Below are 106,230 nucleotides of genomic sequence, written 5' to 3'. Positions count from 1 at the left end.
ATTCATTCTCTAATCTCTACTCACCTCTGGGCAGTCATCCCCTTTCCAAGGTCTTGATGGCACTAGAGAACTGCATGCTAGCAAACACAAGTCTCTAATATCCACTGGACCCCTGCCTGCCATCCTTAACCAAGGAAAAAAAATAAACTCTCCTCCAAGATTCCAGCTACTCATTCCCCCTATTGCATTCAAAGCACCAGCCTGCTTTTTCTCCTCAAGCAAAGCCATCCTGTTTGGGGGATTAGCAACAGGACCCAGAATTAATGTAAAGACTTAGCTTCCCTGTCCTGAAACGAAGACCAGAAGAGAAAAAGATTTTTTCCCCCTTGGGAAACAAAAAAAAAAGAGAGGCCAGTTAATTTTTTCAATAATTGTTATGCCTGTAAAAGTGATTCACACTGTGCATTCAGTACACACACACACACACACACACACACACACACATCTAGTGGTGGTGATGTTTTTGGTGAAGGAGAAAAAGGAAGAGGAGAAGGTAGGGAGGAATGGGTGTGGTATTATAGTAACACATAGGAATAGCACTTACTAGCTCTTCTGGTTTTCCTTTTATCTCTCTGGCTGCTCCTTCTCAATCCCCTTTGCTGGTAACTCTTCAACTTCCCAACTACTAAATGCTACAGTGACCCCAGGCCCAGCCCTTGGACCCCTTTTCACTTACTTGTTGATCTCATCCAGTCTCATGGCTTTAAAAACCATCTACACACTGATTACTCCCAGATGTATACCTGCATCTGTTTGACCTTCTCTGCTCCAACTCCAAACTTGTATATTCCATTGCCTACTTTAACATCCCTATTTGGATGTCTGTAGGCAAACTCAGACTTAACATGTCCAACAACACGTTACTGCTCCCGAGAACAACTCCTGATATTACCCCTCAAAGCTTTAATTCCCTCTGTTTTTCCCATCTCAGAAAGTGACCATTCTATTCTTCTATGTGCTCAAACCAAAAACCTAGAATTCATCCTCAACTCCTCTCTTTCTCTCACACCCTATTTACAATCTATCAGCAAACTCTGTGGGCTCTAGCTACATAACATACTCAGAATCTGACCACTTCTATGATTACTACCCTGGTCCTACTTGCCATCATCTCTCTCATGAATTATTGCGATTCCCTCTATATTGGTCAGTCATTGCCTCATTGCCACATTAATTCTGCACAACCCATCCCAAAGTCAGGGATTTAAAAGAAACAATTACCTTTTCTCATGGGTCTGTGGGTCAGAAGCACTTTAGCTGAGCGAGGCTGGACTCCAGCCTCGAGATTAGGTTCAAGTCTGCTCTAAACTGAGGGTTTGTAGGTTGGCTGGGGAAGGTCCGCTTCAGGCTGTGCCTGTTTCATGTGTCCTATTCAAGGCCCATGCTGAAAATGCTACCTACGGCATGCTCTTCTCATCACAGAAGCACAAAAGCCAAATGGAAGAATATTTCTAGCCTTTGCTCATAATACTTCCACTGACATCCCATTCACCAAAGAAAGTCACTTGACCCAGCCCAAAATCAAGAGGTGAGGAAATGCACTGCTCATCATGCAACCGTGGCGAAGGCCTCGTGTATGCAATACTACTACTGCAGGGCAGTGAAGAATCGTGAAGAACCAGTAATGCCCTCTACCTCAATCTGCTCTCTGGGCTTTATTTTCACATGTAAAACACTTTCACACCCATCCCAAGACTCCTAAAATGTCCATCAAATATTTGAAATACTGGATCTACATTAGGTCCAGATACGGCTCTTCTTGATGTAGAGACCTGTAAATTAAAAGAGCGAGTAGGTATCTTCTTCTCATATACCCAACATACAACAAATGATGGACAGGGACAATACAGCCACACACAAACAATATTCTCATTCAAAAAGGGAATAATGAAAGCAAACCACATTCACTGGTCCATAACAATTATTAAATCCCACTGAGCGAAAATACCAGGTTTTTCTATTTAGGGGAGGGGGGATAATGTTCTGTGATTAGGCATTGGTTCTGCGCCCTTAAAATAACTCTCCAGTCTATTCTCCATAGCTCTTGGTTCTACAGTCTGGGAAATCATTTTTTTCCATCATCTTCCTTAGACATTTGGAAAGGGCACTGGAAAATAGTTCCTTCTTGGTGGGAAATGGGTTTCTCGACCTGATTCCTGCCTGCAGAAAAATTGAGAGCCCAAGGTCTGCTTGTATCTTACACATCTTCAGTCTCTTTTAGTTGTCGTTAGTTCTTTTGCCCGTAGACTTTTCTTAAAAATTTTGTGAATTTTCTGTGTTTGACTCCAGTCAACTCCATGTGCCAAAAGCTGCACCTCCAATTTCTTTCAAGATATGCCTCCCCCTTTCTCTCTAGATTTAATTCTATTAAAAGGGGTGATAAATTGGAACCAATATTTCAATATACTAAAGCCTCATCACTGTCATAAGTAGTCTCCTGCCTCCACCCTTTTCCCCTTTCAACAGAGCAGCCAGAATGTCCTATTAATTTAAGTCACATCACGTCATTCCTCTCCTTAAAACCCCTCAGTGGCTTCTCCTCTCACTCACAGGAAAAGCTAAAGTCTTCATAATGATTTACAAAGTTTTAGGTGGATGTTGCCTCCTGTTACCTCTCTAACCTCTTTCCCTTATCTTTTTTATTTTTCTCCTTGGTTCTGAACACCATCTAATACATACCTTGTTTACTGCCTGCTTCCTCCTACTAGAATATACGCTCCATGAGGATTGACATTTGCTATTTTGCTCACTGCCTAGTACCTTTTTTACATGCAGCAGGAAAGAGCGATCATTTCTAGTGGCTCATACAGAAGTGGGAGGAGCCCTAACAAATATCTTCTTCGATCAAGTTAGCTTGGATTGGGTTATATATGTATCCATCGCTTAAGGAATCATTGAGATCTGGGAAAGAATATGCTAATTAGCTTATGCCTTTCACCATCAGAACTTGCCTCTGGAGCAGGGGGTTCAGTTCTGCCCCAAAACCCTGGCTGAAAGTCAAGAAAGTTTGAAGTCCTTTGGAGGAAATAGAACAATATTGTCAGGAAGAAGGGATCGTGAATGCTGAGTAGGTAACCAACAAATACCCAACACAGTACTTTAACCATCACGTGGCTTCTCACTGCACTGTTTATTAAATTACTTGTCAAAACCAAAGGCTAGGGAAGTATCAAGAATGAAAGGAAAAACTTAAAACAGCAAATGAGGGGTTAACAAACTTGGGAATGTAGAGATTTGCATGGCCTGCCACATAAATTGCTATGTTAATACTGTCTGTTGGAGTTGTGCAATGCGAACAGGGCAATCTCCCACAAGAAGGAGCTTTGGGGTCTAGGAGAGTATGAAAAAGCAAGTGAGGAAGCCCTTAAACTGTTTTTAAAATATGTTTAAAGGTTGCTCTGTGGGAGGCTAAGTGTGAGAGTTCATGAAACGTTCCTATGAACACTGTACCTAGCGAAAAGGAGTCTTCTGTCAAAATCATCAATCAGCCCTTTTTAATAACTATACGTCTAACGTAATCTGGAGGGACCTGCTCTCTGTTGCACTGTGAGAGGAGCTTAGTCAGTGGCTCTGCGTGAGAGAGAAACCTAAGATAAGAATTTGAATGTTTGTTGTCCTTCTGCCTCCAAACCTATGACATCATTCACTTCTGTTATCGTCCTCAAGCCAACTAAACAGTGACTTCCCCAATTTGTCAATAAAATTAGCCCAGTAGCTTCTTTCTATCCTTCAATACAATTTCAGTTTCTAACACTTGGAAACATTTCACCAGGTGCATTATTTTCTTCAAACTGTGGGTTTTCACCTGTGAAATTATTCCCCTGTTCTTATTTTGTGGGAGGGAGAGGAGGTTATACAGGAGCCACGTACTAATTTCCCACATGCAGCTCTCTTGGCCTGAGGGTATTTCTAAAGAGCAGGTTACACACGTAAGACTAGGACTTTGGCTCTTCATTTTCAGTCCTATTTTCCCTCTCCCATATCTCTGTAATGAACATATAACGATGACCCACTTTGTATCAATTTATGATGTGGCTAAACTCATTTCCAAGCTGAAATGCTTTTGACAAATATAGCTACTGGGATTGACAATTATTTATGCCTTGAGGCTCTCAGAAGAGACTGAACATGCAAAATACAATACTTCAGAATGTGAAATTATTTTTGTGAATGAAATGTACTTGGGAGTAAGCAGGCTCTGTTGGGCAGAGCCAAAAAATAAAAGTCTGCTGGATGGTGATGTTGTTGTTCCTAAAATCTCAAGAGCTCCCACACCCATTACCAATCACCTTGGCAAAGGATTGTCAACACTCCAAGACCACGAGATCACCACGGGCAATGTATAAACATCCTATCCCAAAGGGTCAGATATAATGGAGAAGGTGTGAAGTCTGCCATTATTCTATCCCTGAAGACAACTGTCTCAAAGACTTCTGACCAAGAACTAACGCATTTTGTTACTAAGAAGTAGGGCTCAGTTTGATAAAACAGGCATTAAGCCAAGTTTGGAAGCTATCAGAAAAACTTGGTTTTGACATCCTTGAATCAATAGGAAATATGCTGGCCTGGAGACGTAAGAAGCAATTGGTAGGGGGAAATAACCACTGTGGTGCTATCCCAATAATGAGTTTAGAGTCCCTTGCTTTTAGATTGTTTGGGTAATGTAGTGAAAGCTGTGGTATGCTGCCCAGACCTGCCTCCACCCCACCCCTCTTTTCCAGGACTAAAGGAATTCCTTTCTAGGAATTGCCTTCAGCATTGAGGAGCTGCCTCACCCTGGGTTTTACCCTCCCTGGAGGCAGCTTGCATCTAATGACTAGCCACTGCCATGATACAAGGGCTTGGCCCCTTGTCTCAAATTGAGAAAACTCTGCAGGGCCATCTCAGCTCTCAGCCATCCCACAGGATTTATCACAGTTCAATTGCATCCTCTATCCAGCTCTGCTTCCCTACCATCCTTACAGGTGTTGTCCCAGAATTTACTTTCCAATAAATCATCTCTACTCAAATTCTCAAAACCATTAGTCTCAAAAACCATTCCCAGGAATCTGACCTTTGATAGGTAAGTTGAAAATCTCTGACATATCTGTACATTTAAAAACCCTTTGCTTCATCTAGTGCCATCGATATAAAACTTCAATGATGAGCATACCTGCTGACCTGGGGTTAATGTATAACAGAAAAATAAACATTTCTCTTTCTTCTCTAAATGAATTAGAATTACCAAAATCCCAAATATTAGGTTGGTGCAAAAGTAATTGTGGTTTTTGCAATTATTTTCAACCTTTTAAAACTCAATTACTTTTGTACCAACCTAATAGTAACACTATGGAATGAACTATATCTGCTTCAAAATTCATATGTTGAAGCCCTGACCCCCAATGTGATGGAATTTGGACGTGGGGCCTTTGGGAGGTAATTAGGTTGAGATGAGGTCATGATGTTGGTGTCCTTATGATAGGATTAGTGCCCTTATAAGAAAAGACACCAAAGTCTCTCTCTCCCCCGACTCTCTCTCTCTGTCCCATCCTCCCTCCCCCCGTTAGAATGGAAGAGCTAATGGTGAGGGCTTAGTATTCATTGATTATCAGATAATAAAGTGAGAGTAGAGTAGCAATGGTTACTTACCTACCACTTTGAGCCTTACATCAGATTTTTCGGAGTGACCATTTCTTGACTATCCAGTATCACTTCCACCTTCTCCCTTTCTGCTAGTACCTAGATTTCCTTTTTGGTTTCTACCCTTTGTAAACACAGACCAAATGTTGATCCAGTTCTAGAGATAAGTCCAGATTGGCTTAAGTCAATCAGCACCATCCAGCCCCCAGCAGGCTTTCATTGTTTCTGGACCACACATGTGATGTAGGCCCATCTAACAGCTCTCAGCCAGGGGAGATTTCACCCACCTACTCCCAGAAGACATTTGTCAACATCTGGAGACACTTTTGGTTGTCACAGCTCCCTGTGGGGAGGAGTAACATTGATATCTAGTGGACAGAGGCCAGGGATGCTTCTTAACATCCTACAATGCTCAAGAGAGATCCACCACAAAGAAAGAATTATGCAGCCCAAATTGTACTCCTGTCAAGGGTGAGAAACCCTGAATTTCGCATCAAAAAGTCATGGAGGAGAACAAGCTTTAGAATAAAGCTGACCCAGTAGGAAGGAGGGGGAAAACACAGAAAGACATGTATCTATTCCTTTAGTGATCATGTCAGTGACCTGCTGAATCAAAGCTGAATGCAAGGACTTTCCACTCGTATGAGCCAATTAATCCCCTTTATTTCGAATAGTTCTCAGCTGTAACTGACATTCTTCTAAATTTGTGAGTCCTGCATAAAAGAGTGGAAAGGAGAAATATATATATGAAGACAAAGGAGAAGAGAGGAAAAGACACAAGCCAGTGACTGCAGGGAGCAGCAACCAGAGCTGGAGACGCAGAGAAAGACAAGGTGCTCTCCACCAGTTGGGTCTTTCTGACCTGCCATTTGGGAGTTACTGGAATTAACATCATAGAGGACGAACGATCCTTTCCTCCAGGGAACACAGACATTCATCCGGGAGGTCAGACATACATTCACAACAAGAGTACAGAAAAGATAGAAAAAGAATTTTTTAAATATAACACCAAAAACACAAACCATAAAAGAAGCATCTGATAAGTATGATCACATTAAAATTTTAAATTTTCATATATCAAAAAACACCATAAGCAAAGTGAAAAACACAGCACAGAATGAGAGGAGGTATTTGCAATTCAAAATGCATAAAATTAACAAAGGCTTAGTATCCAGAATATAACTCCTACTCAGTATGAAGCCTTTGCATGGGAATGGTAACACTAAATTCATGATAGTGATTATTGTGGGAGGAATGGAGGATATCAAGCATATATATATATATATATATATATATATATATATATATATATATATATATATATGTAGTTTTATTTTAAAATCTGAAAGAAATAAGACAGTGAATGAAGATAAATAAGACAATTTATTGAAGCTAAGTGACAGGAACATGAAGATTTTTTATATTATCCTCTGTTCTTATCTATATCTTTAAAATATGTTTTACAAAAAAATCAGTGAATTCCTGCAAATAAGTAGAAAACAAATTAGAAAAATGGGCAAAAAAAATATAAGCAGAAGAGGAAATCCAAGTCCAATAGACAGACATATGTAAAAAAGATGTCCAGCCTCCCACATAAGAAAAACATAAATTAAGCAATAGTGAAATACAATTTCTCATTCATAGATTGGCAAAATCTAGGAGTTGGACAATACTAAGTGGATGAGGTGGAACAACTGGAACTCACTTATACTGCTCTTGGGAATGAATGTGAATTGGCACAATAGGTAATAAACTTCTTGATGTATTGTTTAAGGTCAACGTACCTTGTCTTCCCAACCCAAATTCCAAACCATTTGAAGGACACGAAGGGGAAAAATTAGGACCAAACGGTAGTGTTTAGAAACAGAATATTCAGATGGGACTCTAAATGAATTCCATCAGTAATTCATATAGCTCAGAAATAGTGCGACTATCTCCCATATATAAATACAATTGCTGCTGTATTTGGACTTGTGTCTCCTCATTTTGGAGAGAGAATGAGAATGGTTTTATAAGAAGGTGGAAACATAGAGGTCATTCTGTTGTTGTATGGAAGTTCAAACATGCTTAGTAGCAGCGTGCATATGAATCTGAGTAGCCAAAAAGATAGATTATGCCGGTTATTACGATAGTGTCCCTCAGCCTCAAGCTCACCTTCTAGTTGGCTCTGCGACACTGGGATTAGGTTCTTCACACCACATTTCTCCTTTTCCAGCTGGATCTCTTTGGGGATCTGACAGCAAGGACCATAGGGAGAGACTTCATGGAAGGAGCAGAAGGAGGGCACATGCTCCTTTCTGTTTAACTTCCTGTTGGCTTCCTCTGCCTGTCGATGCCACTCAACATTGCTTCCTCCTCACGCCAGAGCAGTTCAGTCCAGAAGTAGCTGAGTCCAGCTTTCCAACTCTCATAGCCAGCCTCCTCGTGCTCCCTCAGAGACGCCAGCCCCAACCAAGCAGTGCTTCTCCTCAGAGATCTGAGTTTCAACTCACTGAGGCCTTTTCACTACATTTCTAGGTATTAGTAATTCCAACTTCTTCTCTTTGTTCCTCCAAGCCTAGGAGTGGTAGCTATTTCCTGCAATTTCTAACTCCATAAAAACTGAGTTGTCTCTTTTAGCTTTTTCAGTCAGTCACCATATTAACAATTCTTGATACCTGATTAACAATTCTTTATAATAAATTCTATCTGTTAATATAAGTATAGTGGTTTCTGTCCCCTGATTAGATGGTGACTAATTCTGATAGGAATTAGTTTGGGGTTTTTTTTGTTTTTGTTTTCGTTTTTTACTTAGAAGGGGGGATTGGAGACTTCTAGATTAAGACAAAAGATTGAACACGTGCATCTAATTCTGTATCCTTCAGAAAGGCCATTAAAACAACCAAAAAAAGAATTTTTAAAATTAAGACATGGTTAGCACAACAGGAAATGAGATAAAATCAACAAGTTTTGGAAGATGTTAACCAGATTCTTCAGAACACAGAGAGTGAAACACCAAGCCTCAAGGGAAGAAGGCTGAGAACCAATACAATTTACACCACAAGAATAACAAAAAGCACAAGAATAGGCAGTATCTGTTAGCACTGGAACAAGAAATAAAAGAGAGAGGGTTAAATTAAAGAAAACTGTGTAAAAACTGTTGGAGAAGCAGCGAGATCCTCAGATTCATTTTCCACCTCTTACTGCTGGGAACCTGTCCCACACCCCATCCTCGCAGAACTCCGGAGGTTTACAGTCTAGAGAGAATAGATTAGCCACTAGACAGGGAGATAGCAGGCCCATTTGAGGACAAAAGCACCAGGTCCCAAGAAGAATATGAGTGACCATGTACATACCAAATCGCGAGTCCAGAGACTTCCAGCCCTCTTTCCCACTCATCCCCCAAGCACAGGTAGAAAGATCTTAACTTTCCAAATGAAATATTGGAAGGTCCTTCTCTGAAGAGTCTGACCTACATAACTGATATTGGGGGTTCTTAACAAATAGCCCATCAAATCACTTTGAAACTCAAAGTCAGCAAGACTATCCACATGATAGAGAGCATGACACAATCAGCTTTTTGGTTCCTCATTCTTAACAAAATCACTCTTGATCAACCAAGGATTGTAAGACATAGGCATTTGGGCAAAGTCTCTAACATACAAAAACAGAATTAAAAAAACTGCATTTAAATGAACTTTATGAGACTGACTATGCAGGGAGAAGTCTTCAAAAAAAAGTGTCATTGATATCCTCAGAGAGGAGAGATATTATATTCAATTTTTTAAAAAAGAGAAATATTCAGAAAATGAAAAAAAGGGAGGGGAGGTCTGAGAATGGTGGTAGAATTTTAAAACTCAGTGGAATTTGGCACTTCTTCAAAAAGTTAAACATAGGGCCGGCCCGGTGGCTCAGGTGGTTAGAGCTCCATGCTCCTAACTCCAAAGGTTGCCAGTTCGATTCCCACATGGGCCAGTGGGCTCTCAACCACAAGGTTACCAGTTCAATTCCTCGACTCCCGCAAGGGATGATGGGCTCCGCCCTCTGCAACTAAGATTGAACACGGCACCTTGAGCTGAGCTGCCTCCTGAATGGCTCAGTTGGTTGGAGCGCGGGCTCTCAACCACAAGGTTGCCAGTTCGATTCCTTGACTGCCGCAAGGGATGGTGGGCTGTGCCCCCTGCAACTAGAAAACAGCAACTGGACCTGGAGCTGAGCTGCGCCCTCCACAACTAGGACTGAAAGGACAACAACTTGAAGCTGAACGGCACCCTCCACAACTAAGATTGAAAGGACAACAGCTTGACTTGGGGAAAAAAAGCCTGGATGTACACACTGTTCCCCAATAAAATCTTTAAAAAAAAAAAAAGTTAAACATAGACTTGCCATATGACCCAGAAATTCCACTTCTAAGTGTATACCCAAGAGAACTGAAAACATATATTTACGTAAAATCTTGTACTTGAATGTTCATAACAGCATTATTCATAATAGCCAAAAAGTAGAAACATCCCAAATGTTTGTCAACTGATTAATGGAAAAACCACATGTGGTGTAGCCATACAATAGAATATTATTTTGCCATGAAAAGGAAAGCAGTATTGTTACATGCTAGAATATGGATGAACCTTAAAAAGACTATGCTAAGAGCAAGAAACCAGACACAAAAGGCTACATACTGTATGATTCCATTTATATAAAATGTTCAGAATCGGTAAATCCATAGAGACAGAAATTAGATTAGTGATTTCCAGGGGATGGGAGTAGGAGGGAATTGGGATTAACAGCTAATAGGAACAAGGTTTCTTTGGGGGATATTGAAAATGTTCTAGAATTTGATAGTGGTGATGGCTGCACAATATAGTGAATATACTAAAAATCACCGAAACATACACTTTAAAGTGGTGAATTGTATGTTATGTGAGGTATATCTAAATTTTAAAATGCTATTAAAATTAAACTCAATAGAAGGATTGATGGACAAAGTTGAGAAAATCTCCCAGAAAGAAGCGTAAAAAGACAAAAATGGAAAATGGGAGAGAGAAAATTAGAAATTTAGGGAAAAGGAGAGCAAGAAAACAGGATAGGTTAAATTATTATTTTTTATTAGTTTCACATGTACAAAACAACATACTGATCAGACATTTACACCCCTCACAAAGTGGTAACATATACAGCTGTTACTATACCATTGACTATATTCCCTATGCTGTACTTTACATCCCGTGACCATATAGGATAGGTTAAATTATTAATGAAATAACTCTAGAAACACTTCCAGAACTGAAGGACATAAATTTACAGATTGAAAGCACCCTATGAGTGTCTATAAGAACAGATGGAAGTAATTCCACTGCAAGGCACATGGAGAAAATTTGTAAATATTTGGGGACCAGAAGAAAATTCTACTAACTGAGGGAGAGAGAGAGAGAGAGAGAGAGAGAGAGAGAGAGAGAGAGAGAGAACAGCTCACACATAAAAGATAAGAGGTCAAAAGAACTTCAAACCTCTCAATAGCTACACTGAACCAGAAATTTATTTGAACTTCTGAAGGAAATCATTTCAAACCTAGATTTCTCTATTCCACCAAACTATCGTACAGGGTAAAACAAAGTATGAGGGTAAAACAAAGACATTTTCCATTTTCCCTTCCAGATGGTCATCCTGCTTTGTGCACCAGGAGAACTTTTTTAACGGCCTGCCTCGATGGGCACCCTTGCCTTCTAGGTTTGAGAATAAGAGAGCAAGGAGATAATATTTATTCCCTTTGCCTTCCTCCTCAGTGTCTATGGATTGTTTATCCCTCTATCAAAGGCTCTTGTCAAACATCCTCTCCTATTGTTGATTTCTCAGGTTCTAGTAACTTCTTCCTTTCCTTGAACCTATAAGCCTACCATCAATGCTTAAGGCCTAAACTTTGAACTGGCCTGCTCTCACTTCTACCCACATGACATTGGCCAAAAAGTCATATGACCAAGCCCATATGAGAAGCAAGGAAGTACACTCTACCCACAGTGAGGACATCAAAGGGTATATAATGATAAGTATGAAGAACTGACCTCAATTATTCAATCTACCAGCCCTGCCTTCATCTTTATAAATTGTCCCTTTGTTAAATCTACCTCAATTACATTATTTGAATGTGCCATATGTTGCCTTACAGGCTCTAGACTGATGTAACAATAGATACCAGGAAGGGCCAAAAAAAACAGACCTCAAAACAGGATCCTGATATTCCATTGTTCTCATGTTTAAGAAGCACACAACTAATCTCCTTACCAAGTGAAAATGAGATAATGGTACCACATGGCATTCAGTGGCATCACAGTGTCTCAACTTATCGTTAGTGGTGGCAAGGAATAAAGTTCTGGTGGAGGTAATAGAAATAAAGTGACTGTGATACTTAGTCACCATGGTGACAATAGTGATTACAAAGATTGTGGAGTCAGCTGGCTGCTTCTGATGGCTCCAAAGAGAGTAAACAGGGAAAAGGACATATTAAAAGCCTTAAATACCCAACTCTGAGCCAGGTGGAAAATGAGAAAGTCTCTATGGTAACATGAAAGGACTCCTCCTGTAGTGTCTGGACTGATATAGATGAGGACCAAGACTAGATAAGGATTTTAATGGGCGTAGAGTTGCAAACCCAATTAAATACTCAGATACTTCAGTTTTAGTCTCTCACAGTAATCTGAGGGTACTGACGGGAAAGACTTGGAACCCCAAGATATGTGATAGAGACATTTGTGCAGGAACAGAAGAGACTGGGAACTTGAATGCTCAGATCCTCTTAAACCTCCCTGAATATCCTGCAATCCCATTTACATTGAATAAAAACATTTCAGTGACGGCACCCAGGAAATTCTACTTTCCTCTGAACCCACCTTCCCTACCCTCATTGCTTACAGAGCCTCAAAGAGAGTTAAATGGCAGCATAGCTCAGATTGTAAAATATAAGACCTGGGCCTAGAGGAGATTGACAGTATACCAAAAGAGGTGCAGGACTTCATTAACTTGTATCAATAGGAGTTTGGGGAGCATGTATTTAAGTGGATTCTAATGTGCTTATACCAAGAAAACATAATTTAAGACTTGATTAGCTAAGTTTTTTAAATGTGTGCACAACTAAGAAACAGGATTTAATGCCATTGTTTGAGCACTTGGGAAGTGATATCAATAGCCCACTAGGTTGGTCATTCTCAACAGTGAGCTACAGCCAGTAAGTTTGAAATGCCAGAACTTCCATGGCATACTATAGACAGAGAAGACGTCTAAATGCTAAAGAACACAAATGCCAAAATGGATCTATTTGGGGATCGAATATATGGTGATGGAAGGAGAACTGAATCTGGGTGAAGAACACACAATGGGATTTATAGATGATGTGATGCAGAATTGTACACCTGAAATCTATGTAATTTTACTGACAATTGTCACCGCAATAAATTTAATTTAAAAAAAAAAAAAAAAAATGGATCTATTACAAGCAACCTGCTCGACCACCCCTAGCCGTATTCCCTCAGGAGGTCTCAGAGGATGCTCCATTCTTTGGGGTATTAAGAAATGAATTGAACTGACACTAATCCTAAAACCTGAAATGCCACCTTGGTTCGCTAGTCAGAGTGTGAAAGTCAGGTAAAAAGATGGAGGGGCCGGCCCTGTGGCTCAGATGGTTGGAGCTCAGTGCTCCTAACTCCGAAGGCTGCCGGTTCGATTCCCTCATGGGTCAGTGGGCTCTCAACTACAGTGGGAGTCGGTTCAACTCCTTGAGTCCCGCAAGGGATGGTGGGCTGCGCCCCCTGCAACTAGCAAAGGCAACTGGACCTGGAGCTGAGCGGCACCCTCCACAACTAAGATTGAAAGGACAACAACTTGACTTGGAAAAAAGTCCTGGAAGTACACACTGTTCCCCCAATAAAGTCCTGTTTCCCTTCCCCAATAAAATCTTTAAAAAAAAAAAAAAAAAAAGATGGAGTTTTCATCCAAGGCCAGTGGGGCCATGGATCTATTTCATGGTTCCCAAGCTTTCAGAAGGTATATTTGGAATAGATATACTTAGCACCTAGAAGAATCTTCTTATTGGTTCCCTGATCTGCATAGTGGGGTCTATTATGGCCAGAAGAGAGGTCTAGAACTGCCCTACCCCACTTCCCACTTCCCGCCAACACACTTCCCACTGTCAAGCTAGTAACCCAAGGGCAAACCCACTATTCTGGAGGAATTACAGAGTTAGTGCCACCATTAAAGATTTGAAAGAGGCAGAGGTGTGATTCCAACCACATCCCCATTTAACTTCCTTCCTGGCTCTTCCAAGATGCTCTTGCAGAACGATTACAGATTATCACACACTTAATCAGTGATGCCACTTGCAGCTGATCATGGATGTGGTAACTTTGCTGGAGCAAAACAACAGGAGCCCTTGGAAACTGGTATGCAGATATCAGGCTAACAAATTATCTCCCACTCTCAGTTGGTTGCATCTACCCACAAAAAAGAGGTACAATGCTTGGCAGGACTCTATGGATTTAAAGGCAACATACACCGTATATGAGTGTGTTGCTCCTACCCATTTATCAGGAAACTCATAATAAGGCTGTTGGTTTTGAGTGAGGTCTAAACAAGAAAAGACTTTGTAACAGCGGCTGATTGAGCTATCCTGCCACTTTTAATTGTATAGGACAAAGCTGATCAATGGTAAATCAATGGGGTGGGTACTGAATTCTCCACACAGATTATTTTGCACAGCTATGGTTCAAGGAAGGCTTCTTGGGGAAAATGAATCATATGTCGGAAAGGAGTGGTGAGTCCATCCTAGTCAGGGAAACAGCTTAAAGCCTCATGTATTTGCATTTAGCTTTGTTTCCAAAACCCCCAGTCTCAGGAAGAAGTATCATTCTTAAGTTAGAAAGGTCTCATGAAGCTCAGAGTTCCCTGTCCTCTGGTGACACAACCAGGATTAGGGACCATGGGTGTGTGGCTACCCAAGTTCTTCCAAGTCCCGAGGTAATCTTGAGTGTTTTAAGACTTTGCCAGCAGTGCCACCTCTGTCTAAAATGATATCAGGCAGTGACCCAAAATGAGGAATGTGATGTCCTGGGTAAATCTGCACAGTGCAGGGGCTATGGCCTCTCTTACCTGACATATCCAAGGATGGGTTTTAAAAATTGTTTTTCAAAAAAGAACAATGCTGGAGGTATCATACTTCCTGACTTTAGTTTGTACTACAGGGCTACAATAATCAAACCAGCATGGTATTGGCAGAAAAACAGATACGTAGACCAATGGAATAGAATTGAGAACCCAGAAATAAACCTACATAAATATGAACAGATAATTTTTGACAAAGAGGTAAAAAACATGTAATGGAGAAAAGACAGCCTTTTCAATAAATGGTCCTGGGAGAATTGAAAGCCACACTCAAAAGAATGAAACTGGACTGCTACCTGTCACCATGTACCAAACTTAATTCAAAATGGATCAAAGACCTAAACATAAGACCTGAAACAATAAACTGCATAGAAGAAAACATAGGTACTAAACTTAGGGACCTTGGGTTCAAAGAGCATTTTATGAATTTGACTCCAAAGGCAAGGGAAGTAAAAGCTAAAATAAATGAATTGGACTATATCAAACTTAAAAGCTTCGCACAGGGCCGTCCCGGTGGCTCAGGCAGTTAGAGCTCCATGCTACTAACTCCGAAGGCTGCCGGTTCGATTCCCACATGGGCCAGTAGACTCTCAACCACAAGGTTGCCAGTTCAATTCCTAGAGTCCCGCAAGGGATGGTGGGCTCCGCCCCCTGCAACTAAGATTGAACACGGCACCTTGAGCTGAGTTGCCTCCCGAATGGCTCAGTTGGTTGGAGCACATCCTCTCAACCACAAGGTTGCTGGTTCAACTCCCGCAAGGGATGGTGGGCTGCGCCTGCTGCAACTAGCAATGGCAAATGGATCTGGAGCTGAGCTGTGCCCTCCACAACTAAGATTGAAAGGACAACAACTTGACTTGGAAAAAAGTCCTGGAAGTACACACTGCTCCCCAATAAAGTCCTGTTCCCCTTCCCCAATAAAATCTTTAAAAAAACAAAAGCTTCTGCACAGCAAAATAAACCATCGACAAAATAAAGAGGCAACCAACTGAATGGGAGAAGCTTTTTGCAAACAGTGCCTCCAATAAGGGGCTAATATTCAAAATATACAAGGAACTCATGCAACTCAACAACAAAAAAACAAACAACCCAATTGAAAAATGGGCAGACGACCTGAAGAGACATTTCGCCAAAGAGGACATACAAATGGCAAATAGACATATGAAAAAATGCTCAACATCACTAATCATCAGAGAAATGCAAGTAAAAACCACAATGAGATATCACCTCACCCCAGTCAGAATGGCTATCATCAACAAGACAAATAGTAACAAGTGTTGGAGAGGCTGTGGAGGAAAAGATACCCTCATACACTGTTGGTGGGAATGCAGACTGGTGCAGCTGCGATGGAAGGCAGTGTGGCGGTTCCTCAAAAAATTACAAATAGAATTACCGTATGACCCAGCAATCCCTCTCCTGGATATCTACCAAAAAAATCTGAAAACATTTATCCACAAAGACATGTGTGCTCCAGTGTTCATTGCAGCTTTATTTACGGTGGCCAAGTCGTGGAAACAACCAAAATGTCCTTCGATAGATGAATGGATAAAGAAGTTGTGGTATATACACACAATGGAATACTATTCGGCAGTAAGAAAAGATGAAATAGGACCATTTGTGACAACAAGGATGGATCTTGAGATTATAATGCTAAGCGAAGTAAGTCAGACAGAAAAAGCAGAGAGCCATATGATTTCACTGACATGTGGTATATGAACCAAAAATAACAAAAGAATAAGGCAAACAAATGAGAAACAGAAACTCATAGACACAGACAATAGTTTAGTGGTTACTAGAGAGTAAAGGGGGAGGGGAGTGGTAGATGAGGGTGAAGGGGATCCAATATGTGGTGATGGAAGGAGAACTGACTCTGGGTGGTGAACACACAATAGGATTTATACATGATGTGATACAGAATTGTACACCTGAAATCTATGTAACTTTACTAACAATTGTCACCCCAATAAACTTTAATTTTTAAAAAAAGGAAGAAAAAAGGAAAATAAATTATTTTTCATTGTACGAGGTCAGACAATTAAGTTTGAGAACTCATTCTAGAACAAGTGTTAGATACCTCATTGCTAAATATCACTATGATCACCTTCAAAGTACTCCTCTTGGGAAGCTATGCACCGACGCCAGTGCCTAGTCCACCCTTCAAAGCAATTTTGGAACTCTTTTTCTGTAATGGCCATCAGAGCTGTCATCGTATTACCCTTGATGTCCTGAATGTCAACAAAATGTCTTCCTTTCAATATTTGCTTTATCTTTGGGTAAAGAAAGAAGTCATTGGGGGCCAGGTCAGGTGAGTAAGGAGGGTGTTCCAATACAGTTATTTGTTTACTGGCTAAAAACTCCCTCACAGACAGTGCCGTGTGAGCTGGTGCGTTGTCATGATGAAAGAGCCATGAATTGTTGGTGAAAAGTTCAGGTGGTCTAATGTTTCTTTGTTTGTTTTTAATTTATTGAGGAATATTGGGGAACAGTGTGTTTCTCCAGGGCCCATCAGCTCCAAGTCGTTGTCCTTCAGTCTAGTTGTGGAGGAAGCAGCTCAGCTCCAAGTCCAGTCGCCCTTCTCAATCTTTAGTTGCAGGGGGCGCAGCCCACCATCACATGGAGGGAATTGAACCGAAAACCCTGTTGTTCAGAACTCAGGCTCTAACCAGTTGAGTTATCCTACTGCCGCAGGGGCTAACTTTTTCATGCAGCCTTTTTCAGCACTTCCAAATAGCAACTTGGTTAACTGTTTGTCCAGTTGGTCCAAACTCATAATGAATAATCCCTCTGATACCAAAAAAGGTTAGCAACGTAGTTGAAAACAAGCTTGCGAACTTAATATCAGACCTCATATAACAACCACTGTGCTCTGAAAAACAGATTCCTTCCTCCGAGCAGAGTATGCCTGTCCTAGACGTGGTTTCTCTCTGGGCTCTTCCATAACCTCCGCACTCAGAGGCCAGAGGGAGGGGAAGCATGGAAAGGGCGCACTCTCTAGCTTTGCCTTCCCTCTGGCTGCAGCCGTGGCACGTGTTCCAGCTCCCTGACAGCTGGGAGGGTCCAGCGAACGGTCAGTGGATACCAGGTCTCATTTGGGGACCAGTAGAGAGGAATAGAGACACAGGCTGCAGTCCACCCCCACACCGCCCCTGCCCTTGCCAGGATTTCTCCGGAGAGTAATGGATCAGAACCTTGTTTGCCAGTGGGTGGCCCCGGAGGCGGGAGCGCAGTGAATCCCGGCAGAGCGCCCCCCTTTCGTGTTTGGGGGCGGAGGAGATGGGTTTGGAGAGCTGCAGGGGTCGGGCGGCTGAGCATCAATCCTGCTCCTGCTCCGAGGAAAAGGGCCAGGCTTTCCAGTGCTGCCCGCTGACAGGGCAGCACCTCCTTCCCTGAGGGTCCCCAGCTCCTCGCAGCTCAGGGACAGCGGGGGAATGAGGGGACAGCAGGGTGGCTGCGCATCCCTGGTCAGGCCCAGGGGAGCGAGGGTGAAGCCCTTTGCTCAGGGGCTGTTCTGGGTGGAGATGATTGGGGGGAGGGGGTAACATCAGGCAATGCAACAACTTCTTTCTCCTCGACCACGCAATTGTTGGCGGCGGCGTTTTTATTGCCGTGGTTAGCACGTGGCAGCTCTCCCCTCCCTCATTGTACCCGGCGCAGCCCTCTCTCGGCCCTCGCCCTCTCACAGCCCTGGCCGCAGGGACATGGGCCTCCAGCGGGCCTCGGCTCTGCCCCGCCTTCCCCTACCATATCAGATACTACCACTGCGAGAGAGGCAGGCGATGCTAAGGTACTAATTGTATTAATGAAAATGGCAAGCACATCCTTTCCATCTGGCAGCACAAAAGGAGAGGCTGTTTGGGGAGCAATTACCCACTATTAGAGAGCGGAAAATATTTGTCAGGTTTAGCCATAAAAGTAATATCCCCAATTACTAGAACCTCACTAATGAGATGAATACAAATTGCCTTTCCTGGTTGCAAAAGGAAAATCCTGTCGCATAAAACCCAAAGAGCCATGTTTCTCAGGAATCTCGGCCTCTGAGACAAGCACTTTCATGTTTGGGTATTTAGAGTACTGAAGCTGGGGACGATATTCCATGGTTGGTCACGTGTACCCTGACACCACGCACTGGGGTTTTGTGTGCAGGAATGTCATCTGGAGCCTGTGCTTCCAGGACTTCCGAGGGCTCTGGACAATCCCCGGACACACATAACCAGTTGGCCAACGACCCCAAGCCCGCTGGCCACCCGTCGCTTTTCCCACACCGTCCGCACAGCCTTCCAGAACGCCTGCAGCAAGTGGTTGTAGCCCATTTATGGCCAGATATTTCTGTAATTTCCGACATTTTTTTTCCTTTATGAAATTTGTATATAGCAAAAGCCGAGTTTGCTTTAGGCAAAGCATATGCTTCATATTTATTGGAATAAGTTTTCTAGTTCCTTAGCATTCTGTTCACTGATATTCCGTATGTTAAAAATATCTCTGCGTTTTCCCCTGATACTCAGTAGTAGGCAGCCACAGTTTTCCTTTATAGTTTTTCTGGTAGGAACCAGAACCCACTCTCTACGGCCCAGGGGAGTACGCTGAACCTTGGGAGAGGATGACCTGATTTCCCACCCATGAAGAGAAATTTGATTTTCTTACTCTCCACTAGCTTCATGGATAATGAGATCAGGCAGCCTGATTCCAGGGAGCGAAGACCCTTATTTCAGAAATGAAAAAGCTAAGGTCAAACACTTTGTCTCCCATTTAGGGATTCTGAATTCTGATTCCTCTTGCAGATCTACAACGTATTCAGTGTAGGAAGCAAAAGAGGAACTGAACACTGCAGTGAGTATGGGACTCAAGCAGGTTTTGAATAAGCTCAGCAGGTGCACCCTTCCCGAGGGGAGTGGGCTGTAATCCCCTGAGGACCTCACATGCTGAGCCCACAGCTACATCAGGCTCTGTGATTTCCCAGAGGTCCAATGGGGAGGCCATCTTCCCTGCCGAGCCCCCAAGAGCCAGGGGGAGCTACTGTCTCAGCAATGGGAAATGACTTTTATGACAACTCCAGCAACAAGAGAACAATGGATAAGCCAAAACTATTCACATTTAAAAAACAGAATTTGGAGTTAAGGGTAGACTCAATGTCCAAACTCATATGTGTGTGTGTGAGAGAGAGAGAGATAAAAGCAGAGAGAGACTGAGATGGTGGGGTGGGGTGGGGAAATGTTTACAACTAAGAGGCAAGAGCAAACCACTCCTTGGAGGAGACCTCAGTTGTATACGCTCTCTCTCACCTGCTAAAACAGTGGGATAGAGATGAAGTGGCCAAGTCAAGGCTGACTTTCCACTGTACAGGCCACAGTGGCCTCTCAGAGATCTCCTGGGAAGATCTCTCAAACCCATTTCTAGGAATGACTGCAGCTTGTTGTCTTGTCTGGCCCAGGAAGCTGTCCAGACCTGGGCTACAGGTCATCGCCGGGTCAGGTACCCACACTGGACCCCGACCTATCTTCTACGGGCCTGACCTCAAAGAGAGTCTGTAAGCAGCTCAAACTTAGTAACATTCAAATATTCTTTTGTAAGCTGGTTTTCTTTCACTTAAAATGCCTGTTCTCACATAAACAATGTGCTTGTTTATTTAGTGCCTACTCGACCAGGTGCTGGGGACACAATGGCAAAAAACAGACAGAGAGGTTACATTCCCAAATCAATCCATAAAAAAAGTTATTTAACCAATAATGAAGGCAAACTAACTTTTGTGAGTGGGAGAATTATATTCTGTACTCCATCTTGGGCTACCTGGAAAATAGCATTCCCTGCCTTGGCAATAGCAGTTGCAACTCCCACCTGGTCCCCAAGCAACTGCAACCACAAGTAAGCAGCGCAGAAAGCACTATATGTTGAGTGTGTCGGGCTGTGCTAGCACCTTACGTACAGCTATGAGGTATGACTCCATGAGACAAACACAACTGCTCTCAGTTTACAGATAAAAAATCCAATTCTCAGGAGCTAAGTAAGTTGCTTAAAATCATACAGTGATTTAGAGACTAAACTAGAATTTGAACCCAGGCTGCTGACACCAAAGACCATGTTCTTTCTTCTAGTCTTCAACTGACTGCCTCAGCTGGGGCTTTGGCCTGTAAAGGTGGGGCAGATAGGGAAGGTGGAGACTGAGGGCACCTTTCCAGGGCTTTGGCCACGGGGAAGGGGGGGCGGGGCAGGGAAGTGAAGCATGCAGATTACACAGATCATTCGTAGTCAGGGGTTCTGAAATGGGGCTCTGAGTACAACAGCCATTTCCCTGTCTGACATGGTTTGTGGCTGTAATCCCCCCCACTACCTATCCAGGAAACTCTCAGGATTGACCATGTACGCAAGTCACCAAGACTCAGCTGGAACTAAGAAACTTTTTCTTCCACTGTGTTTTCCGGGGGAGATGTTGTAGGAGACTGTCCGGGGCACGGGCTTCTCCCGGAGCCAGAGAGCGAGGATTCCAGGGTTCTGTTTCAAGTTCTACCATACTTGGATCTGTCCCCTTGAGTAAGTCACCCCACCTTCTCCAGTTTCCTCCTATGTAACCTTGACAAGGTGATGCTCTCCCTCACTTTTCCTACTGAGAGACCCCACAGAATGCTGTGCACAGGGACGGCCAGCAGCTGTGTGCAGCCTGACATCCTTCTGGCATTCCAGCCAATGCCTCTCTCACTGTCAGGCGCTCACTTTGCATGACATTTCACAGAGGTGGCTACCATTTAGCTCTCACATGTCTTTAGACTTATTTGATTGCCTAAGATGACTGGGTGGGTTTCCCCCCTCCCAGGGGCCCAGCGAGGTTCTCATGGCTTCTAATTGTTTAGCTGTGTACAGAGGAGAGCCAACAAGCTTCAACTTAAAATGGAATGAGTCTCGATGTGGGCATCTGTTTTCTAGTTCTACCTCTGCCACTAATCAGATCTGTATCCTGGGAAAGTCACTTCTCTGGACCTGTTTCTTCACCTGTAACAGAAGGAGATTAAACCAAGTGTGTCTCTAAGAGTCTTTGCAGTTTCCCAGTTTCAGTCCCCCACCTGGGAACCTGAGTCATCTTATGCTTCCTTATATTTCATAACCTTAGGAATGACAAAGATCCAAGGGTTGATGCAAATGGAGACAGACAGACAAATCTAAGCCCTTCCCAATCGTGCGCCTGGTCAGGCCCCTAGCGAGAAGCACCATTCCAAACACTGCCATTAGGTGCTGACTTAAACTAGGGTGGGGGCTGTGTCCCCTGCCCTGCACCTTCTGCCCAGCGCACAATCCTTTGCCCCAGTCCAGGTCATGGAGGGTTTGTTCTGCACAGCAGGTGGCTTCCAGCCAGATAGCCCATCTCTGAAATTAGAGGGGCAAAGCTGTCGCAGGAGAGTTCCTCACCTCAGCCACCGGCGTCTCAGCCCCTGGACAGTTTTGCTCTGCTCCACCAGCGCTGCCCTGCGTAGGCTGGCTCCTGTTGCTAGGAGAACCTGACCATTTGCATTTCCGCTGCTTTTATTTAGATCAGCAGCAGCACTGCTTCAGGAACACAGGGTATTTTAAGAAAGACAGAAATGGGAAGGGTGAGGGGAGCACCTAGCGTGGGACCTCCTTCCCAAACGCCTCCACCTCCGAAACACTCAGACCCAGGTGGCACCTAACCCAGACCCCCGCCCCATTCAGGTCTCTTTCCTCTTCTTCCTGAATCAGTTCCATCTCCCAGTCCTGACACCTTCAGGAGCACTTTCAAGTACAGGAATGAAACAATACAGTATTCTTCCAGAAAAAGGTCAGGCCTTGGGCTCAACCTAACAGGCACAGAGCACCAGTTTCCTGCTGTGAGCACAAGTAAATAGAAACGCTTCTAGGTTCCGCAGCAATTCTCCAGCCATGCTGAATACCCGATCTCCACAGACGGCTCATGTTGTCTCCTTTCTCCTTGCCGCCTTCTCTCCCTGTCACGGCCTGAAAGATGGGGCTTGACTTTTATTTCAAGGCCTCGCACAAATCAGTGTTACCTTCCCAGATCCCCTTCTATTCTATTAATCTCTCCCTCCCCGTTCTAAAAATACAGCACCTTATCACCATTACCTGTGTTTCAGATGTGTAGACTTCTACTGTCTCCCCCACCTGACCATGAACTCATAGAAGCCAATGTCCCCGCAATTTTTATTTTTTAATCCCTTTCTTATCTCTAGACTATTTCATTCACAGTAGATGCTCATTAACACGTTTTAAGATTTGTTCATCTGTATCAAACCTATATTGAGCCCTACCAAGAGTTGCATATGACAGGTAATCACGAAACAGACTCTATCTTTAAGGAGCTCTTAGCCCAGTGGAGGAAGACAAGTAAATGATTTTAAACAATGTGAAGAATGCTGTAATGAAGATATGTTCAGAACTGCAAGACGTTTCCTGAGGCCATGGTGGGGGTGGGGTGGAGTATGAGCAAGAGAAATCAGCAATGGTTTGTGAAGAGGATTAGAAGTCCCCTGTGGGATGGTCCCTCCAATGCGATGAAACACCTCGTGCACAGGGACAAAGACCTCAGAAAAATGGATCTCACAGTCCATTCCACTGTGAGGTTCTCACAGTGGAATCTCACACTGGCTCAGTTCACCTCTCTTGACACCCACACCCCAGACCCATCCCCATTTGCGTCTTTCCTTTAGAAGTAAAAATGCCCTCCCTCTCCTCAGCTACTGATTCCAGGCTGTGGGAAGCAAAGTGCTGCCAGGAAGAAGGTAATGATGAGCATAATATAAACAAAGCCATTCCTAGACACACACCACAGAGCCCCCTGCACAGCCACATCCCTCAGTGGAACAGGCACCCATTTATTTAGCCTCCTTACAAACAGCCACTCTTGTCAGAGGCTAAGCCTGCCAACCTCCCTTGGGTGGACCAGACTCTGAGGACCAGTTGTGACCTCAGGAGTGGCTGATGGGACTCGGGACAAAGTAGGCACTTGGATGCTCAGCCTTTGTCTTCAGTCAGCTTTGTCTGGGCAGTGAACAAGGAAACCTAGAGAGATGGTAACTTCTCCCCTCTGGATGAGAGATTCTTGACCTTTAGTGAGACAGAGACTGTGGCAGAAATTCCTAGTTGTCTGCCATTCTATCCTTTTCTCATGAACAGAAACACTGGTTTTATGTGGAGCTGCAACATGGTCAGTGAAGGGCCATGTGTGCCCTCTCTTGCAGGTGGGTGTGGACAGTAACATGGAAATGGATTTCTGGGATAGCTCATTAATACGGGGACAGAAAATTGGAGTCGAGCGTTTTTGTCCCCTTTTCCCACCCCACCTTTCTCCTGCTTCCTGCCTAGAAGACAGATGTTAGGCTAAGACTCTAGCCACTGTCTTGAACCGTGAGGGATCCTCAGAATTGGGTACCACATGCCGAGGGTGACACCGTGGATCATCACACCAGCTCTGACAGAAATTCACAACTCTCCCCAAAATGCTGTTCAAATGCACACACGCAGTTTTGCAATTTCCAGGGTTTCATGAGCGCCAAAACTAATGCATACACCCCAGGTTAAGAAACCTGCTTTAGAATGTATGGTGCCAGGTGGGTGCCAGACTTATGGGGCAGGGGGCACTTGATAAGTTATATAAATGTCTAACCACTGTGCTGCACACCTGAGACTAATATAATATTGAATCTCAACTGTAACTGAAAATGAAAAAAAAAAAAAGAACCTTGCCTTAGAGATGTATGGAGATCCAACTCTACCCCAAATTCTTAGATCATTCTGGTTAAGGTGGAGAGAGACTAGGACTGAGTCGTGGCCGTCCTCTGTGGCCTGACAAGCCCCCTTCTTCCCTTTGGAATTCTAGCACGAATTCCTCCCTTGCCTCATTCCTCAAACGGTTCTGAAGCAGGGCTGCCCATCTCCCTTTACCTCCTCTCTCCTTCCCCATCCCCAGCTATTTACCCTGGGCTGCCAATCCCACTCCAAAGTCACTTTATACCAGGAAGAAAATTAACATTTGTGTTGGGACAGAAAGTGACACTGCTCAGCTCTCACTGTCATTCTGCTCTTAATTAATATTTAACTTCAGAGAGATTGTGTAGCAGACGGAAGTGGCTGATGGGAGCACACAGCCTGGGCTGGCTCTCCTTTTCAGCACTGCCTCACTCACTTCCAGATCCTCTCCCTGTACCTTAAGGCTCTGAAGGACTCAGGCAGGCCCACAGGAAATGAGGCTGAGTGGCAGGGGACACCCCTGAGAACCCTCTATTGTACTTTATGAATTGGATCCCTTGGATCTCTTGTCTAGAGAACCCTTCCGCCACAAAATGAGAGCAGCTGGAGACCAGAACCTGGTTCCCAGTGCCCAGAGCTAGACCCAGGCCTGGCCTGCTGGGAAGGATGAAGAGACAGGCGAGGGGGGAAGAAAAGTAATGCAAATGTGCCCCTCAACAGATTATATTTAATGCACTATTTTTAGTTGCCTTCAATCCCTGGGGCTGTCAGGGCGGTTGCAGCCCCACTCCCCCGGGAGAGGAAATGACAGGCATTATTACCCAGCCCAGAACACTGGTGCAGCGCGTGGTGGGTGGGGGAGGTGCTGACTTGCCAGCTCCAAAATTTGGAAACAACTTCCAATGGAAAATTGGAAAGATCACGCTACATACAGAAGGCCCACAGGACCCCCTCCTCCATTCCCAGCCAGCCTGCCAGACCGTCCCCAAATACATGTCCACTGGGCTCAGACCAGGAGTGTGGGAGTCTCCTCAGTCCCCAAGCATCTTGAAAAGTAGGTTATACAACACGCCTCATTGCCAAGTTCTTCCTTCTCTCTAATCTTAGCCCTGCCTTCGGTCTAAGCCCATTTCCCCTTGCTTGTCACCATCCTCCAGCAGGAGAGCCCTACTTTGTCTCAAGAAAACGATTCTGCTTCCTCTGGGTCTTCTCTTCTCCAACCTGAGTCATTTCAGTTATTTTAACCTCTGTACACATGTCATGTTTTTAGCTCATCTCCTTGTCACTCCTCGAACCCTGCTCTAAATATACCCCCAAGTTCCTCCTTGGAAGCTGAACAGACACTGGACCTTCTCCAGCTGAGTATCGATTTGAATGGGAGAACTTATCACATACTGTCTTGAAGAGGTTTGCTAGTTGTCCTGGTTCTCTTGCCTCTCCACAAGACCAAACTCTCCTTACACGTCACATCCCCTACTTCTGTGACCTTCCTCACGTCCTCTACACCCAGCTAAGTGGAAGGCTTACAAGACATGGTACATACGTCTTCATTGTGTTTAAGTTTAAATGAGACGCATATATGAAATTTTTCAGCAAAGCAGTTATCAATTACTTTGTAAATTATACAGTGGTATCTAAGTGGTAGCTTTCATTGTGGTGCAGGCCAGACCTCTCAACACTCTATGGTTTAGAATGCGCTAAACCATAGCATTCGGTTCTATTCATTCATTTGCTAACTATTTACTGAGTGCCTACTCTATGTCAGGCACTATGCTAGATGCTGAGATGTCACAATAAAAGACCAAATCCTGGTTCTATAGGTGTTCATAGCCTAGTGAGGAAGAGGGGACGTAAACAATTACTGGGCAGTATGGGAACTGCTAGGAAGGGGCCAGGAGACTGTGGACAAGGAGGGGATTGACCACAACTCCTTACTTCCTGTTTCCACTTATTTGGCGTTGCTGTGGACATGTTTAGGACTGCCAGCATCCTGTCTTAGGCTTGACCCAGTCCATGTTGTCCTGGAGCATTTGTCAGTAAGTTTCGCACATACCCAAGAAGGGCCATGCAGAAACCTCAGGATATGGATACATAGAGAGAGCGAGACAGTCTCTTTTTCTTTAATAGTTTTGGGCCTGTCTGCAGCCTTCTCGCCAGTCTGAGGGTCAATCTACATAGAGAGTTTACGGGGGAAGCACTGCTGAAAGATGGAAAAGGAAACAGACCTGACAGCACCGCTCTAAACCCTTGTGTCCAACCCAGTTAAGTAGCCCAAGAAATCCGTGTTTTGCTTGTTAGTAACTCTAGTAGAAAACAGAAGCCTGGAAAGAGTCCTCAATCCCAAGAATGCCTTTCCTGAAGGGGAACAGCGGCGTAGAAGGTGGTGGCCTAATGTGCAAACTTAGAATAATTTGTCTGAATAGCTCCATGACTCTAAGATACATAGATTGAGGACAAATTCTAGTCAGGGAGAGGTGGCCAGATCATAGAGTAGCTGTGGAGTGAAATCCCAGCTCTGCTGCCTACCAGCTGTGTGACCTTGTTCAAGTTCCTTAACCTCTCTGTTTCCCCACATGTTTCTTGCCCATAAAGCATGGATAATAGTATTTGCTTCATTGTGAGCATTTTTATGACATAAAGTACTGAGATGGGCATACATTACTTAATCAGCCCGGTCTGGAACAATCCCCTTTCTTTTGTGGAACTGCTCTTTCCCCACTCTAACCAAATGGTTCTGGAGGGCACAGCGAATCACATAATCCAGCTGCCCACGTGGTTGTGCCACAGGCTGGGTCAATTATAATACTTCATCCTCATAGCCACAGGGATTGATTGGTGCAGGGATGGGTATGTGGCCCAGGTCTGGTTTATCAGAGACCTCGCCTGGGAATTTTGAAATTATTAATGAAGTTGGGACTGAAGAATGATATTTCCTCTTTGGTCCCAAGGGTATAATGACTTAAGTTCAGAGCTGCCTGCGGCCACATTTCCCATATTATGGGGATGACTGCATTATGCAGAAGGAAGCAGAGACAAGCGATAAAAAGGGACGAGAGTCTTGATAAGATTTTGTATTACTGCATCTGGTTGTTCCTGAAACCCCATCTCTGCCCTTGCAGTGAATTGTGCTGACACTGATGGAAGTTGGGTTTCTATTCCTTACAACCAAGAGAGTCTTTTTTTTTTAACTGGGGAATATTGGGGAACAGTGCGTTTCTCCAGGGCCCGTCAGCTCCAAGTAGTTGTCCTTCAGTCTAGTTGTGGAGGGCACAGCTCAGTTCCAAGTCCAGTCACCATTCTCAATCTTTAGTTGCAGGGGGCACAGGCCACCATCCATGTGGGAATTGAACCGGCAACCTTGTTGAGAGTTTGCGCTCTAACCAACTGAGCCATCCAGCTACCCCTCCAGAAGCTCAGTGGCAGCTTGTTGTCTTCAATCTAGTTGTGGAGGGCGCAGCTCACTGGCCCATGTGGGAATCAAACCGGCAACCCTGTTGTTCAGAGCTCGTGCTCTAACCAACTGAGCCATCCGGCCGCCCCACAACCAAGAGAGTCTTGGTCAGTATGTCATATAGTGTAAAGCCAATCGGACATAATAAATGTTTGGCACAGAAAGTGCTCCCAGGAAAATGGTTTAGATCTCCCAGATTATGAAATCTCTACTTCAATTTAAATTCAGAAGTCCTTGTATATATGTACTGGTTTACAATAATGCTAATGGATAATAATAAGTGTCCTCCCAGTGTCCCAGAGGTTTCTGCATATGGGTACAAGCCATTCCTAAGTTGTGGTTAAAAGTAATGCCCATTTGAAAGGAGACAAGCCTATTTTAGCCAAAGAACTGGCAGCGAATTTTTGTCCTGAGGATATCCAACCCTTCAGAATATCAGCGCTACTAGATGGGTAACTCACGTGCTGTCTGAGGAGCCATGTGCTGAAAGAGCGCTAACGGCTGTACAAACAAGAGATTCTGGATGGAGATCCGCTCTGCCTTGAAGCTCTCTCCTTCCAGTGCTCACTTAGGAGGGTTTTATTTTGATTGAAAAAGGTGGGAAGATTCTTCATTAGGTGGTCTGAGGTGGTTAATCCCAGTTCCCTTAAATAAGTTCATGTGTTAATGATTTCTGCCTACAGAGCTAAACCAGTGGTCTGTTGGGTGGACGAAGACCAGCCTGTCACTGCCATTTAAAAAGAATTGAGGTTCCACCACTTATCATTTTTTAAAAACCAGTAGAGATCAGCCATCTGGCTAGAGAAAAAAATGCCCAAATCTACCCAGTCCTCATCTATCTCTGAGTTCTCATCTCTGTCATAAGGAATTTTCCTTAATCGTCAGTAAGTCTAATTATAGCAAGCCCACACACCAGACATGGGACAAGTGGGAGAGGGTGATGTGACTGAAATGCTGAGAGAGACCAGGGGACAAAGGATTTGAGCGTGACTGCAGGAACTATAAATGGTCACTTAAAATCCTCCAATGGTTCCTTCAATTAAGCAGAGCCAGTCTAGAACAACCAATCGGGAAGGCAAGCTTCACAAGATCGCATAAACTCGTGTCCGAATTATCAACTCTTCCAACTTAAAATTCTCAGGGTCTGTCAACGAAGAATCCAGGAAAACCACCTGCACATGCAGTCCCCATAGTGTCAAAATGATAGGTACATTCGTCTGACGCACTCAAATACTTCTTGTATCATTACGGCTTGTTAGGAATTCATTCTTGTAAAAAGCCTGAATGATAATGGCTTAAATATGCAAGTTGTTTCCCTCATGATTTTAGCATTTGATTTCTTGCTTCATGTCAAAAGACAGCTGATGCAGCTCTAGACTTCAGGTCTGTATTCAAGTCAGAAAGAAGGTACACTGGTGGTGCCATCCACGTCTGCTTCCTCCTATCTGGAAAGCAAAAGCTTGCCCAGAAGATTTCTCAACAGAAATCTACTTATATCTCATTGCCCACACCTGGGCCTCGTGACCAGCCCTAGCTGCCATAAAAGCTAAGAAAAGGGAAACAGGCTTAGACTGATTATGAAGCATTGTCAGGTGCAAACTCATGACTGCCCCAACAAAATTACCATTCTGTAAGCAAGCAAGAAGGGGCGGATGCCTGGATATTGACTGGGTAACTAACAGTGTCTGCCATGATGGTTCTACACATCCTCACATAGTATCCCAAATGTAGGACTTTCCTGTCGTTTGAACTGACATATGTTCAGCAAATCATAAAGTAGTGCAGCTCAAGCATGCTGTTCTCAGTAGAATAGAAAGTACTCTCTCTTCTTTAAGAACAAAGCTTTATATTCTTTCACTTCTGAAGAACATCTCCTCCATAGAATTGTGTCTACTGTACAGATCTTTGTCTCTGTCTCCCAGGTATATGTGAACACTGATCTCCTGTCAAAAGACTATTTAAATACCTTAAGGCTTCGGGGTTAAAAGGACAGACTGGTTTTACCTAGCATGCCTTTTCTCTAAGCAGCAGGAACATTTCCATTAACAGTCCAATCCAAAAACAGCTCATGTTCCAGCACTCCCCACCCTCACGGCACTCCAACACACAATCCCACGGCAGGCAAAGCAGAAATAACAAGTGTATCAACCTAAATAACTACCAGTGCCGGCCCAGTGGCTCAGGTGGTTAGCGCTCCATGTTCCTACCTCCGAAGGCTGCCGGTTCGATTCCCACATGGGCCAGTGGGCTCTCAACCACAAGGTTGCTGGTTCAACTCCTAGAGTCCCTCAAGGGATGATGCGCAGCGCCCCCTGCAACTAAGATTGGCACCTTGAGCTGAACTGCCGCTGAGCTCCCGGATGGCTCAGTTGGTTGGAATGCGTCCTCTCAACCACAAGGTTGACGTTTTGACTCCCGCAAGGGATGGTGGGCTGTGCCCCCCGCAACTAGAAAACGGCAACTGGACCTGGAGCTGAGCTGCGCCCTCCACAACTAAGACTGAAAGGACAGCAACTTGAAGCTGAACAGCACCCTCCACAACAAGATTGAAAGGACAACAACTTGACTTGGAAAAAAAAGCCTGGAAGTACACACTGTTCCCCAGTAAAGTCCTGTTGCCCTTCCCCAATAAAATCTTAAAAAAAAAAAAAGTAGATGGAGAAAAAATAAATAAATAAATAAATAACTATCAGTACTTACCTAGTAGACTTAAATGCTCCACCCAAAAGACAGAATAACAAAAGCTTGTAGTTATTAACCCTTGACTTTCCAGTGCTTCAGTCTGACCAAAAAGGAAAAAAAAAAAATACAGTCAAACAAAATAAACATTGCTCCCAAGGTTAAAGCCAGAGTTAATCTGTGTAGAACTACTCAAAGACATTTGACCAAATAACCAAATTCTGCGTCATGATCTAGACCCAAGGTTGTGTTACATGTCTTCCCTGTTGAGTGGTGCCCTTAAGGAAGCTTCCTCTTGCAGGTGGCCTGCCACTCAGGCCCTACAATGGCTGAGTTCTGATATCTGTTCAACTATATCTTGGCCATATTGGATGATAGACTGCTGGGACAATTCTGTCAATATTTCCTTCCTTTGGAAGTCCAAAGGTAAGAGACCTTTCCATACCAATACTTACTGTCCTCACAGGAGCTCATATGAAAATTGCGTAGAAGACAATGGTTGGTAACACCATCTCCGGCCACATGGCTGATCTTTATTGGTTTAAAGAAAGTGACAGATGTTAGGCTCTTGAGTCCTTATAAGTGGCAGTGGCAGGCTGGTCTTCATCCACCCAACAGGCTACTGGTTTGACCTGGTCAGCAGACGTCATTAACACATAAACTTCAAGGGCATTGGGGTCAAATATGTCAGACCACCTCAATGAAAGAAACTTACCACTTTTTAAAATAAAAATAAAACCCTCCAAGATTATCAATGGAAAGAAATACTCCAAGAGGGATGGAGCACCAACACCACAACCTTGACTTGGTCCCCGAGAGCCAGCTTCCTGTGAAGATACCTCACTTAGGGATGCTGCCACCAAGTTGGCTGTTCCACGTTGGGCTCTCTGGTCTAAGACTGAGTACAAAACCCTTCCTTAAATGTCCCCTTGCATAGCTGAGACAAAGTTGAAATGCTTAACTAAGATGAAGGAAATAATAAAACGGAAATCGAAACAGTAAACTAGATAAAATCGTTGACAGACATGGCTCCTTGCCATGTTCTCTCATGCTGCTCCCACGAAGCAGGGCCACTTTGTGTGTCTATAAACATGTAAATGCTTGACTATACATCTCAGCTTTGCAGAGTTAAAGCACTGAGTGATGATGACACACATTGCTTGCCTCCCTCAGGCCCACTTACTGAATTCTGGTGGGGCCTCTGGCAGAATCATAGCCTACTGCAAATTGGATCACACCAGACCACAGAAATATGAACTTTTCTTTACCCCTTGCTCTCTGATGATAATATTATTTGTTCACCCACTTATTCAGTCCATCATTCAAAAAATATTTGTTGAGTATCTGCTATGTCCCAGACATTGTGGTAAGACTACAGTGGTTAAAAAAAACTTTTTTTTGCTCTAATCTCTTTCCTTTTGGAGCTGTCAGTCTAATGAATATATGCTTTAAAAATAAGTATTAAAGAGTCTTTATATTTCAGAGACATATACTTAAATATGAATGAAATGATAATGGGAAGAATCATTAGGAATATAGATTAAATAAATTTGATGATGAACTGAGAATTATTGAATGTGGATACAGTGGAGTTCAATATACTACTTTACTTAGTTTTGCATGTGTTTAAATTTTTCTAAAATAAAACAAAAGGTTGAAAAAGTATTAATACATGGCAATAATTGCTAGGTGCCAAATGAATGTCAGCCATGGCCAATGGATCTAGATCAAAACCACCACCTCATGCTCTCAGATTAGTGTCAGCCTGGAGGAGGGTGGGGGTAAGCTACTGACCACATACACACACTCCCAGAGACGCTCATCCTGGATGATTTCAAGATGGTCTCCATCTCCTGGATAAGAGTTTCCCCCCTTCTGCCCTGAGGTACACAATGACGGGGAGAATGGCCTAAACTTCATTTGACACACATTGCTGGTGGAACCAGAAATTTCTTTTATCTGACTATCTAGCTCAACCACAATAGGAAAAGGATCTAAAGAATAAGATAAGAATTATACCTTGTGTAAGTCTTTTTATTAAAACAAGCATTTGTCCGGACCAAAATTGAGGTGGTTATTAGGTTTGTGCTAGAATTTATTATTAAAATATTAACAACATGGTTGTTACCTTGTTATGAAAATGATTGTGTTGGTCCAGTGTTCACAGGTGGGTTGTGCCGGCCCAGTAGATACACACATTACTTGGCCATCACTAGCTTTTATGCAGAGACAAAGGTGGGGAAGCAAACTGCCGAAAAGGAAGTGAAGTGGTACAGAACAAGTAGATGTTTGGGGCAATAGAAGAACAACCTTCAAACCACATCCATGACTTTGGACTACACTGAGACACAGAGCAAAAGGGGGTGGAGGTGGACACCAGACACCTAGCATACCAGTAGGAGCGAGGGGTAGGTATACGTTAGAGCTCCAAGGAACAGCAGGGCTGTGGAGCAAGCAGGAAAACCCATTTAGTGTATATGTGAAGGTCCTGGCAGTCTGCAAAATCCCCATAGATAAAGTCAGGGAGCTGAGTTTCAGACATAAAACACTATGTGAGGGGAAGGATATTGGGATTGCTGTCCCCAGAGCCTTTCTGAACTGGGGTAGCATAAGCTCACAGTGACACTACATGCCGTGCCTGGCTCACAACACTTGCCCTTATTTCAAACACCCTTCTGCCCATCCTCAGCCCCCTCCACTTCTCCAAGTCCTATTCTTCCTCCAAACCATCTTCAACCAGGAAGCCTCCCTTGATCAACCAAATTCTAGTCATTTCTCCCACACCTCACCTCCCGTAACGTTTACTGTCTGCGTCATTCATTTGGATCTATCATTTATTACTGTAGGAGATATAAATATATTTCATACATATATACATAGATATATATTTATACAGATATATGTATATATGCACGCATATACATATATACATCTACCATCAGATTATAAGATCTAAGAGGGAAGAGACTATGTCTGATTTGTAACCGCTGTAACCCCGTCCATCTAGCCCAGCACAAGTGCTGAGAGTAGTACCCAGCCATTTTGAGGGGAAAACACAAAATTCAAAGTCAGGACTCTGGCATTTTAGCCCTAGTCTTCACTAGAAGTCTAATACTGGACAAGTCACAAGTCTAGGCTTGTTTCCTCCTCAGGAAAGAGGTTAAAAATAGTAATAAACCGATGCTAAGTGAAATAAGTCAGGCAGAGAAAGACAAATATCATACGATTTCTAAAGAACAAGATAAAAGAACAAACAAAACAGAAACAGACTCATAAATACGAGAGCACACTGATTGTTGCCAGATGGGAGGAGGGAGTTGGGGGCTGGGTGAAAACGGTGAAGGCATTAAGTACAGATTGATAGTTGCAAAACAGTCACGGGGATGTAAAGTACAGCATAGGGAAAATAGTCACTAATATTGTAATAATTGTGTATGGGGCCAGGTGGGTACTGGACTTATTGGGAAGATCACTTTGCAAATTATATAAATGTCTAGCTATTACGCTGTACACCTGAAACTAATATAAAATAATATTGAATATCAACTGTCATTGAAAAATAACAAAATAAAAATACTAATACCCCCTCACACACTTCTCAAGAGCACCAAATTAAATCATGGATGTGGAAGCACTTTGTAAAGCACTAGGTATTCAGATTCAGGATATTGTTATTATTCTGCTCCGAGTTTTAACTTGGACGCTTCCATTTAATGGCTGTGTAGCCTTGGGCAAGTTACTAACACCTAGAAGCTCTCGCTTCTTCATCTGTAAAACAGGCGACATAATGTCAGCTCACTGTGTTGTGGTCAGAGTTAGACGAAATCACATATACAGTGTGACTTGCACAGCACAGGGCACCCCGTACTCACTCAGAAGTGTCATTCCTTCCCCTGTCTTACCAAACACATTTTATTAAGCCTTCATATTGTGCCCCTAACAGCACCCTGCGCACACAGAAGTTCAGAAATATTTACTCTTCGGGATAATGCTGCTAATGATAATGGTGCTGATGATGATTAATAAGGGCTATTGTTGAAGATGAATTATTAGTTGCCTAATGTCCAGCAAACCTGATTTTACATTTGAATGCATCCGTTGAGCTGTGTGCTTCTCCCCCTCTCCTTATGACATGAGGGTGAGAGTAGGAGGCCTCCAGTCTGGCAGAGGCCCCTTTAAAAATGTGCCCAGGCTCCTCCTCTGCCAACCAAGTTGCTAAAAATACTACTACAGCAAAAGCTGAAATATTTGCACAGAAAACTGAATTTCCTGATAACCCCCACCCCTTCCACTCAGATGGGTAAAATCCTGACCTAAAAAGCCCCCAGATCGGCTCCACCAAAGGCACAGGACTTTTCTGATCACGGAGTCCCTCTGTGGGCTTGAGCTGGGATATTGTTTTCAGAACATGCCCATTCCGAGGAGGGGAAGACACAAGCATTGGCAAATAGCTTGCCATGTGCTATGCCTTTTCTCTCTGCTTACTAGGACCAACTCGCTCCAAATCCCCTCCATCTGTCCCAAGAAGGGTCTTCATGGGACCCCAGAAGCTTTTCACTAATCCATTTTTTTATCCTTTCTTTTGCCTAACCACCACCTCCTCTCTGGGCAGGGGTTTCTAGTCAGTGCCCCTCCTGCTCTGTGCTCCCTACTGGATAGCCTGCCCACCCACATGCCCAGCTCTCTCTCTCTGACCTGGCCCTTCCGGAGCTTATCTGCCTTCCAGGCCTGTAGTCTTTTCCTTTAGTAGCTATGGGGGCCAAGAGTTTTTGAGATTCCAAGAGTCAAGGAAGCCCAGCTGGTTAATAGGTAATATTCCAAAAGCTGAGTTTGGTACCCAGGCCCTAGGCCAAACAGTCCTCTGTGGGGAATGACATCTGACATTGCTCTGTCAAGGTCCAGAGCCTCATAGAGTGAAGCAGCCTGCTCCTCAAAGCAGCCAGACCCAGGCATTCTGTGTAGCCCACTGTCCCTTTTCCTAGCTCATCCATTCCAGAATCCAAGGCTCAGAGTTCCACCCAGCCCATCTTGCTGACACGCCCTGGCCACCTGGTCCAGAAGAGGAACCCCTGACCCAGGGAACATATGTGCGCTTGATGTGTGGCGGAGGAGCGGACCACTTCTGTAGACATCTTTGGATGTCCTTGTGCGGCAACGTGCTCACTGTATTGTCTCTGTGGATGTGTGTGTTTCTGTGCCTCTGGGTCTATGCGTGTGTGTCATTTCAATGAGATCGTACGTGTTATTGCTCCTGCCTCCTAATATTTGATTTTACGAGTGTCTGTCTTCTCATTCTGGTCTCTGCCTTCCTCTCTATACACCTTTTCCTCACCTCGGAGTCTGCCCATCCCCCAGGGCAAGCTCCGTGGCCAGTTCTGCGTAGGCGCCTCAAGTGGGCTGTTGCTGAAATGTCTGTTTTGCGGATGGAATTGACAGTTGCCCTATCTGTTCTCCCATGGACCCGCCAGTGTTTAGACACCCTCGCCCCACACAAAGGTGTCTTTTAGGAAGAGGGAAGGGCTGTGCTGCCTGTGTGGGAGTTTGTGGGGAAGCGCGTTGTAAGATATTCCCTCACCCACCCACCCTTCAGCTCTGACCAGCAGGAAGAGGGCCCAGAGGCAGCGCAGGCTGTAGAGGGATGTTGCCTAGCAACTTGGGAGACTTTACTGCAAACTCACTACATCCCGAATTCCTCAGCTCTAATTTGGGAAGAGAAAAGCTCAGAGTCCAGGCCTGATATCCACTCTGCCCCCAATTTCCTCCTTTTTTTCCTCTCCTCTGGATTCTGGGGTTGAAGTCCAATGGGAACTGGCAGAACTTAAGGGCCCAGATGTGCGCATCATTTAGGCAAGGGCCTGAGTTCCCCGGATATCCTGCCAGTTGGTGGAGGTGGGGAATGGAGGATGTGCCAGAGGCAGATGGGGGAACAGATTTTCACTTACAAGGTGGGTGGGTCCCAAACATGCTGGGAGAGACACCCCTACACCCCAAGCCCTGGAATCCCAGCCAGCATCCAGCTCAGTTTGGGGGCCCAAGCTGGCTAATCCTGTCCCCATCGTGAGTGAATTTACCACCACTGGAATTTACCTCCCACTCGTTTTCCCTTTGGCAAAGCAAAGACCATGGTGCAAATGGTCAGGTAGAAAGGAAGCGGTGGGTTCACTGCAGTGCTGTTTCAGGATCCCTGTCCCAACCAGAGCCCCAGGGTATGTTCCCCTCCTTGCTCTGCTTCAGTCAACAGACCTGAGTAGCAGCCATCCTTTCTTCCTTCCCTCCTGTGAGACCTGAGCTGGGAAAGTCTCTCTAGTTTTCTCAGAAATGGCCCATCCCATCCACTTAACATGCAACACTACCAGCTCTAGAACCTTGACAGGTTGGGGGAGGCTGGAGACCACAAAAGTGACAGCTGCTCCTCTTAGATGCTCCTCCCATGTCTCCCCTTCCCAGCCTCTCACCAAGCCCACATCCTTCCTTCACCATGGACCCAAAGAACAATGAGTTCAGATACTTTCCTATACTGAGGTTTAGAGTATTCTTCTCCCCAGGGGCAAGGTTGGTGGCTAGTTTTTGTCTTATTCTGAAGCAGTGGATCAAGAGGTTAGGGAGCGTCTGGTATGGGGAGTGGGAGGGAAGGGTGTTTTTACCAAGTCACTGTCCATATAGAAACACATGCAAAATGGGCGTTGGGCACACAGGACTTTGTCTGTTTGGAGCAGGGCATACAGATAGATAATAGATATGTAATCTGATATTTCTGGTAGGGTGATTGCTCTTGTGCGCGCACGCGTTTGTCTGCATTTATCTGCACAGAGTGTAGGTCTGTGGAGTTACTTTTGCAGGTTGTGTCTGTAGTGTCTGCATGTTGAAGTGCACTTTTCAGTGAGCCTGGGAAATCATATACGGGAGCTTTTGTGTTTGTGTGCCCAGCACCGGGTTATGTACCGACAGCGTCCTCCGTTCCACAGCAGAGTGGTAACGGGACTTTTTAACCGCATGTTTTGGGGGCTTTTCTTTGAGGACTGAGTGGGGGGGGGGAAGCTAAAGGAGCCCTCTTCAGGACTTTGGCTAGATTGTGGAGTACGGGGAGGTGGTGAGGAGTGCGCGGTTTTCTGTATATGGGTGGGAGGGTGTTGTGCCCAGATGTGAGTGTTTGTGCCCGGGATGTCGGGGGTTTCCATCTGCCAGGCAGTCTGCCGCCTCAGCAGCAAGGGGCTGTGTTTGGGAGGACGCGTGTGTAGGAGGAGTGGATGGAAGTGTGCGGGCGGAGGGGTTGGGGCAGGAGCAGGAGCGCGGCGAAGAGGGCGTGGTCATCCTCCAGTCTCCCCGCCCACCCTGCCCGAGGTGGCTCCTGATTGGCTTCGCGACCGCAGGGCTCAGGTTACATTCGCGAGCGGAGCCGAGCGCGGGAGAGCTGACCCCAGAGCGCTGCGGAGGGCTCGGCGCGGGTCCGCGGGCGCCGGTCAGCCGCGGAGTTCCCACCCCGGCACCACAAAGACCCAGCCCCGCCCTGCGCCAGCTCCGCCCAGCCGAGGACCCTCAACACCAGCATGGACTGCTGCACCGTAAGTTAGAGTGCCTGGGGGACGGGCACCCAGCTTGGTCTGGGGCAAGGGCTCCTGAGAACCCCCTGGAGGGTGAGGGAGGGAAGTGGATGCAAAGACCTAGGAGCTGAGACGTGGTGGTAGGTCGTGAAAGGGGCCCGCCTGACTTGGAAGCTCTGGGAAAATGCATCCTAACTCGCGGGGGCGTCTGGGCGCCCATCCGCCAGGCAGTCTGGGTTGGACTGGGAGCTCCGCAGGGCTCTGCAACACCGAAGGGTTAGAGGAAAACAGGAACTTCCCCTAGAGGCACCGTGGAAACCGACTCCTTTCCCCTGGCTTTCGGCCCCCACCCCATTTCTCATTCCTCTGCCGCCGCCGTCGCTGGGCAGACTGCTCGCTCCTCCGGACCCTCGTGCCCTGTACGGCTCAGGTGGGATAGTCAGTTCATATTGGTTAGCTTCGTAGTGATGATGGGCAGCAACGAGCCTAGTCAGTGTGGTTCTGGGGAGGAGCTGGCTCGGCCCCCAACGCCTTCTAGCCCTGGATGGGGCTGGGTGACCGACCGAGAGAGAGCCCTGCTGGCGAGGGAAGGAAGTGTCTGCAATTTGCCAGCGCCCACGGAGACCGGGATGCGCAAGTGCCTAACGCCAAAGTAGGTTGCTGTTAAGGCGCCTGGCTCACCAAAGGAGTACAGTGATCAAACATACACAAAATTTATTGTTGTAATTATTGATTTTTAGCCTCTACCTATGGAGGGAGGCTACTACAAAGTCCTTGCATTATCAGCCATTCAGTCAACCCAGCTAATGGTAGAAGAGCTTGTGACTTTGCCTGGTCCCCACCCTCCACCCAATGGCTTACAAAAGAAAACAAAAGGTGAGGTTTGGGAGGAAAGGACAGCCCAGATTATAAGAGATGAGACTTCCTCATGTCTGAGTACCAAGAGGCAGAAAGAATTTACGGGCAAATCGTTGTGGTTATTATGATGATTTTAACTCATGTTAATATCAGGAATAGTTGTCAACTTGTGAATGCTTACCAGGTACCTAACACTTTATATTTAATTACCACAGTGGTCCTGTGAGGTAAATATTATTTTCTCCATTTTACAGATGTGCAAACTGAGGTTTAGAAAGATTAAATGATTTGTCCAAGGAGGCACAGCTTCTAAGTGTGGAGGCAAAATTCGAACATAGCCTTATCTGATTCAAACACTTTACCGCTAAATATTTACTGTTTTTCCTTATTATAAAGGTAATATGCTCATAATAAAAAATGTAAAAACTAAAGATAAGTATAAATAAGACACATGTTAATCATCTACAATCCTACCCCCTGGAGAAAATCCTGATAAGATATATTTCCAATCTTTTCTTGTTTGTTATTCTCCAGGAAGCCATTTTTGATTGTGATAGGAGGAATGGGCTTTTAATGGAGGTTCTTGGGCTTCACTGAAGAAGAGCTCCATTATTTTATAGAGAAAATAAGTGGATAGAAGGTTCTGCATATGTATGGGGGGGGGTGATGTTGCTGGGATGGTGAGAATGATGGGGAAAGGAAGGCAGGAGGAATGGCCAGTGGAAAGAGGTGAGAGCGCAAAGATTCCAAGAGGCCAGGAAAGGAATGTAATTTGTCTCTGATGGTTACCTGCAGGCGTTAATTAGGGTAGAATGTTGGGTCCCTGCCTGTAGGCCCTGATCTGCCCTGACCATGCCTTGAGTGCCTAGGAAGCCAAACTGAGTGATTGGTAGGCATGGTTGGAATGAGTGTCTCCTAAAAAAAGGAGAATCTTTCCGTTTTTTACAAAAAATACAGAAGAGGCAAATACACAATTATCCCAGTGGCCCAGAGCCCTGGGATACTTCCTCCAGTGTGTTTTGTACATATGAGCCTTACCCTTTTAAGCCCTGTCCTAGGTCGTCAGGGCTAAAGGGGTGAACAAGAGATAGTACCATTGTCAGACTGCACAGGGGGGCAAGAAGAGATAGAAAGGGTAATGGGGCAGAGGGTTGGGGCAAGGCTGGAACTGAGCATGTTTCTACCCCACCCCCTTCTGTGGAGGGCTGCGCTCAGTGCTGGAAGGGAACTGGAACTTCTGGGGAGAACAGTGCCTCTGGGAGACCAGAGGCAGGTCCCTTTTCATGTTAGTTCTGGGCTCTCCTTGCTGACCATCTGACCTGTTGTTTGGGAAACACCTAGTTCTGCCTTATTTCCTTTTTTCACCTTGGTAAGGAGGCTCAAACAGAAATGAGAAGAAGAAAACAGATCAGCTTTTTTTTTAAGAGACAGCTGTTAATGCAAATGTACCAGTTGCTGATTTACATAGCCATATATATATGACTTTTCTGCATCCACTTAATATGAAAGGCAAAGAAACATTGGCGGGGTGGATCCCACTCCTTTCTTTTGCTTAGGCTAGTTGACTTGGTCCAGCTGAACTCATAGAAGTAATTACCTGCCCTGAGATAGTGGTTAACAGCACAGGCTTCTGAATCCCACCACTATTTGTCAATTCTGTGATCTTGGGTAAGTTACAAAATGACTGAGGCTGTTTCTTGACCTCTAAAATGGGGATTAAATGGGTAATGTGTACAAAGTGCTTAGCTCAGGGCCCAGCATATAACAAGCACTAGGCAAGGATAATTCTTTTTTTTTTTTAATTGGGGAAGGGGAACAGGACTCCACTGGGGAACAGTGTGCACTTCAGGACTCTCTCCAAGTCAAGTTGTTGTCCCTTCAATCTTAGTCGTGGAGCGCGCAGCTCAGCTCCAGGTCCAGTCGCCGTCACCAGCTGCAGGGGGCACAGCCCACCATCCCTTGCAGGAGTCAAACCGGCAACCTTGTGGTTGAGAGGACACGCTCCAACCAACAACTGAGCCATCCGGGAGGCAGCTCAGCTTAAGGTGCCATGTTCAATCTTAGTTGCAGGGGGTGCTGCCCACCATCCCTTGCGGGACTAGAGGAATTGAACTGGCAATCTTGTGGTTGAGAGGCCACTGGCCCATGTGGGAATCGAACCGGCAGCCTTCGGAGTTAGGAGCACGGAGCTCCAACTGCCCAAGCCACTGGGCCGGCCCAAGGATAATTCTTAAAGCTTTTAGGATTGGGGAGCTGAAGGAGACTATTTATCTAGGTCAAGTTCTAGTTGCAGCTGAGGAAACTGAGACCCTCAGAGGTGAAGTGACGTGCCCATTTGGGACCAGAAGCCATGGCTCCTGTTTTGCCCACGAGTGCACTTTCCATTTCCATGCCCACCAGCCCCAGAAGCTCCTCAGTTCATTCGGAGCTCTCAGGCACACACCATCCAATCTTGATTTGGGAAAGCAGTAGCCCAGGCACCATGACCCTTTCTGAATTCCTTTTACTCTTCCTCCAGTTCTGCCTGTGGACAAGCCACCTAGCAGCTCTGCCTTGAGAATTCAGCTGGAGGGAGAGGGAGCCAACTCTATTGGAGGAGCAGTGTTTTGGGGGTGGCTTTGCCTGTTGTTCCAGGTTTCCATTCTAGATCCAGCTGGGGTGGGTGGTGACAGCAGATCGGTCTTAGCGTGCGTGGTCGGGAAAGAAACCCCTTCCTCCACTCAACCTCCACAGCTGTGGGCTGAGGAGAGGTGGGTCAGGAACGGGTTCTTTGATCATCGTCTTCTTTTGAGGAGAAGCTTCACTGTTCCCTGAGAAGTCCCAAGAAAGGCTTCAGCTCTGAGAATCAAGGAACCAAAAAGCGTTGTTTTGGTTTATAGGTGGGGAATAAGATGTCAGGGAGAGAGCACTACACCAAGGAAAGACAAGAAGTGTTCTGGGCCCTCCATAATCACACTGGTCTCTTCGTAGCTCCTTTTAACTGCATTTAACTTAATTGTGGGCATCTTGAGCACACACTGAAGAACTCTGAAACCCAGGAAATGAAGACAGCCTTGGGAAGCACAAGGAGGGAAGGCATTTGTAAACTTGTATTTAGGCACCTGGGGTTTACACCTGTGCTCCTGGGGCAGAGCCTGGTTGGGGGAGCGATCCCGAAGCCCCACTCATACCCATCCCACTTCTGTGAACTAAATGACTATGTGAGACCTTGGTCATCTCATGCCCAGGAAGCAAAACACAGTAAAAGCAGTGGAAGTCTTCAGACCAAAAAATGAGAGCAAATTCCTAGAAGCCAGGGGGTCAGACCAAAGGAGAAATGTCCGTCTGACTACATAGTAACCACCGCATCCCAGCCCATGTTAACGCTGTGAGCAACACCGGCGGCGGGGGGATGGGAGAGGGGGTGCCTGAGGTCCTCTCCGAGCCAGAGCCCTGCCTCTGAAATCAGTCCCATCAGTTCCTTGCCCCCTTCTACTCTCAGCTGGGGCAGGCTGTGAGAGAAACAGGAACCTGGGGCATGGGGATGGGTCCATTATTATTAGGTTGAAACATACGAAATTGTTTTTACATAACCACTTTTGGCCTATAAAAACAACTATTTCACATCAAATTATTATTATTCAAAAGAATTGTAGTAATAGCTACCATTTATTGAACAACTAGATTGTGCCAGAAACTTTATGCATATCATGTTTATTCTCCCCCACAACCCACAGAGGTAGATATTATCCTGATTTCAGAAGGGGCCCTTCTGAGCTGCAGGTACCTCTGAGGATGGGGAAGAGGCAGCCACGTCCAGGAGCTCCGCCTGTTCCCTTTGCTCCTCCAAACGCCCGGGAGTCTCCGGTCCGCTCTGCTGCTCCCTCAACCCAACTAATGGCGATGGGCCCTTGGCTCACTCACTGCTGACTGGCTGCCTTGCATGGCTTTCTTGGATCCCATCCCAGCATGCACTTCTCTTTCCTGAGTTGGGAACGCAACTGTGTCCACTTGAACCCACCATGCCTTTGTCCTTTTCCACGCCCTCTCTGCAATTCCCACTCGCGTCGCCCTCGTCTCAACCCCAAAGGCTCTACTCGAACCCCACTCTCGCGGGGTCTTGGCCCAGCCACCCCACAGGTATCCCTGCCCCACCCCCAGGAGAGCGCCTGCTCCAAGCCGGACGACGACATTCTAGACATTCCACTAGACGATCCTGGTGCCAACGCTGCCGCTGCCAAAATCCAGGCGAGTTTCCGGGGCCACATGGCGCGGAAGAAGATCAAGAGCGGAGAGCGCGGCCGGAAGGGCCCGGGCCCCGGAGGGCCGGGCGGAGCTGGGGGCGCCAGGGGAGGCGCGGGCGGCGGCCCCAGCGGTGACTAAGCCAGGTGAGCGGGTCCTTTCCCAGTCCCGGGACCCGCTGAGAGCGCCCGCTCCTCCTCGGAAGGAGCCAGGAAGACAGGGCGGGCTCGGTGTGGAGAGGGGTGTGGGGAGCTAAGGTTGGGGTACTGTAAATCCTAGACGGGAGGTGGTGGGGAAGCTGAGGGCGCTGCCGACCCGAAAGCTCACCTGTTTCTCCACCCTCCCTTCTGCACCCCCGGATCGAAGAATTGAGCATTTTTTAAGGTAATGAATACGATCCCGAAACGGCGGGGTGGGAACCCTGAGAGGGAGAAAAGGACCCAGTCCCCACCTCCTTACCTCTGCACGCCATCACCTCTCCCAACCGGGGAAAAGCACCCTGCGCCTGCGGGGTTTCTGATACATCAAGACGCCAGAGGCGGGCTGCGACTGGGACACACATGGACCAACACAGATACACAGTCACCCCGTTTGGCTTCACGAGCCTGGCGGCGGGGAGGGTGTTTTAAGAGCACTATGGCACACACACGAACTGGCTGCGGCTCGGTTCAGCTCAGTGGCTCGGGGTGGGAGGGGTTCAAGGTTCCTGGGGACCCCCCGTCGCTCAAGCCAGGGTATCTCGGTCCAGGAAGGGAGAGAGGAAGTACCGGAGAGGGCAGGTGCTCAGACCTTCTCTGTCCTTAGTTCCGGAGGAGAGATGGATGCCGCGTCCCCTTCGCAGTGACGAGACTTCCCTGCCGTGTTTGTGACCCTCTCCTTCCCACCAACCTGCCAGCTTCAGGAGCCTCCCTGTGTCCCCAGAGACCCTGTACCAAGCAAGCTCCGTCGAGGAGTCTCTAAGTCCGTGCCCTTTCAGTTAGTTTTCCATTCTAGTCCTGGATAGCCCTTCCTCTCCACCCTAGCTCCAAACCTTGCGCTCCCCAATCGTCATTCTTTGCTGCTCGACCCTTTCCCTGCACCAGCATGCAGCTCTGCCACCGCAGCCTTGCGCTCCCCTGCGCGCACCGCGGAGGGCGCCATAGCTTCTGCGTTACCGGAGGACAACCACTTAAAACCACCACTACCAAGTCCTTTCGTTCCAAGCGCAGCTAAAGGGGGCGCCCTTTGTCTTCGTGCTGTTCCCGCTCCCGCCCAGCCCCAGAACTTTGGATCTGGAGCGAGCAGAGGAAAAGGATTTGTATGGTGTCGGATACCCCTGGCTCGGATGGGAAGGAAAGTTTCTATTTCACACACTACCCCAAGCCTGCCTGTAATCCGCCCTGCCCTCTCCCGAGCGCACCGCCGAGTGTCACCCTCCCAGCTCTCTTGTTATGCAAAGGCCGAGCGCCCGGGAGGCTCGGTAGGAGGAGTCTGCCGTGGCCCCACCCCTGCCCTGCTGGCCCCATCCCGCCGGGCTCTTGGGGCTGTGGCCGGAAGGTTTTTTAATCTCCGTTTGTGCATGTGACCGTGCTGGGTTGGAATGTGAACAATAAAGAGGAATGTCCAAGTGTTCCAATGGTGCCAGAGGGGAGGGTACCTGGGTGCACAGGGCCACCGCTGAAACTTGAATAAGTCTCCTTTGACCAAACCAAAATGTAGAGGGGTAGGGGGAGAGGAGGGACCTCGGTTAAAACCCACCCTTTGGGGCCAACCAAGACAGCATCACCTCAGGGATTTGAAACCCATTCCTTCCCTTACTGGTAATACTCCTTGGGCCACCTAGAGGAATTTGCTATACCGGCCGAAAGAAGAAGAAGGCAATATGGTACCCAAAGGCTTTAATTGTTGAGATTCCCCCTTAGGGATCAGGAGGGAAATTAGACAACCATAGGCAGCTTGGACTTGGTGGTCGTCCCAGTGCTGGCAGAGGGGGGCCTCTCCAGGAGCCCACTGCTGGAATCAGCCCTCACAGAGGTTTGCTCAGAAAGCCCAGGAGCTACGGCATCCTCCCTGACAGATATAAGCACATTCTTAGTGAAGACTGGAGGCATCTTTCAGAGGACCCCCTCACCCAACCCAGGGACTTTTACTCTTTACCACGCCTGAGACTCATTTGTGGAACTGGGGTTGAAATGAAGATCCAAGCCCCATCATCTCCAAACACACACACACATTCTACTTCAGGATGGGTAGGTAGTGGCCTGAATCTCAATGTTAAGTTCCCCGTGATTTCTGTCCAGATAATCAGAAAAGCACACTTGGAGAAACATTACTCTGGTCCTTATTCTGGAGCCCACAAATAATAGCTAAAGAGAACGGCAAAGGCAGCTTTTGCCTCTCCTTGCTGCCCCACACAAAAGAACTAAACTCAGCTGAGTGCCCAGGACAAATCCAACTCCCGGCATCCGCATCCCGTTGATGTACAAGAAAAGGCCTTAAAAACTGAAAAGTGGAAATTCAGTAGGAGGGTGAGGGCAGTTTGTGAGCCAACCCCTCCACCTGTACACTGTTCACACACTCAAATGGGCTACACTGCCACCCTCACCACCAAATCCCAGGGCTGAGCAGCAGTCCTTACCCCAAACACCCTAAAGATGTCAGAGTTTGAGGACTGACATCACCTACCCTTACCCCAAGCTCTTTCCTCCCTCTCCGGACCACCCACCAGCCTCCTGCTCACCGAAGGTCACTACCCCCGTATGTCTCCGTAGGCCTCTTCCTCCTGTCTTTCTGGAACCTTATTAGGCAGAAGGCAGCGATGGACAGGAACAGCACGCCCAGGAGCGCCCCAATCACAGCCCCGGCCACTCGGCCTTTGGAAGGGTCTAAGGATACACAGGATTCTCAGAACTGCAGATCCTCCTTGGCCCCTCAGACAATTTGATGCAGCCTCCACACCCCAGGCCTGCCAGCATGGCCTCTGCCCAGCATCCCTACCAGTCACAGAGAGAGTCAGCTCACAGGATGCACTGCCCATCTGGTTGGTAGCCACACAGCGGTAGGTGCCCGAAGAGGCCAGGGAGAGATTGGTGAGAATGAGCTGGCCAGACACCTCATCTAAAGGGCAAAGAGGAAGTGTTCCGTCACTCGTTTGACTCACAGTGAGCACCTACTATGACGAAAGCATATTTCTTTTCATCCTTACAACCATCCTGTCAGGAAGGGACTAACCTCATTTTATTAGTGGGAAAACTGGCTCAGAGAAGAAAAGTAATTGTCTGGAGTGACCCAGAGAGGAAGTGCCAAAGCCACTGCAATTTCTGTGCTCTTTCCACCCTACACAGCAGCCTTTTCAGTGGAGGGGGAGACTGTGCATGCGCCTGTGCACACGGTTCAGAAACTGGCAATGGAATTGGAGTGGGGTGCTTACTGGCTGTCAGGTTTCTGATTGGGGTAAAGGCTTCATTGCTAGAAACTATCCTCTGGGGTGGTACTAAGCCGACCAAGTGCTTTTCTAGGTTGCTTGCCTTCCCTTTGAAGACAGAGCACACATCAGGAAGTGATCTCCGGGCTCTCTGGCTTGACAACGGGGTTGGCTGGGGCTGGGGCTGGGGGGAGAGACAGGGCACTGGAGCCAGCACAATGGAGCTGAGAAGCCAAGGCTCTTAGCCAGTTACACGGTTCCTCCAGAGAAACTGGCAGAAGGATCCAAGATAATCTGTACTACTCTGCCTCAGTTTCCCCTTTAGGAAATTAGGAAATGATTCATGACCCTTAAGAAACCCCCCCAAAACAGACAAATGGGAATCATAGAATGCCCCTGCCTTCCACTCTCTTCCAGGATATCAGGAGTACATTTAGCTTGAGAAATGCTCCCAGCACCATGCAGTCACAGACTGTTCAGGAAGACAGACAGGAGGAACCAAGGAAGGAGGGAGAAGGTACAGCGTCTGTCTCATACCCCCAGGCATGGAGCTGGTACTGTGGATGTGTGGGGTTTAGAGACCAGATTTACGCAGGTCCTCAGTCCCCTTTGCTCTTAGCCCTTACCTTGCATCATGCTGCCAGCAGAAGGTGTAGGAGAAGGTCCAAGGCGGGCCCAGTTGTACACTGGCCTGGGGGCTCCCTCGGGAGAGCTACACCTCAGTGCGGCAGAGCCCCCCACAGAGATCTGACCAGTCTGACTGCACGAGGGGCTACTGGGGGGCACTGCAAAAATCACAGAAAGAACCTTAGCACTGTTCTAACCCCATAGCCATTAAGTGCGATAGACTCCCTGCTTCAATACGCCTACCAAATAGCGGTCCACTTCTGTTCACGTACCACTGCATCCCCAGGAAATGATTTCCACTACTGGAAATTCTGATTGTTAGAAAACTCTTCTTCATGCTGAGCCACAATCTGTGTTAATATAACATCCACCCATTGGTCCCAATTCCTGCCCTCTGGGCCCACAAAGAGAAATGAAAAATCTCTCCTCCACAAGACAGCCCTTCAGCTATTTGAATGCAGCTCTCATACACCAACTCCTAAGTCTTCTCTTTTCCATGTAAACATCCTCAGCCTATTTAATAGTTTTTCTGTTTGCTCATCTCTGAGCAGGTTCTAGTGTGAGGTGAGATGCAAGCTCTGAACGCAGAGCTGATGCTTAGTTGTAGGAGCACTTGTTCCTTTAATGGCTACTCCCCTTCTCTGCCACACACCTGGGGAGGGACAGAATCTGAGCTACAAATGGGAGGTTCCTCCAAAGGAGGCATATGTTGGGGATATGACTCAGCCCCTATATATGGGACCTTTGTTACTAGGGACTGAAGGAGGAGCACTCTTTAGGAAGGTGAAGCAGGAGTATGACCATCTGGATTAGAAGACTTTGGGCAGGAGGTACTTTCCCTTGGGGTTCCCAGTGCAGTTGTGTGCTTGGGCCGGAAATCAGTGTGTGGGGGGATTTAGCAGGACCAGTGCAATCATACAGGGTATGTCATGGCTGGGTGGCTGGTGGGTCCCCAGCCTGCCTTACCTAGCACAGTAAGGTTGATTAGCCCCAACCCATTGGTGTGGAAGTCTGGTGGGTTGTTAACATGGCAGAGGTAGGTTCCAGTATCCGAGGGGTGGACATCAGTCAGTTTCAGGGTGGCCACCCCTGCTGTGGGGGGATTCTGAAGCAGGCTGGCCCGCTTTGCCTTAGAACCAGTTGGGTACAGATGTCCACTGGTGAAGTACAGGATCTGGGGGAAAGCAGAAGACACATATCCACAGCTTTTCCTGCCTGGCATCAACTCTACAGTCCTCTCTCAAAAGGGCCCCTTCCTTACACCAGGCAGGGAAGCTGATCCTCTGTAGCCAGAACCGTGAAGGTCTGTCTCTAAATACCATTCCTTCCCAGGTGCTAAATGAACTAGATTCATTGCTTTCAGCTAAGTATGGCTCTCAATTTGGAAATAATAATAATCACGGAAGGGGCAGCATTTTATCCTACTTTCAGTCACAACAGCTGAGCATCAATGGGATTAACTGAAGCTGGGAATGCACTAACACAGGGGAGTTGCATATGGGAGAGGAGGGTGGGTATACACAGCCATACACATGATCTGGGGTTACGCAGACTGAGGGCCTAAGAAGATCTAGAAAGAGTCCACTTATTTGTTTGTCTAAGGATACTGATCCCCCTACGCATTCTCCAGTTCCTGTGCCCTCTTCTTGGGTGGGCCCCCTGTTCCTGCCTCTCCAGGCCAACCTGGCCACAGGCTGGAGGCACCCCGTCCCCCGCCCCCACTCTCAGCTCACGGGATGGGACTCAGAGATGGGCTTCCCAGGCTGCACAAAGCTCCACTCCAGGACGAAGGTGTCTGTCACCGACGTGCTGTAGCTGCACGTCAGCTCCGCAGTCTTGCCCACTGGCGTACCCAGGGGCTCAGCAGGCACTTGCACCTCCACAGCTGGTCCCGGGTCTGGGGATGCACAGGCAAGGGCGCTCAGAGGGCCAGCCAGGGCCCGAGCCCCAAATTCCCTCCGTCGGCGCCTGGCCCATCTGGTTCCCACAAGGAGACTGGGGGCTCCCTCCCCCCAACGCAACCCTTCTCGAAACCTGAGGTTCCGGGAGGGAGGAGCCCACGTCGCGATCAGGTTTTGTGGGTGAAAGGACCAGATTGGCCAGGTATGAGGGTGTGTTTGTCGGGGAGAGGAAAACAATGGTCCTGTGGTGGTTCCACTCTCCGACCGGCTTGCGCGCCCTGTCCTCGCCCTACCGGCCCTGGACGCCCCGTCCCCGGCCTCGAGCAGTCCCCACTGCGGCCCGAGCCCCCTCCTCACCAGTCATGCAGATCAAGCCCAGCAGCGCCCCGCACAGCAAAGGCCGCAGGAGTCGGGCCATGGCCGCGGCCCGCCGTCTGTGGTCTGGTATCCCGGTCAGGAAAGAGAAGGTGGCGCCCACAGGGCTGCCTCCTCGTGCTGGGCAGGAGCGAGACTGGCTATCTCAGAGCAAACAAGGAGAGAGGCCGGCTCCCACGGCGTAAGGAAACGCCTCTCCCTCCTCCAGGCCCAGTTCTGGAACCACTCTAGCCCTACTCCCTTTTTTGTCCTCCCCTCAATTTCTGAAGCTGTCAGGCCCTGGGTAGAGGGCTGGGCTGGACTGGAGCACCTGAAGGGAAGGGGTCAGAGCTGCAGCTCCGTACAGGAAGTTCCTGGAGGAAGAGGTGGAAGAGGTAGGCGGTTGGACAACTTGAGAGCTGGCATAGGACGTCACCACTTTGAGGCTGAAGACCCTTTTTGACCCCTTCAGAGATTCTTGTTCCTTCCAAGCCCCTCCTCTTCTCTCTCAAATCCCTTTTCTGGCACTTTTATCACCACTGGCTGAGGTAGGAGTCTCCATGGAAACTACAGCTTCCTCCCCACTCCCAGCTCCACTCCCCTTTATGGGCAGAGAAACTGAGATTTGGAGGAGCCCCCCCACCCCTTGGCAGGAAAGGGCAGGGCAGCGTTGGGGCATACACCACATCCTACACCCAGCTCTCCTGCAGTCCAGGGGGATCATTGCTGGCTGGGCAAAATGTGTTTGTTAAGCCTTCGGTGGTCTGGGAGAGCCCCAGTCAGGTTCCTTTCCCCAGCCCTTGAAGAGGAAGCAGGAGATTAAGTATGCCCACAGCAAACTGCAAGCATTCAGGCTCCAGCAGAAAGGGCACCAATTTCATCCCCTTGGGGCTCAGAGTGGGTTAGAGTATCCCCAGCTTCCAGCTCTTTGTGCCTCTCCCAGGCCATCTGACAGCAAATGACCCTTTTAAAGCTCTAGAAAAGCTATCCTGAGCCAGTAAGGTGGAGACTGTGAAGAAGCTGTCCTGGGCACACAGCCTAGGTAGGGGTCCTCTGTGCATCATCTTTAACTACTGTTGGGAATTCCGAGTTTGAAAAGATGATTTGATTATTACTTTCCATACAAACACAATGTATCTTTATTAAAATTTGTAAAATAAAAACAAAACAAAACAAAACATTTCAAGTTAGTTTAACAAGTATCTTCCCTATCCCCTGCCACAACAAAACCCAACCAAGCCAGCAGGACAGGTTATATTAATGCAGGGAGCTGGAGAGGGAGGGAAAGATGGTGTTAGACAGGGGTAGGGTACAGGTCAGGGGGCCTGGAGGATTCATTGACTGGCAGACCCCATGGGAGGGGGTGTCCAATCGCAGCAGCATTCCTCTGCAGTTTTAGGGAAGCCCCTGGAGGGGATGGAGACTTCCTAATTCCAGGTCTTTTTCCTCTTCTTCTACTTCCTGAACTTTGGGTCTTAACTGAGACTCAGTTTACCCATAGGAAAGAAAGGTGGGGGCAGAGGACTGGAGATCTGGAAGGTAGCCACCCTCCCAGACTCAGGCCTCAGTGCTAGGGTGACCCCTGTAGCGATCCCTATAGGAAGGAGAGAAACCAGGTGGCTCTGCCAAAAATGTCTGGGCCATCACACCAGAGACCCAGCATGATTCTGGGTGGGCACCATTACAGGGATAGCACCCATACGGCTCAGAGCAGAGGAAGAGACTCCACCAGGGTTGGGGGATATTGGCTGAGAGGGGGGTCCATCTGTCCAGGGAAGCCTTGGTGAGGATCCAGCCTGACTGGTGAGGCTGGGTGTGGGGGTCGATGCATACGTATTAACAGGCTTAGGAGGGCCGTGGGGTGGCCTGAGGGCTCGCGCGGAGGTAACAGAGGAAAGGGTCCCATTCTTGGAGAGTGTGTCTGAGCCCTTGGGCCAGAGCAGGGTCCGGGGAGCCGTGGCATCCTCCCTAGTCATCAAACAAGTAATGAAGTCAGAAACTGTAAAGGGGAAAGTTTCTACATGCCTTGTCTTATTCTCCCTTCCCCCACTTCAACTCTCCTCTCCCTTAAAATCTGCCCATAGGAATGACGTTTCAGCCACTGCCCACTCTTCCATGAGTGAGAGCTGCTTAAATTCCCAGCTTGTGTAAGGGGAGCTAGGAGAGCTGAGTCTGGGCAGAGACCAGGGATACTTACTTGATATTGTTGGCAGGCTCCTCTATGGCCTTGTCCCGATGTTGGTACAAAAGGACCAGTCCAGCCAGCAGCCCCAATCCAATCAGGGTGCCCATAACAGCTCCTGCAACCACCGAAGCCCCTAGAAAAACCTTGGTGTCAGAGAACACCCAGCTGTTCCTCACCCCTGTCCAATCCCACTAGCCCACCGCCACCATACACACTTTCTCTTGTTCCCTATTAAGAAGAGGTGGCTGTCAAGCAGAAAATGGTCACTGACCAAACATTTGTACAAACATTAGACCAGGACAAGCTCCTTGCCCTGTTACAATGAGAAGCCTCTTTCTCTCTTGCAACCCCACCCCCACCACTGACCAACCTTCTCCTAACCACACTTACCAATTGACCTTGTGCTCACTTCCAGGGTCACATTGCACTGGGCACTGCCCACCTCATTGTAGGCCTTGCAGATATAGACTCCAGACATGGAAGTGGAAAGGTTTTTGAGGCTTAAAGACCCACGGATGGCATCTGTGGACACAATTTAGCCATCAGGCCAGGGATCCTCTTTCCCATTAAAAAAAAAAAAATCCTGCCCCTCCTCTAGAATATCCTCTTTGACTCTCTGGGAGACTCAGCCTGATGAGGGAAAAGGTGTGACAGCCAACACTGGGTTCTTCTCCCAGTTGCAGAACTGCTAGCCCAATACTGCTCACTATTGCCACTGCTTAGCGTCCCCAAATGATTGGGAAAAGAGACTGAAGAAGCGATGCCCAGAAAAACCAAAACATGATTTTTACTTTTACTTCTGAAAGCCAGAGCAGTGTGAGAGAAAGAACATTAGGAATGAGAACACCTGGGTTCTAGAATAGGCTGTGTGACTAAGCAAGTTACTTGCTATCCCTGGGTCCCAATTTCTTCATCTGTGAAATGGAGTAGTATGTGTGACCTGCTAAATAGTGTTGAAAGGATTATATGAAATAATCATTATAACAGGTAAAGTTAATTGGCTACTTAGTATACACCAAAGACTATATGTTCTTTACATGTACTAATTTAGGAAAGTTTCACAACAAATCTATGAGATAAGGACGATGTAAAAAAAATGAAAAACTTTTATTATAAAAGTGGTCAAATAAAAAGTAGAAAGAAGGACCAAATGAAAATCCATATATCCACCACCTCGACTTAACAATTGCTCACATCTAGCTACACTTATTTCATTTCCCTTTCTCTTTTTTTTCTGGGATATTTTAAAATAAATGCTTAACCATGAATCTCCAAAAAAATGAGGACACTGCCCCACATAACCACAATACCATTGCCATGCCTGATAAATTAATAATTCTCTAAAAGCATCCAATACTCCAAACTAAAAATATTCCATCAATTCTCTCAATGAAATTGAAAAATAAATGTTCCAATTGCCCCCAAATGACTTTTAGAGCTGGTGTGTTCAAATCAGGGTTCCTGATATCCCGGTTTTACAAATGAGGAGATGGAGGCACCAAGTCACACAGCTAGTGAGCAGCGAGCTGGAATTTGAATGCAGATTGCCCAGCTCCAGAGCCCCCTTTAGCAATATAGTTATACAGCACCGTGAAAGCACCCAACATGTGGGTGCAGCTGGCAGGCTCTTTCTACACGCCCTCCCCCACCCCCTCCCCTTCCTCCCTGGTACCTTTCAGCATTGCCTTCCCTTTTCACCCCAGTCCCTCTGGTACCTCTCATCATCCCAGATCCCAGCTATAGTCTCAGCTGTCTCTGGAAGTCCCTCACCTAAAACTGGTGCAAAGAAAACCTGGGCAGATGGGGGTGGCCGCTCCCACTGGTATTGAGCAGCCGGCTTACTCCTCGGGGACTGGCAGCTCAGGGTCACGTTGGTCCCCACATGGGGCACTCCCAGTAGGTGGCAGGATGGAGGAGCTGGTGGCACTGGGGGAGGGGACACTGGTTAAAAACTCACACCCAAGAGACCAACAGACACACACACCCCCAACTCCCACACATATACCCTCTGTCACTCCATTTGCCCCTCCTCCAACCTTCACACTCAGCCATTTGGGGGAGAGACCTGCCTGACCTCCCCTGGGGGTGGGGAGGTGTGTTGGAAAGTGTGTGCTTCTCACTTACCCAGTACATTGAGTTCTAAAGTTTTGCTGCTGTGGCCCCTGTTCACGCCTTGACTGTCTTGCACATTCACAGTACAGCTGTAGGACCCGGAGTCTTTCTCCTGGAGGCTCTGCAGCCGCAGGGACACATTCCGGGAGGGCATGGGGTAGACCAGGGAGACTCTGGGTTGGCTTGACACGGTTCTACTGATGTACGACAACACCTGGTGTGGGCATAACGCCTCCCCATTGTTACATGTGGGCACTGTGCCCGCAGGCTCAGCCAGTCCCTATCCCTTCTGACCTGTACCAGGTCCCCATTCAACCCTATCGCTTTAGCCACCCTCTTACCACACCCCAGGTCTTCTTCATCAGAACGGTTCTTGATCCCCTGTACTTTGTCTCTTCATCTTCCGCTTGTGGTGTTTAGAAAGGTGGTATAATTGGTGATGGTAATGTACATAGGGGTGATGCATGAAAGAAACTTAGATTGCAGGGGTAGATCCAAGATTTAAAAAAGATCTTTTATCTTCTTTTTCTTGAAGATGCTCCCTCCCCGCCCCAAATGAGTAAGTCCAGGCCCTGTGAAACCTGGATTTACCCCTGCTGTCTTAAGTCTATTTCATACATACCCCCTAGTGACCAAATGACCTCTTGAACACTTTCTAGGGCTTCGAAGGAGCCATGCAAGTAAGGGGCTCTGCAAATGAAGTGTCCTTGACCTCTGGGTGTCTCTGACTTTAAGTGTAATGTCAAGAAGGAGGCTAGGTGGGAGATGTGGGAGGAATCTGCCCCTTGCCTCTCAAGGTGGGTACAAGGGGCAGTGGGACAGATAATCATTTGGGAAGTGGCCTGTGGCAGTGTCCAAAGCAGAGAATGAAAACTTGAAGATGCTCAACTTTTAAAAGTTGTGCGATACACTAATCCTTCTCACCTCAACCTCCAATCATGGATTACCCACCTACCCCCATAGCAAAAATAAAATGCCTCTTCAGTTTTTAGTGTTTTGTGTGCGGGATTTCTAGGGAAAATAGGGGAATAAAATTCTTGTGGGACGCTTTCAAGATCGGAACAAAATTGAACTGGTGAGGAGGGCTCTGCTTTCCCCTGAAAACTCCTTCCTGCCCCGCATTCCCGAGACTACCCCAACCCCTCCCCCCTCCTTCCCCTCCTCTCCCCAGCCCACGTTGCCCGCTGTCAAATGTTCCCTCTGCCCCCACCTGGCGCAGATACTCTGGGCAAAGACGCTTTCCTCCCTCACCTGGTTCAGTTCCTTCCCTTCCTGTTTCAAGAACCACTGCAAGGTGAGCACCTCCCATGGCTGGGTCGAAGACGCCTCCCCTCGGAGGGTGTACCACGCTGGGAGGACCACTTCCTCTCCTTCCACCGCCTGCAGCCTGGCGAGGCCCGCGGGCACATGCAGCTCGGGCTCCGCGCGCGCCGCGGTCGTCGCTGGGGACGAGAGCGAAGCGGCGTGAGCGCGGACCTGCCCACCCCGCGGAGAGGGTCGGGAAGTCCCGCCAACGGAAAGAACGACCGCGCGCGTCCGGCCCACGGAGGCTCGAAGACCCACCCGGAACCCTAACTTAAGGGCCCGCTTTCTTGTCATCAGCGCTTATTCTGCGCTTATTCTCCCTTTTACAAACCCTCAGGCCATGGGTTTGTAAAGGGGAGAGGGACACATTTCTGTGTATTTATTTGTATCCAGAGCCGCAGATTTCGGAGCACCAAGAAGAAGGGGCAGGTTTCCAGCAAGAAGGAGACAACCAAGACCAAGGGCAGGCTTAATACTTTTGATGTACGCTCTGCGTAGTCCACTGTGCTCCCCTAATTTACCCGGGCGGGAGCCAAGGATGCAGGGAGTGGCGACGCTGGTCAAGATTTGTGTTCCTCGCCCCTCTGTTCTCCACCAGAGGGAGGGGCAGGCGGGGTTGGGAGGCGGCCGGTTACCCAGTAACTGGCGCTGCTTCAGAACCGCCCGGAGCCGAGACTAGAGCCGCCCAGCTACCGCTATGCTCTGGACTCCCGCTTACTCCCGACGCGTGTGCTCCCTAGCAAAGAAGAGAGTTGGGACCCAGCAAGCTCCGACGGGCCCTTTTGAGGTGCAGGCGATCTGGGAGGGTCCCCTGAGGTCGCAGGGAATCATGGCAGAGCTGGGATACGAATGAAGGTCCCCAACAATCAAGTACAAAGATGTGTCTGCGCGTGTCCATTGTCGAGGAGGTGGACTGGGTTGTTGGTTTCAAGGAGGGGACTATCCATCACTGTTTGCACCGTGATATGTAGGCACACTCACTTTTAGCCCTTCGGGGAGGCAATGGAGCACCCGAGTCCTAAGCCATATGGGGTAATAACCTCGGGCTTGTATCCGGCTGGGCCTGAGGATGCTGGCCGCCCTAGGCCTCGGCCTCGCTCTTGGGCCTTGGCACTCTGCAGCATCACCTCCGCGTGGTGACCAGGCGGCCAATGCACTGGCAGAGCCGCAGACAGACAAGGCTCTCTGCCCTCCTGGAGCCGGGCTGAAGGCCTCTGAGGCCAGGATCGGACTAGCCTGGATGAGAGCCACCCCCATCCTTTCCCGCTGAGTGACTTTATAGAACCCTTACCCCTATTCCTAGCCTTGGGAGCACCCCCCTTCCTATTTCCTGGCGGATCCCTGAGAGCCAGGCAGGAAACTTGTGCCCGGCGATAAGCTAGAAGACAATGACGGGAGAAGGGGGGCACAGGGCCGGAGGCTCGACGGGCGGAAATAACCTCCGCCTCAAGGAGTCCGACGCCTCCGGGGACCCCACCCCCACCACACTTGGAAAGGCCGAGGCCCGGAGGCTCGCGCGGGCAAACGATTTTCCCGGCCTTTCGGCCGTGCTCTTGGCGGCCAGGCAGTTGCTAAACGAAACCCGCAGTAGGTGCCCTCAGCGACCTACTCCAGGTCCCCATGTAGAATTTCACTGTGCAAAAGGTAGGAGGGTGGTTAAGATGGATAGTGATGGACACACTTCAGGGCAAATGCTCCCTGTCCTGCCCCCCAGTCAGAAACCAGGAGCTGAAGTGGCTGGAGGCTTCCGCCCTCGGTCCTGGGTGTCCGCTGGAGCAGAAGCCCCAACTCTTGGTTTCTTTCGCTCCCAGGGTCCACAGTGGGTGCCATCGGGAGAGAAGGGGGTAGTTGGTCTAGGCAAAGGAGACAAGAGCAGTCCAAGAAAGGGACCCTGTGGCCCACTCCCCAGAGTGAGGAAGCAGGCGAGGGCTGAAAGAGAACGAACACCGGCTTGCTCCCCAGGGCTACTATTTTTAGTCTCCCTCTTTCTCTGAGAAACTCCCCCCGCAGGCTTCTCACGCCCCAGGGGCAGCAGCGCTGAGCCACTGAGGATCGCGGAACACAAGGGCCTCTCCGACAGCCCTGGCGGGCAGAGCCCGTGCCTGCCCCAGCGCCGTGGTCCCGAGCGCCATTTAACCCTCGTGTGGCCAGGGGAGCTCGACGTTGAGCCTGGGCGGTCAGTATTAAAACTGAAGCTGAGTTAGGAAAAAGGAGGGGTTACAGGAGAACTGCAGACGATGCCGAGGAGGCCAACTCGCATTTTTCTCCCTTGCTTGGGAGACCCCCAACAGGAAGGAGGATGGGAGAATCGGGGACAGAATACAGAAGTGAAAGAGGTGCTGAGGTTGCCGTTGGAGGGGGGAGGGGTATTGAGAAGTTGAGGGATCCAGGAGCAGGTTCACCAAGCCTACAGGGGCAGGGAACTGTCCAGGCTTTGGTGCAGCTAGTGAGCTGTTCTTGAACCCCACTATGTCGGGGGACCCTAATACTTTATGCCCCAATACCCTTGCAGCACAGACCAGGCCAAAGGGGACACGTTGAGAGTAAGGCGCTCCCATCTCAGTCCCCATCATTATGGCTTAATTTCATTCTACATTTTTCCAAACCTTATTTACCCTGGCGACTTCCAACTAGAGAAATGAGTTCAAGTTGACCTCATCTAACCCACCCTTCACCCCACTTGGGATCCTTGAAGAGGGATGGTAAGAAAGCCTGGGAGGTGGCAGTAGAACGGGCTTAGTTCCTGCTGGGTCCTTTTCTCCCCAGATCTCGCATTGGGCCACCCCCTGGGAGCTCCTGGGTGCACCCAGTTCCTGGGTCCTTCTGGAAGGCTGCAACACTCCTCAAGCACTTGCTCCAAGGAGGTGCCGTTCCTGACTTTCTGAGGCCCTCATCTCTATTTCCTTTGTCCCTTTGGCTCTGGGAACCAACGAGGGTGGTGGACCTCTGGGGGGGGGGTCACAATGTGCTCCTCTAGGCATTCAAACCCCTCCCCCCATTTCCTGTATCCTAAATGACCTCAAGGTCGTGCTTTTGGGGCCCCTCCCTTGATTCCCAGGGCAGGAAGCAGGAGGAGGGGGCAAGAGGGAGGATCCGGGCTGGGGAATTGACGTGAAGTGCTGGTGTTAAGCGCGGGGACCAGGGAATTCCCCTGGGGGCTCTTGTGCATCAGCTCGTGTGGGGTGGGGGCGGGGGAGGAGCAGGAGTTAAGTCCTTAAGCTCTTTAGCCAGCGTCTCATCTAGAAGCTCCGCTCACCCAGCTCTGCAGGGTGGAGGTGGGGAGTGGGGGTGAGCAATGGTTCCAATAACTCACCCCAGAGTTCTACCGGTTGATGCCCTAACCCTCTCCTCCACCACACACACACCACACCCTAAGTGGGAGCTGTCCCCAAACATTAGGGATAGAGTCAACACCAGCAGTCATGCCCTGGGTGGGGAGAGTGTGTGTGTGTGTGTGTGTGTGTGTGTGTGTGTGTGTGTGTGTGTTGGGTGGGTGGGGGCAAGAGTCAGAGGCGGAGTCCCGTACCACCCAGTCCTCATCAGGCCCTAAACCACCAGGGTCGGAGTCACTCCATCTCCCATCTGAAGCTCTCTCCTGGTCCCAGGTTTCACTCACCGAGGGTACTCAGCCCCAGGAACAAAACCCGCAGCAGATTGGTCGCAGAAGATCCGGGAAGGGACATCATGGCTTTCCCTGGCCCGGACGGAGTCAGCGGCGCCGGCTCCGGGACACACCAACCGGCAGGTGCTGAGGCCGTGCGACAGCCAGAGTACACGCAGGAATTGGGCCACTAATAGCGAGGGCGGCTCTAGCCAGAGTCCGTGTGTGTGTGTGCGCCGGTGGCAGGGTGGGGACCGCAGGGGACAGGGGGCGGGGCATTCGAGGGGGCGGAGAGGTCGCCGTCTTTCCGGGCGGGGCGCGCGAGTGACCCTCCTCGCTCTGGGACGTCGGGACCTCGCAGCCTCCATGGTCAGCACGCAGGGTGGGGTCGGGTAAGCCCGGCGCGCTCATAACCTTTCCCTGAGGCAGGGAAAGAGAAGGATCCTTATGGTCACAGACAGTGCGGCTGAAACCTCTCCCTCGGCTGGGTGGGTGGGAGGAGGACGCAAGAGAGGGAGGTTTGGGGATTCTCCGATGTCCAGGGGCCAGCCGAATCCCTACACCCCTAAATAGCCGGGCTCTGGCCTGGCTAACGGGCTCCATACCTAACCCGGGAGGCCTTCCTGAAGGAGGAAGAGCGGAGCCGTGTTTTCCCGGGGCCACTGGCTCTCCGCAGCGTGAGGGGGCTGGCAGGGAAGGGGCCAGGGGGCCTGGCGAGCGGACCCCGTTTTTCGGCCCGAAACGACCGCTTTCCTAGGGCCGGGGTGAGGGTTGGGCCGCGGGAGCCGCGCGGAGGAGCGGGTAAAGGGGGGGTGGTGGTTATAGCCATGCCCGGCCCGGCCGCTGTCGCTCCCGAAGCCTAGGGCTGACCCGGGACGCAAAGGAGGCACCGGCGTGGGGACGAGGGGACCGTGTTCATCTCTGGGCGGCGACGGGAGGGTTCGCAGCAGGTTCTCGGGGACGCCCTAAACCCAGGCTCGAGGGTCACTCGGTCTTAGGCCTCGTCCCCTGAGCTGGAGCAAGATTGGCGTGAAGACTCCTCGGGAGTTGAGCGGGAAACTGAGGCAACGAGAGCCGTGTTCCCAGCTGCTTACCTCTGCAAACAACAGCCCATGGCCTATGCTGCCTGGGGAGGAGGAGGCTGCGGGGAGACTGGACGGAGCCTCTCCGAGGCTTTATTTCCCTGTCTTCACAGTCCCCCACCTCTCCTCAGGCCCTCTCTGATCCTAATTCCCACGACTAGATCTTGTTCGCGCGAAATTAATATAACCGCCCCTCTCCCGCCATCTGCGCCCCCTGGCGGCCACGGCCCCTGACGGAAGCACACGCACCTGTTCCTGCTTCTCTGTCCAAAAGCCAAAACAAAGATGCTTCGAACATCCGGGCACAGCTCAACCTCCGCGCAAAGGCCACGGAGGGCAGAAAGCATAACCACGAATTCCTGGCGCTGCTTGTTCTGAGTGGCAGTTGACAGGGAAGAAAAGCAGCCAGGCCTCCTGAATTCGTTTATTCCAAACAGTTCTGTTCTAACATTGAGTGTGTACCTTGCGCTCGTAGGGCACACAGACCCTCCGAGCTGCTTCTTCCTAGTGACTTGCCTGGCTGCTCTTCAAATACCTGCCAGGCAGTGGCTTTGAAAAATGCTTATGCAAACACTATACTACCAGTGCAAATCATGGAGTCTAATACTTGGCAGCTCAGTGGCAGCAAAGCCAACAGAAATAGAAAACTGCCAGTCTCATATCTTTACGCAGCGACCTACAAACTTGGCCTTGTGAAATAGACTGTGTGTGTGCTGATTTTGTTTTTCTGTTCTATCACACTCATATTTTTCTTGACTTTAGCCTACATTGCAAACCACCTCTTGTAAACATCTCTCCTTTGTTTCCAGACGAGGGTTAAGTCACCCCAAATAAGTAATTCCTTCCCAGAAATGCAGTCTCTTGGTTGCGTATCCCAGGAATACCAAAGCACCTACACAGGCTGTGCTCATCCTTATTAAGTGCTACTCATAAGGCAGAGCCTCAACACTCACTCTCTCTAGCTAACTTCTCCTTTAGAATTCGGACCCCAACTAATCTGCAGCATCGAAAGTAAAGCTGCAACCCAAGATCTGTAGGTGGTCAATGTTTCCAGGTGACACAAGGCCAGTCTGTTCAGGACTCTTACTGCCCTCACCCCAAAGAGTTTCCACTGTCTCCTATTCCATCCACTTCTCCTGACCCCAAGGCAGTCAAGTGGTAGAGGTTAGCAAAGCAGCTCCATTACTTCAAGTTTTGCCAAGATGTGTTTTAGGGTGAACATTGCTCTCTATTCTTGTGTCAAATGAGAACATTGGCACAGATGACATGTGAGTGACCTGGGAACTGACTGCGTAACCATGTAGTGTGCAAGAGCTAAGTTCATAGTTCCATATTGTAAGAGCCTTGCAGGTCACTAGTGTTTCTTCCAGTCATACTTCATCTTATCTCTCTTAAGTGTTTTCTAATGCTGATTCTTATCTGTGAATGTAGTGTCTCTATCCCCCTTGCATCAGTTATAAAGCTTCATGAAGATCTACATAGTCCACGTTTTGTTTTTAGCAATGCTCATATAGTTGTCTGATACCCTGCTGCCCTCTTTTCTAGAATGTTCTGACCAAAGAGACTGTATAGTCAGTATCAGCAAGCTACCTTCTTTCCAAGTCTCCATTTCCTGATGCTTAGCTTTGTCCTCTTGCCCCTACCTCTCACCCATCCCAAGCCCAATGTGAAATCAGGGACTAGATCAGTTTTTGCCGTCTTCCCCATGCTTTCCCAGTGGCCTGGCAGTACCCCATTCTCAGTAATGTGAGGTGGATCTAAAACCTCTCACTCAATGTCCACAAAACAGTCTGCCACAGCTAAGTACCCAACAGCAATGGAAAGTGGGATCAAGAAAAAAAAATGCACAAAGCATAATGTTAGTTTTGGGGTTGACCAGTGGCAGAGTTTTAGGGATGCCATGCAGCATTCCTGGTAATAATGCTTTTTCCTGCAGCACTCAGCACTGAATACCGTGAAATTATTGCGACAAGATGGTCAATGGAGCCTCAGCCTGTAGGACTATAATCCTAAATTCCAAAGAAGAGCAAACACATGACAATTTCCTAGGGCCCATAGCTGTAGACTGTGCCCAAGGAGAAGGGGTGCTACACTCAAACATTCCAGAATATTTATACACGTCCTTAAGTAACACGTTTTTAGCAGCTCACTTCAGTAAACAGCCAACTCCAAAAACCTAGACTCAAATGACATTAATAAAAATCATCTCAATGATTATAGGCTCTCTAGCCATTAGATAAATAAGCATCAACCAACCAAGAGGTATCAGAATGACAAAAATCACTGATTTGAGACCATTCAGGTACGGAGGAAAGAATATTTTTTTATTCATACGCAATTTTATCTTCTATAGTATAGAAAAATGGAGAGAATTGTAGCTCGTACCTAGATTTGCAGTCCATTTAAAGTAGAGCACCTGAGAGATGTGAGGGAATCACTGAAGATAAATAACCAATCTAACAAGTCCCCACCATGACACCAAGATGATCCCTGACTACCCTACTAGTAAGCTGGCTCTTAACCAAGACTACTAACCTCTAAGTGGAGTACTAGATGACCCACAGAAATCTCTGAAAGATCTAAACGTGGTAGATACCTGCCTAATGAACTGATCGCTCAAAATTTCCTCTCCTATGGATCACTTAAAAACTTCTTTAGATGTTTCTATTGGATCTTCTCTCCTTTTTACATGCAGTATGATGACACTGATTCTCCATTTTACTCCTTGAGAGTTGCCCCTGATTACTTAGTGTGAAAATGAATCTCATACAGGGGTGGACGGGTGGCTCAGTTGGTTAGAACGCCAGCTCTGGGCAACAGGGCTGCCGGTTCAATTCCCACATGGGCCAGCGAGCTGCACCCTCCGCAACTAGAATGAAGTCAGTGAGCGGCTGCTCAGCTCCCAGGTGGCCAGATGGCTCAGTTGGTTGGAGCACAGGCTCTCAACCACAAACTCAACCACAAGGTTGCCGGTGGGACTCCCGCAAGGGAAGGTGGGCGACGCCCCCTGCTACTAACAACAACAACTAGATCTGGAGCTGAGCTGCACCCTCCACAATTAAGATTGAAAGGACAACAACTTGACTTGGGAAAGTCCCGGAAGTACACACTGTTCTCCAAGAAAGTCTTGTTCTCCTTCCCCAATAAAGTCTTTAAAAAAAAAAAAAAAAGTATCTTATACATTAATGTACTTAGGGTCAGAAGTAATATCCTAGTCATTTTTTTAAAAAAAATACAAAACAAAATGTCCAAAATGTCCAATGACCTTTGGTACATTCTAACAAGAAATAATGACATTGGTCAGTCAGGTGCAGAGAATAGAAGAAAATGAAGGTATCCTGCTGTGTTTTTTTCTGTTCATTCTTGGCAGTAAGTCAGAGCACAGTCCCCATTGTCAGTGCAGCCATACTCTGTTACAAAAAGCTCAACTAGTATGCCAAGAGGCCAGGAATGACTTTAATTTTTTTTTAAAAAAAAAGTTTAAACGTTAACACAAACGTAAGGTTGGTACATCACAGAAACAAAGATCTTTGCAGGCAACACTGATTGGGAATAGCAAAACACTTGGTTGGTGAAAAAAATGAAACTCTAAATTATATACAATAGTAGCTAAAGGTGATATTGAAAAACAGTCTTATTTACTGTGACTCAAGATTTAACTTGCCATTATCTATTGCTTATTTATTTAGGGTTGTAAATAACACTTATATAGAGACATAGAGATGTGTAAAAATGAAACATTGTGAAAAAAATACAATTCTTCAATTTCATATGAAACTCAAAGTATAAGTTTTGTCCAATATGGAATGTACCTACATTTGTTTATATTAGGGCTCTAATATCCATTTAAAAATTATTTTTTGTTTTAAAAAAGAAACAGCTGACCCACTATGCAAGTTCGCTGTATATCTTGCTTGCTCAAAATGAGCATTTTCAGGTGAGGTCTGTTGTGTTTGCTCAAAGTCTACTGTGATTCCTTAGAAGTTGTACTGGCCCAATCGTGGAAAGAGTTTCCATGACGAGTCTGATGGCAGCATCTGGATGAGGGACAGTCTGGGCAATGAGAAGTGAGAGAAGAGGGAGATAAGAGCCCCAATCCTTATGAAGGATGACATTCAGTTGTTAAATTTTAAGGGGTATCCGATGGCTTTTTCCAGGCACTCAACTAAAGAGCCAGCGGAAAGAAAATCTCTCTCTACTTCCACAAACTTGATGTAGATGGATTTGGGGGAGACTCCGGGATCCACAATACAGTTCTGAGACAAAAACCCATTAATACCAACCCAATCTTTGCTGAAGGTTTTGGTGTTTGCTTGGAAATGTAAAAATAAGCATTGCTGCAGAGTCCTGACCTCAGCAATCCCGAGGTAGCAATAGATAATTCGGGTGGGTTCTATTTCCACCTGTAAGGAGGCTTGTGCTGAAAGGGTTTCCAAGTCAACCCGGCCCTCCTTTCCTGGGTCCAGGGAACTTGACTCCATGTGGGGTGAGGAGGGCCTCTCAATACATTCTTCATAGCCAATGGCATAAAGGCCTGGGCTTTTGGGAATGCCTCCTGGCAGTAAATACTGAACAACGTTCCCACCAGTTGGTTTGGAGTGGGCAATGGGTATCCAGTCAATTTCCATGTGCAGCTCCAGGCACCTAGCTTCACTAATAGTGATCTCTAAAAATTTGTAGTAAACATTTTTCCAGTTCATTTTCTGCACACGGGTCATAATGATCCGTCCCTCAGGCTTCTCAGAGTTGAAGTACTCCCGGAGTCGCTTGCCAAGGGGCACCTGGGAGCTGATCTCAGCATAATGATAGCGGATATCCTCTTTCCAACGGGTGTTATAACCAATTCCAAAAATGGCCAGTTTATTAGAAAGATGAAGCCTTGAAAAGTCTGTCCAGCTCTGAAACAGTTCCCATTTCAACTGTACTGATTCCAAAATCTGAACAATATTCTGCATGATGTCTCTCTTCCTAGAAAGAAAAGTGAAAGTCAAATTCCTCAGGTGTCTTGATCAGCACTGTTCAACAAAATTTTCTGTAATGATGGAAATACTCCATATCTGTGTTGTCCAATATGGTAGCCATTAGCACTTAAAATGAGGCTAGTGTGAGTGAGATATTAAATTTTCAATTATAATTTGAAATTATGTTTAAATAAACACATGTGACTCGTGGCTACCATATTGGACAGTACAAGTCTAGATAATCATAGTATTAAATCTGAGAAACACCGTCTCCCCTGCAGGAAGGTTCTAGAAATTGATAAACTGCTTTCCATTATTTATACAGTCTGGCTGTATTAATCTTAGTAACTATTGATACATAAGACCCGAGGACTTCAGAAACCCAAGGATCACAAATTTTTTAAAGTGGCTGTTATAATGTGCATGATGGACTTCAAACCTAAGTACCAAAAGCAGACAAAGGATGCTATACTCAGAAAGGTATCCAGTCTCACTTAAAATAATGAACAGCTTAATTTCTAACCGGGAAAGTCTGAAAGTTTAATAATTTTGGCCCATACATGCTTGCTGTAGGAAAATAGATGACTGATTATCAGCAATAACCTGATAAAAGACAAAATGACATTTTTTCTATTTGTCTGAAATTCATTACTACTATCAAATTTAAAAGAACTGTTTAACACAGAATTAAGACCCAAGAATTCAGTTAAAAAAGGTCCATATTAGGCTTGGCTTTTAAGAGAAAAATTCAAGATAATGAGATTTTGAGACTATTCTAGAAAATATTTTATAATGGGAAGTAAAGGTAAAGAAATCTCGATTTTGATTTAGACAGTTAACAGTGTAAGAACAGAAAATGCAGGAAATTCTTGTTACACATGCTGCTTAACTCATATAATTGTAACTGATACCTCATGGTGATAGATAGATAGATAGATAGATAGATAGATAGATAGATAGATAGATAGATAGATAAATTACAAGTTTGCTTTTCAGGTATGCCAAAACTGATACTGGAAGACTGAAGTTTGTTAAATATTAACTTAGCAACAAACTATCACCCTCTACATCAATCACAGACTTAAGCTACAAAAATACTCAACTACCACTCACATACAATCAAATGTATGCAAGGAAGAGGGTAGATGCGCTGGTTACCTAACAGCTTCTTGGAAGGACAGAGAGACCCTGGAAACTTCCTAGTTGATGCTCAAATGTTCCAGGGGGGAAGCTTTTGGAACAAACTGGGGGATCTTCCACACAGTCATTCTCAGTTTGTCCTTTTACTCTCCTTGACTTTCTTTGTCAGATGACAAAGAGCTCACATTTTGTTACCAGCTGCCTCTTGGAGCCAAAAACTGTCCTGGATTTATCCTCTACCCTTTAGTTTGTCTTGAAAGTTTCTCAAATATCAGGATGGCCATCTACATGAAATCACTGCCTTCCGGGTGGCTTGTCCCTCTTCGCGGAGGACACAAAGGCACTTGATTGCTCTTCTAATATTTATACTGTGGTGCTTGTGAGGCTAAGGAAGATACAGGACCATGTTTCTGCATGGGTCAGTGCTTTAAAGAGAAATAGCCACCATCCTTCCGTGTCCTCCTTTGAAGCATTTCACTGATCTCAGGGAGGACTAAGCTAAGGAGCTGGGACGGAGCGCAGAGATATTTCTTGTTTTGCTCAATGGTGTATCACAATGCCTGCCACACAGCAAGTACTTCATATGTAAGTGTTGAATAAATGAGTAGAATAGGTGACTCTTCTCTATGGATGAAGGATGGTGTTTTACTATAGGTTATGTCAGCTCGTTCAGGTTGGTCTCCCCTGTAACACACCTACAGAGAAAGAATACCAATGCCCAAATGCATTATTTTACTCAGCACTACCACAGCCCCAAATCATCAGTAAAGAACAGCGCTGAGGAAACTGTTGCACTGCAAAATCAACTGCCTGTTAGGAACTTCTATAACATTTCTCACCTTGCGATCTGAAACCTGGGGAAGGAGCAGCACAGGCTGAATATTTCTGCGGAGCCTGTCAATTTCCTGCCCTGCTGATCTGACCTCAGCCTGAAGCTCCCTGGGCTTAAGACTCATTGTCAGCTTTTCAAAGCCATGGGGCACAATGAGAACTAGACCCAGTTATTGAAACGGTCCTTGAAAACTGTCATATTTCCTGACGTTCCAACCAGAGAAAAAGTTTGCATAGTTTGAGGTTGGTGACACCAATTCTGTGAAGTTTGAGTTCATCCCCAGTTACATTAACAGGGTCCCGAGTGGTTAAAGGGAGAAATGGGACATTTTAGTGAAAGAGACGATGGCCTCTTTGGAGAATAGGAGTCCGAAGGTATAGGCTTGTAATAACTCATTTTTGAAAATACTCATCAAAGTTTCCCTTCCTTTGGGGATATTTTGATGTCACAATTTAAAAAGAGACCTACCTCCCAACAAGAGATGGCCTCAAACTTACTGATCAGAGTCACAAACTTCTTTTTTGAGGAGTAGGAAATGGTTACAATTTGGGGGAACAATTCTTGATCCCTAAACTTTCACCCTCGCCCCAGACATGGAATCAGCTGACATTGGGAATTCTTTGGTTCCAGAGATACTCTGAAAAAGGAACAAGCATTTTAAAGGGGTGTTGGTGGTGGTGGAGGTTTGCTGAATGACAACCACTGACAGTGTTGCTTCATTACGTGGCTTATTATTTATCACAGTCCTCTCCACCTGACTCTGCCTTTTTATTTTTCTTCCACCATCTCTCAAGCATCAGGATTACCTGCGTTGCGTGACGTATACCAGAATAAGTGGGTGCTATTACTGCTCCAAGCTTACCAGGTGAAAAAAATGGTGGTCCTCACATTCCTCCATGTTTATCTTTTAATATATTCTCCTCGATAATTAAATTTAATCAGAGATTTACTTAAAGTTATTTAAAAGAACTTAAAACATAATATATCTGGAAACTCAAAGAGACCTGTGATGTTCTTATAAAAGAGATACTGCTAAACTCTCAGGGAGAAGATAGGTGACACGAGCCCGTGGAAGGATCCTGGTTCTCGACCTTTTCAGTCTTTCCTCCAGTAACTGCTTCCTTTCCCACATGTATAAATAGGTCATCGAAGAGCTTGCTTTTTGATTCCCCAAATGTGATATTATTCAAGAAATTTAAGTATCCCTCTAGCCCTTCTATCATTTCACTTAACCCCAGATAAACTCAGGGACCTGTGACTCGTCTTTCTTATTTAAATATCCACGTATCTCTATCCACACACAGTGCACCACAAACACGCTTGTTTTCACATAACGTACATATTTCTTCTTCTTGTATACAAAATTCTCAACGTTTTAGGTTAACCACTGGGAAACTTATGCTAAGAAGATGAGGACAAACGACTAGACATGCTTCCTCAGTGAAATGGTTGAGGAAGCACCTTCCCAACCATCGTTAAACTTAGACAAATACACTTTGTAAAAGGTGAGGCATCTACTTACTGTGCTTCTTCAGAAGATTCTTGTTTTATTTTTAATGTTCTCTTTGTGACAGGTATTTCATCTGAAAAACAGTTTTTGAAACAAATCATATTTTCCTAAGTGGTGGAATACATTTATGTAGATACATAGCTATAAGTTTACTGTTCATTCCATATTTTCCAATTTGAGGACTTAATTCTAGTTTCAATGCCAGATTTACAAATATAACTCTTACATAATGAGATGCATACATTTATATGCAAGATCAGAAACCAGCTCTGTAAGTATAAAATTCTTCAAGGTCACCATTAAATTTCTAGCTAGCAGCTTAAAGCTTAATTTCACTGCAAATGTGATTTTTAAAGAAACAAGAATGAAAATAATTCTGTGCTATTTAGATTTTCTAGGTAGGTTTTTACATAGCAATTATTCCCCCAATATCAGGATCAACAGACTCTGCATGTTATTTTTTCCCAAAAGGTTTGGGTGGCTTAACTTTTTATAGCAAAACCAGAGTTATGGGATTCCAAAGTAATGTAGGCCTTATTACTGTTTTGAAATTAAGAGGGAGTGATCACTTAGCATCTGCTTTTTTTCCTTCTAATCTTTAAGTCTCTCTCTTACATCGTGTTAGTCTTAACAGTTTTATAGCCTCTTTCTTCTCTCCCTCTCTTCCAATATTTGAGAGGTTATTTAAAACAAATAGCATTTATAAGAAGCATTAACATTTAATCTTCATCCTGTTTCTTTTGAATTAGCATTTCTCCGTCAGCAGGAATTCTGTAACACAATGTCCCTGGATGTGTATCTTGAGCTGGGAAGCACAATGACAGTGCCAGTCCTCCTCTACATCCTGGGGGTGGCCTGAGAACCCCACTGGGGAGTAACAACATTTACTTATAAGTGAATACTCAGCACACAAACTACTATTAATGCACAGTGGCTAGAGCAGAAACTTGATTAGTACTCCTAAGTCATGAAAATCAAAATCGGAGCATTTGCTACGAAAAGCAACTACATATACTCTTTTATTAGGCCACACAAGTTGAAATTTGATGGCTGCGAGTTTTATTTTCCATTTTTAAGGTTAAGACTAGATAAATCACTGTAGCTATTGCTGGGATGGGATCCTTTACAAAGTTTGAAGGAGTATGATCATTGATAAAGCTCAACTGTGAGCTCTTTTCAAGATAAACCAAAGCTTCCCTTCATTTTTTTGTTCAGATTGCAGTCTGGGAGAGGACGTTTTCCAAATCACAAACAGAAAAGAAAAAGGATTTGGGATGAAGGAAGAAAAAGATATAGTTACATCTATAGCAGTTGAGCCAAGAGTCAGTGCTCGTGGCAGCATCTTAGAACTAGGAGGTACAGGATATTTGAAATGGCATAGGATTTTGTCACCGAGCTTCCTGTGTAGCTCAGAATGACGAATTCTGTGTCTTTAGGTTTGCTGGTACCCATATCACCAAACGACCAACACCGAGCACTCGTGGGCAGTTGAAGGTAAAACCAAGGATGCCCAGAGTGCCCCCCAGACGGGCTCTGCCTTGTGCTGACCCGGGCATCGGTCCCAGTCCCAGTGCACACAGAAAGGTATATGTACACACACACACGAGTAGCATACACATGTCAGCTTTCTTACCCAATTCCTGATCTGTTGGGTAGCCATGGAGATCCTGACTGTGGTTTCCCCAGTCCTCCTGTGAATACTCCTCCATAGTGCTGCCATCTGACTCCAGCTCCTGGTACAAGCCACTACTGTTAATAAGTACAGGCTGGCAGGGCTGAGCATCCCATCCTCCCTGACCAAACACCTGTTCCAACTGTTCAAATGTGTAACTGCTCTTTCTTTTCCCAACACCATGTTCTTTCACCCGACTGTAACACCTGCGAAGGGTCTAAGACACAAAGTCTTTTGTTATTCCTTTAAAGCTGTACTTCCTCTTCCAGGTACGGACCACAGATATTAATTACTATTAGACAGACATAGACAGACAAACATAGACACATTGTTACAGGAATGCTAGATTTCAAATTCATTATTATATTAGAAAAAATACTAATTTAGCATTTACTCAAACATGTTATAATTCAAACAATTATTTTGCAATTAATTATCCATTAAACAAGAAACATTACAACATTATTGCATATACCCCATACACGTTTATGCCCCCTCCCCCACTTCAAAAGAAAATGGGGGGGGAAAAAACAAAAACAAAAAAATAACAAGAAAACAAGAAATACCAGCCAGCCAATAGGATGCACACCTGCCACAGAAGAGAAAGAGCTGCTGTTGTGCCAGAATTTAGAAAAAGGGAGGAAGGAAGACAGAAAGAAGAATTCCCAAAGCAAAGAATATCACCTTCCTTACTCTCGATTAAGAAGGAATACGGGATAAAATCAATTGCCTAAACGAATCAGCTAGTAAAACATACTACTTACATAGTCCATATTCCTTACTAACTCATTCTGTCTTTGGGAAAGTTGCTAAAAGAGGTCAAATCAATAACGCTACAGATTCCCAGTCTCAAACATCCGTTATCAAGAAACAATACACTCGGGGCAGCCAGTTAGCTCAGTTGGTTAGAGCCCGGTGCTCCTAACAAGGTTGCGGGTTCGATCCCCACATGGGCCACTGTGAGCTGCACCTTCCACAACCAGACTGAAACAACTACTTGACTTGGAGCTGATGGGTCTTGGAAAAACACACTTACAATAAATAAAAGTTAAAAAAAAAAAAAAAGACACAACACACTAATACCTACGTCTAAAAATGAGCCAATAAAACTAGTCTATTTTCCAGCTCAAACTGCCAGCTAAACCAATTTCACCTCTCTTTCTGCCTCATGGCACACAGCAAATAAATATCATTATGCAAGTTCAAAGATAAAACCTGGATAATTTTATTATCTTGCACAACCCTTCAATTTTCTTCATGATCTTCTAAGGCATATTTCTGATTACTAGCCCAGTTTCCTTAGTTTAATGGTACATCTTATTCCATCTTACATGATATTTCAAAAGATAGAAGGACTTAGTCCCAGCTTCCAAATTTAGTTTAGTTACACTGAGTCTCTATTCCATCTCTGCCTTCTGTTGCTCCTTCTACTCTAGTGGGTTCTACTTGGAATTTTCTGGAGACAAGACCCTTTTTCTCACGTAGCTCCCGAATGCTTTCTAATCTAACTGTGCAAAACCAGTTCAACTAAGATGTCATGTGTATGCATTATCCAGATTATGAATTTCTCCTGAGATTATTTTCCATAAGATATCACTTGTTCTCACCAAATGAAAATAACTCAAAAATCTTTATAGCGCCTCTGTGAAAGCTCAGTATCTTTAAATCACAGTTGACAAGCCACAAGAAGACAGTCTCTTAAATACTTTGTGGATCTGTCCCTTGATGCCAGAAATCCAGATGGGCAAAGGAACAATAAATGTATGACACATATGATGATCTTCCTCAGACATAAAGAGAGCAGTGAATAGCATCACCCTGTCCATCCTAAAACCAGCCAGCCTACCCCCTGCATAAGCACCTTCCTCATTTTCCCTCTTGAAATCTCTTCTGGTGCCTTAATTGACGCCTTAAAGAATGAAGGCAGATATTACACTCTTTAAAACACTCTTTAAAAGTACTCCTTCCTTCTCTTTGTAAAGGATAGTCACAAGTACCTAACACTAAACTTTCTAGAACAAATCAGAAATGAATTTGGGATATGTGTTGTCAGCAGCCCTTCCAATGGAAGGAGACAAATGCTGGCAGCAGACCTCATTGGACTTTCTACAAACCCCCCTTTCCCAGTGCCCTCTGCCCTCCTGGCAGGGATTGGAACTGGAATTGCAAACATCTCCTGCCAATTTATTTTTATCTCACAATGTCTAGCTGCTGCCTCCAAGAACACCCCAACCCCTCTTTTCGACTCCTCCAAGGACCGTAAATGGAGAGTCCCAGCCGTGTCCCTTTCACCCCTGCAAGGCCATAAATAGAGCTGGAAAGCATGCCACTGCTCACAGCTGACTGGCTGCCTTAGAGAAGAGCCCTCAGCACACAATGGACCCAGTCAGCTCTGTCACTGAGGGTCTTCTCAGAAGTCAAGGAATACAACTAAATTCCTTTGAAGAAAGGTGCCACACTTCTCAAGATGGAGGCATAAGCAAAGCCACCACACTCTGACAATACACATGGTGGGAAACCACAGAAAAGATTTACTTCCTTTGAAACCACCAAATTGAGCTTACGATTTCACTTGGCTTATGTCACTGTGAATAAGAAAACTAGTAACATCCAATGGTTTTAGATATGGAAGAACAGTCAGATGATATATTTTATATTTCTTTGTAGTGTACATGTGTAATACACTTTAATAGTTAACATGCTGATTATGTAAAATATCTTGGGGGTCTGAAGGAAAAATACATGGTAATCTTATATCCATATGATAAAATCTGATGTAATGAAATAATGTTAAAAAGATTTCCAAATTGATTTTTACTCTCTGAAAACATCAATACACGAGGTACCTTCTGGGTTCAGTAAAGACCACACATTCAAGGAGAGGCTGTTTACATAGGACACATTAATTAACTAAGATTAAAAAAAAAGAAAGAACTCAAACATCAGCTTGACTGCTACTGTAAGAAAACACTGGGATTTAAACTAGAGCGACTTTAGAAATAGATAAAAAGGACATACGGACACCTTCCAATTCTCATCACCCATAATAAATCAGACAGGTTACACTTTCCACACTCTGAATGATTCACCAAAGCTTATAATTAAATAATTGTGTGTCCAACAGTCCTAAATAAGCTAATTTTAAATATGAAATTAAGATAAGGCTCCAGCTTTGAGGAAAAACGAGTCTCACTTCCCACTTTGGAGGCTGCACCAAACCCAACAAGAACCTCAGTTGAGCTTTTCTTGGAGAACCATTTCCTATTTCCTGCTCAGCACAAAAACCTTGCTTCCCTTCCTTCTTCCTTTATCTCACTCATCTTCGAAATTTATAGTAACTTACACTCTAGCATTTTTTAAAACATTAAGATCTCAGGGGGAAAGAATTGGCTTAAAATTATTAAAGACTGTTCATTCACAATTAAGACCACTTTCCTTATTGTGAGAAATTTCCATGGTAAATCGAGGTTACTGTCTCCTCTGTGGGGGAAGAGCTGTGAGATATACTGCACCTTGAATGAGGTCCCAGGGATAGAGATCAGAAGGAGTCCAGAAAATCCGGATAGAAGAACTAAAGTGTAGGTAACAAATTGATTAGGTGATCAAATCAGAGTTCATAGGTATTTGATTTGGAAGAAATGCCAGGTGAATGCTTACTAAAGCCACCGTGCCAAGTGCTTAATGACTACAAAAGGAGAACCAAAGAAAAGACTCGAAAGATGTCCCATTACCAAAGCAGGGAGAAAAATGATGGCTGACTACTGACAATTTATAGACAGAGGGCAAGTTTTGCCCAAGTTTTTAAGATTAGAGTGAAAAGAAATGAGAGAATAAAGATGACATTCATTGTGGATGAATGTAAGGGGAGTCTACGGGGAGGGGGGGGCAGGTAAACAAAGGCAGGAGTTTTAGATGGGCAGGATTGGGGGGTTCAACGGCAGCGATGCAGAGAAAGACCCAGGGTTACAGTACACGTAACATTAAATACAGTGCACAACGCAGCTATCTTGCCAAAGTAAGTAAATCCAGTATTGGGTTGTATAAGCAGAGGAATCACATGTAAGCTATGAAGGTGGCTCTTCCTCTCTATTCAGCACCGGTGAGGCCACAGCTGGAGCACAGCATTCAGTTCTGGGCATCGAACCAGCTACAAGAGAGGGAAATTGTAGAGTTCAGAAAAGGGCAAATAATATAATGAAAGGCTTGGAAAATAAGATCTGTAAGTACGCCAGTGGTTTCATCAAAGCCCTTTCTGACATTATATAAGCTACTTTGGGGGTAAAAAAAAAAAAAAGTTTCTTTTGCGTCCGTGTCCTCCAATCCCTCCTTTGACTGTCAGAAAGTGGGAAGAACTGAATCCTTCCGTGGAATGTACGGCAAGGTAGGAAGCAAACTCAGCAAATCACATGGGCACGTGCCAACCAATTCTGCTACCGGCTCAATCATTTTCTCAAAATTTGCCCCATTTCATACAATCGTAAAATAAGCACCATGACAAAACCACTGTTCTAACGCGTGGGACAGGGTGGTAACGGGAGGAATAGAAATAAGGCATCATAGCTATATAAACGTGTTGTGTAGAAAACACTGGCATGATCAGTCTAAGATGTCAGATGAAACAATAAAGTCCAACTGCAGGGAGGAGAGTTTGGTTATAACAGCAGGAAACAATGTTATAAGAAAAAACAAGCAGTGAAACAGATTTTCAAATGCAGTTGTCAAACTGGCCATACTAGAAATGGATTGCATAGTTTATCTTAACCATCTGCCAACTAAATATGATAAATTTGAGGTTCTTTGAACCCAAACGATTAAATAAAGAATACACTCATTTGCAAACAAAGTCTTCAAAATCACATATTATATTCCATAAGCGAGGGGAGAAATTACATTGGGAGCAAGTCTCCAGGGACTGATGGTTTATAAAAGTGCTGAAAACAATACCTCAGCTTAAGCAGATGTGTATTTTGAAACAAAACAAAACAAAAAAAGTCTTTGTTAAATTAGCTTCTTCCTTTAAACTAAATTACTGCTTTATTTTAACTGTTACAACTCGTTGCTCTTAGTTAATTGAGGCAATAAAACAACACGGAGTTTATTTCAGTATCTTTAAGGAAGACTCAAAATTTCTTTAGTTTTGTTTTCTTACTGTGAGCACAAAGGTAGGAAGAAAAAAACAACACCTGAAATAAACACATTTCTGCAAGCAGTAAGAGGATATTAAGAATATACATAGTATAAATTGCTGGATATATATACACACAGAGAGAGATGTACCTAGTGGTTAGGAAGCCATCTAAGGCAAAAATCCATCTGGGGGCCAACAGAACTTTCACTACCTACTTTCTTAGGTTTCCTATAACTAAAATGTGGCAAACTGACTTGCCAATAACCTAAACCCTTTAAAATCAAACAAACAAAACCACAATAAAACAAAAATACAGCATTTGTTTTACACTCCCCCAGTTCTTAAAGCAAATGGAAGATCTATTCTTAAATTTTCCTGTTCTTTTTTCTCTCCAGAGCAGAGGTTCTCAATTTTTTTGGGTCATAGATCCTCTCCGCAGAAAATTGCACATACAAAACTGTTCCCTACAGTTTCAAGGGGAACATGGACTCTCTGAAGAGCCTATATGTTACTAAGAACTTCAGATTTAAAAAAAAAACTGCTCTATACCGTGTGGTTATTTCTTCCATAAAAGAATATAACAAGTATTAGTCAGAAACCCTAAAACAAGGTAGACTTAATGCAAGCCTTAGGTTTTGCAAGAAATTCTAACGATTGGGACACCCAGTTTAAGTACAATTTGTTCAGTTTACTCAGCATTCTGCCCATTTAGATAAAGCAGCATTAAACATTTCCTTTAAGAGGTAAATTAGCCAAGTTCCCGTTTTTTGAAAGACTCATACAAGGATGTCAATTCACTCTTTACAAAAATATAGCATTCTCTATTTCTTGGGGAAGAAACCTTTTTCTGAAGTGCACTTAAGCAATATTAAATGATTCATAAGTTATGCTGATTATGTTTCAATTGTATCACATAGTACTTGATCATTATCTGATTAACTTAGTGATATAGAATCTAGATAAATTTCCTAAGGCAACAACTTGAAACGGAAATTCATACATCTGGAAGCAAGTACGTTAATGTAAGTAAGTCTTGACCACTTTCCTTTGTAGTTGCAATGCCAAATATCTTTCATAAAACTTTCTGTAATATACTGATTGACGGGAGGGGCGGGCGGGGAGCTGCCCAAGGCTCTAATGGCAAACCAGGTTCCAACCTCCAAAACATTATGGAAGTTTTGAGTAGAAAAGAACCTTCAAGACCATCTAGTCCAACTTCCTCCCTTTACAAATGTGGAGTCAAGACCCCAAGACAAGTATGTCTTCAGAAGGGATTTGGCATATAAAAATTACCAAATGCCACCCACAAAACGTTGTTCCCAAAGAGAGCTATTCTGCTAGCCTGTGAGCTCCATGAGTAGGGGTTACATCTGCCTTGTTCACTGCTTCCCTGAGCCCTGCATACTGCCTATCACATAAGTCCTGTTCAACATATTAAGTAAATGAATTAAGGTAATTTAAAAGTAGTAACTCACTAGCAAGAAGATCAAATTTTTCTTAGCAAAGAAAATCAATAATTCCAAGGTGGGAAGGGCTCCTAAAATATTGAATAAAAGCAGGAACAGAAAAGAGCCTACAACGTAATAGATACAGCTATAATTAGCAAAGCAAATTAGTATCTCCGTATCAGAAGAGGGCTAATGGCAGAGGACGAGGCTGTTTTAAAAGTATCTGCCGGTCGGATTGCAGATTGGTGCAGCCACTATGGAAAACAGTATGGAGGTATCTCAAAAATCTGAAAATGGAACTACCTTATGATCCAGCAATTCCACTCCTAGGTATCTATCCGGAGAAATCCAAAACTCTAATTCAAAAATCTTTATGCACTCCTATGTTTATTGCAGCACTATACACAATAGCCAAGACATGGAAACAACCGAAATGCCCATCGGTAGATGACTGGATTAAGAAACTGTGGTACATTTATACAATGGAGTATTACACAGCCATAAAGAAGAAAGAAATCTTACCATTTGCCATGATATGGATGGACCTAGAAAACATTATGCTAAGTGAAATAAGTCAGACAAAGAAAGACAAATACCGTATGATCTCACTTATATGCGAATCTAAAGAAAAGAATAAGTGAATGAACTAATCAGAGACAGTTTGGGAGACATAGAGGAAAAACTGAGGGTTGCTAGATGGGCGGGGGGTGGGGATAAGGGGGAAGGTGAGGGGATTAGAAAACAGTCGGTAACCACAAGATGGCCACGGGGTTTTGAAAATTAATTTGGGGAATGTAATCAATGTTGTAAAGATTTTGTAGGGTATCCGATGGACATGTGTCCCATTTGGGAGACCACCTCAGGGATGATGCAGATGCCTGATCTCTGCACTGTACACCTGACGCTGAACAATAATGAATGCCAACTATAATTTTATATATATATATGTATATATGTATATATATATGTATGTATATACTTACAAGAAGCGGAGTACAGCATTAGGAATAGAGACAGTGAAAATGTAATGGCTCTGTGTGATGTCAGAGGGGTAGTGGATGGGGGAGGGGAGTTCACACAGTGTGAGGGATATAAATGATAAACGTCTAAGTATTGCTTTGTCTTGTGACCTGAAACTGAAAAAAAAAAAAAAAAAAAAAGTATCTGTCATTCTTGTTATATTTTTCTTAGGGGGGAGGTGTCACCTGCCAAAGGGAGCTCTGCAGCTCTGTCCAAACTTTGTTATTTCTTATGCCTTACCACCTAAATAAATATTAAAAATATACAGTAGTTCTGTCAAAGGTGAAAAAGGAAAAAGACGAATTGTTTCCTGGGTTTTTGTAAGGTCCAACGGAAGGACCACCAGGAACCGAGATCTTACCTCTCAGAGCTCCAGGCTCCCTGGGCTGAATTCTACCAGCGTGTACTTCTTCCCAATCTGGCTACCAACGACTCACTTTTGTGTCTATAACTGGCCAGTACTGTCTTCATGAAGGAGAGATTTCTGCATAGAACTTATAAATAATGCAGGACATTTTGCTGCTCAATGCGTATCAAGTCCTCCCTTTTCTAGGACCCTCCGTGCTAGCAGCTGAGGGTCTTGCCTCAAGGTGGACAATACTAATTGTGAAAAACAAACATCTTCCATGGCTCAAGGAACTATATTCACGTGGCGATAACGTTGTTACCACTACACCGGTGGGTAAATCACAGGTACTCATACAAAGGCTCCTACTGGCGGCAGCACAGCGAAAGCCACGCCCAGCACGCGTGGTCCCGGTTCAGGGCTTCTCAGGGATACCAGAATCCTTCTACACATGGAATCCCCAAGTGCTTTTCTATTTAAAAGAAGACAGGTCAAAAAATTGGGCATCCTGAACTACTTAACTTCAGACATAAGCGCAACAGGTGGTTAGTCATCAGACTGTCAGATAACAACACTGTTTGTCTCAAACTTCCTCCCCATAAAAGGGGGGGAAATCAGTTGTTTGGGGAAGAACTGCCTTGGGTTGAAGGTGATTTTTTCGGACCTCCTCCATCACCTCTTTTTCTCAGTACCTCATACCCTGGAGCACCACCTCAACCTGGTATTCGGATGATGTTAAAAATGTTAACTTTTATTAGTATGTGATAACTGAAAAAACGCATTCAAGAGAATTATCTAAAATGTCTAGGATAGCAGGGAAGAATCACTCATCTTTTAAGTCCTCCCATACAAACACCCTGCCTTACGTACTAACTGTTCCACAATCAACCATGTGTAAAAATGAAGAATTACACATGCACATGTGTACACACACACACAATTACAGAAAAAGTCACACAGTTTTATCGTTACAATTCTCTATTGCTTCCCAAACACAGAGGTACTTTCTTCTATTCATGATACTAATGTTTAAAAAGGAAATTGTGCAGAGAAGTTCCTGCCCCCACCCCAAACAGTAGGCTACTTTATTCCCTTCATATGATGACCATGTGATTCTCTCAGTTTTGTAGTTATTTTTCTTACTAAAAACTACCATCTATAATGCAAAGATAACCTATAATAACAGATTTCTCCATTAAGTAAATTTTATGTATTTGGTTGTGGGTAAAAAAAGAAATAATCTTGACACGGATAAAACCATCTAAAAAGTAAGGTTATTAGAAATCCTCCACCAAGATATCTGGATATAAGCATTAAGTGAAGATTCAGCCAACTGTTTTTTAAAAAGGGTAAATATTGAATTACTTCAAAAACTTTTTTTTTGCATGTACATGGTGTAAACTACAAATCATAAGTGCATGAAAGAATACATCTTCATATTCTGTCACATACCCTTCCTATGAAAAACCTGAAAATAATCATGTCTTAAGTTTATGCATCTATTCTTGGGCAACCTGAACTTTAGAAAGCTGTTAGAAAATAATTCAGGCAATCATAACACTTTTTGTAGCTCATTTGGTAGTATTTTTATATTTTATTCTCACCTTTATAAAGATTGCTAAAAGCAATGGTTGTATGAAAAAATGTCTGTATCTTCTACAGAAATCAAACATTTTCCCTATGTGGCTCAATGTCCCGTGTAATGAAGGTAAACTATAACTACCATTTTCTCAGTGCCTACTGCGTGCTGAGATTTGGTCTAAGCAGTCTACAATTATTATTCCTAATGTTTACAATAATGCTAAGAGAGGGTCCCAGAAAACAGCCTGAGGAGACGGCGTGCACTTTTACTAGTGAGACTGAGAGGGACAGGTGGGCAGAGGCGTCAGCCTATCCCAGAGCGAGGAACGGAACTTGGATGACCCTTCAGAGTTGTCCTGAATTGAAGCAAGGAGGCTGTACCTTTGCATTTCAGCACTGACCACTCAGTGGATTCAGGCTGCCACCTGAGAGGGAGCCTAACTTTGGGGGAGACAGCTTCCTTGGGCACAGAGAAGTGCCTGGGAAGAATCCAACTGGAAGCCATCACCAACCAGCGCTCCAGGCAGCTGGAGGGACGGGACTGACCCGTGTCTCATTCCTGGAGGTGGGGTCTAGGCAGTGTATCACACATGTGATGCATCCTTAATTTAACAGAAGAGATCTACGAGAAAGGTAACAACTTGTCCAAGGTCAGTATCAGAGTGTGTCTAATGTGAGTTAAGTCTTAGGTTTCAAAACTAGGACCAAAACTAGGACTTCTCTTTAGCAGCTGACATTGAAAAGTACGGAAAAATCACTGGATTTACCTTTTGCCAGTTGCTGGGAGTCATTTTTAATATACAGCTGAAGTAACAATATTTTCCAGGATTACTCCTATTCTCCCTGCATTGATTTCTTATTTTCTGATTCTAGTTTCAGCTTTCTTCACAGGCTATTTTTAGCTTTCCTTTTGGGTATATTTCATATTTTACAAAAAAAAATTTCACATTTTAGGTATATTTATTTCATCTCATCCCCATCATCTCTCAGGAGAAGAGTACCCAAACCATTTACACTAGGTTACAATGGCAGGCCTAGGGTAAGGGACATTCCCTGGCATCCTTTGTCAGCCACACCTTTACCTGCTTTTACTGTCAAAAAGTAACGCTATCCCTTTTATAATTCAAACTTACTTCCTTTAAGAGGAGTTGGTAGTCCAATAAATACCATCATTTATAAAAGACTTGAATGAATGACTGAATAAGTCTTCTATAATAAAAGTTTTATGTTTTAAATTCTTCCATGGGACTTCCAAATCAATGTTTCTCATTGCGTTTATAATCTTAGGACACCATGAATTAATCTGCAAGAATTTTTTTAAATTGTTTTCATTTCTATAAAAACCATGCATAAGCATAACGATGTCCCTCTGGGTGGGTGTTGCGATGTGATTTTGGTATTGCATTTATGACTGTTTATGATCACACTGTTGCCAAAATACTATTTCAGTTGTCAAAATTTAATCAAGGTAGGCCGATGATTCATAAGGGAGCATTATAACCAAGTGGTTAGGAACAGCGAGTCAGACTGCTTAGTCTAGCTTCCCCACTTGCTAGCTTTGTGACATTAGACAAATTAATCTCTTTGTGCTTCAACTTCTCCATCTGTAAGGCAGGGCTAATAATAGTACCTCATTCATGGATTTGTGTTAAATGAAAAATATAAGTAGTGCATTTAAAACAGTGTCGGCCTAATAACTTGCTCTCAGTAAATGTTAGCCATTATTATTACAAAATGACAGTCACACTATATGGAGATCAAGGTGCCTTATAAACAAAGGTTAGTTCAAGTAGAGAAAAATAGCAGCAAAGTTTTATTACAAAGTACATGGCAAAGAATCTTACTGTAGCAGTCAGTATCAGAATCTTGTTTTAAAAAGCAAATAAGTTTCAGCTAAGCTGTCCTCCAATATTAAAGGAATACTAGCTTGATTTTCTTTTATTAGGACTTAATGTGTTTTATAAAGCTGTTTTTGTATGCTAACATGTGAGATCTATAAAAGGCGTCTATATGTAGATTTAGGTTTGTTACATAGTAAGTAACATTGTTATATACACATTTTTGCCCACACATTACTCAAGTTTCAGAAACACCTGGCTGTATCATCACAGCTTCTTCAACTTTTTGATCATACTTCTTTTATAGAAAAAAAGCCAAAACCATTTAATAATTTTCAATGGTTTATATGGCAGGAATAAGGTGCCTAAAATACTGACATATAAACGAAGGGAGAAAAACAGGAACCCAGAGTGAGGGTTCAGCCTTGTTCACTGGGCAACCTGTTCACAAGAAGCAGGAGACAGGCAAAACTCAGCATCAATCAAGCAAGAAGTCCCAGTGACCCATATATTTTCTTAGAGTTCGATATTACAAAAAGCATGCAGACTTCTCATCCAGTTTTTGGTATATGGAAATTTGGTGCATGGAGTTAAAACAGATTCACCATCACTTTTAAAAAAAATGTTTCGTAGATATGTGGTTATGCTAAAGTTAAAATTTTTCTCTTTATTTTTCCTCTTAATTTTGTAATGTGGTTTATAATACTTAAGAAAAATAATTTACACTGCTCTAAAATTAGCACAACTCTGATCTCTCAAAGTCCACCTATGAACCTACAAGACAAGGAACATTACCTGCTTTTGCTGAATCTTTGGGACCCGGCACAGGCTGCTCATTATCTAATGAGTGAATGAATACTAATGTGGAATTTTGCTGCGTAGCGGGCCAACTGGACACATCATAATACAAAGGCATAATATGAAATGTAAATCATTCTTAATAAAGCAAAGGCAAATGAATTTCTATTTCTTGTGCATAATGAAAAGTAGAGAGCTCAAACTTTCTAAGGTCAATAAGGCTGATATCAAGGAATAACATATCCGAGAGGTTTTCTAATTGTGTTTATTGTTTTAAATTAATACATTTTAAATCCCATATTGTTTTCTACCAGAATGTAAGCTCTTTGAAGGCAGGGTTGTTTTGTTTGTTTTTACCCAGTTTTGTTCACTGATGTAGTCCCAGCACCTAAATCAATGCTTGGCATGCAGAAGTGGCTTAATAAATTTTTGCTAAATGAATGAATGAATGAATGAATGAATGAAATGAAATGAACAAAAATTCCTTAAGATTTCATATGGTAGTTGAGAGATCAAATATAAGGTTGAGGTACTTTTTGACCAATTACACCCTTCTTTCTAAATCATAAACCAGCTCTTTCCACTTAGAGAAAAGTATTTACAAACTTAAAATAATAATAATAAAAGCAGTTTTTGGTAGATATAAACTTTATTCTGGTTTTATTAATATCAATTACAAACATAATCGAGTTATTCGGATAAATGAAGTAATATGAATGTAGATAGTAGAGAAACAATATTGTGAGTTTAAAAAATTCAGGCTATTACAACAAAGTAGTCTTACATAGGCTGATAAAATGCAACTAGAAAACATATCTAAATAAATAACTTCCATTCTACTGTATCAATTTATATTGAATGAAGTATTATTTGGTAGCTCAAAATATGTAATTTATGAATACAGCCAAGAACACATATGTAAAAATAAAATGATGGCTGTTATTCCTAAAATGTCTGAGAATAAACACAGGTTTGTATTTTCCTAAGGAATAACAACACATCCCACTAAGTGACAAGATAACACTCACTTGATTAGTGCCAAGAAAAACATTTTTTTCCCATTGGCTCTCAAGGACTCGCTCAACTAAAAATAGGTAAGAATTATTATACAGATTTAAATACATGCCTGATTCCAATATGTAGACATTTTTCAATTATTCAGAACAATGCAGGGGGAGGAATACTCGGCATAGATTACAAACTCCAGGTAATTTGTAACATATGCATACGAGGCACAGATTCATTAAGCCTTCATTTTGAACACTGAATGAAGTTTTTGCAATGGCAAGTAGCAGGCAGAAGACAGTGCATGAACCCCACAACAGAAATGAAATTAAAGAGTACCTAATAATCACGGCAATTCTAACAGCTATTTAAAATCTAAAGCTCTTTATGATACTGGTCTTTGCATTTGAAACTTGAGAAGTTTTTTCTCCCATTTTTCAAAAACATTACACAGATATAACTTTCCAAAGGGGGGAAACCCTCAACCTGGCGATATGACCATATACTTCTGAGTGCCCTGTGACAATTAACATTTTAAATTTTAGATCTGAACGTTAGTTCTTACCCTATGGTAATGTTACAAAAGAGGAAAAACAGAAGGCAGGATAACCCCTTCTGAAGACTGGGGAGCAAATCAGAATGCAAAAGTCTGTCTGTATAGAGCAGGGGTGTCCAAACTGCGGCCCGCGGGGCAACTGCGGCCCGCAATCCATTTTTTATTGGCCCACAGCAAATTCCAAAAACATATTTCGTTTTCTTAAATAAACCAGGTGAGGCAATATGTACTTCACCTCGAGTGAGTGGCCCGGCTGTTTGTGTATTTTACCGCATATGGCCCTTGGTGAAAAACGTTGAAAAAAGTTTGGACACCCCTGGTATAGAGTATACATAAGAGGTAACAGAGGCAGGACTGTCCTAAAGTGGTGTTTTATTGGCTCTCACTGGGTCCTAGAACCAGCTCTAAAAACTTCAGCTATGAAGTAGTTTGATGATCCTTGAGGATACAACCAAGAATCCTCTGTAAGTTGGAAGAGCACTAACCAGTTGAGTTGTGTGACAGGTTAAGATCTAACATATCCTATAAATTAGAATTTTCAGACTCTCCAATCAGCTCCACTGATATTGATGTATCTGAAATCGATCCTCTTCTATTCATTTTCATTGCCACTGTTTTATCTCACCGTTTGTCTAGCTTACTGCAAGAAGCCTCTAAATGATCTCTGTGCTTCCTGTCTCACCCTTTCCAATTCATTTTCCACATTACAGCCAGTTTTAGAACCTCTTTAAGATTAACCCTGTCACTCCCCAGCTTACAATTCTTTGAAGATTAAGTGCAAACCCCTTAGCACACCATCTGACCTCCAGTTTATGTCTCCAGTCTCACTTCTCCCCACTTCCCATGTCCTTTCACCCTCTTCCTTCAAACCCTAGGCTCCAGCTACCCAGAACCACATAATATATAAGACATTTCACCAGAATAATACGGGACATGACTGGTTCCAAATTAATGGTATTTCTGGAGTTTTGATACCTTAAGTCTAAAAGAGCACAATGACAGAAGAAACTTGTTCTCACCTCATTATCTTCTAATTCTCTTTTATCCAACTGCAGGTTATGACCCATTAGTGGGTTGGGAAACCAATTTCAGTGGGCTGTGACCCTTGCTAAACACGGCAAGGGGGAGATGAAGAGACAATGTACAGGGGATCAAGAACCGTTCTGGTGAAGAAGACCCGGGGGGTGGTGAGAGGGTGGCGAGGGGGTCGGAGTTGAAAGGCGAGTACAGGTTAGAGGGGTTGGGTGCAGATAAGGGGTATCTGAGGATTGCGTTTGGGGGAGGGGGACTGGCTGAGCCTGCGGGCACAGTGCCCGCATGTAACAATGGGGAGGCGTTATGCCCACACCAGGTGTTGTCGTACATCGGTGGAACCGTGTCAAGCCAACCCAGAGTCTCCCTGATCTACCCCATGCCCTCCCGGAATGTGTCCCTGCGGCTGCAGGGCCTCCAGGAGAAAGACTCCGGGTCCTACAGCTGTACTGTGAATGTGCAAGACAGTCAAGGCGTGAGCAGGGGCCACAGCAGCAAAACTTTAGAACTCAATGTGCTGGGTAAGTGAGAAGCACACACTTTCCAACACCTCCCCACCCCCAGGGGAGGTCAGGCAGGTCTCTCCCCCAAATGGCTGTGTGAAGGTTGGAGGAGGGGCAAATGGAGTGACAGAGGGTATATGTGTGGGAGTTGGGGGGGTGTGTGTCTGTTGGTCTCTTGGGTGTGAGTTTTTAACCAGTGTCCCCTCCCCCAGTGCCACCAGCTCCTCCATCCTGCCACCTACTGGGAGCGCCCCATGTGGGGACCAACGTGACCCTGAGCTGCGAGGAGTAAGCCAGCTGCTCAATACCAGTGGGAGCGGCCACCCCCATTTGCCCAGGTTTTCTTTGCACCAGTTTTAGGTGCAGGACTTCCGGAGACAGCTGAGACTGTAGCTGGGGTCTGGGACGGTGAGAGGTACCAGAGGGACTGGGGTGAAAAGGGAAGACAATGCTGAAAGGTACCAGGGAGGAAGAGGAGGGGGTCGGGGAGGGCGTGGAGAAAGCCTGCCAGCTGCACCCACATGTTGGGTGCTTTCACTTGCTGTGTAACTATATTGCTAAAGAGGACATACGGCCTAGTGGTTCAGGAGCTAGATTACCTGTGTTCAAATAGAATAGAACATACCAGAGTGTACTGCATATAATTAAGTACAGTGTCATTATGTTGATTAAATAAGTTAATATTTGTAAAATATTTAGAACAGTGCACAGCACACAGTAAACGCTACTTAAGTGTGAGCTATAATCATTATTATTTTGTGATATTTGTTTCAGTTGTACATATACACTATGTGAGTACTAGGCCACAGAGTAAAATACATTTCTTCTTGCATGTTCAAAAAGATGCATTGCTTTGGTTTTTCCTTCTAGCATATAAATTTAAGAGGAAGATATATAATGGGTATTTGCACAATTGCAATTCAACACTATAAAAGTTACTTATCAAAACATGTAAATTACCTAGAATTGGTATGTCCACTACACTGTTAGCCCAAAATTGTCTGCTCTACCCTTTTGGATGCTTCTTTACGACACCACCACCCATTCATTTGTAGCTTCTAAATCAGACCTTCACCATGGTACTTTTTCTTTGATTGAAAGGCATGACTTTTTAAACAGCTGATCACTTACAAATTTTCTAGAACAACTGCATTATTTGGATATTTCCAGCTTTGGATTCTTGGACAAAATATATTTTACTGTCTTTACAGTTTGCATCATTTTAAGTTATGCTGCCCACCCCTGGGCTTTTTACCCCAAATGCCCATCTGTCTCTACTCCTTCCTGCCTAACTCAGCCCCATTTCACCTTCAGGACCCACCTCCTAACAACCTATTGCACACCCTGGCTGTGGGCGACTATAACACCGTGAGCTTAATGGCAACACAACACATAGGCCTTGCTCTCAATACTGTAACTGGTGCTTTAGTAGCCTGATTCCTCCACCGGAAGGTGGACGCCTTGATGGGAAGCGGTACACAGCTGTATATGTAGGGCCTACTGCAGGAGGCACTCAAACTATTTGTTGGTGAATGATAAAAAAGTATAGTTGTTATTTCAGACCTTAGTATTTATAGAAACCCTGAGACGAATCTGTCAATTGAGTGTGATTAAAGGGAATGGGAAGGATCTCCAAACCCTCTCCCAGCCACTTGGACTGTAGTCAAGAGTTAAGCTCCACACCTTTCCTGTTTCCTAAGGGCCGTGGAATTCAAGGGCTGCTCTAATCCAGTCAAGAAAATATTGAAAAGATGCTCAGAGGTCTAAAACAGTGGTCTTCAAATGGGGTGCCCATGTGCCTTCTTTAATAACTGATCAAGGAACCTTCAAACATAGGGATTCCTGTCACTCCCAGTCTTCTATGCATTTTTTAAGTGTGAAGCTTGGCCCCTCAATTTAGAATAACCAAAGCAATATAGGTTACAAATATTGTTTCTTTAAAACGTAAGTGGAATATTGTCTGATCATCAACATCTTCAAGATATATTTGATAAAACCTACAGATAAGACCATTGGGTGGATTTTTCAGATTCACAGTACGTTGTTCAGTAAATTTTACAGGCAAGCTTCATCTCGTTCACCTCACACTAGATTTAATATTTCCTTCATCCTGTTAACGTCCTGTAAACTTTCAAACATACGATGAAACCATTTTAATGTCAGATTAAGAATGTTCTAGAGAGTACATGGATTTCAAAACTCTTTTGGGAGTACATAAGCAAAAAAGTTTGAAGGCCATTATTCCCAAGCTGTTCTGGCCAATACAGTAGCCACTAGCCACATACGGCTACTTAAATTTAATTAAAATTACATAAAATTTTAAAAATCACTGTCACGGTCACACTAGCCACATTTCAAGTGCTCAACAGCCAGCCGTGGCTAGTGGTTACTGCACAGTGCCTGTTGGACAGGGCAGATACAGAAAACTCATATCATCACAGAAAGTTCCATTGGACGGCACTGTCCAGAGAACCAAGAATATGGGTTTGCCCCAGCCAGCTGAGGTGATAATACTTGATTCCTTGCAGCAAAAGTGCTTCCTCCCACAACAGTGGACCATTTTTCTTGACTTCTGTCAAGGTTCCTCCTATTCAGGAGTAAAGTGACAGGGATGGCAAGACAAAGGAACCTTGAGCTCCCCACAGAGGTTGAGTGGGTAGCCAAGGGAATCCTTTCATAATAGACAGAGTTCAACACTCTGACTGACAACTTGTCACCTACACTGCTCAATGCAGTAGCCACTAACAACACGTGGCTATTTAAACTAAATTAATTACAATGAAACTCAGAAGACTATTCAGTCACCATTTCAACAAGTGCTTGTTAAACCCCAAACCTCCCAAACTGAAAGCCTAAATACAGTGCTACCTCAGTTTTCGAACGTAATCCGTTCCAGAAGTCCGGTCAAGTTCTGAAATGTTCGAAAACAGCCGACAGCTGGGCCTCAGGATCTTGCGCTCAGCGGAAGCCGCGTGACATGTTCGACTTCCGAGGCGTGTTCGAAAACCGAAGCATTTACTTCGGGGTTTATGGCATTTGTAAACCGAAATGTTCGTCAATGGAGATGTTCAAAAACTGAGGTACCACTGTATAAGGGCATGGTTGGTAGCCTAAGTCTACAGTCATGCACAGCTCAGTGCTGGGGGTACGGTCTGCGAAAGGCGTTGCTAGGCAACCTCCTCAATGTGCAAACATCGGAGTGAGTGCACTTCCGCAAGCCTGGTACAGCCTACTACACACTGCAGCCTACGACAGCCTACTACTGCTAATCATATACATAGGCCATACAGTGTCGTATGTGGTCCACTGTGGACCAAAACATTGTCATGTGGTACATGACTGTATACTTTCAAGATACACAGCAAGCCCGTCAGATTCACAAGCAGACAAGCAAGCTGGAACACACAATCTTTCGGGACACAGTGGCATGGGAACAACAGAAACTGACTATGTAAAAACCGGAAGAAGGGGTGGCAGGTTAGCTCAGTTGGTTAGAGTGCGGTGCTCTTGACAACAATGTTGCTGGTTCGATCCCCACATGCTGCCTCTGTGAGCTACACCCTCCACAACTAGATTGAAACAACTACTTGGCTTGGAGCTGATGGGTCCTGGAAAAACACACTTAAATAAACAAGCGTTTTTGTTTTTGTTTTAAATACTAAACTCTATAAATCTTTAAAAAACAATGGAAGGAACCAAATCTGAATCTTTCTTACGAACTATCTGAGTAGTATCCCATATTTCTTCGCAATCTTTCAACGATAACGCAAAAGGAAAGTCTTGTCTACAAACACCAGAGAAAAGTCTTCAGAGATGGGCAGAGTCCATTGCGATGATTACACAGGGACAAGGGGATCTTTTGGCTCCAAGTTATCTTTGCCCTATTGTTTCTCACAAATAATGACAAGGCTTAACAGCAAAAATAAAAGACCAAATATACTATACTGTGATTTGTCTGTTAAAGTACGAAATTTGCTTCAAGGATTATGACAATTACTGGTGAATAAATCTAAGCAATGTCCCTAAAAAATGAATCATTATGTTTGCTGGGCAGAAAACTCCCTACTACGTTTGAGTCCATTTGATGAGCACCAGCATTGAGCCAGCAAAGACAAGTGTTTTGGGTCATGCAATCACCTTGCATTTCACCTTCAGGCAGAACCAGGACACATCTGTTTCAAAGACATAAAACCCACACTCAAGAGGCAAATTTATGGAGAAAACCCAAAAATATGGGACTTGAGAATGAATTTTGCAGTGTATCAGATTAACTGACGGAAATGTGAATATATATAGCATGTGAATGCTTTCAGAAGTTAATGCTTTCATGAATTCTAAGTCTAGAGAGATCTTTCAACTACTACAGTGTGGACTGTAATGAGATCTCTCCCTCTTTTGAAGTCATCACACTTATTGTCTGCTTTGGTATGACAGTAAGTCATTTTAGTATATGACACTTAATCAAGTATACCATCCCACGGGTTGTCTTGTACAGCTTTTTAACTCTGATGTGTGTGTATAGACTTTGACTGCCCTGAAGCTCTCAGATGGTATATTACAATTTCTATTCATCCTAACATCTAGCAGACAGCCTTGTACACAGTAAGTGCTCAAGTATTTGGTGAATGGCAATATAAAGAAAAGGCTTATACAAAAGGAGCAAAATCATGTAATGACTAGACAGAAAACCACCTATTTGTTTACCTGGCTCCAAAATTAGGTTGGAATTGTTAGCAGACAAATTTTCTTCTGGCAAACAAACAAAAAGCAACAAAGCATCAGAACCAAACAATAATCTGTGCAGAACAGTTTCAAACACATCCATTTTATCCAAATGACTGAACAAATATCAATAACAGGACATGTCAGACTTCAAAATGAAACTCTTTGCAGCAATAAACAAATGTTTATATCTGATTTTAAGTTAAAATCCTGTGCACTTAGAAAGATACATGTTCACTGGATAGTAAAAATTGTTACTTTGGTAGCAAACCCAAGAGCTATTAATTTCAATATTTAAAATGTTAATACTTCCATTGTACCGATAAGAGCAATGAGGCACAGTCCAGACAATGGAAGTGATGTGCTTTGAGGTTATTCAGGAAGGTGGTCAGGGTCTTAAGAGGCTGGAATAAGACTCAAGCTTTCTGACGCCTTCAGATGATGAGATGAAAGTTGTTACATCAACATATTGAAACTGTAACTAACAGAAAGTTTCATGAATAAAACTGAAGTTACTATATATCTCTTCCCTCCTTTCAAACTTAGAAGAAATTATTTACTGAGTTTTCATAATTTAATTTTGGTAGGTATTTCATGTACACTAGACCACAAATGGTGTTTCTTCCCTGTGAACCTCTGTTTCTATTTTGAAAAATCTAAAGCAAAAAGGATTACTGAATTTCTTTTTGCAAGTCTCATCAACACAAAAAAGTGAAAGAAATTTCTGAGTTATTTGTTCTAAATCGGCATCTTTGAAACTGGAACCTAAAGATTTGTTTTCAGGGGTGTGGGATTCTCAGAATTTTTTAAGGTTGTGCTTGTCTCTTCATTAATATAATCTGGATTTCCTGGATATCCATCTCATAATTGTGTAAGGCTATGATTTCAGTGATCACATTTGCTTCTATGCTTACGATTCCCAAGGAGTTTGGACAAAAAATGCCATCCTACCAGTAAAGAAGTACACAGATATTATGACTATGAACAACAAGTAGTTCAGGGAAAATGGCAGAAAGAATACTACCAGGATCTTTTAGCAGACACTACGGTAAAGGAACTCTCTTACTTAAAAAACACTTCCACATCATCTTACAATACAAATCTGAACGCCTAGATTAAAAATCAGTAGAAACAGCAAAACAATAATCTGGCTGGTGGTAAAATTTCTAACCCAAATTAAGCCTCTGTATTTAAACATTCAGGTACACAGGCTAGCCAGATGCACCCTGAAAGCTTTACTTGTCACCACATCCGGCACAATAACTAAAGCAGGGAAAAGCTGGCTTTCATGAAGGAGCTTAGTCAGAAACATACTTCAAGCCAATCAAACTCTGGAGGCATCGACACTCCAAATTCCAAACCAACTCTCAGCCAAGCTAACTCCATGATAACAATGCACTATCTGGCTGCAATCAAGCCTTTCCAATTCTCCAAAGCATCTCCAGTCTTACTTGTCCTTCACAGCTCAAGTTAGAAGCAAGACGACTGACACAAAAGCCAGTCGTCCGAAGGCGCTTTTTGCATGGCTCAGCCACTGCACTCGTTTGAAAATTCCTAAACTGGGGGCCCACTGCCCCCCCTCTGCTACCCTTCCTCAACCCCGCCCCGGGCCGTAAGCCTCTGCCTGGGCGCCCCTCTGCCTGGAACAAAGCGAGGCCGCGGCGGTGGGGCGAGAGGCGCCCGGGCTCGGGGACGCCCACGGCGCACACAAGGAGAAACCACCAACTTCAGAGCGCAGGAACGTCTTCCATTGGCAAGAAAGAGGGGCGGCGGCAGGCACGCCCAACTTCAAACTCAGGAAACCTACGGGCTGGCGGCCATCTGGAAAAAAACCTCCTTCCCAGGGAAAGAAGAAAAAAAGCGGAGAGATGCGAGTCGCCCTCCGGGCCCGGGAGGGAGCCCCGAGCTCGGACCGGCCCCGCCCCCGAGGCCCGCTCCCCGCCTCCTCTCTGCCTCGGGTTCGCAGCCCCGGGCCGGGCGGCCGGTTACCTTGATGCGTTCCCGGCACTGGGACGGGGTCCGCTCGTAGCCCAGCTCGGCCAGGGCCCGGGACACGCGCTCGTACATGGCCGGCCCGGGGGCCTTGCTGCCAAACACCGTGCCAGCTCCCTCCAGCTGCTGGTACCGCGCCTCCACCAGCCGCTCGTTGCCCCACACTGCGATGAGCGCGTTGGTCTCGGCCGGCGTCCACGACATGCCGCGGCAGGCGGCGGCGGGGGCCCCCCAGGACGAGGCGGCGCTGCGGCCCCCCAGCCCCAGCCCGAGACCCCCGGACGCCGCTGCCCCCGAGCCCGCCGCACTGCCTGGCCCGAGCGGGGAGGCGCCCCGAGGCGTGGAAGGATCGGACAGCGAAGGGTTCCCGTCGCTCAGGCCACCAGGAGAGGCCGGGGAGAGCACCTCCATCTTCGGGATTTTGAGCGGCGAGTTGGCGGGCCGCTCCGAGCCACAGGGCGCAGCCATCTTCCTAGCGGCGGCCACTGCACCGCCCGGAAGTGACGCGTCTGCGCTTCCGGCCGCCGCGGTCTCCGGGGTCGCCCTGGGGCCCGGCTGGCCGGTGGGCACGCGTCTCGGGGTACCTGCTGCGGGGCGCAAGCCAACCGCTCCCGGCGGCTTCTCTCCGCGCGCCCGCCCGCGCCGCCCGCTCCTCTCCCGGGGTGAGGGCCGCGGAGGGGGCGCGCCGGAGCCCGGTGCCGAGGAGAAGGGCGGGGGCATGAGGGTGCTGCTGCGCGGACGGAGCGGAGCCTCCCCACTTCCTCTTCAGTCTCAGCCCCCGCGAGGGAGGGCGCCGCGTGGGGCCGCGGTTAAGGGGGACTGGACCATTGCGCTCCTCTGCGCTTCGGCTCCACCGCCCCTTCCTCCAACCCGGCGCCGGGCGCAGGGCCGCCGTCCAGGTGGAGGCCGGGGAGCCTCGGAAGGTGTATCCTGGGAGATGCTCAGGCTGGAGGGCGAGCATCTCGAGGGGAGGTTTTAAAAAGCAGGTGACCTGTAGGTTTTCAAGAAACCCAAACGCATTAAATAACAGCAACTCTGCTTCCAATTATGATAGACTTTGCAGTCAGTCTGAGTGGGTGTGACCGTTTGTGAAAGAATTAGATGTCTTACTGCGTTTGTGCAGTTCGTTTATAGCTTTCGTATGTTCGAACTCCGGAGCCCAGCAGAAAAGTTAACTTTCCAATACCATTCTCCATTCTCCTTGATTTGGAAGTCGAATTGTTTTCCCACTGTTTTTCCTACTATTCAGTGTAAAGAGATTAAAAAGAAGACTTCGATTATGACATCTCTTGTGACCAATGATAATTAGTGTATTAGTCAGTGTAGAACACGCCTTACCTCTTTCCTTAAAGTGCTGCAATTTAATGAACCAAATCCATTACGTAGCTGTAAGGTATTTCAATATTCTTGAAAGCCAAAAATCTAATTGTTTATCTTGGACCTTTAACTTAAAAACCTCAGCGGATTTTTTTTTTCAAATTTGCATAAGCTATGCAACACTTTTTAAAATAGCAAACATAGGTTTAAAAAAAGTAGAACTGAAGTCAGCTACATTTTTAACTTAAGAGGGACCGAGAATGTCGTTGGAAAGCTAAAGGAATATGCAATAAGGATGAAGTAGAGATAATTATCTTCGTATGTCATATTAAAATGCCTCCATAGTTTCTAAGCTACCAGTAAAAGAAACATAAAAAGAAGTTCCAGAATTTATACTATCTCTTCCTCTTTTTCTAAGAAAAAGATACAGTCTAGCACCTTGGTTAAGAATATGGGATTCTAGAGTCCGAATGCTGGGCTTCAAATTCCAGTTCTGCGATCTCAGCCAACTTAACCAAACTCTCAGTGCCTTCCTCTATAAGATGAGGATGACCTCACAGCGTTCTTTTGAGAATTAAGTGAGTTAATACAGGGAACTCCTTAGAATGGTGCCTAGTTGACAGTTAATGTTGTGTGAGCACCAGCTATTATCTCACTTTGCCTGTACTCAAGTTCATAGAATCTTCCCTTTGTCACTTTCTCTCCACCACTGGTGTTCAATGTTCTAGTTTTCAGTTGACTTAAGAGCTGTAGTGGAATCTCAGATATCTATCAAAGTAAATTGACTCTCATTCAGCCCAACAGTAAGTTTTTTAATGTCATGTTGTGTGCGTATGAAAGGGAGAATCATGCCAAAATCACATACTAAATGAGACTCCAAAGAGTTTTCTTTTTTAATTTATTTTCAATTACAGTTGACATTCAATATTATATTAGTTTCAGGTGTACAGCATAGTGGTTATACATTTAATTCACGAAGCGGTCCAAAGAGTTTTAAAATCACTGTTTATCCCACTCTCCTTTTCTCACAAGCCTAAAAAAATTCCTCCTTTTATTGTTAATTCTGATGATTCTCAAATTAACCCTGACTGATCAGGAAGCCTTCCTAGATATATAAAGTGGGTTGACAGAGAAGTCCCCCCACAAACTTCTGTTTCTAGACATGATTACCTGTATACCCCTCCCTTCAGTCCCACACTCATCATTTTACCTAATGAGAAAAAGTTGTTTCAAAAACAAAATTTCCAGTAACACCCTAAAGTTAAAACGAAGCCAATGATGCAGAAGTTATTGCTGTGTAGTACGTACATAGTATAGAGGCATCGTGATGCAGGCAGCCAGGATCGTATGTATGTGTCATGTCAGCTTACGGCTGATCCTGGGTGCCAGGCTTGTGTGATGCGCTTGTTCAAAACTTCATAGTTCAATCAGAATTTATGGACTGGCTACTGTGTTTGAAATGACGTGCTACACCTTCTATTGGGATCTGAGTGATAGTTGTAAGTTGATAAAAATCTATTTGAGAGATAACATATGAAATATCTCAAAAGGAAAATAATGTGCAATAGGGTACAGAACCATCCACACTAATCTTCTACCGATAAACTGTCAGCTACTCCCCTTAATTGTATCATCCCCTCATCCTTTTCCTCCACAGTCTGTATCAAGTCTTTGTTTTCCCAGCTTTTTTATGAAGCCTCCCCTAACCAGTTGGACAGAAGTCTTCAATCGAACACCCATTCACACAACCCAGTACTTCATATTAATGTTTTCTGTTTTAAAAGCTTCGCTAACGCTCTTGCATTTTTTCTGTGTTTTAGGATGATCAGCATGTTTGTTGCTTCATCTTTTTATTTCTTTATGTTTCCACGTCAAGTCCTATTACCTTCTAAAATAGTTCCCAAATCTCACCACTTCTGAGCTGTAGTAGTCCAAACCTCCATCATGTCTTTACTGGACAAGTGGACTTTGTGCTTGCGCACTTGCCTGCTTTCACAGTAGCCAAAGTGAACTTAGTTTTTAAAAAACATTTCCTTGTGAAATATGCATATAGAGGAATACATAAAACATACATGTACAGCTACTACATGAATTATTATAAAGCAAATATTACATAATTACCATCCAGGTTAAGAAATACCGATGGTGCCAAAAAAAAGAAATGTATACACATTTTAAGAAAGGAAAAAACTATTAAAATTGTAATACTCAATATATATCAATAACAAAAGATGAATACAAGTAATGTTTGACATCTGCAATTACAAGAGGTGCTCAAAGTGGTTACCATCAGCATCCGGACACTTTTGATTACAGCGAACTACTGCTTGAGCTACGTTGACCAAAGTTGCCACTTGTATACATTTTTTTGGCACCCCTGGTAAGGTATAGCCAGCACTCTAGAAGCCCCACTTCACAACCCCTTCCCATTGTTAACCCGTATCTTCTTTATACAGATAACCACTATCCTAACTTACCTCTCTTTATAGTTCATCACTTTTTTCAAAGTTTTCTCTGGTTTTGAATGTTAATGTAAATGAAATCATGTACTCTGTGTCTGGCTTATTTCATTCAATATTGTGTTTTTAATTGATTCATCTATATGAGGCTTTAGCTTATTCATTTTGTTGCTGTAAAATTCTCTGTTTTATGAATATGTCACATTTATCCACCCTAGTGTTGAATTTTTGGATTGTCTCTAAGATATGAGGAATGCCACTACAAACATTCTTGTACATGTCTCCTAGTGCATATGTACAAGTATTTCTGCAGATTGTATACCTTCCTCCCTCCCTCCATCCTTCCCTTTTCTTCTTATTTCCATGTGGATACCCAATTATTCCAACTCCATTTACTGAAGAGACCATTTTCCTTCCCTCTTGGCAATGCCGTTTTTGACATAAATCAATATCCATATGTGTATGGGTCTGTTTCCGGGCTCTTTTATTAAATTGGTCTATTTGTCTATCTGTTTTTCTATTTGTGTTCCTTATGGCAATATCGTATTGCCCTAATGATGTATCACACTGGCTTTATGACAAGTCTCATGTCAAGGGCAGAAAGCCCCTCCTCTTCCTCTTCTTCCTCTTTCTTCAAGAGTGGCTTGGTATTCTTAATCCTTCACATTTCCATATAAACATTTTAGAATTAACTTTTCAAGGTCTACAGAAAAAGCTGTGGATATTTTGACTGGTATTATATTGAATCTATGGGCCAATTTGAGAAAACCTGACATCTTTATAATTACCGGTTTTCTGATCCTTGAAAATAATATATCCATTCATTTACTTTTTTGTTTCCCTCAATAAAGTTTTATCATTTTCTGCGTAAAGTTCTTGTACATTTTTTGTTGGATTTATTCCTAGGTAGTTGGTATTTTTTTTAACACTCTTGTAAGTGGTATCATTTTTACAGTTTTATTTTCTAATTGTTTTTACTGGTATAGCCATCAGTGTTTTCATTTTCTGTGGTTTCAGTTACCTGTGGTCAACTGCAGTCTGAAAATATAAAATGGAAAATTCCAGAGGTAAACAATTCATAAGTTTTAAATTGTGTGACGTTCTGAGTAGCATGATGAAATCTCATGGCATCCCATTGTGTCCTGCCCAGGACGTGACTCATCCCTTTGTCCAGCGTCTCCACACCGTAGACACTCCCCAACAGTCACATTGGAGCCCTCTGGGTTATCAGATCAACCGTGGTGTTCAGGTTACCCCTATTTTACTTAGTTATGGTCCCAAAGCTCAAGAGTAGTGATGCTGACAATTCGAATATGCCAAAGAGAAGCTGTAAAGTGCTTCCTTTAAGTGAAAAAGTGAAAGTTCTTGACTTAATAAGGAAAGAAAAAAAAATGTATGCTTAGGTTGCTAAGATTTACAGTAAGAACGAACCTTATATCCATGAGATTGTTAAGAAGCAAAAAAGAAATTCATGCTACTTTGGCTGTAGCACCTCAAACTGCAAACACTATAACCATAGTGCATGATACATACTTAGTTAGATGGAAAAGCCATTAAATTTGTGGGTAGAAGACAGGAACGGAAAACATGTTCTGATTGATGGCAATGTGTTGCCCCAGAAAGCATTGAGCCTATACAAAGACTTCAGCAAGGGATCCCCTAGAAAGACATCAAGCCATTTACTGCAAGTAAAGGATAAAGGTTACAATAAGACATTTTGAGAGACAGAGACAGACCCCTACATTCACTAACTTTTATTACACTTTATTGTTATAATTGTTCTATTTTATTAGTTATTGTTAATCTCTTAACTGTGCCTAATTAATAAACATTATGTAGGTATGTATGTATAGAAAAAAAAACCCAGCATATACAGGGTTAGGTACCATGCATGGTTTCAGGAGTGTCCTAGCAGTCTTGGCATGTATGGAACATATTGGCATGGTCACACATTATTTGACATTCTTCCAACAAGAAATCGAGTCTGTGTTCCCTCCTCCTTGCACCTGGGTGAATCTTTGTGACTACCTTAATGAACCAAATGTGGAGAAAGTGACACTGACTTTTAAGGCTCGGTTTGGAAATACCCTGAAGCTTCTGTCAGTTTCTGTTGAGGTACTTTGAAAATCTCCAGATTTCGTGTAAGAAGTTGGGCTACCTTAAGTCTCCGTGGAGAGCCCACAGAGAGAGAAGGAGAGAAAGATAGCCAAGTAGTCAGGTATGTTCCCGCCTCCAGTGGTTTGTCTCCCTAGCCCAGATTCTAAACATGTGATTGAAGATGCTTTGAGATGACCCCGGCTCCAGCCACCACCTGTCTATAACAACCTGAGAGACATAACGAGAGCTCCTAGCTAACCCCAGGCACCTGTGGATTCATAAGCAAAATGAATGATTGTTGTTCTGTGCCACTTTTAGGGTGTTTTGTTATGCAGTGAGGGTAACTGGAACAATGACCTACATACAATCCTTTTCCACCCACCATACCTCGACTCCCACCTTAAATACCCTGCAGCCACACTGGCTCTGTCTGTGTCCTATCACACAGGCCAAACTTATTTCTGTTTTGGGGTCTTTGGACTTGTGTATCCTTACCTGAGAACACTCCTATCTTAGCTCCTCAAAGCGATAGCCTCCTCCTCATAATTCATCTCCTCAAATGTCACCTCCCTTTAGACAAGCCTTTACTGCCGTTTACATTGCCTTTTTATTTGGTCGACACACATTTTCTGAAATAATTCCTGCATATTACTTTTTCTTTCCTGTGTTTATTCTATTCCATCCCCCTCCAGAATATAAGCTGTTTGAAGCCAGGGATTTTCTCCATTTTGTTCACTTCTAATAGGTCCAGCACTTAAAATAGTGCCAAGCAGCCTTTCCTCATTGATCAAGATGGAATAACGGGGACTGAATATACCCACCCATTGTAAATAACTAGAAAACCAGACAAAATATATGGAACAGTGGTTTTCAACACATAGGCCATCAGACAATGAAGGACAGTGAACTCTGAGAGATGAAACATGTAGTGATTGTGATAATGGTTTCACAGGTTTGGGCATATGTTACAGATTATTAAGTTGTGCACTTTAAATATGTACAGTTCATTGCATGTTAATTATACCTCAATAAAGCTGTTATAACAAAATAATGAGCATCCAGGCAAATAGTAAGCATTCAATAAACATTTGTAGACTGGCCATTGACTTTCTTGGACTGTGATTTCTTAGTGGTCAGTGATTGATTTTTCTATACATGTTTATGTAATACCCAGCAAAGTACCATGTTGGGCTTTTTCCACGCTACCCAGAGAGGGACCCATACCGCGCTGTTCTCGGTTCCCACGTAACTGAAAGGGAATCTTTCACAATGTCCAGAGCCCTTGATGTCCTATAAATGAAGAAAGAGGATGTCCTCAAATTCCTTGCAGCGGGAACCCTCTTAGGTGGCACCAACCTTGACTTCCAAATGGAACAGTAGTACATCTACAAACGGAAAAGTGATGGCGTCTACATCATTTGCTGTGGGGACAGAGTCCCAGAGAGCAGTTTCCAGGCTCTTGGCCTCATGTGGAAAGGTGCTGGCTCAGGTAATAGATGGCCATCAGCTGTGACTAGTAGGCCATAAGCTATAACAGGTTAGCCCTTAGCCACTAATATAACTGCCGTGGCTATGCTAGGGGGTTGGTTGTTGGTTGGTTGGCAGAGAAGCGGACGGCAGATTGCGGATCGTGTGGCTCCTGCTTCCTGTGTCTCCAACCCAGCCGCTAGCGAGAATATAGTGGTATGACTCCCCTATCTATGGCTCCGCTGGTGTTCCTTTTTGGCCTCACCATATCCTGCATTTTTATGCAGGGAGTGGGAGCTGAGACCCTGCATGACACCCTGTATGACATATGCATAAATCTGAAGAGAACCTGGGAGAAGCTTCTGCTGGCAGCTCCTGCCATTGCTGACACTGAAAATCCGGCTGATGTCAGTGTCATATCGTCCAAGAATACTGGTCAGCGAGCTGTGCTGAAGTTTGCTGCTGCCACCGGAGCCACTCCTATTGCTGGCCACTTCACTCCTGGGACCTTCACTAACCAGATCCTGGCAGCCTCCTGGGAGCCGAGACTCCCGGTGGTTACCCATCCCCAGGCTGACCACCAGCCTCTCACAGAGGCCTTGTGTCAGCCTGCCGACCATCGCTCTGTGTAACACTCCTCTGCGCTATGTGGACATGGCCATCCCTCGCAGCAACAAGGGCGCTCACTCCGTGGGTCTGATGTGGTCGACGCTGGCCCGGGAAGTTCTGCGCATGTGTGGCACCACCTCCTGCGAGCACCTATGGGAGGTCAAGCCTGATTTCTACTTCTCCAGAGACCCTTTGGAGACTGAAAAGGAAGAGCAGGCTGCTGCTGAAGAGGCTGTGACCAAGGAGGAATTTCAGGGTGAATGGACTGCTCTAGCTCCCAAGTTCACTGCTGCTCGACCTGAGGACACAGACTGGTCTGAAGGCGAGCAGTGCTCTCTGTGTCTACTCAGCAGTTTCCTACCAAAGACTGGAGTGTCAGCTGCCACTGAGGAGTGGTCTGCAGCCCCTACTGCTCAGGCCGCTGAATGGGGAGGAACAACCACTGAGCGTCCTAAGCTGTTCTTCCACAAACTTAAGCAAAACAGAAATGAGGCTGACAGAAAACAAACAGTTTCTAAAAGTTAAAACAAAAGTATCATGTCAGGGCCGGCCCAGTGGCTCAGGCAGTTAGAGCTCCATGCTCCTAACTCTGAAGGCTGCCGGTTCGATTCCCACATGGGCCAGTGGGCTCTCAACCACAAGGTTGCCAGTTCAATTCCTTGAGTCCCGCAAGGGATGGTGGGCTGTGCCCCCTGCAACTAGCAACGGCAACTGGACCTGGAGCTGAGCTGCACCCACTACAACTAAGACTGAAAAGACAACAACTTGAAGCTGAACAGCACACTCCACAACTAAGATTGAAAGGACAACAATTTGACTTGGAAAAAAGGCCTGGAAGTACACACTGTTCCCCAATAAAGTCCTGGTCCCCTTTCCCAATAAAATCTTTAAAAAATAATAGTAATAATAATAATAATAATATCCTTTTTAAAAAAGTATCATGTCAGAACAAGTATTCAAAAGCTATTTTATAAATATTATAACAAAACATTATTACATATCAATTTGATTAGTCATTTAAGTGGGACTAAAGATAATCTATTTTTCCTGACAAAATGTTTAACTTCATTAACAACTGAAAAAATACAAATTAAAATAATGAAAATCTATTTTTAAACCTTCAATTTGCAAGTAGTTTTAAATGACAGCATAAGCCTGAGTATTTTTATATTCAGAATGAAGAAGAAATGGTGGTGAGGATGTGGAGCAATAGGAACTCTCATTCATTGCTGGTGGAAATGCAAAATGATACAGCCACTTACGAACCTAAACAAAGTCTTACCATACTATCCAGCAATCGTGCTTATGTCCACACAAAACCTGCACATGAAGGCTTATAACAGCTTTATTCATAATTGCCCCAAACAGGAAGTAACCAAGAAGTCCTTCAACAGGTAAATGGAAAATCATTTACACCATGGAATGTTACTCAATAAATAAAGGAAATCAGCTATCAAGCCATGAAAAGACACAGGGGAATGCATATTGCTAAAGTGGGAGAAGCCAGTCAGGAAAGGCTACATACTGTATGATTCCAACTGTAAAATGTTTTGGAAAAGGCAAAACTATGGAGACCAAAAAGCTTAGTGGCTGCCAGAGTTTCCTCAGGAAGGGAGGAAAGGATAAATAGGTGGAGCACGGGGTTTTTTAGGTCAGTGAAACTATTCTGTATGACACTGACACTCACATGGATACATGACATTATGTATTTGTCAAAACCCATACAACTCTACAACACTAAGAGATAGCACAAATGCAAACTATGGGCTTTAGTTAATAACAATGTATCCGTATTACTTCACCAACTGCAATAAAGATACCACAGGAAAGCAAAATGTTAAGGGGAAACTGTGGGGGGGCGGGGGGCATGGAACCTCTGTACTTTCTGCTCAGTTTTTTTGTAAACCTAAAACTGCTCTGCGAAACACAGTTTAATAACAATTTGTTTACAAATAGGCTTACATACATTTATTAATTTTTAAAAGGGTTGAAATATATGCAACAGGTTTTAATACTGGTTACATGTGATGCTGGTTTTAATTTTTGTTGTTTATCTCAGTTTTCTTACAAAGAAAGAAATGATGGTGGTGTGATATTTAAGATAAAAAAACAGTTATTTTAAAAAGAAGAGTGGGAAGAGATGATGCAATAATCTTTCCTCTCTCCCACTGCTGTAGCACCTGTGGGACACTGTAACCCTAAAGGTAGACTGTGTCAATTTGTTTCCAAATTGGGACATAAATCATGCCTCAGAGGAAAGTATGAAGCATAAATAAGACAATGAGGAAGTGCAATTTGCATGGAGCCTGGGATATTCCAAACACTTAATAAAAGGAGAGCTGTTGCTATTTCCTCTCATGTGCATGCTGCTAAGAAAGGCCTCCCACTCCCAAACCCCAACCCAAAACAATGTTGACAGCCTTGCCACTGCTATCTGACTTGGGACCATCAGGACTAATCTCATCATGACCTTTACCTATTTAAGTCACTCACTGCAAGAAGCCCAGGAATCCCAGGACATTCTAAATGCCTTGGGATTTAATGCCCGTGGGCCTCTGTAAATTCTCTTCCCTGATTCTATTACTTAGCCCTCCAGACTCTTGTGTCCTCTGGTGTTTGTGATCGATGATCAGAAAATCTCCCTATGGCCTCAATCTCTTCTCTGACCATTCTTTATACTTTCTCGCTCTTACTCAGCCTTGACTGTCCCCAGGTCCCCCTTCAGTCCTTGTAAATGAGGGCTATTTTCTCTAGACTCACTTCTTCCTTTCTCTGTAGGACTCCTTGGCAGAATCACAATCCTGTTTAAATCCAACTGTATGCCTCCTGCACACCCGCCCCATACAGTTGCTAGTGGTTGGAGAAAAACACAAAACCGGGCTGACTGGTCTGCCTTGCAATGAAATTGTGATCGCTGACCTCAAGTGGGCCCTTGGTGTAGTTCAGCAATCATTTCATTTCTCTCATTCATTCTCTCACTCTCCTGTATGACTGACTGTCTTATGCCTTTGTTGGTCTCGTATTAAATTGTGATGAAGGGGTCCAACTTTTATTTTTTTAATTTTGCATCTGGATATCCAATTGTCCCCACACTGTTTGTAGGAAAGTCTATTCTTTGCCGATTGAATTGTCGTGGCCTCCTTGTTAAATACCAATGAACTACGTATTAGGTTGGTGCAAAAGTAATTGCGTTTTTTGCAATTGTTTTTAACCTTTTAAACCACAATTACTTTTGCACCAACCTAATATAAATGTCAGGGCTTATTTCTCGATTCTCAGCTCTAGTCCATTGATCTCCGTGTCTCTCACTATGCCATTAGCACACTGTAACGGTAGCGTTAGAGTAAGCTTTGAAATTGCGAAGAGCAAGTTTTCCAACTTTATTCTTATTCAAGATTGTTTTGGCTATGCTGGGTCCCTTGTATTTCCAAATGAATGTATTAAATCTTCCAAACAATGAACATACAATATCTTTCCATTTATTGAGGTCTTTTTAAATTTCTTTCAACAATTTTTGTGGTTTTCAGAATATAGGTTTTACCCTTCGTTTGTTAAATATATTCCTAGGTATTTTATTCTTTTTGATGTTGTTCTGAATGGAATTGTGTGTGTTTTTTCCTTGGCTTAATGCAGTTTAAATCTTTTTTTAAATTAAATTTATTGAGGTGAACATTGGTTAGTAAAATTATGTGGGTTTCACGTGTACATTTCTATAATCCATCATATATACGTTGCATTGTGTATTCACCATCCAGAGTCAGTTCTCCGGAATTGTTTTCTTAATTTCATTTTCAGATTGTTCATTGCTAGTATCTAGAAATACTACGGATATATATAACTGATCTTATAGCACGCAACCTTGTTGAACTTGTTTATTAGTCCTGATAATTTTTCAGGGAATTCCTTATGATTTTTGGTATACGAGAGCAGGTCATTTAAAATAGAGACATTTTTACTTCTTCCTTTCCAGTCTGGATGCCTTTCACTTCACTTTCTTCCCTAAGGACCCTGGCTAGAGCCTCCAGTACAATGTGGAATAGAAGCGGCAAGAAAGTATATCCTTGTCGTATTTCGGATCTTAGGGGCAAAGCATTCAGTCTTTCACCATGAAGGATGATGCTAGCTGTGAGTGTTTTGTAGCTGTCCTTTATCAGGTTGAGGAAATCCTCTACAATTCCTAGTTTGTTGAGTATTTTTATTGTGAAGGGATATTGGAGTGCTGGATTTTGTCAAATGCTTTTTCAGCGTCTATTGATATGATCATGTGATTGTTGTCCTTTTATTGATACAGAGTTAGACTAATTGACTTTCAGATTTATTTAAACAACTTTGCATATTTGGGATAAATTCCACATTGTTATGATGTATAATCCCTTCTAACTGTTGCTGAATTCAGTTTGTTAGTTTTTTGGGGTTTTTTTATTTTTTATTTTTACATCTATATTCATACTCAACTTAGTCTCCACTAATTGCTAGCTGATTGCTCTATTGTTTTCTACAATGACATGGGGCACAAATTATTCCACAGTCTGAACCAGTTAAATCCGGTCCTCTGTGTAGGGTAATTTTTGAGGTCAATCTATGAGGATGGTCCTGCCCCTAGTAGGGCTGTTCTTAGCTGTCTCTTTCCCTGGTTCTCTCTGGTAAACGTGGTGGCCTTATAGTTCAGCTTACTATCCTCGTGGAGCCACCAGCCTCCTTTTCATTGCTCACCACAAAAATCTCCAGTGTTTTCAAGAGTGCCTTTAGGCTCAAACTTCCCCACATTCTGTTTCAAATAAAGTCAGTTACCTTGGGGAAAGCCTTGACATTCTCTGTTCTTCTGGCCTACCTCTTCCCCTGGATAAAATCTCTGCTCTATTGCTTCAGAGCTGGTGGCAGGGACAGTGGTTCCTGTGTCTCAGACTGACCTGCCTCTGCAGGACCCTGCATGGGGGTGGCAAGTCTCTGGTCTTTGAGGCTTGCCTCTTGCCATGTGGAACCTCTGCCCTATGAGTGAACTGGGCTGAGGGTGATTGGGCCCCATTAGTCTAGACTGTCCTGCCTGGATAGAGCCTCTGACCTATGAACGGGGACTTGATGAAGAAAGGAGAGCTCCCTACCCCTGGGCAGCACTTCTCTGGAATTTGGCCTTTGCCACAGAGTTTGGACGCATGAGAAATGCTGGTGGCCTGCCCTACACAGGGAGATAACATAGGCCTTGACTGGGCACTGGGGAAGGAAGTGCTGGCTTCATGCGCAGTGCTGCCCAGTGCAGAGTTTCTGTCATGTCTGTCATGCTGAGTTAGGGGAGTGGGCCAGAGATTTGGTAGATTCCTGAATAAATATTTCTTCATTTGCTGTATGCCCTTAGGACAATTTACAGGGACTTAAAAGTTGTCTTTTTTAAAAAATAATTTTCGCCAGTAAGGCTTGTTACACTGGAGAGAGTCTGCAGAGTTCCTCACACTGCCATCCCAGAAGCAACCCTCTTTCCCTTCCCTCTTGAGCAAAACTTCTCAAAAGTGTTGTCAGCACTTCATGTTGCAGTCCTGTCTTCTTCCTCCTACTCCCTGCTGAAATCTTTCTTGAGCCACCTCCAGTCAGGCTGTGATCCCACAAACCCACTGAAACTGCTCTTGTCTAAGTCACCAGTGCCTTCCATGTCGCCACATTCGAGAGTCAACGTCTCATTTTCCTCTTACCTGCCCTGGCAGCTGTATTTCACACAACTGAGCTCACTTTCCTCCTTCAAATGCTTTCAACGCTTAGATTCCAGGACCCTACACTCTCTTGGTCCCTAATTTTCTTCTGACCACATTTATTTCTCCTTCTCAGTCTCCCTTGCTGGTGCCTCAGAACCAGTCCTTAGAGCTCATATCCGTTTTATCTACACTTACGTCCTTGGTGATCTCATCCAGTCTCATCAGTAATCATCCACATGCTGATGGCTTTCAGATTTGTACCTCCAGGTGAGGCCTCTCTTCCAAACTGCTCACTCATTCAATACACCGCCTATGTGACCTCTGCACACTGTTTCCTAACAGGCTTCTCAAACTGTACGTACAAAGCAGCTCTTGATCCTCCCGTCCAAGCTTATTTCTTCGTCTTCTGCATCATTCCAGTTGCTTGGCCCAAAAGCCACTGTATTTCCGCATTCTATGTCCAAGCTGTCAGCCACTCCTGTTGGGTCTACCTTCAAAATGTATTCAAAGTCTGACTTCTTACAGCGTCCACTGCTGTAAGAAGCCACCAAGATCTCTTGCCTAGATTATTCCAAGAACTGCTTCTTCAGAGGTCTTCCTGCTTCCATCCAGCTACCTCTCTGACCTCGTCTCCTGTTGCTGCCCCCCAGCTCTTGTCACACTGACCTTCTTGCTCTTTCTTGAATATACACGGTTCATGGATGAGCTTCTTAGGTTGGCAATACCCTGCATATTACCAT

General features: G+C 44.9%; 4 protein-coding genes and 1 pseudogene across 8 annotated transcripts; 2 read left to right on the top strand and 3 right to left on the bottom strand.

Annotated features, from left to right (window-relative positions):
- Positions 1-37,958: 37,958 nt before the first annotated feature.
- NRGN (neurogranin) lies at positions 37,959-44,814 on the top strand. The gene is made up of 4 exons (XM_019710474.3): positions 37,959-38,145; positions 43,123-43,349; positions 43,570-43,587; positions 44,008-44,814. Exons 1-2 carry the CDS (start codon positions 38,131-38,133, stop codon positions 43,342-43,344), a joined length of 237 nt encoding a protein of 78 aa, XP_019566033.1. The 5' UTR covers positions 37,959-38,130; the 3' UTR covers positions 43,345-43,349; positions 43,570-43,587; positions 44,008-44,814.
- Positions 41,587-50,367, bottom strand: VSIG2 (V-set and immunoglobulin domain containing 2). Of its 2 annotated transcripts, none has more exons than XM_019710470.3 (7): positions 49,492-50,367; positions 48,967-49,130; positions 48,200-48,407; positions 47,233-47,391; positions 46,180-46,299; positions 45,923-46,067; positions 41,587-41,820 (listed from the first exon to the last, which is right to left on the bottom strand). In XM_019710470.3, the coding sequence occupies exons 1-7, from the start codon at positions 49,550-49,552 to the stop codon at positions 41,757-41,759; spliced, it is 921 nt and encodes a 306-aa protein (XP_019566029.3). In that variant the 5' UTR covers positions 49,553-50,367; the 3' UTR covers positions 41,587-41,756. The 2 variants fall into 2 exon arrangements, with proteins under 2 accessions (XP_019566029.3, XP_019566028.3); XM_019710469.3 differs by lacking the exon at positions 41,587-41,820 and adding an exon at positions 45,066-45,252.
- A 236-nt stretch (positions 50,368-50,603) lies between these two features.
- On the bottom strand, positions 50,604-58,947 carry ESAM (endothelial cell adhesion molecule). Of its 2 annotated transcripts, none has more exons than XM_074321616.2 (7): positions 58,707-58,947; positions 55,037-55,227; positions 53,798-53,906; positions 53,444-53,599; positions 52,064-52,195; positions 51,686-51,806; positions 50,604-51,456 (listed from the first exon to the last, which is right to left on the bottom strand). In XM_074321616.2, exons 1-7 carry the CDS (start codon positions 58,774-58,776, stop codon positions 51,132-51,134), a joined length of 1,104 nt encoding a protein of 367 aa, XP_074177717.2. In that variant the 5' UTR covers positions 58,777-58,947; the 3' UTR covers positions 50,604-51,131. The 2 variants fall into 2 exon arrangements, with proteins under 2 accessions (XP_074177717.2, XP_074177716.2); XM_074321615.2 differs by having other exon boundaries at positions 53,798-53,999; positions 58,707-58,945.
- A 4,250-nt stretch (positions 58,948-63,197) lies between these two features.
- Positions 63,198-92,634, bottom strand: MSANTD2 (Myb/SANT DNA binding domain containing 2). Of its 3 annotated transcripts, none has more exons than XM_019710481.3 (4): positions 91,855-92,634; positions 69,850-70,105; positions 68,229-68,289; positions 63,198-64,741 (listed from the first exon to the last, which is right to left on the bottom strand). In XM_019710481.3, the coding sequence occupies exons 1-4, from the start codon at positions 92,575-92,577 to the stop codon at positions 63,889-63,891; spliced, it is 1,893 nt and encodes a 630-aa protein (XP_019566040.1). In that variant the 5' UTR covers positions 92,578-92,634; the 3' UTR covers positions 63,198-63,888. The 3 variants fall into 3 exon arrangements, with proteins under 3 accessions (XP_019566040.1, XP_019566041.1, XP_088656991.1); XM_019710482.3 differs by having other exon boundaries at positions 69,850-69,949; XM_088800865.1 differs by lacking the exon at positions 91,855-92,634 and adding an exon at positions 73,946-77,164 and having other exon boundaries at positions 69,850-69,949.
- A 6,365-nt stretch (positions 92,635-98,999) lies between these two features.
- Positions 99,000-104,801, top strand: LOC109433875 (small ribosomal subunit protein uS2 pseudogene; annotated as a pseudogene).
- Positions 104,802-106,230: the final 1,429 nt, after the last annotated feature.

This window comes from Rhinolophus sinicus, chromosome 9, assembly GCF_057876585.1.
Source record: "Rhinolophus sinicus isolate RSI-liver-muscle chromosome 9, RSI-T2T, whole genome shotgun sequence".
In the NCBI taxonomy this organism is placed as follows: domain Eukaryota; kingdom Metazoa; phylum Chordata; class Mammalia; order Chiroptera; family Rhinolophidae; genus Rhinolophus; species Rhinolophus sinicus.
Note: the sequence above shows the minus strand (reverse complement) of the source record. Positions and strands in the feature narration are given on the sequence as shown.

Excerpts from the sequence above, each read along its gene's own strand:
- VSIG2 (XM_019710469.3), bottom strand. The coding sequence starts at position 49,552 with ATGGCCCGACTCCTGCGGCCTTTGCTGTGCGGGGCGCTGCTGGGCTTG. Across the intron at positions 48,408-48,966 it reads CCATCTCTGAGTCCCATCCC|ATCCTGTACTTCACCAGTGG; the intron begins GTGAGCTGAGAG and ends GCTTTCCCCCAG. Across the intron at positions 46,068-46,179 it reads GCTGACTCTCTCTGTGACTG|ACCCTTCCAAAGGCCGAGTG; the intron begins GTAGGGATGCTG and ends GTGTATCCTTAG.
- ESAM (XM_074321615.2), bottom strand. The coding sequence starts at position 58,776 with ATGATGTCCCTTCCCGGATCTTCTGCGACCAATCTGCTGCGGGTTTTG. Across the intron at positions 53,600-53,797 it reads TTTAGAACTCAATGTACTGG|TGCCACCAGCTCCTCCATCC; the intron begins GTAAGTGAGAAG and ends CCCCTCCCCCAG. Across the intron at positions 51,457-51,685 it reads GAGCCTGCCAACAATATCAA|GGAGGATGCCACGGCTCCCC; the intron begins GTAAGTATCCCT and ends TTTGATGACTAG.
- MSANTD2 (XM_019710481.3), bottom strand. The coding sequence starts at position 92,577 with ATGCCCCCGCCCTTCTCCTCGGCACCGGGCTCCGGCGCGCCCCCTCCG. Across the intron at positions 70,106-91,854 it reads AGTGCCGGGAACGCATCAAG|ACCCTTCGCAGGTGTTACAG; the intron begins GTAACCGGCCGC and ends TTTGTGTCTTAG. Across the intron at positions 64,742-68,228 it reads GAATCTTCTGAAGAAGCACA|GAAGAGAGACATCATGCAGA; the intron begins GTAAGTAGATGC and ends TTTTCTTTCTAG.